This window comes from Spermophilus citellus (assembly GCF_964194105.1).
Source record: "Spermophilus citellus genome assembly, chromosome: 13".
NCBI lineage: Eukaryota > Metazoa > Chordata > Mammalia > Rodentia > Sciuridae > Spermophilus > Spermophilus citellus.
The window spans coordinates 45715738-45859916 of NC_138193.1; the positions used below are offsets into that span (position 1 = coordinate 45715738).

The 144179-nt window shown below is 35.0% G+C and overlaps 1 pseudogene across 1 annotated transcript; it reads left to right on the forward strand.

The window, feature by feature from the left end:
- Window positions 1-22302: 22302 nt before the first annotated feature.
- LOC308632756 (enolase-phosphatase E1-like) lies at window positions 22303-121213 on the forward strand (annotated as a pseudogene). Its single transcript has 3 exons — window positions 22303-22463; window positions 117290-117710; window positions 120778-121213. The product of its transcript is annotated as an enolase-phosphatase E1-like (transcript).
- Window positions 121214-144179: the final 22966 nt, after the last annotated feature.

The following is a 144179-nucleotide window of genomic DNA, read 5'->3' on the forward strand; positions in this document are numbered from 1 at the left end:
CCCTCACTTCCTCTTGTATGTAATTTTGTATAACCCTAAGGGTCTCCTTCCATTTCCAAGCAATTTCCCTTCTCTCTCCCTGTCCCTCCCACCTCTCATCCCTGTTTAATGTTATTCATCTTCTCATGCTCTTCTTCCCTACTCTGTTCTTAGTTACTCTCCTTATATCAAAGAAGACATTTGGCATTTGTTTTTTAGGGATTGGCTAGCTTCACTTAGCATAATCTGCTCTAATGCCATCCATTTCCCTGAAAATTCCATGTTTTTGTTGTTTTTTAGTGCTGCGTAATACTCCATTGTGTATAAATGCCACATTTTTTTTATCCATTCGTCTATTGAAGGGCATCTAGGTTGCTTCCACAGTCTTGCTATTGTGAATTGTACTGCTATGAACATCGATGTAGCAGTGTCCCTGTAGCATGCTGTTTTTAGGTCTTTAGGGAATAGACCCAGAAGGGGAATAGCTGGATCAAATGGTGGTTCCATTCCCAGCTTTCCAAGAAATCTCCATACTGCTTTCCAAATTGGTTGCACCAATTTGCAGTCCCACCAACAATGTACAAGTGTACCCTTTTCCCCACATCCTCGCCAGCACTTGTTGTTGTTTGACTTCATAATGGCTGCCAATCTTACTGGAGTGAGATGATATCTTAGGGTGGTTTTGATTTGCATTTCTCTAACTGCTAGCGATGGTGAGCATTTTTTCATGTACTTGTTGATTGATTGTATGTCCTCCTCTGAGAAGTGTCTGTTTAGGTCCTTGGCCCATTTGTTGATTGGGTTATTTGTTATCTTATTGTCTAATTTTTTGAGTTCTTTATATACTCTGGATATTAGGGCTCTATCTGAAGTGTGAGGAGTAAAGATTTGTTCCCATGATGTAGGCTCCCTATTTACCTCTCTTATTGTTTCTTTTGCTGAGAAAAAAACTTTTTAGTTTGAGAAAGTCCCATTTGTTGATTCTAGATATTAATTCTTGTGCTATGGGTGTCCTATTGAGGAATTTGGAGCCCGACCCCACAGTGTGTAGGTCGTAGCCAACTTTTTCGTCTATCAGATGCCTTGTCTCTGGTTTGATATCAAGCTCCTTGATCCATTTTGAGTTAACTTTTGTGCATGGCGAGAGAAAGGGATTCAGTTTCATTTTGTTGCATATGGATTTCCAGTTTTCCCAGCACCATTTGTTGAAGATGCTATCCTTCCTCCATTGCATGCTTTTAGCCCCTTTATCAAATATAAGAAAGTTGTAGTTTTGTGGGTTGGTTTCTGTGTCCTCTATTCTGTACCATTGGTCCACCCGCCTGTTTTGGTACCAATACTGTGCATAATCATAAGAGATCCACACCTAGACACATTATAATGAAGATGCCCAACATACAGAATAAGGAGAGAATTTTAAAAGCTACAAGAGAAAGGAAACAGATTACATTTAGGGGTAAACCAATCAGGATAACAGCTGATCTCTCAACACAGACTTTGAAAGCTAGAAGATCCTGGGATAACATATTTCAAACACTGAAAGAAAATGGGTTCCAACCAAGAATTGTGTATCCAGCAAAATTGAGCTTCAAGATGGAAGATGAAATTAAAACCTTCCACGATAAACAAAAGTTAAAAGAATTTGCAGCTAGAAAACCATCTCTCCAAAAAATCCTCAGCAAAACATTACAGGAAGAGGAAATGGAAAATAACAATGAAAACCAACAGTGGGAGGTAGGACAGTAAAGGGGGGAAAATAATCAAAGAGGAAAACAAACCATATTCAGTAACATAAATAAACAAATATGGCTGGAAGGATAACCCATATCTCAATAATAACCCTAAATGTTAATGGCTTAAACTCACCAATTAAGAGACACAGGCTAGTAGAATGGATCACAAAACATGACCCAACAATATGCTGCCTACAGGAGACGCATTTGATAGGAAAAGACATACATAGACTGAAGGTGAAAGGTTGGGAAAAATCATTCCACTCATATGGACTGCGGAAACAAGCAGGAGTGTCCATACTCATATCAAATAAAATAGATTTCAAGCCAAAGTTAATCAAAAGGGATAAAGAGGGACACTACATACTGCTCAAGGGAACCATACACCAACAAGACATAACAATCATAAATATATATGCCCCAAACAATGGTGCAGCTATGTTCATCAAACAAACTCTTCTCAAGTTCAAGAGTCTAATAGACCACCAAACAATAATCATGGGAGACTTCAACACACCTCTCTCACCACTGGACAGATCTTCCAAACAAAAGTTGAATAAGGAAACTATAGAACTCAATAACACAATTAACAACCTAGACTTAATTGACATATATAGAATATACCCCCCAACATCAAGCAGTTACACTTTTTTCTCATCAGCACATGGATCCTTCTCAAAAATAGATCATATATTATGTCACAGGGCAACTCTTAGACAATATAAAGGAGTAGAGATAATACCATGCATCTTATCTGACCATAATGGAATGAAACTGAAAATCAATGATAAAAGAAGGAAGGAAAAATCATGCATCACTTGGAGAATGAACAACAGGTTACTGAATGATCAATGGGTTATAGAAGACATTAAGGAGGAAATTAAAAACTTCTTAGAGTTAGATGAAAACACAGACACAACATATCGGAATCTATGGGATACACTGAAAGCAGTTCTAAGAGGAAAATTCATTGCATGGAGTTCATTCCTTAAAAAAAGAAAAAACCAACAAATAAATGATCTCATACTTCATCTCAAAATCCTAGAAAAAGAAGAGCAAAATAACAGCAAAAGAAGTAGAAGGCAAGAAATAATTAAAATCAGAGCTGAAATTAATGAAATCGAAACAAAAGAAACAATTGAAAAAATTGATAAAACTAAAAGTTGGTTCTTTGAAAAAATAAATAAGATCGACAGACCCTTAGCCATGCTAACAAAGAGAAGAAGAGAGAGAACTCAAATTACTAGCATACAGGATGAAAAAGGCAATATTACAACAGACACTTCAGAAATACAGAAGATAATCAGAAATTATTTTGAATCCTTATACTCCAATAAAATAGAAGATAGTGAAGGCATCGATAAATTTCTTAAGTAATATGATCTGCCCAGATTGAGACAGGAGGATATAGACAACCTAAACAGACCAGTATCAATAGAGGAAATAGAAGAAACCATCAAAAGATTACCAACTAAGAAAAGCCCAGGACCGGATGGGTATACAGCAGAGTTTTACAAAACCTTTAAAGAGGAACTAATACCAATACTTTTCAAGCTATTTCAGGAAATAGAAAAAGAGGGAGAACTTCCAAATTCATTCTACGAGGCCAACATCACCCCGATTCCTAAACCAGACAAAGACACTTCAAAGAAAGAAAACTACAGACCTATATCTCTAATGAACCTAGACGCAAAAATCCTCAGTAAAATTCTGGCGAATCGGATACAAAATCATATCAAAAAAATTGTACACCATGATCAAGTAGGATTCATCCCTGGGATGCAAGGCTGGTTCAATATACGGAAATCAATAAATGTTATCCACCACATCAATAGACTTAAAAATAAGAACCATATGATCATCTCGATAGATGCGGAAAAAGCATTCGACAAAGTACAGCATCCCTTTTTGTTCAAAACTCTCGAAAAAATAGGGATAACAGGAACTTACCTCAACATTGTAAAAGCAATCTACGCTAAGCCCCAGGCTAGCATCATTCTGAATGGAGAAAAATTGAAGGCATTCCCTCTAAATTCTGGAACAAGACAGGGATGCCCTCTCTCACCACTTCTGTTCAACATAGTTCTCGAAACACTGGCCAGAGCAATTAGACAGACGAAAGAAATTAAAGGCATAAAAATAGGAAAAGAAGAACTTAAATTATCACTATTTGCAGATGACATGATTCTATACCTAGCAGACCCAAAAGGGTCTACAAAGAAACTATTAGAGCTAATAAATGAATTCAGCAAAGTGGCAGGATATAAAATCAACACGCATAAATCAAAGGCATTCCTGTATATCAGCGACAAACCCTCTGAAATGGAAATGAGGACAACCACTCCATTCACAATATCCTCAAAAACAATAAAATACTTGGGAATCAACCTAACAAAAGAGGTAAAAGACTTATACAATGAAAACTACAGAACCCTAAAGAGAGAAATTGAAGAAGATCTTAGAAGATGGAAAAATATACCCTGTTCATGGATAGGCAGAACTAACATCATCAAAATGGCGATATTACCAAAAGCTCTCTATAGGTTTAATGCAATGCCAATCAAAATCCCAATGGCATTTCTTGTAGAAATAGAGAAAGCAATCATGAAATTCATATGGAAAAATAAAAGACCCAGAATATCAAAAACAATGCTACGCAGGAAGTGTGAATCAGGTGGTATAGCGATACCAGACTTCAAACTATACTACAGAGCAATAGAAATAGTTCTTCATACATAAGAATAAACTGTTATATTCAATCTAATAATAACAAGCAAAGATGATTATTTCATGTCTGTTCACTTTCCTTTTTTCCCCTCACTGATATAAAAACAAATTGACTACATTATATACCCTGGTCCAATGCCATTTGTGATTTTAACAAGCTTCAAAAACTTCTCACTGTATGTGTTATAGATCCTAATTTTTAGTACTTGAAGACTTACTTTCTACAACTCATGTTTGGTCATATATGTGAAAAACTATATTTTGTCTAGAATAGTTGGGAAAAAGGACTTTGTTGGGTCTTTGAGAAAGTTCTTGATGCTCCTGTACATCAAGAGTTTAGGTAGGTATTTTCATTAAACTATTTAAAAGATGATAAAATTATAGTTCTGAGAGGATCACTGACTTTTCCTGGAGCAAACATGATTAACTATTAAAGAAATTTGAGGGGCTGGGGATGTGGCTCAAGCGGTAGCGCGCTCCCCTGGCATGCGTGCGGCCCGGGTTCGATCCTCAGCACCACATACAAACAAAGATGTTGTGTCCGCCGAGAACTAAAAATAAATATTAAAAATTCTCTCTCTCTCTCTCTCTCTCTCTCTCTCTCTCTCTCTCTCTCTCTTTAAAAAAAAAAAAAGAAATTTGAATTTATTCTTCAGACATAATATATATATAGTCATAATAGATAGTCTGCCATGAGCTTTTGTGTGTCAATATATTTATATTTTAAAGTGTTATATGGCCCAGGCATGGTGGTGCATACCTGTAATCCCAGCAACTCAGAAAGCTGAGGCAGGACGATCACGAGTTCAAAGTTAGCCTCCACCTCAACAACTTATAAGGCCTTAAGCAACTCAGTAAAACTCTGTCTCAAAATAAAATGTAAAAAGGTGCTGGGAATGTAGCTCAACAGGTAAGAGCCTCTGTGCTCAATCCTATACCAAAAAAAAAAAAAAAAAAAAAAAAAAAAGAAAAAAAAGAAAAGAAAAGAAAAAGAGAGAGGGGGGGAGGAGAGAAGAGAGAGAAAAGAAAAGAAAACCAAGAACAGATTGAAAGAACATCAATGAACTGAGGACAAAGTGGCCATACATGTATTTAGGAAAAAATTTTAAGGAGCCCAAAGGGCGGGGGGAACATGTTTTCTAGAAAGAGGCAAAGATAAGAATAGCAATAGATTTCTCTGAGGAAATCTCACCAGAACATATTGGAGTAACAGCTATAAAATACAGGAAGGAAAAAAAATAAAAGAAACTGTTAATATATAAGTAGTGCCTATAATAATATCATTCATAAAACTTAAATATAATGTCCCTTTAGATATGCAAAAGTTGTGATAATTAATTACCAAGTGCTCTGTGGAACAATGTTTGTAAAAAGATCTTAAAACAGAAGAAAATGATCATAATGATATCTGGATCTGCATAAAGGAGTGACAGGCATAGAAGTTTTAATAACATAGAAAAATACACTTTTATTTATTATTTAACACTTTTTAAAAGCAAGAGTTTAATGCAATTTTAATAATGCAGTTTGGATTTTTAACATTTAATGAAAAACTGACAATAGCACAAAGTCTAGAACTAGAAGTATATTAACTTAAGTTTATGTTACTATATGTGAAACAGTATAAGAGCACTTATACTGAAAGTAGACTCTAAAGAATTAAAGATGTAAATTACATACAATAATGTGTCTATTAACATAAAAGAATTGCAACTGGCCAAGATAGCAAAAAAATGAAATAAAATACTCAACATAAAAGAACTCCTTAAAACAGAAAAATAATAAGACGAGATGAACAAATAAAAACAAATAGTGTGAAGGAATAAATCAAAACTTAACATCGTTAGATTCAAACAGTCTAAAAACTGAAGCTTAATTGTAGAGTTCATCAAATTGGATAAAAAAAAATTAAACAAGACCTATATATGCTGACCCCCCCAAAAAAATTCTCTTTAAGAATCAAAATATAAATACATGTGTGTTAGCTTGATTTTCATTGCTATAACAAAACACCTAAAGCTGAGTAATTTGTAAAGAAAACAGCTTTAGCTAGCTCACAATTCAGGAGGTCCAAAAGAATGGCTGGAGCTTTGTTTGGCTCTAGTTAAGGACCCCTGAAAGATGGTATATCAGTGACAGAAGACTATGGCAAGACAGGAAGTCAGGGAGCAGGCAGGGGCCCACCTTGCTCTTTTTTTGTTTGTTTTAATATTTTTAGTTGTAGATGAACACGATACTTTATTTATTTTTATGTGTTGCTGAGGATCGAACCCAGTGCCTTACATGTGCTAGGCTAGCACTCTACCACTGACCTACTACCCCAGCCCTCTACCTTGCTCTTTTAAGCAACCATTTCCTCAAAAAAATTATGATCCTAGGAAATCTATATTAATTCCTTCCTAGGACCACCATCCCATGACCTAATTACTTTGCCTTAAGCACCATTTCTTGAAGATTTCATCCTCCATTTACACCACCACATTGAGAACCGAGTTTCCAAAATATGAATTCTTGAAGAAGAAACTGAAAATATATACAAACTATAGCAACAGATTTAAAAATTAGAAAAAAAGTACATATTGCTAACAGTAATCAAAATAAGGCTGGAAAATCTACGTCAATGTCAGAGAAGTAGATTCAGAGCACAATTTCTTACTAAGAAAACTTGCCAGACAAAAGGGGTAAGTTCATCAAGATAGTTTAACAATCCCAGCCAGTCACAGCGGCACAAATCTGTAATCCCAGTGGCTAGGGAGGCTGAGGCAGGAGGATCATGAGTCCAAAGCCAGCCTCAGCAAAAGCTATGCACTAAGTAGATCAATCAGATCCTGTCTCTAAACAAAATACAAAATAGGGCTAGGAATGTGACTCAGTGGTCAAGTGCCCCTGAGTTCAATCCCCAGTACCCACACCCCCAGAAAAAAAAAAAAAAGATTCGTCAGAAAATTTTAAGTGAGCAATTGTTTGAAATAATTTCAGTTCCTTCAGATAGATTTGATTCTAGAATGAAAGACCTAGTAAGCAAGATCTCTAAATGGCTATTGATGGCTATGGTATAGATATTGATAATGGAAGAAAATACTAATAAAACTGATAATTATAGCATCGATTTTCACAATACAGGCTAAAACCAAAGTAAAGAAGCTATGGACACAATCATTTAATATTAATCCTGGAAAAGATTCTAAAGTCAAATGTTACTAGGCATAAGCTTGGTTGAATCTAACATGTAACGTCACATTAACTTAACTCTGTTCATTTACTTGGAAAATATAATGGATTGATTGCTAAAACCAAGTAAACATAGGTATTTCAATAAGGTACTTGATAATATTTCTTCTAAGATAATGAAGTTACAGAGAAAGTAAAATGAGATGTAATAGCAATTTGTGAGATCAGAAATTGACTGGTTTTACATAAATGAGAATGGGAATATAGTCTACTGTCCAAGTAATTTTTGGTGGTCATTTTGGAATTCCACATAGGGATGGTTTTCCTAATCTATTTTTATTGCGTGTTCCCAATAATACAGATGTCATTTATCAAAGTTACAGGTGACAAACTGCAAATTTTGTATCTAAACTGATGTATGACTTTACTAGTGTATTTAAAATGGTGACAGATTTAAAACCATATAACAATACTCTTCAAACAAATAAATGAGATTCCATAACAAGTGCTAAAAATAGAGGAAAACAGGTACAACTTAGTAGTAATTCTTTTTCTAACAGTAATAAATAGATGGAAAAGTATTTCCATCATAAAAGAATAGAGGGTTGATATATTTGAGTAAAAATATATGATATTAATCTTCTCCTTTGTAAAGGATACAAGTGCTTTGTATGTGATACACATATTCCAAAACAATCGTGAGGGACTACACATAGCTGAAGAGGATTGTGATAAACAATTAAATAATCTGAACATTCCAGGAAGGGACAAAATGAAACATAGGATTTATAGAACTTTAAGAGAGGAATGGTGTGTGACTAGGAAAACATGCATGCAAATGAATCAGAGGTGGAACAAAAATATCCATCTTCCATTCAGATATCACAATGAAATAAAATATGCTCAAATGCCCAAAATACCAATCTTTGAGTGAAATTACCATATTAATTCTATGACAATGAAATGAAAAAAATCACACTTAAAATGAGGCAATCTGAAAAAAATACAGTAATATTATGTGACTTTAAATATATAAAAATGTGGTTATTTTGTAGGAAAGTATTTGACTCTTGTAGATTAGTAGCAAGAAAGAAGGAAGAAGGAGGTATTAAATAGTTGGTAAGTAGCTACTAGGCTTCAGATACTGTGAAGTGTTTTGTTGTACATCTTTGTTTTGTTATTTATTCTTCATTAGGTCCATTTTTCTAAGAAAGCCAAAGGAAATCAAAATGGTTACATTACTTTCTCAAGGACAAATGACGTACAATTAACAGACTAAACCTTTGAATTCAGGTCTCTATCAGGTCCTTCTGTGGACCACTAGTTAAAACCTGATTCATATCACTCTTTGGAAAACAAAAGATCCAACCAACAACCCTCCACACCTGAAGACGTAATAAGTTGGTTGGGAATAAGCATTCCTTTCTCCCTCACAGCTTGGTACCTGAATTAATCTATTTGTTGTCAATATAACAAAATATCTGAGGCAGGCAACTTTTGAAGAAAAGAGGTTTATTTAGGTCACAGTTTGGGAGGTTAAAAGTCCAAGCAACATGCAAGTCTCACAAGGGGCCTCCCTTGATTTTGTCACTTTGTGGCAGATAACAAGTGTAGGAGAGGGAGGAATCACATCACAAAAGCAGGTAGCAAGAGAGAGTGAAGGCAGACCCATGCTTCGGTAGAATTCACTCTAGGAGATCCAGGATTTTCTTCTGAGGGAAGAACCTCCAGTCACCTCAGGACCTCCCACTAGGACCCACTTTCTAAAGGTTCCATCAGCTTCCACATCACCCCAGGGATCAAGCTCCCAGCACATGAACCTCTGGGGGACAGACAACATCCAAGCGATAGTGGTACCTAAAGGCCCTAAGGAAGCTGCTCAGCCATGTGATTAACATTGACGTCAGGAACAAAGAAACATCACACTGATTCTCCATAAGAGTTGGATTCAATTCAATAATTTACATAGCATTTCTTCATATTTGGTTTGATGTCTCTGCAATCATGTGAGACAGGTTGTCACTTTCCATAGAAAGAATTGCAATTCTGTCATTTCCCAAAATTCAACCAATTAGACACAGAATTGGAATGACTTATTCAAAGTAACAGTCACGTGCCTTTTCACTTCTATCCATGATAGTGATATATTTTTTATATATATTTAGCATATTAATGGTTTCAATTCTATTATATATAAGAAACAAAAAATCATGATTGAAGCATAGTTTTAATGCAGTAATTTTTATATCAGTTTTCAATATATCTTGCCTCCCAACTTTGATGATTCAATTTAAGAGTTTAGGACTTTATAATATTGTGAAAGTACGACTCAGTCTTCTCTGGGAACTGTGAGAGGCTGTGCTGCACTCTCCATTCGATGCACAGCAGTTTCAGTGAGCCTGAGCTCCGGTCTGCCACATGATCAGGAGTGGGAACAACAGACCACACTATATACAGTGTTGCCAAGTTACCCTGTTCGTTGGGTTATGTGTACTAAGTGCACTTTCACTGAGGATATTTTCAAATTGCTAGCATGACATTACCTGTAAATAAAAAAGAATCTATAATTGCCACCTAATATATTTCAAACTATTTTTGAGTTTATTTGAAGGACAATATTCTGATCCTGAAACCATTTTAATCCTCCAAATTCTGGTGTTTTGGTGTTTTGTTTTGTTGTGTTTTCCTAATGAGTACCAAGTGGATTCCAAATACTTACTTCTTTCAGGTAAATAAAATGTTATGAAAGCTGACATCTACTTGATTCAATATTAAAACAATTTATTAAGTGATGTGATTTCATCATCACAAATATTAATTGAAGAACAAAGAACAGATCCGCAATGATGTCAGTGATGAATTGAGTAGAAGACTGCTTTGTAATCAATGTGATAACTTCTTTGGATTACAACATTAATTGTTGCATGAGTGCCATGTTAATAAGGATAAAAATACCTATCAAATAAAATACATTAAATGTCAATACATTTTGGTAATAATTGATCATATGAACATTTAAATTTGCTAGATTTAAAAATCAAAGGTAATTGTTTAAGATTAAATGTGAATAATGTTGCTTGCTTAAAGCAAAGTTCATTTCTGCCACAGTGGCATTTATTTAGGCTGACCCAGAAGTTAATATATAGAATTCCATATTTGAGTCATGTATAAATAATATACAGAAACATACATAAAAAGTGGTTCAATTTGCAATCATCACACTCAAGTACCTAGAATTGCAATCTAGTAATAGAAACTAGAAATACAGACCTGTTTTGTAATATTCATTGAATATTCATTCTTGCCCTGTCTTGTGCCTATTTTTGTATCTCTCTATTGCCTCCAAGAAAGGTCTTATAAATCACAGTATTTATGAAAAATATATAAGGTAGATAATAATATTACTCCTCTTTTAGATACAGTATGTAAAAAATAGAAGGATTAAGTAGTGACACACTGTCAAATTTTGAGTAAATTTTGGTGCCAGGTATTGAAATCTGGTAATACAATTATAATGGCTAACTTTTGGCTTGTAAAGAAAAGAAAAAGCAACAAGGAAAACTGATCATGAATTCTAGAACCCTGGCACAACAACAATTTAAAAATGACCTTGGGCCTGGGGCCTGGAATACTGAAAACTAGGTTGAGTCAAGTAGAGCCAGATGTAAATAAAGGGGGGATAAAAGTTCCCTAGAGTAGAACATAATAAACTTTTAATAGAGCACATATACTCACACACAAATAATAGGTTTTGACATCAAAAATAAAATCAACAGAAGGGGGAAATGGATAGAAAGGGACAAAGGTATTCTTTTGACAAATCATGCTATATACATAAGTAAAGCAAAGAAGCAAAGTTGATTTAAGAGGTAAGCTTGAGGTTAAAAACACCTACTTATTCTGTGAAAAAGTTTAGGATAGTTAGAGAAAAACTAAAATGAATCCTGAGATGAAGCACTGCCAGGCTTGAAGGCTTCAGGAGAAGAGATACCAAAATAGGTGATGCCATTGAAGTCTAGGTTGCCAATGTGTGCCATATAATTTTCTGATGATCTTGATGAACTGAAGATGATTCGCGGTCATGAACAGAAGAGGGAATATTCTATTCCTAGGTGTAATACAAAGAAATTTATGTTCAAGTTCTGATTCTGTACGTCCATCTTAAAGTTCTCTGGAAACAAGTCAAGAAAATATCTGTAATGTGTTGAGTGGCACTCTTTCACTCCTGAAAATACTGAAAGGAGTGGATGGGGTTGGAAAAGTGAATTTCTAAAGTTATGAGTGAGACTTTTGAAACTTGAATAGCTTATTTCCCCCAAGTTACAAAAAGACCTATGATTGACAAAAGAAGTGACAGTTTATTGCATTTACTTAATAGAGAAAACAAAAACAAATGGAAAGCCATTAGTGTCAGAATTTTATCAACTTGGATAGAGCCTATGGATGCATTTCGTCTGGCACCTTGAGGAGTGAAAAGGGAGAAGCTAGTTGGAAGTTGGCTCCTGGATTCATAGCAAGACATAAGATTTAGTTGTGAACCTAATTTAAGAAATAACAGGTTTGAATAAGTTTAAGAAACACAAGAAAAATAACATAAACAACTTGATTATTCATCTGATATGGAAGAAGCGAAGTAGAGAAAATAGATAAAGTTAAATCCAAAGGTAATTTGGGTATGTCAATGTCATTCTCTGATGTAGAGAATATAGGAGCAGCTATACTTGGAAATATAATGCAGTTCTATTTGAAAAGAAATCTGTGCACCATCTAAGTGGAAATGTTCCTTTTTAAGGGTTGGGTTGAGACTTGGATGTCAATAATTTAAGCCTTTAAAATCCTTTAATGACTTTACATTAATTCAATTCTGACGTCAATTCACTTAACATGCATCATGCTTTATAATTATGAGGAGTTTAGGATTTCATAAATCTGTAAATAAGGAATATTTGAGTAACTAAACTGTATAATTCCAGTTCAGTAATAACAAATGCCATTACTAAAGTATTACAATATGATGTATTGATACAGCCAGGAATGTCAACAAGTTACTGAGCACTAAATTCTCAGAAACCTATAGGAGAAAGCTTCTGTCTCTAAATAATATGGTTTCCAAAGACCTAACATGTAACATTATGTATAATAGGAATCTCACAATAACAACATAATATGTATAGCTGACAACAATACACAAGAATAACAGAAAATCCCATGTTTTATTTAAGCAGGAACAGGTTTTATCAAAGATAAACAACACATTTAAAATAGAGAGCCTTATGCCATCTCTAGCATTACCATAGTGTAATGGAAAATTAATGAGCAAGATTCAGTGAATGAAAAATATAAGGAAATAAATTGAGAAAATATCCTATGCCTTGGGACTTACAGTAGAATTCAGGGATCACAGTCTATTAGGTTTTCAGCCACACCCTTTTCCATTAAGTTAATTTGTCTTCTGCTGAGAGTTGTTTAGAGGTGACTATAAATCATCTTTGAAATATTTTCTCTCATTTTTACCCCATATACAGATTGCAGAATGGGAGTTCATAACCCACTTGAATCAAAGTGTGAAATATGATATATCAAGAACTATGTAATGTTTTGAACAACCAACAATAAAAAATAATAAAAAAAAGAAAAATAAAAAAAAGAAATATTTTCTCTCTAAAGAAACTTTTTATTTTCTAGGGGGATGATTTAACCTTACAGTTCATCCTTCCAAGTGTACATCTATTCTGTGGGAGATCACATGGAATGATATGAAGTGTATCTTTTAAACTTAGAGTTAGATAGGTAATGCATTGAAATTATGGGACCATCTCTAACTTGACTTACAATTAAGAAGGCTTAACATATTTAAGATGGAGGTGTTCTGATTTGTGAAATGATGATAATAGAACATAATTTATATGTGTGATAAATATTAAAGGACAGAATAACCCAACAGCCTAACAAAAGGGCCCTCAAGTATAACTATGTCTCCTTATTTTTCTACCACTGGTAACACTTGTGCTTTTTGAAGAAAAAAAAAAGATTCTTTTCAAATCTCAGCAGTACATATTCCTCTTCTTAATTCAGACAGAGCACTTCTGTTTTCACTTTTCCTCAGGGAAGAATTTGTCAGTCATGCATATCTTAGAAGGATTGATTTTCAGTGTCTTTGTGCTTTCTGTCAGGGGATGCAGGCAGAATGCACTTGACTACAAACATTAGCACTTTACTCTGAAGTGAAATTTAATTTAACTTTCCTATGTTTTTGTGCTAGAGTATGCCAGGTAAGGCTGGATTGGAACAGACTCAGGCTGATGGTAAAGCCATTTCTCAGTGTTGCAGGCTGTCGTGGCAGAAGGTAAAAAGGAAATAAGGAAAAGTTTTCACAAGGAATTAACCATTCTGTCTCAAAAGGGACCCATGTCACTTCCATTTGTGATTCTTGTTCTCACTCAGCCAATGAAACCAAGAAGTACCATCTTTTCCAGTGTCCAGAAGATGGAGAGACAGAAACGTTTAGCAAATAGCACAAATAAGTACCACAGTTATGACTTAATATATGCATATATTATGTGTGTTGAGAACTCATGCCAAAAATCTTGGACATGGAAAAACATAGTTTTCTTTTTCTGTCACTTTTTCTGTCTGCTCATATTCCCTATTTGGCTAGTACCAAACAAATAAGAGTAAAATAATAAATTACAGGTAAGTCCAATCACTTTCATATTTTCTTAGTCATTCTTAGTCATTAGAGATTTAAACAGAGCATATTAACCGGCATATTTGCCCTCTGTGGAGACACGCGAGTAGAAATATGTGCTATGAGATCAAGGAAGCACACATAGTTTGCCACTCACTGCTTGAACTCAAAGTCCATTGTCTAGCCATCATCTACAAGGTTGTTCTCATGCTTGAACTGTAACATGGCACAGTGGAAATGAGAGGAGATCCCTGTCCTATGCTATAATTAATAGATAAAAATAAAACTGAATCAGATATGGTCCAATGAGCAAAACTTAATTGAAGAGTTAAAACAGTAACAATGCCTGAAAAGAAAATGCAGATCTCAGTGAGTTTCAAAAGAATGACTATCAATATAGAATGTTGGAAAATATCTGAGTAAGAGAGTTTGTCTTCCCATCCAGGGGGAGTTCAGTAGAGATAAGGAAGAATCCAAATCTTAGTCTACCCAAAACTAATAACAAGTTATAACGACTTGTCCATATACATGAATTTAAATTTTAATAAAAGTTATAATCTATTGTTTACCAGTGCTGACCACTTATGCAAAATACTTAGTCTGCATTGTTTCCTTTAATTCTCATAATAATTTTATGATGTTGGGACAAATTTTATGCTCATTTTAAACACAGATGTTATTTCAAGAGGCTTAGTATCTGGGCTGGTATCAAAGTAAGGAATCATGCTCAGATATTTTGTATACCCACTGAATGTTGCTACCAGTACACTATTCTTTATTTGCTGTGTTCAACTTTAGTGTTGATTTGCCAATATGACCTGCTCACATATATTTGAATTTTAGCAATTCACTTACAAGTGAATTATGAATTGGGACAATTCATTTTGAACTCCTGACTCTATCTTACAACAGCTGTGTAAACATGAATGGTCATTAATTTTGTGTGTGTGTATGTTCACTTATAAAATAATTGCCCTGCCAAATTTACAATGTTTATTAAATTGGCTACTATATGTAGGACATCATAAAATAAAGCACTCTCTTTCTCTCTCTCAATATATATATATATATATATATATATATATATATATATATATATGCATTGTATACATAATAAGTGTTATTATTAGAATTGGTTTGTTATTCTCATAAGGAAAGAATGAAATATAAGAAGATACAGATTAGCCTAGAAATGCAAAGTTTTTAAAATGTATGAAGCCTTTTATAAATAAGTATTCTTCCAAATATGCCTCTGTTTCCTAAACTAAAACAATCTTGGCAGCTTTCCAACTGATATATGGGCAAATATTTGAGTACCCAAAGTCAATGATGGGCAGGATTCTTCAGTTTTAAAGAAATTTCTAGAAGACATTAGTGATGAAAAAGAAAAAAACAAATTCAAATATAAACCACAATCGATGTTAAGAGTTATATTAGAAAGATGTTCACAATGTATACTGTAAGAAAAACAGACCTATCCTTCCAAATGCACATGCTTTTCTTCTTCTACTAATGTGTAAGTTATGCAATAAAACATAAATATAATTTAGAAAACTTCAGAGGTTTCAATGTAGGGGATCTATAACACACAGAAATGAGAAACCACAAAGTGCAAATGTTTGTCATTTCAATCAGTGTGATTTTCCACTCAATAAAAAATAAAAATTTAAACAAATGTCAAAAAATAAATGCAGGATGTGAGAGTAATCAATGTTCACAGTCCATTTATAAGTTAAAAAGATCAAACCTTATGGTTTCTGACAGGAACAGAAGAGTCTGACTAAATCTGTGTGCTTTTCATCACAAATAATGCTACCTGAGCTAATAATAACAGATCAGTAAATCAGAAGCTACATTTAAAATACCTATTGTCAATAGAACTTGTAAGTTATCAAGAAAATGGCAAAATATATTTCTAAACTATTTTATTACTGCATCAAGATGTAATTTCAAGTATCTAAAATCTGTCTAAAATTGTGCTGCTGGTAACTCCTGAATTATTTCCTTTTCACTAGTTTCTCATATCTATGCCTTCACTTTTATCCTCATGTCTCCTTACATTCCAAATATATTCTAGTTTGATGTCAAAGCCAAAGAGCAATGTGACTATCAGTAACCAAAAGTATGTTCATCATTAGAATTAGACCCAACAACTGTGTATTTGTTCATCTGTATACAATGAGTGATCCTAAGGTATCTATAGTGGCCTATGGAAAGCTTTCATAGAATCTGCCCTTGACTATTACACAAATATTCTGATATGGATACATTGGCTTCTACTGTAGTTACCTCACATTTCCCAACCAAATTGGGACTCTCACCACTCAGTCCATGGGATGTCCCCTGACATCCTTCTGAGCTCTGGCTAATATTACAAGTTAGACCCTACTTCCCATTAACTATACATTATTCTCTTAGGTATTGCTCAATATCTTGCTTAGATTATGCCAATGATCTTAACCCAGGAAAAGGAGATATCACCTATCTACTGCTTTGGCTAGATAGAAGAAAAATTATCCTAAATAATATGCTCATGGGAACCCAGAAAGTAATCTATCCTTATTCTCACATTGAAGATAATAACTTGCCACTCATAGTCACTGAGCTCTTGGCTGAAGCTGAAGTCTGCCAAGATTCATTATCAGGATGGTCATACTACAAAGCTCATGTTAATGTGTCTCTTCCATGAGAGCCCGACAGCAGGGGAGTAATAGATAGGTGAAGATCATTGAGATTATGGAGAGCCCTGGAAACCATATAGAAAAGTTTTTGCTTTATCTGAAGTTCCATAAGTAGCTGTTATTTCCCCTGAGTTGGAGATACTCAGGCCAAAGAAGTGTTTTGAGTCATCACATCCTGGTTTGTTCACAAAAGATCCTTTTACTCTGAAATAATCGCCTATTTGAGCAAAATAAAAGTTAATTTATATTATACAAAGCTGATGAAATAGGCTAGTTTAGCATAGTGGTATGTATATCTATTATCTATAATAGCCTTTGGAAAAAAAACAAAAGTAATGGTTTGTTCAATCCACTTTACCTATCATGCCTTGGTCAATAAATGTGCTTGTATTTCACATCTCCTCAAGAATACCACCACTTTCTAAGAGAGAGGAGAGAACTTATTGCTTATAGATAGATAGAAATGAAATTTCACTTAGTTTTGATTTTCTTTCTTTAATTATTGACTATTTATTCTCAAAGTAGTACTAATTTTTTCCCATAATAACATTTATCTTTTTGCTGCTGAGACTTGGTGTTTAGTTATGATACATTTATTTTGCTTTATGGATGTTTTTTCCTTTCCTCCTTTAGCTTGTCAAATCCAAAAAGAAAAGAGCATGGATCCGTGCCTACATCCCCCTGAAGTTTCAGATATAATTAGTCATTTAAATCTTTAAACACTTGCTAGAAAAGGCAGTGATGTAAATCCAACTTTCACGTTAGATTCAGATTTAAATCCCAATAATTTAGAAATATCTTTTTTTAGCTTTGAAGACTCTGAAAAGTGAAGTGCATATGTCAAACCTTTTCTAGATATGATGTTAGAGGAAAGGCATCCTCTCATACATCATACAATACATTTTCATGAGTAACCGCAGTATCCCCCTACAGTAAGTGACATCATAAAGAAACTCATGGAGATATGGGAAGCATCACAACTGAAACTTATTTGGCAGCTCTACCTCAGCAGCTGCTAAACCTGTCAACACAGTGCAGGCACACCTTTGAAGGAGGACGATGGTTATTACTAGATTTAGACTAGACGTATTAGTAGGTTACCCTTGGTCCCAATAGATACTTATATTTTCCTTGTGAAGGGTCCTCAGCTAAGATAGAAGAAAGATGGTAGAAAAACACTTGAATGGAATGGTTTGTATTACTGATTCTATTATTATATTTCCAAGGTTATGATTCTAAATACAATTGGTTATGTCACGATAAAGTAAAAAGGAAATAAACTGGCCATGTATATCTGCAGACACCAATTTTATTAGGCCTTATTTTTAAGGGTATGTATATCAAGGATAAATGGGCTTATGAAATACTTAAAAATACAAAAGCAAGATCATCACTTTCAAGATACTAAGAAAATGCATAATATTAACATGATTTACTCCACAAATCAAAGGATTGTTTTAGGAGTCAGACTTTGTGGTTTTCATAAAGCTAAAATAGATTTTCTAAATCCAAATATATTTTATAATAATGAGAAAAAAGAGAAAGAGAAAAATATATATAATATTTTATATTATAAAATATAAATAAATATATTAAATATTGACATTCAAAACATTGAACATTAGCAATGAAAGATAGTGAGATAAAAAGAAATAATTTGAGCTCTACATTAACCTCAGCTTATCACCTAGAGAAAGTTTCCAGGAGCAGTACTGGATGGAAAAACCCACAGCCAACCACAGGATCTGTTATCACTACCCAGATTCAAACTATCTTCTTTCAAGAGACAATGCATAGAGTAAAAAGGTCTTAACACACCAGAAGAAAAGAAAACTAAACCAGGAAGCAATCCTTGTTGTACCTAGCAAACTTTAAAGCAAATCCTAAAATGATCAAATGGTTTCCTTATACAAACCTATACTATCAAAAAATGAAGAAAAACCCTCTAAATTATTTATAGGAATATAAAAATATCCAGCATCAAGCACAGTAAGATTCATATCTGACATAAAATCAGAAATTACCAAATATGTAAAGAATAAAAAATACAACAATCCACAACAATAAGAATAAAATTAACAAACTGACATATGAATAAAAATAGTGATAGAATTAATGAACTAGAACATTAAGCAGGTGTTATGACTGCATTTTCTCGATGTTCAAGATGTTAAGGAGCTATTGACCTTGATCAGAAGAGACACAGAAGTTATAATAAAGATCTAGATCAAAGCCTAGAGTTGTATATTACAGTTACTGAGATGAAAAAGACACAGAATATAATTAACACCTGGTTATATGTTGTAGAAAAAATAATTAGTGAACTTGAAAATATAGCAATAGGGCTGGGGCTGGGGCTCAGTGGTAGAGCACTCACCTGGTATGTATGAAGCACTGGGTTCAATCCTTAGCACCACATAAAAATAAAATAAAGGTATTGTGTCCACCTACAACTAAAAAAAATTCTAAATATATATAGCAATGATAAATATTCAAAATAAAAAGCAGGAAAAAAAAGAAGAAGAAAGCCTAGGAGCTGGGCATGCTGACTCATTCCTGTAATCTCAGCAACTCAGGAAGCTGAAGTAGGAGGATCATGAGATCAAAGTCAGTCTCAGCAATTTAGCAAGGCCTTAAGCAACTTAGTAAAACCCTGTCTCAAAATAAAATATGAAAAATACTGCGGATGTGGCTTCACGGTTAAGAGCCTCTGTGCTCAAAAAAAAAAAAAAAAAAAAAAAAAAAGAGTAGACAGAACAGAACATCAATGAAGTGAGGACAAAGTGGCCACACATATATTAATAGAAAAATTTAAGGAGCTCAAAGGGGCAAAAACATGTTTTATACAGAGTCAAAGATAAGAATAGCATTAGATTTCTCTGAGGAAAGCTCACCAGATCATAATGCAGTAACATCTATAAAATATAGGGAGAAGGAAAAAAAAGGAAACTGTTAATATATAAGTAGTGCCTATAATAATATCATTCAAATACTTAGATAAAAATTAAACCTTCTTAGACATGCAAAAGTTGAAATAATCACTAAGTGCTCTGTGGAACAAACAATGTCTTTAAAAAGATCTTAAAACAAAAGAAAATTGTATCATAATGAAATCTGGATCTGCATAAAGGAATGATGAGCACAGGAATTTTAATAACAGACAAATACATTTTCATTTATTATTTAATACTTTTTAAAGCAAGAGTTTAGTGAGTTTAGTGCAACTATAATAATATAGTTTGGATATTTAACATTTAATGAAAAACTGACAATAGCTAAAAATCTACAAATAGAAGTATACTATCTTAAAGTTATGTTGCTATATGTAAAACAGTATAAAAGTTCTTGAAAGTAAACTCTAAAGAATTAAAGATGTAGGGCCGGGAGTGGTGATACACACCTCTAATCCTGTCGGCTTGGGAGGCTGAGGCAGGAGGATGATGAGTTCAAAGCCAATCTCAGCAAAGGTGAGGCACTAAATAATTCAGTGAGACCTTGTCTCTAAATAAAATACAAAATAGGGCTTAGGATGTGTCTCAGTGGTCGCATGCCCCTGAGTTCAATCCTTGATACAAAAAAAAAAAAAAAAAAAAAAAAAAAGATCTAAACTACAAACAAAAAATAATACTTCCATTAACATAACAGAATTGCAAATGGTCAAGATAGGAAAAGAAATGAAATACTCAATGTAAAAGAAGTTGATAAAATAAGGAAAAATAATAAAGAACAGATGAACAAATAAACAATAATGTGAAGGAAGGAGTAAATCAAAACTTAACATCATGAAATTAGAATGGTCTAAAAATTTAAGTTTAATTGTAGAGTTTTTCAAATTGGATTAAAAAAAGGAAACAACATATGCTGACCCCCAAAAAAATTCTCTTCAAGAATCAAAATATAAATACTGGTGTATTAGCTTGTTTTTTATTGCTGTAACAAAAACCTAAAGCTGAGTAATTTTTAAAGAAAATAGCTTTAGTTAGCTCACAGTTCTGGAGGTCCAAAAACATGGCTGGAGCCTCTGCTTGACTCTAGTTGGAATCCCTGGAAGATGGCATTTCAGTGACAGAAAACTACAGTAAGACAGCAAGTCAGAGAGCTGGCAAGGGCCCACCTTGCTCTTTTAAGCAACCATCTCCACAAAACTAACTAGGATCCCAGGAAAGCTATCAGAAATTCCTTCCTAGGACCACAATCTCATGACCTAATTACTTTGCCTTAACCCCTATCACTTGAAGATTTCATTCTGCATTTATACCATCCCATTGAGAACCAAGTTTCCATGAATTGAACATGAATTCTTTTTTTAAACACACACACACACACACACACACACACACACACACAGAGAGAGAGAGAGAGAGAATTTTTTAATATTTATTTTTTAGTTTTCAGTGGACACAACATCTTTATTTCTTATTTTTATGTGGTGCTAAGGATCGAACCCAGCGGCCCCACACTTGCCAGGTGAGCGCGCTACTGCTTGAGCCACATCCCCAGCCAGAACATGAATTCTTGAGGAAGAAACTGAAAATATATCCAAACCACAGCAACATATAAAAATTGGAAAAAGGTATATATTGCTAACACTGATCAAAAGAAAGCTGGAATGTCTATGTCAATGTCAGAGAAGTAGATTCAGAGCACAATTTCTTACCAGGAAAACTTGCCTGACAAAAGGGGCAAGTTCATCAAGATAGTTTTAACAATCCCAGCCAGTCACAGCGGCACACGCCTATAATCCCAATGGTTAAGGAGGCTGAGGCAGGAGGATCATGAGTTCAAAGCCAGTCTCAGCAAAAGCAAGGCACTAAGCAACTCATGGAGACCCTGTCTGTAAATAAAATATAACAATTAGGGAGGCAGGAAGATGTCAGAATAGAGGAAGTCCTGTTTCTGGCTGCTTTGTGACATGAATCCAAAAAAGCAGAAAGGCAGCTTCTCCACAAGGTCTCCCCTAGATGAAACACAACATCTCAGAGGGTGTGAGAAGACCCCCCTAGACAGTGGATTTTCACAGAAATCACCAGCACTGTGACCACCCGGGCAGAAATCAGAGCCTCTGGGCTCAAGTAAGTCTCCAGACTCTGGACCCAAAGCCCATAGTTCTAGCTCACACAGAGCTCACAAGCAACTTAGCAGAAACACCTATCAGCATCTCTGCAGAACTCCAGATTGTGTTCCACTCCCACACAGGTCACTAGGCTGCTACCTATCCACAGCACAAGGCCATAGCCCAGCTTCCTCCACCTCACCAGACACCCTGGTGCTGGAAGCTGACAGACTCCATCTTGGAAAAGTCCCTAACCATTTTGTGGCAGACATGGCTATCAAATCAGATCGCCATTTGAGCAGGTATCTGATTTCCAATTCCTCTCCTCTCCCCAATGGTGTTAACTCTACACAGTGGCCACCCAACACAAGAAGGGCTGTCAGTTGGACAGGAGTTCAGTGCGAACAGGGAACAGGGCGCTGCTACCTGATGTGAGCCTGGGGGTGAGAGGTCCCGCAGTTGGGATCTGATGAGTAAGAGGGATGAGAGGACCAATGTCTGGAGCATAACAGAGAGACAGGATCTGGGAAATCTCAAGGCAAGATAGGGAGACGATACCAGGGGCTCAAGTAAGACAAGTGGTCACAAAAAGACCCGTGAGACATTATTTCCCTGCTGGAACTGATGGGCGGCACTCCCTGCTTCCAGATGCTCCACATCAGGTCCAGTCTTCACACTGTGGTTACCTACACCATCCTGAGGGCAGAGACACCTACTGGATGAGACAACCCCACCTACTGGATGAGAAGAGAAAGAAATAGATCTCTAAGAGGCTTTTTTTTCCTCTTCTTCTTTCTCTTCTACCCTTCTATCCTCTGGCCCTCACATCCCCAACATATGTAAAACCAAGAACTTTGCATGAAATAGAACATTAAGGACTGAGTCACCTAAAAAATATAATATAGAGGAATTGCATGAGCCCTTTTTCTTCTTCTTCTTTTTCTTTTTTTCCTCTCTTTTCTTTCTTCTTTCCCCTTTTTTCTCTTTCTCCTTTCTATAAACATATGTGTGTTGTTTTATGAACTCTACTGTCTTCCCATGTAATTGTCTACTCCAAATTACCTCCTATCTATTCTCCTACAACTAACCCTCATCACTAGATTTCTCCTTCACATTTCCTAACATACATTTACTCTATTTACTCACATCTTCTCCCCTCAACATATCATCCTATGCCTGACCCTCTGGTCATTGTGCACCACCAGAAACTGCAAACCTTTTCATGAAACTACTGATTATATTTTAAATAATAATTGAATCCAACATTTCTGGACATTGAGACTAAACAGTAAATGTCTTAATAACAACAATTTGTTCGTAGGTAATGTATTATTGATATTGGGATCTGTTAACATTGTCCTTGCCCACAAAAAAGAGATGTTGAAACCCCTACAAGAGCACTACAAATCTATAGGGTAAAAACAATAACACATCAGATCCACAGAGCTAGAAAGGAAGACACATGAGAATCATGAGAAGACAAGGGAAGAAAGTACCACAAACAAATCAAAACAACACATTATTAGACGCATTAGCAGCTACAGCAGAAAAAATTACAGAGAAAGATCTCAGGATATACATGGGTAAAATATTTTGGGATCTCAAAAAAGAAATGAGAGAACAAATACATGCAGTGAAAGATCACTTTGACAATGAGCTACATAAACAAATTCAAGAAGCATAAGATTACTGCAACAGGGAGATAGAGGTAATAAACCAAGTTAAAAACTCAAATGAAAGCATCAGCAACAGAGTAGACCACTTAGAAGATAGGATATTAGACAATGAAGATCAAATATCATCTTGAGAAGAACATAGACCACACAGCAAAAATGATAAGACACCATGAGCAGAACATTCAAGAAATATGGGATAGCATAAAAAGACCAAATATGTTATTGAGATAGAGGAAAGCATAGAGGTCAAAACCAAAGAAATGAACAATTTATCTAATGAAATAATATTATGAAGAATGAATTGAAAATCCAAATTCAAGAAGCCTAAAGGACAACAAATGTACACATTCACAATAGACCCACACCAAGGCACATTATAATGAAAATGCCCAACTTACAGAATAAGGAGAGAATTTTAAAAGCCACAAGAGAAAGGAATCAGATTACATATAAGGGAAAATCAATTAGGAAAGACAACAATCATAACAAGACATAACAATCATAAATATATATGCCCCAAACAATGGTGCAGCTATGTTCATCAAACAAACTCTTCTCAAGTTCAAGAGTCAAATTGACCACAACAAAATAAACTTGGGTGACTTTAATACACCTCTCTCACTACTGGTTAGATATTTCAAACAAAAGTTGAATAAAGAAACTATAGAACTCAATAACACAATCAATAATTTAGACTTAACTGATATATAGAGAACATTTAAACCTGTATCAAGCGGATACACTTTCTTCTCAGCAGCACATGGATTCTTCACTAAAATAGACCATATATTATGTCACAAAGCAACTCTTAGCAAATACAAAAAAGTAGAGATACTATCATGCATTTTTTTCAGATCATAATGGAATGACATTGGAAATCAATGGCAAAATGAAAAATAAAAATTTCTGCATCACCTGGAGACTAAACAATATGCTACTGAATGAACAATGTGTTACAGAAGAAATCAAGGGGGAGATTTTAAAAGTCTTAGAGATAAGTGAGAATATGGACAAAATATATCAAAATCTTTGGGACACTATCAAAGTAGTCCTAAGAGGAAAATTCATTGCATGGAGTTCATCCCCTAAATAAGAAAAAGTCAACAATAAATGACCTCACAGTACATCTGAAAGCCCTAGAAAAAGAAGAACAAACCAGCAGCTAAAGCATTAGAAGGCAAGAAATAATTAAAATTAGAGCTGAAATCAATAAAATTGAAACAAAAGAAACAAAAAAGAAACAATTGAAAAAATTGACAAAACAAAAAGTTGGCTCTTTGAAAAAATAAATAAAATTGACAGACCCTTAGCTACCCTAATGAAGAGGAGAGAACTCAAATTATCAGCATACATGATAAAAAAGGTAATATCACAACAGACACTATAGAAATATAGATGATAATTAGAAATTATTTTTAAATCTTATACTCCAATAAAATAGAAGACATCAAAGGGATTGACAGATTTCTTGTCAGACGATTTGCACAGAATTAGTGAGGAAGATATATACAATTTAAACAGACCAATATCAAGTTAGAAGAAGCCATCAAATGCTTACCAACCAAGAAAAGCCCAGGACCAGATGGATACACAGCCAAATTCTATAAAGAAGTTCTTTAAAGAAGAACTAAAACCAATACTCTTCCATTTATTTAGGAAATAGAAAAAGAGGCAGTAATTCCAAATTTATTCTATGGAGGTCAATATCATCCTGATCCCAAAACCAGGCAAAGACACATCAAATAAAGAAAACTTCAGACAAATATTTCTAATGAATATAGATGCAAAAATTCTCAATAAAATTCTGGCATATTGAATACAAATCATATCAAAAAGTTTGTGCACCATGATCAAGTGGGATTCATCCCAGGGATTCAAGGTCAGTTCAACATATGGAAATCAATAAATGCAATTATTAATATCAATTGATTCAAAGATAAGAATCATATGATCATATCAATAGACACGGAAAAAGCATTTGACAAAATACAGCACCTCTTTATGTTCAAAACACTATAAAAACTAGGGATAAGAAGAACATATCTCAACATCATAAAGGATATCTATGCTAAGCCTCAGGCCAACATCATTCTAAACAGAGAAAAATTGAAGGCATTCCCTCTAAAAACTGGAAAAAAACTGGGATGCCCTCTCTCACCACTTCTATTCAACATAGTTCTTGAAACACTGGCCAGAGCAATTAGACAGACAAAATAAATCAAAGGGTTATGTATAGAAAAAGAAGAACTTAAATTAGCGCTATTTGCTGATGATATGATTCTATACCTAGAAGAACCAAAATACTCCACCAGAAAACTTCTAGAACTAGTAAATGAATTCAGCAAAGTAGCAGGATATAACACCAACAACCATAAATCAAAGGTATTTCTGTATATCAGTGACCAAGCCTCTGAGAAGGAAATGAGAAAATCTACCCCATTCACAATAACATCAAAAAAAAAAAAAAGATACTTGGGAGTCAACTTAATCAAAGAGCTGAAAGATCTATACAATGAAAACTATAGAACCCTAAAGAAAGAAATCAAAGAAGACCTTAGAAGATGGAAAGATCTACCTTGCTCTTGGATAGGCAGAATTAATATTATCAAAATGACCATACTACCAAAACTACTATACAGATTAATGCAATTCCTATCAAAATCCCAATGGCATCCTTCATCGAAATAGAAAAAGCAATCACCTGGAAAAATAAGAAACCCAGAATAGCTAAAGCAATCCTTAGCAGGAAGAGCGAAGCAGGTGGCATCACTATACCAGACTTTAAACTATACTACAGAGCAATAGTAACAAAAACAGCATGGTATTGGCACCAAAACAGACTGGTAGACCACTGGTACCCAATAGAGGACAAAGGATCTAACCCACAAAATTACAATTATCTTATATCAGACAAAGGTACCAAAATCATGCACTGGAGAAAAGATAGCCTCTTCGAAAAATGGTACTGGGAAAACTAGAAGTCCATATGCAACAAAATGAAATTAAATCCCGATCTCTCACCATGCACAACACTTAACTCAAAATGGATTAAAGACCTAGGAATTAAACCAGAAACTCTGTATCTAATAAAAGAAAAAGTGGGCCCTAATCTTCATCACGTGGGGCTAGGCCACAACTTCCTTAATAAGACTCTGATAGCACAAGAATTAAAACCAAGAATCAATAAATGGAATGGACACAAGCTAAAAAGTTTCTTCTCAGCAAAAGAAACAATCTGTGAGGTGAACAGAGAGCCTACATCCTGGGAGCAAATTTTTACCCCTCACACATCAGATAGAGCACTAATCTCTAGGGTATATAAAGACTTCAAAAAGCTAAACACTGAATAAACAAATAAACCAATCAACAAATGGGCCAAGGATCTGAGCAGACACTTCTCAGAAGAGGACATACAATCAATCAACAAATATATGAAGAAATATTCATCATTTCTAGCAATTAGAGAAATGCAAATAAAAACTACTCTGGTAGTCATCAAGTCATCTCATTCCAGTCAGAATGGCAGCTATTATGAAGACAGACAACAATAAGTGTTGGGGAGGAGGTGGGGAAAAAGGCACACTCATACACTGCTGGTGAGACTACAAATTGGTGCAGCCAATATAGAAAGCAGCATGGAGAGTCCTTGGAAATCTGGGAATGGAACCACCATTTGACCCAGCTATCCCTCTTCTCAGTCTATACCCAAAGGACTTAAAAACAGCATACTACAGGGACACAGCCACATCAATGTTTATAGCAGCATAATTCACAATAGCTAAACTGTGGAGCTATCCTAGATGCCCTTCAGTGGATGAATGGATAAAAAAATGTGTCATATGTACACAATGGAATTTTACTCAGTAATAGAAGAGAATAAAATCATGGCATTTGCAGGGAAATGGATGGCATTGGAGAAGATAATGCTAAGTGAAGTTAGCCAATCCACAAAAAACAAATGCTGAATGTTTTCTCTGATATAAGGAGGCTGACTCATAGTGGGGTAGGGAGGGGAAACATGAGAGGATTAGATGAATTCTAGATAGGGAAGAGGGGAGGGAGGGAAAGGGAGGAGGCAGGGGATTAGCAAGGGTGGTGGAATGTGATGGACATCATTATCCAAAGTACATGTATGAAGACACAAACTGGTGTCAACCTACTTTATATACAAACAGAAATATAAAAAATAGTGGTATATATGTGTAATAAGAATTGTAATGCAAAAAAAAGTACATGTATAAAGACATAAATTGCCATGAACATACTTTATATATAAAGATATGAAAAATTGTGTAATATGTGTAATAAGAATTGTAATGCATTCCTATGTTGTAGTATTTAAAAAAATAAAATCAATTAAAAATAAATAAATAAATAAAATACAAAAAACGACTAGGAATGTGGCTCAGTGATTAAGTGCCCTTTGGTTAAATCCCTGGTGTCAAAAAGAAAGAAGATAAAAGAAATAGAAAAATAATAAAAATTAGATAGGAAATCAATGAAACAGAACACCAAGTAATAAAGCAGACAAGAGATAGAGAAAATAATAGCAACAAAATACCATTGCACACCTATTAGAATATAAAATATAAAATACTATCTATAACAACTATTGCCAAGGATACAGAACTACTGAAAGTCTCATACTCTACCAGTACAAATATAAAATTATGCCAACTGAAGAATAGTTAGCATTTCATATAAAAGTTAAACACACTCCATATGACCCAGCTAGTTTAATCCTGCATATTTATCCAAGAGAAATACTGCATATACCCACATGAAGTCTTCCATGTGAATGTTTATGACAACTTTATTCGCAGTGGTCAAATATAAGAAGTAACTCAAATGTCCTTCAAGTGAGGAATGAAAAAATTGTGGTATACCTACACAATAAGAGGCTACTCACCAATGAAAACACTTGAATTATTGATTCATGCAACAAACTAAGTATGCTGAGTGGAAAAAAAAAGCCAGCAAAAAAAAAAAAGTACATGTTTTAAAAACCAATTATATAAAATCTGGAAAATGCAAGTCAATCTACAATGAGGAAAAAACAAAACACCAACTGCTTAGTAATAACAAAAGGGAAAAAGTTTGGGAAAAGCAGAGTAGGAAAGGGCAGGAGGAAACTTTAGAGGGTGTGCACACAGGTCTTGATTGTGTTGTTTAATGTGCACATACAGATGCCAAAAGATATCAAGTGATGTGCTTTAAACATTTGCAATGTATTGTATGTCAACTTGACTTCAATAAAGATGTGTGTGTTCATTTAACAACCTGGTTGAGCAAAAAAATAAGAAAGTAAGTAGGATAAGATAGGAAGGCCATCAAGAAAACTCATATTTAAAAAAAAAACATTAAAATTAACATTAGACACAATAAAATACACATAAAATCCTTAGTCATTTATTTCTGAGGCATCAAAAAATGCCAAAAGAAAATCTAATTTATTAATAAAAGCAAAGTTACAACATTGGAAAAGTTGATCTCAAAAAAATTAAAAGAATAAAATAAATTGAAATAATAATGCCTAAATATAAATTAGAATAAATCACTTATTGGCCAAAGGAAGATGTGAATTCATAGGTCACAAATTTAGTAATATAGTAGGATAATGGGAAATAAGAATAAAGTTAGAAGGCAAAAGAAAGATTAACTTTTGTCTTAGTCAGCTTTTTCACTTCTGTTACCAAAAGGCCTGATATGTTTATGACATCACGGACGTCTTAGTCCATAGATGGCAGTCTCCATTCCTTAGGGCCTAAGATGAGGCAGAACATTATGGCAGAAAAGCATCATAGAGGGGAGTGGCTCAGGACATCGCCAGGGAGCAGCAAGAGTACTCACTCAGCAAGGACAAAATATATATCCCATCTCCTCCAGCCACACTTTACCTGCCTTCAGTTACCACCCAGTTTATCCCTATCAGGGCATTAATGTACTCACTGATCCGGTTAAGGCACTCATAAACCAATCATTTCACCTCTAAACCCCAAGTTTCTTCAGCACACTTAAATACAAGAAGATAATGAAACAATCTTGAGCAAGAGGTAATTGTGTGGCCCACAGAAAGGTAAGTTTAACCCATAAAAACAAAGAGAATGAGGCCCAGTGTGCCATTTGTACAGAATAGAGAACATTTAGGCTGGCTTGATACTATAAGATAGAAGTCTTTTCAAAGACTTTATCTATCACCATCAGTCTGAAAAAAATTTTTTACCAAAATTTAAATCTAATCACATTGTAATTCCCATCCCAAGGCATGCAGAGGTTATTCATTGCCTTCAGAAAAAAAAAACTTTTTTAAGTATTTAAAAATGACACAGAAGGACACACAGACCTGATCCCCAAGTGCATTTTCAGCCACACTACTCCGCTGCAGGTCTGTAATTTGTAGCTCTGATGGTCTGCTCACATTTCTCCAGGCAAACCATTTTCTCTACTTGTTTGTGTTTTGTTTCTACTTTCCTTTCCCAATTGAGTATCTTCTGCGTTTGCCCATTTTAAAACTCATTTTAATGTGTTCTTTGTCTTGAAAATGTTTACCAACAGTGCCAGGCCTAGATAAATATTAGAAAATATTTTCTGTCACCATTTTCTATTTTCCCATGAAAAAGTAATCTTTGATATGTCATTATTCATAATGTTTGGGATCATTGATTATCATTGGCCTTAATTTTTGGTCTTAATATCTTCTATAAGAAATGAGACAATTTAAGGGATGGATCGTGAGCATTACTCTTTTTTTCAGAACATGCAATAGACATGCAATAGTTTTGTATAAGTCATTTTTAATAAGTATTCATGGAATAAATGAATACATGGATAACACTAAAATTTGCACCTACTTCCAAATGTTATTTCATTACTTTAGTATTTCACAGAAAGTATTTTCTTTAATATCATCCTATTTCCTATTGTTCTGCCTTGAGATAAATTATTCATCCTAATCTTCACAAAACTCTTCTCTCTTAAAAGATCATCATTATTGTTCATTCAAAGGATAAATCTCTATGAGAATAAGCAGAGAATAATTAGAAGCTGGAAGGTGAACATTACTGTATCATACAAAAACATGAGGACATACAGGTCTTAACCAGCAGAGTGAAGAATCCTAGTTGAACTAGAATATTTAGTAGGTATCCTAGAAGATTCATATCAGAGTAGTAGGGCTAAACCGGTTCTAAATGTAAACAAAGGGCAATTTTTCCCACCTGTGGACGTTGTAATGATTAGAGTCATTTTCTGTCATCTCAATATGTAGGGAGGAATAGTGTATATGAGGTGAGTGGAGGTCTCAGATGCTGCTAAATATCCCACCACTCTCAGGACAACTTCTCAACACAGAGAATTATCTTGCACCAAATGCCATTAATGTTGAGGTTGAGAAATTATGACCTAGATCAGAAGCTACTACTCTATATCTTCCCTATCAAAGGCTGACATTTTGAAAGGATCAAATCAATTGGCAAGGAACAGCCTTCCAGATTGAAGGTGAATAGTCTTAAATGAAAAGGGCCAAATGCAGAATTCAAACAACAGACGATTCTCAATATCCAGTACTCAACAAAAAATACAGAAAGCAAGAAATATGACCTACAAGTAGAAGGAAAATCAGATGAAAAACAGCAATGGGAAATGGCAGAGATTATGGAATGAGTACAGCAAAATCTTTACACAGAACTTTAATAGGAACCTCACACAACTTTTATAAATATGACTGAAGAATTAAAGAAAGAGATAAGCATAATTAGGAGAGTCATTATGGAATTAAAAAACACCAAATAGAACTTTGAATTTTAAATTTTACTAGAAAATATTAATAGTAATCTGTTATTGCAAAAAAAATTCTCATTGACCCTGAAGACATAGCTAAAACATAGAAAAAATTTAAAAAATAAGGTTAAGATTAAAGATCCAAAAAAGAGAACCTCAGTAATTGCAGACAAATAGCAAATGCTATAATATATATGCATTCAGTTGGGGTACAGGAAGAAAAGAGAGACAAGAAAATGTATTTGAATAACTACTAGCCAACAACCACAAAAACCACCAAATTTGATGGAAATCATAAACTTACAAATCTAAGAACATTCTAATCAATAATAATAGAACAACCATATCTTTCAGATGAATCTGGGTCATTCACCAAAACAAACCATTTTCTGAGTTTTTAAAAAAATCAATAAATTGGAAAATTTACATTATATTGAGTATTTAGTCTTAAGCTAGGTGCTAAAATAAATATTTTTAAATCCTTATACATGTAGAAATTTATAAATAATGTATTTCAAAGTAGCCACAAGTCAATGAGAAAAATTGCAAAGAAAATTAGAAAACATACTGAAATATTTTAAATGGAATGAAAACTAAAATAAAACAAATTCAATTCACTGCTTTTGGTTCCTACTCTAGAATATTGAAACCTGGAAAGAATTTAGCTTCTAACTGAAAATTAAAAGGAAATAAAGAAAAAGAAAATAAACCCCAATAAACCATATATGTCTTAGTTTTTCTGACCTGTAAAGAGATCTTAGGTCAGAAGATAAATATTTCACACTCTAAGAAAAGACAGGAAGATATAAAGGCATGAATAATGAGCTTTGACTTAACTAAAGTTCACACAAGAAAGAAGAGTAAGCTGGAAGAGTTCAGCTAGTTGTCATTGGCTAATTGGTGGAGATCAAGTGTGCACTGAAGGACAGAATGTTATGCTCCCTGAAAGCCAAAGAAATGGGGTGAGTCTGCCCACTGGGACATCTAGTAGTTTCCTGGGGCTATTATAACAAAATGCCATAAACAGCATGCTGAAAACAAAAAAATTATTCTTTCACACTTTTGAAAGCTTTATGTTCTAAATAAGTGTGCCAATAGGACATGGTTCTCTGTGTTTAGGGGATAAATCCTTCCTTGCCAATCTCAGCTTCTGGAAACCCCAAACATTTCTTGGTTTGCAGCAGAAAAACTCCCAGTCCTTCCATCTTCCCAAGGCCTTCTTCTGTCTTGCTCTCATTTTAAAGTTTGGTGTATTTTAATTGAAAAATAACAATTTTATGAATTTATAGGGTATAAGGTAATATTTCAATACATGCATGCAATGATAAATGATTGAATCAGGCTAATAAACCTCTACCACCTTAAATACTTATTTCATTGTGGTGTGAATATGTAAATCCACATTAAGGTATTTTTTGAAGTATGTAATGTACATATGCATACATAGTTCTAAAATATATGTGTATATTTTTATAGGTAAACATATACAATATGGTGCTGATAGTCACCCTGCATATGGGGAAACTAAACAAGTTGAATTCATAGTAGATACTTAACTAGTGGTTACCAGAGGCTAGAGTAAAAGTCAAAGGGGAAAGGGGAGATGTTGATTTCCCTTCTTTTAAAGATATCAGTCATATCAATTTGAGTATGACCTCATCTGAACTCTTTATCCACAGTGATCCTATTTCCAAATAAGGTCACATTCTAAGGAAATGGAACTTAGGATTTTGGCATCTCTTTGGGGACAAAAGAATCCAACTCCTAACAAAGCTCAAAGAAATGTTTGAGAAGATCCCTAAGACCTAAGAGAGGTAGAATGTCAATCCTTCTGCCCCGGGAGATAAAAGAAACGCCACCCAAATCTTTCTCTTTTGTCTCCCCAATAATTTTTTTTTAAAAGACATAATCTGTTTAGAAGGAAAACTGTCCCCCCAGGTATTAAAGTAAGAAAACAGAAAAAAATTCTTCCTAGCTATAGTAGGTACTGTTGGAAATATTCTTTTTAGACAGTCCCATTCTTAAACAAGTATAAGAAAGTGTGTGTGTGTGTGTGTGTGTGTGTGTGTGTGTGTGTGTGTTGATCATAGGAAACACAATTGATTAGCTTTAGTCATTTGGAATTCAGTACAAATCTGGTTTCTTGCATCAGCCAGGATTGGGTAGAAAGAGACAGAATTTTCTTAAGTTGAACCTCCAGCATCACATTTTAGCAGACAGCATAACTCCATTTTTCACACTAGAGTGTTTTGATCATCAGTCAATTTTTATTTTAAGTAAAAGTATATTGACAGCAGAGTTCTGGAGTGTCATCTTTAGGCGAATGTCTGGCTCTGGGATGGGCTTGTTCTCTCATTGAAAGAGCCATTGCTGTGATCCATCAAACAGCATTTCATTCTATACATATTTAAAACCCATCCTTCATGAGAAATGGTGGTGTTGCAGAATCATTCTCACCGTGGCAAGGCAAGATATTAATGGCCCCTGCTGCCTTTCCCTGAATCATCTCCAGAATATGCCATGAATCAAACAAAAAATTAGCATTGAACCAAAAAAAAAATTCATAATGGAGGGGTCAGTGGCAGTAGGTAGAGAGAATTTTCTTTTCCACTTTCTGATAGTCCCTTAATTAGTACACTGATATTGTAAATTCTAAAACATGAAACCAATAGTGTTACTTACTAGCTTAAATGTTATTCTTAAAATGAATAGCAATAATATTTGTAAAGCATTTATACTTATAATAATTTTGAAAATATAAGTCTTTGTTCAGACAAGTTTCAAATATGTGAATTAGATTTTGGTCCTGTTGAAAGTGCATCTGTCAGTCATTAGTGTCAATGAGACAGAATGACCCACATATTCTCCTATGCCCTCTGTCTCTCTGGTAACATCTGAGGCTATGAGAGAGGTACAATCATTCATTCGAATAGCATCAGGATTAAAAGTCTAATGGCTCATCTTTTTTTTTTTTTAATAAAATGTGCTATTTAGCACACTTAAGGATTCAGAGCTATCATGGCAAAGATGGGATGACAGGTACATTTTAGCCCTGGACCATTTTGAAAATGTGAAATGTTATTGACCTCATTTCTTCCCACCTGATTTTTACCTTAGATAAAGTCTACTAAGCTCTTTTTATGTGTCAGGAATTCTCTATTAATCTTAATCTTTCTCTCTCTCTCTCTCTCTCTCTCTCTCTCTCTCTCTCTCTCTCTCTCTCTCTCTCCTTTTCTTCTTTCTTTCTTGTACTGGGCATTGAACCCAGGGGTCCTTAACCACTGAGTCACATCCCCAGCCCTTTTTCATGTTTTATTCAAAGACAGGGTCTCACTGAGTTGCTTACGGCCTCAATAAGTTCCTGAGTCTGGCTTTGAATTTGCGATCCTCCTGCTTCAGCCTCCTGAGTCTCTGAGATTATAGGTGTGTGCCACCATGCCTGGCCTGATTGGTCCTAAAAATAAATAATTTCATTTAATCGTCCTGGCTGCTTTGGAGTAAATACTGTTATTATCTTCATTTTTCATTTTACATACCTCAGGTTATAGATGTATTTTAGTATGTCCCCACAGCTTTCTAACTTCTCTTAGATCTTGATATCTTGATAATATTCCCAAATCATCATAAATGTTCATATCATCCACAAAAATCATCATACATACTTAAATATCCCAAAAGATATTGTATAGTGTTTGGGCTAATTTCTGCTAATTGATGAAAGAACTATCTAAAACAACTGTTTTGAGTTTCCCAAGAAATGAATAATTGATTTTAAGAATGAACTATTAAAATAAATTAGTGTATGTAACAATGATAAAAATTCTCAGTATCTTACAAAATCAAAGAGTTTTTTTTTTTTTTGTAGCTCATATTTTTCCCCATAGAAGTTCATCTGGGACTCTAGATCTTCCTCACTCTATATGCATCCTGGGGTACACCTTTGTCATGGCAGAAGGACTGGAGAGGAGGGAAATCCACAAAATATTTCTTACAGCTTCAGGTAAAAAGTGCATTATATCATATTTGACAGCCAAATCTGACATTAAGAGGATAGGGATATATAATCTCTGAGTAAGTTGATATCATGAGTGGGAGAAATAGTTAATATTTAAAATGTTTACTGAAATACAGTTTACTAAAATAACTAAAAATGAATAAAATCAGATCAAGAATTGAAAAACATATCAGAAGATTTTTAAAGAATGCTGCATTTCTTAAAACCGTGATTAAAAATTATCTCAGAATTATAGATGACTCTGTTTCTAGAAAATTTTTATCAGTTCTAAAAAAATTGGAGAATAAAAAAGCTTACTCAAAAATATTTTTATTTGACAGTCCATCAGACATTGTCCAGTGATTGGGCTTGTTTTAAAAGGAGGTTTGTGATTAGTTACTATGTAGCTGATCATTAAGATCCAGTAAGTGAGAGTGAACAGTGAAGTGTCTATGAATGGCACACAAAAGAATTTCATCATTTAAGGGAAAATCAGAAATAAAGAATCCTTCAAGGTAGACTTTATAGGAAAGTAAGACTTAAAAGGGACAAGAAAACATAGGATGAAAACTCAACAAACAAATGTCTGGGGGTTTTTTTTCCTAAGAATTGAAGTTTCATTGTAGCATACATCTTAATAATATTATTACATATCTTGACTATGCTGAAGAGGTAGTCCAACACTGTCGCCTCCTTCTTTCTCCCTCCATACAACTCCATCTAACTACTTTTCTTCCTGTACGCTCTGACATCTACTCCAGGCATGCCATGGGTTTGGGACTGGTACACACTATGCTACCAACAGCAACAAAGAAAGGAATGGGGAATAGAACCTTCATGAAGTGAGAGGCTAAACAGGTGGGAATGCACATGCTGTTGAGTTCAAGTTAAATCAATAAGAAAAATTATGCAAACATCAAAAGTCCTGTACGGATGATATTAACTTAGGTCTTCATTGCCTCATAGAATTAAAGGCTTCCAAAGACAAAACACTTTGAACTCTTCTCAGTTGATCCTATTTGCAAAAGTGCACCTAGCACTTCTAAAAAATAACAAAACAACTTTACTAACCAAATACAATTTTAATCCAGTTCTTTTCTGAATATATTTGGACAGAATATTGATAACACCATTATCCTTTCACTGCTCAAGCAAAACATATAGATCGTATCCTTGATTTCTCCCTTTCCCTGCATCCCCACACATAATCTATCACCAAATTAGTTCCACCTTCCCGATACTTCTTGAATCTAACAGTTTATCTTCATTTTTATGTCACCACCCTTGCAAATTACTATCATCTGTTGCACGGATGATTGCTGATTTCTTTTGTTCCATTTTTGTAACTTCCTAGTATTCACTGCGCACAGCAATGAATGATTTCTTTATAAAATGTAAATAAATGTAACTCCCCTGGACAAAGGTCCTCAATGGCTTGTACTCCTCTTAAATTTAAATCCAACACTTTTACTATGGCCCTAATGTCCATAATCATTCTATTTCCCCTGTACCTGATTTGTCCTATGTCTCACCACAATCTAGCATCATTTACTTCTTTTCAATTTCATTTTCTGCTTCTGGAATAATGAACTTGCTGTTCCTTCTACTGGGCATGCACTTTTTTTTTTTTACTTTGCACAGAGGAAAAAAAAAGATTTTCATCCTTTAGGTGTTGGTTCAAGTCATACCTCCTCAGAGAAGTATCTTGCAGCAATGTTTCTCTCCAAACTGGTTTCTTATTACTCTTTTCTTTCTCTATATCCTGGTCACTTTTTACATAGTACTTTCAGAATCATTAACAACCTACTGTATTTAAATCATATATCCACGTATTTTCTCCAGCCAGATGGGGTGCAGACCTTATCTGACCAACTTATGAATCCTTAATACCTATTGCAAGTAAGTACTTATGTTTGTGGAATAAATTAACTTCTTGAGAATAAAAAAAATTTAAAAATGAAGATAGAGCACTAAGAAGATAGTTTCTGTCAAATTCATAATTTTGCTGAGGTTTGGCATGTTTGTACAAGTACCTCTGCGTGTTGAGCTGGTGTGTGGGGATGTGAAAGAGTAATAGAGAGCCCCCAAATGCCCCTGAAAATACCAGATGGCTGTTTAATTTCCACTTGCTCCCAGGAGAATCTTGAGACCTCACCTCATTCCTAGCTCTAAGTCAATGAGGAAACACCAGAGGGAATATAACATTTTAAAAAGTGTTTTAGAACATTTAGAACCATCAACGGCCTGACTCCCAGCATTGCTGTCATGTGCAGTAGAAGCCCTTGCTATTTTGCAGGAATATTACAAACTGCTAAAGCACATACACAAAGAAATATACATTGGATTAGATCTGTACATGCCAATACATTTATTATTCCCCTTCCTCCTCCTTCCCTATTGAAAATTCATTTTGAACTCTTCCCAACAAAGCTTGAGGAGCCTAGCCACTTTTTGTTCTATATTAATTCAGCTACTTTTACATGCTCACTGTTTTAGTCCGTTTTTTTTCACTGCTATGACTTAAAGACCCAACCAGAACAACTGTAGATGAGAAAAAGTTTATTTGTGGGCTCACAGTATCAGAAGTCTTAGTCCCCAAAAGGCTGGCTCCATTCCTTGAGGCTGAAAGTGAGGCAGAACATCATGGCGGGAGAGTATGGCCAGAGGGAAACAGCCCACGTGACAATCAGGAAGCAGAGAGGCTCCACTCTCCAGTTACAAAATATATACCCCATAGCCACGCCCCCCAATGAAATACTTCTTTCAGTCACATCCCACCTGCCTCCATTTACCACTCAGTTAATCGCATCTGTGATCCATTCACTGATAAGGTTAAGGCTATAATTTCTCCTCCAAACCTTCTTGCATTTCTCACATGTGAGTTTTGGGGGGCACCACATCTAAACCATAACATTCACATGCACAATGTTCTGATGAATGTTCCATATGTTAGCTTATACAATCTTCACAACAAACCTGAGCCCCATACATATTATTCCATTTCCATGTACAACTACAGACATTAATACTTAGAGGTTACAGAACCTTCCTAAGGTTACACACCTATTAAGGGATAGGACTAGAATTTAAACACTGGTGGTTCTAAACTGTTTAATAGATTTACTCTTGCTGCAGCGTGACAAAATGCACCAATTCAGCCATTAGCAGAGCAGAACAACTAAAAGCCCACCTAGAATTTCCGTGTAATTGTTTTTCTTAACCAAGTTTCATTCCTCTCATTTCTTGCCAAAGGTCTTCCAGAATAGGTTTCATTTTAAGGGCAAAAGAAAAAATCTGCTTCCTTAGATCCTTACCACAGACTATTAGAATGGAAACCAACCGCTCTCCCAATGTCACCTCCAGATGTTAGCATGCTGTTTGGGATAAGCTGGTCAGGTGGCACAAGCAGATGTTGCTGATGGGCTGAAAACATGCCTGTCTGCTATACTTTAATGCAGGTTTTGGTCAAGATCTTAGCTGTTGAGTGCTATGATTATGTGAGACTCTGAAAGGTTCTAGGAAGGTAAATGAGGCAATAATTACATAACTTGCAGGCCCTAAGGTAAAATGAAAATGAGAGACCCCTTCTCAAAAATTACTAGGAATGACATCACAACAACAGCAAATCATTAGACATATGGCCTTCCTAAGTGTCATGGTTTGGATATGAGGTGTCCCCCCAAGAGCTCCTGTGTAAACACAGAAACATTTAGTGGATAAATGATTGGGTTATGAGAGCTGTAACCTGATCAGAGCGTTAATCCATTTAGTGGATTAACAATTTGAATGGACTAACTGGGCGGTAACTCCAAGCAGGTGGAGTTAGGCTGGAGAATATGCATCACTGGATGATTACTTTTGGGGTTTACATTTTGTCCCTGGATGCTTGTTTTCCGCGTCCTGGCTGACATGAGGTGGGCAGTTTTCTTCCACTGCAACCCTTTCACCATGATGTTCCTAGGCCAAGAGCAATGGGGTTAGTCAGTCATCCATGGAATGAACATTTGAGACCCAGATCCCAAAATAAACTTTTCCTCCTCTAAGTTGTTCTTGTCAGGCTTTTGGTCACAGAGGCACAAAGCTAACACGCCAGACATGTGGCCTTGAGCAAAAATAAATTGTTCCTACTTGTAGACAAGTCCTGAGGAAAATTAAGTTGGCAAACTTTCCTTTGTTACATGAACTTTGTTTTTCCTCAAGTCTTCAGTGTCTACCTTACCAATTCAGTACCCTTCCTGTGGTATTCCTCTGGATGATGACCTCCGTCAGCAACATCTCCCCCTTGACTTTTCCTGGCTTCATCGTCAAAGATCACTCTCTTGGCTTTCTCTCAACATTTATCAATCACATATCATATCAATAAAAACCAGAATCAAGTGAAAATGACATAACCTCTGTACTAGAGGAGAAACACAAACCAAAGAAGAAAATCCAATAAATAAAATTTGCTATCTAGTGACACAGTACTATTGTAATGTAGAGGATCAAAGACCCCCAAAGAAAGAGAGACAGACAGGGAATCTGTCTATAGAGTGTAGATGAAAAGAAGGCATAGGCACTAGCCCGGAATTCAGAGTTATCCATGTCAGGAAGAATATTCTAGACAAAAAAAAAAAAAAAAAAGACATACATTTTTAGCATCCAGTTGCTGGCAGCATTGAAAATTTTTGATGAATTCATTTGAAATAAATATAGTGATTTTTCAAAGGATTCAGAATGACAGTAGGGAATTATTAGAAATCCACAGGGGACTTTTGGCCTCTTTCAAAAGTATTCATGCTTCACTCCACCACTGCTGCTCAACAGCCCTCCCTGCTGGACAAAGTCAAGATTTACTGTCACAGTAAATTGCCATTTTGCTAACAGAAGAGTTTGCTTTAGGTATGTAGTATCACCCCCCCCCCAAAAAAAAAATGAAAAGAAAAGAAAGAAAGAAAAAAATGTATAGTTAATGATAATGGCAATGTACTTAATAATGATGAAGCCAAGTTTTAACTAGAGTTATTTCAATCTCTGTAACAGAATAGATTAGTGGTTGGGGAGGTAGAAGAAAGGGAAACAGATGCACCATGCAAAACCTAATTTCTCATGTTATTTAAAAGAAAATACAGTCATACCTTACTTATCAATGGGGATACATTCTAAGAAATGTGTCATTAGACATGAGGTCATTGTGCAATAATTATGTACACTTGTACAAACTAAAACACCTATGACATCACTCAGCAATAAAATCTTAAGGGACCATGATCATATACGCAGTGTGTAGTTTATCAAAACATTGTAAGGAGATCATTAAATGTATAAGGTCTATATTTACTATACTCCCTACTCTTCCAAAGACCTAATAGATACTACAAGGGCATTCCTATGGAATTCACACTGATATGTTTCATAGTTGTCTCCTAAAAATGTACTTCCAGAAGATGGGACTTATAAAAAGTAGGCATGATTAAGAGAGACTGTTCTGACAGCAGGGGGCCTTTTAAACACCCCTACTAACCACACATGTGGTACTGCATAGGAGTAGCCCATGCTGTATGTAATTCTCCTGTACATGGAACCCAATTGTAATACAATTGACATGTGTTTACTTCCATTTTGAAAGATGTATAACCCCACATATATGATATGATGTGGAAGCATCAACAGAATAATAATTTTAAAGATACTTTTAAAGACTTCTAACATCCCAGATGACATATAAATAGATGAAATTAAGACAATCAATTGTTCAAAAAACAGTTTAACTGCTTTTCTTGGTGTATTTCTACATGAAAAGCCAATGCAATAACAGTGGTAGGCAGATTTGGGGGTTAGCTAGATAGGCAAATGTGAAGGTGGATAGCTACAAATACTTATCAATGGAACCATGGTACATTAGAAATTACACTCAACTGGCCTAATGGCCTCCTTATCAAACCTGGTTCCAAAACCTGGTTCCATCACTGTGGCTAATCGGAGACATGTTTAAGATTCACGTGTTTCTACTACAATTGGAAGTAGAGGAGAAATTGTTTCAAGATTGCACAATATCCTAAATGCTATGGATCCCAGTCTTTAAATTTTAAAGTAATTTAAGATAACTTCATCATTATTAAGTACATTGCCATTATCATTAACTATCCAAGAGATATAAAGAAACAATTATTACATAAGAAATATTCTAAAATATATAGAGCTTTATGTCTAAGAAAACATTTCTTTACAGAAGATTCAAGGCCTTTTTTAAGGTAAATGCCGGGTGTGTTACTGCATTTTTTGATTCTGATGTATAATAATAGTACATGGGTCCCAAACAGCCTACATAGGGCTAGCAAATAGACTAGCATTCCAAAGAAACAGACTTTCTCTCCATAAAAAGGAAAAAAAATGTGAGTTTTGCCAAATAATACATAAACAAGGGGAAGAAAACGCATTCATTCCTTAACAATAGCAGAGTTCACTTCATTTTCTTATGCAGTATCAAGAAAAGAGATCCTATGAATATTAAAAAAATGGAACGCTCCTGGCTTACTGACATTTTTATGAAATTAAAAGTCACTTTTTGGAAAAATGGAAAGATTTCTTTTTACTAATTAACATATTACCCAGAAACCTCTGCCTTCCTGGAATCCTCAATAAAAATTCCAAAGCTCCTGGCAATAACTTTCAAGCACCACAATTTCTGCCAATAAAGAAAGAGTGATCATGCACTTGTGGTCAAGCACACTCTCGCTTTGTTTGTTTGAGAGTCTGAGTATGGGAGGCCAAATTGCTGTTGTTCCACAAGTACTGCTTGACACAAAGAGTGTATTTAGAGTGAAAATCACACAGGACTACTTGATGCAACAAACTGGGTGATTATCTTGCTTGTAAAAAGTGTTTACCATATTTCAAAGATCTTGTTTAGAATAAGAAAAAAAATCAGGTTAAAAATCCTTATGATTTCTGATCCTTGGATAAATAAATGTGAACAAACATCATATACAGATTTTTTGGAGGCAAACAGATATTCACATGGGGAATCTGAAGGTAAAGAGATACTTCAAGGGGTCCAAGCAACTGAGAACATGCAGCCTGTGGAAATGGGGGGTAAGTCCTACAAGTGCACCCTAAAAATCATTAGGGGCAAGGTAGCATAAAAGGAAGGTGAGCAAAAGACCCTGTGAGAGACAGGTGACTTTTCTTATGTGAAGAATGCCACCTCAACCTAGATCTACATCAAACTCTTGGCAAGAGGTTTAATATCAAATATAAAACATTTGTGATTCTATGCTCTGTAGTTAAAGAAATTACCTAAGAGTAACCTATTATCTTGCATTCTATTGCCATTTTTGGTATCAATGAAGGGGCAGTAAACTAACCGTTAAAATTATCATACGATTTTCAAGACAATATTTACTGCTTCAGATTTAAACAGAACAAGATTTAATTCTGCCTGCATGATTTGGATGATGTTACATAACTTCACTGATTTTTAGTTTTCTCAAGTTTGCTTGTTTTTCAATCAGGAATAATATTTACTACCTTCATAGTTATTATAGTTAAATGAATTATTGCATATAAAGACTTATGTGCATTAACTTGAATGTGCTATGTTATTTGAAATATTGAGCATTCAGAAAACAGTATTCCTTGGTAGTACCAGAAGTGAAAGAACATACACACGAAGGCCCAGAGAGGTGATGATTTGCAAGGTGAATGAGAAATGGCAAGTGAGCTTCTCACCAGATCACCCATCTCCTACTACTGTATTACATCTCAGGATCAAGCTCATCTTTGAGCCTCAAATATTTAATGCTCTAATACTATCAGGACATTTCAGCTCTCTTCTATTATGAACTTTTTTCATATATTAAGATGAAAAATTACACAAATAAATAGAGACAAGCAATCAGGACTTCAGTAAGGAAAAATATCAAAGCCCAGTTAGCTAACATTGTTCTCAATGTCATACCATCCTCATCACCAATTGCTTATTTTAGGTTTGCAATTTTACTTTCAATTTCAGTTTCACTTGCATTTCAGCAAAAATAAAAACATACAAAAATGGCTTCTTAGAAATAATGCAGAAACATAAATGAGAAACTACCTAAGCCTCTTAATTAAGCTTTTTTTTTTCCTAAGTGGGTGGTGTTTACTGGGATTGTACCCATGATCATTTCATCACTAAGCTACAATCTCCATAATTTTTTATTTTTAATTTTGGGATGTCTCACTAAGTTAACGAGGCTGGTCTTGATCTTCTGGCTTCAGCCTTCTAAATAGCTGAGAATTTTTTACAGGTATGTGCCACTGTGCCCAGGTCATTTAAGCATTTTAAAAACACAAGCATTTTTTTGACTTAGCAAATAGCTAAACAAGCTAATGGTTTACAATCTGAATTTCTTCATTGGTCAGTGTTCCTGCCTCACCTGCGCAGAGATGTTCTTCCTTTGATGTTTATTAGAGAGTTGCAGAAAGCCAAACACATGGGTTGCTGGTTAGAAAAAGTGCATTGTTCGTGGAATGGCAGACTGAGATTTTATGCTAGCCACAGACAAGGATGTTACAGATACTAACTTTAAGATTAATGATATTAACTTTATCTAAGTATAATAAGCAGAATAATTACCTCCCCAAAGATGCCTATACCCTAATCCTTGAAATTTACAAAAATCATGTTAACATTACATGACAAAAGGCATTTTGCAGATAAGCTTGAAGCTATACATGTTGAGATGAGTAGGCAATCCTGGATTATTAGGGTAGGTCTAGTATGAAAATATATCATTAAAAGCAGAGAACTTTCTCTAGCTAGAATTAGAGAAGGGAAGATACAGAAGCGAAAATCAAATAAATTTGAAGCATGTGAAAGATTTGTGTCATTTGGGGTTTTAAAATAGAGGAAGGGATCCATTTTCCAAAAAAAAAAAAGACTCTCAGATCATCAGTCAGCTAAAAATAAGGGCCTCAGTCCTACAACAATACAGAAATGAATTCTTGCAAGAACCTGTGTATGGGGCAGGCCCAAGATGGATATAGTTAGGGTCCCTTGCCAAGATTTCCAGAAGGATGTTTTTAGTATGTAGCCAAGGTCATAAACACCCTGATTCAGCATGTGTACTAAAAGTCATAAACATAAACTTCTGGTAATGTGCCTTCTGTGTCTGGCATGTATATATATATATAAATTTACATATTTATGTTATATTTATATATATAGCCACAGACATATTAATATCTTTAACATCCATGTCTATGGAGATATATATATATATATATATATATATATATATATATATATATATATATATATATACACATGCACATATATCTATAGAAGGAGTCTGGAGGTAAAATAGGACTGGGCCTGGAGGCCAGGGGGTGAAGTTTGCTGCTGCCTCTGAATAAAGAATATCTACTATCCCAACTGCGACTTTCATCTTCTTCCACCTATCGGGATCCCTCCCCCGCCCCCCCCCCCCGTCCCCCCCTCTCCCAAGCCTCCACCCAACACTGTAAACTTGGAAGCAAGTTTTTCCCACAGCTCCCAATAAGGGGTGCCAGTTGCCCAGCGTCTTTATTTCTAATTAGAAGAATCAGTTGAGACCATTGAACTTCTGACCTATAAAATGGTAAGATGTAAATTTGTCTTGTATGAAGCTGACAAACTTGTTGTAATTGGTTAAATTAATATGTAATACCCTTTTAAATGCTGTCTTGAACCAATTCTGAGGTCCTGCATAAAGGCAGGTTAATGCCCTTTTTGAGTGTGATTCAGGCTACGTCACCAACCACTTCACTCAACCAGTTCTATGAGGCCATTATGCATCTATTTTAATCACCCCAGAGTTAGATGCCCTACAAATAAAGACTGCTCTGTGTCCCAAAGCCTGATGTAATTATTCAAATTGGCCAGTCCTAAATGGGTGTGCCCTGGTTTGCCTCTTCTTTTCTATGTAAAACACACTGGAGGAACTTCCCCAGAATTCCTCTCTCCCTTTGCCTCATGATTGACCCCTGTACTTCCTTTGAGTGAATATCTGTGATTGTATTCTCCCTAAGGCAATGTGAGTATAGTTAAAGTTTAAAACCTTTTCCAATCTCTATCTCTCTTGATCTTCTTTGGTCTCACCAAAACTTAACTCAAAATTGAAACATAGCAGTAGAAAATTATAATACTCACTATATTACATCATTTCAAGTTATGCTATTACTCTCAGTGTCAGATCTCACCATATGCTTATCTGCCCTGAGCAAGGAGGTCACAAAATTACTCGTGTAACTGACGACCATTTATCGCCCACACTCTTCTTGGCATTTCTGCACCTTTATCCTAGCATTACACACTTCTTTCTAGGATGTTGAGAGCCACAGCCAAAGGGGCCCCAGCAAACTTCCAGCTGCCAGCAAACTTCAGACTGCCAGCTGATGATTGGCTCACAGCGGACCCAGCAACATCTAGCTGATTGGCTTCTCTGCGGTGATGTTCATTGGGCTGTTTCCCTCCCCTTCAGACTGCCAGCTGATGATTGGCTCACAGCGGACCCAGCAACATCTAGCTGATTGGCTCCTCCACGGAGCTGCTCATTGGGGGACTTCTTTGGCTCCGCCCACACGACCCAGCCAATCAGCCTCAAGAGCAGGAGGATTGTGGGAGGTGGTGAGGTTTGTGTGGGGGTGAGAGGCTTGTGGGAAGCCGGTGGTGGCAGTTGGGCTCTGAGGGTTTTTTCCTGAGGAGCTATTTTGTTTGGCGTTTGTAGTTCTAAAAATAAAGTTAGTTTCTTTTGACAAGTGGCTCCTGAATTGTGCCCAGCCAGACTGCGGCATTCATTAGCCCAATGTAATGGAGTACCCTCTATGGTGGTTTGAGAACGGCATTCATTAGCCCAATGTCTCCCTCTACGGCATCGTGGGCAAATACCCGGTATTCTACTCCTTTGATACCTAGTTTTGTTAAACCCTCCTCCTATGGGGCAATTCCTTTTAAAATGTCCTGTTTGTTGACAATTGTAGCATGTTCTTGGCCTGGTATATAAAGCCTGTTTTACTGCAGCTGCCACAATTTGCCCTTGTTCATTAATGTCTCTGGCACCTAAAGCCTGTTTTACTGCAGCTGCCATGACTTGCTCTTGTTCATTAATGTCTCTACATAATTTAGTATATGTGTTTAAATCTTCCTGTTTCCATGGTCTAATGATATCTCTGCACCAACGATTCGCTTGGTCATAAGCCAGTTGTTTTATTAATGGCATTGCTTGTTCTGTATTCCCAAAAACTCTGGTAGCTGTTTGAATAAGCCTATCTACAAATTCAGCGTAAGGTTCATTAGCTCCTTGTATTATCTTAGATAATTGACCTTGTAAACCTCCATGTCCTTGTAAAGTCTTCCATGCCTTAACTGCATCTACAGCAATTTGTAAATATACACCAGGATCATATGCAATTTGTTGCTGCCGATCCTCATAAGGTCCCTTTCCTAACAACATATCTAGATTTCTCTGAGAATAACCAGCTGCTGCATTTCGCCTAGCTGTCTTCTTGCAAAATTCCTCATTGGCAACCTTCCATAACAGGTATTGTCCTCCATGTAGCACAGCTTTACAAATATTAGCCCAATCTGCTGGCGTCATGTTTAAGTTGGTAATGGATTCGACCAAGCTTACAGTGAAGGGTGCTTGAGGACCATAGGTTGTTACAGCCTCTTTTAGCTCCTTCACTGTTTTGAAATTTAAACCCTGGTAAATTCGCTGCCCTCCTACCTCAAATACAGGGCATACTTGAGATCCTGTCTCAGGATCCCAACTATCAACTGCGGGGGTTGGGAGTCTCCTAGCATATGGAGGTGGTGCTGTTGATTGGACACTTATGCCCTCTGGTGATAGAATGCTGTTAGTAGCAGTCTCCTGTAGAGGTGGTGCTGTTGGTTGGACACTTACGCTCTCTGATAGAAAGGTGTTATTAGCAGTCTCCTGTTGTAACTTTTCCCCTGATGGCTTTTTCTGCTCTAAACTTCCTTCTTCTGTCTCACTAGCTTGAAAGACCTTCTCTTTTACTTGAATCTTTTCCTCTTTCTGACTAACTTGAGAGACCTTCTCTTTTACTTGAATCAATATGTCTTCTCCTTCCTCTACCTTTGTCTGAACTGAAGGCTTTGGACTAAGCAAACCAGATACCAACACCCACAATGGCAATGTGCCAACTGGCAGAGTCCCTGGGTTGTTCTTTTCTATTCTTTTAAAATCTTCACCATGATGGTTCCATTGTGATATATTTAACAACTCCTCCTTAAAAAGCCATGGGCTAAATTTTTGTATTATATCAACGTATGCCCTGACTGCTCTTGATTTTACTGGGATGCCTCCTTCCTCTAACAATTTACTTAACAGTCTTTCGGTTTGTTTTTTACTAATTGCTGATCCCGTATTTCTACTATAATACAACCCAACAAGATGACGCCAAACAAAACCGAGACAGAATGCAATAAAAATGGAACAACACAAAATCATTATATCAGCCTTTCTATCCTCCTGAAATGTGCATCCGTCCTTTCTCCCTATCTGTTCCTCAGACGCAAATAGTTTTTCCTCAGATGTGAGTGGTTTTTCTTCTGTCTCACTCATCTCCAGGGACAGGCAAGTTAAAACAAAAATGAAGCAAAACAAAAGAGGAAACTTAGAATGGCTACCCATCCTCTCGCCCTGCCCTCAGGGGCGAGCAGTTTACTTACCCTCAGTCACTCCCAGTGCGAGCCACCAAATGCTGCAGTCTGGCTGGGCACAATTCAGGAGCCACTTGTCAAAAGAAACTAACTTTATTTTTAGAACTACAAACGCCAAACAAAACAGCTCCTCAGGAAAAAACCCTCAGAGCCCAACTGCCACCACCGGCTTCCCCAAGCCTCTCACCCCACACAAACCTCTCCACCTCCCACAATCCTCCTGCTCTTGAGGCTGATTGGCTGGGTTGCATGGGCGGAGCCAAAGAAGTCCCCCAATGAGCAGCTCCGTGGAGGAGCCAATCAGCTAGATGTTGCTGGGTCCGCTGTGAGCCAATCATCAGCTGGCAGTCTGAAGGGCAGGGAAACAGCCCAATGAACATCACCGCAGAGGAGCCAATCAGCTAGATGTTGCTGGGGCTGCTGTGAGCCAATCATCAGCTGGCAGTCTGAAGGGCAGGGAAACAGCCCAATGAACATCACCGCAGAGGAGCCAATCAGCTAGATGTTGCTGGGGCCGCTGTGAGCCAATCATCAGCTGGCAGTCTGAAGTTTGCTGGCAGCTGGAAGTTTGCTGGGGCCCCTTTGGCTGTGGCTCTCAACACTAGGATAGACAGAATATAAAACAACAGATGGGAAAGAGAAGGTTTCAATCAATTTCTATGGGAATTTGGGCAGTTTATTGTCTCTAAACACAAGTTTCCTTCCCTCTAGAACTAAGTTTTTATGTCCATTTCTCATTGTCTTCTTCTTTTGGTATTCACATTATCTCCAAGGCTTTGGTCATTTTTCTTCATTCATTGATCTTTCTATTCCTCAGATTATATATCATAATCATATATAATGCTCTATCTTTATGTTGTTGGCATATTTATGTTATATTTATATATATATAAATATGTAGCCACAGACATATTAATATTTTTAACATCCATATCTATGGATATATATATGGTTATATATGTATATCAGTGTGTGTATATACATATATATATACACACGCATATATATATAGAAGGAGTCTGGAGGTAAAATGGGGCTTTTGTTTTCTTCTCTCAGCTCAATTTAGTGTTGAATATCTCTAGCAAATTTTCTACTTGTTATTATATTTTTCAACTTCAGAAATTCTGTTTGATTCTTCCTTATAATTTTTAAGTTTTTACTGAAAAGCTATATTTGGGCATTCATAATTGCAGCTTCTTTTTAACTTTTAATGTTATTTCCTTTAACATGTTTTAAAAGTGGATTTAAAGCCACTAAATCTATGATCCCTTCAGTCAGATATTCAGCTAAATTCTTATTTTTCCATGTATATTTCTATTTTTTTGAAGTCTAGTATTTTTTTTAAAACTGGATGCTTGAGATAGGATAAGTCCACAGGATAATAAAGTTCTCCACTTTTATTGTTGTGTTGCTGTCATTTCTTGTTGGTGTTATTTGTTTAAAAGTTTTTCCAGATTAATATTTAGATTTTGTGTCTTATGCAGTGTGTGGCAAGAAGTTACCTGTTAGTGGATTTTTTTAAAAAATATTTTTTTAAGGTTTGCTTCCTAATGGTCATATCGGAATCAGTATAATTTATTCATCAATAACTAACTCTGATTAATTAAATTAAGTAATCAATTTGAATTAATTAAAATTTCCTTCAGTGACTTGCCTGTACATCTTTCCCTCTTTGCCTTTCCCTCTTTGCTAAGGAAGACCCTTGTGAGAAGGTACACCTTTAAGCTTTATGTAGGCAGCTTGCATGACAGACAGCCTTGATATCAGCTCTTGTTCCTATGGGCCTGGAAGTCAGCCTAAAGTGAATAGCTGGTGCCTTTTCTCCCGTATATTTCCTTTGCATGCACATAGCCTTACACTTGCAAGTAGACTTTCATATCCCCTAGAATATGCCAGAGCTTTTCAAAGTTCCCTGATATTATCTAGTCTTCCAAGATTTCCTTTTCAATTCTTAGACAGGCTCCATTTTGCCCAACTGAAATCACAGCCATAGGCAACTGAGATGTTGCCAAGGGTTTGTTTTTGTATTGGAAATGCCATAAAAGTAGACTATTTCTCTCTTGCTGAGTTCAACTCTGAGTCCCATCAGAAGTAGCCTCCATATTCTTGAGAATAGAAATTTCCCAGGGTACTGTAAGTTCAAAAAAGAATATTGACTATACCCTGGAATGGATACTCTGAACGTATCTCCAAAAGTGCTCCATATCTCTGTGGTCCACAATGGTACCAGTTTTTGTCAACAGTGACACTGAAATAGGGAGATAGATGGGAATAGTCCTAAGTATTTTTTAAATAGCACACAATTACTGTCCTTGTTTCAGTAGTTCCCCAGTGTAGACAACATGGCAGGTTGTTCCATGGCTTTTTCTACTTGCCAGACTTATGATGGGTACATTAAGTCCACTTGCTTTGATTTTCACTATTTTACCCAGAGCAAAACTGATTAAGCATTATTTTAAGTGTACCTTTAAGCTCTCCTATATATTTGTTCACATTTTACGTAGTTTAGCTATCAATTAATAACAGAGGCATGTTAAAGTCTTCATTATGGTAATAGATGGGTCTTTTCTAGTTCTGTCAGTTTTTGCTTTACTTGTTTATAGCTGTAATACAGGTATGGAATCGGTAATCTTCCTGGGAGTCTGTATCAGTCTAGAGAGATTATCTTTTCCCAAAAGGTAATGATACCTTCTGTCTGAAAAATCTTCATCATCTTTTATTGTTATTGTTATCTATGTTAGCTTTGATTATCTATTTTATGGAAATATTTTCTTTCAACTTTCTGCATAGTTTTATATCTTTTTTCTTATAGCCTTGCATTTAAAAATTCTTTTTGAAACCTTTTCTAAGTAGAACATTTAATTCATTTGCACTTCTTGTAGTGCTACTACTACATTCAGATTTATCACTATCACTTTCATTTTGTGCTACTTGTACTAATATTTGGTCTCTTTACTTTCATACATTAATTTTGTTCTTTTCTTATCTTTCACCACTAGTTTGGAAGTTATAGAAGTCATTTCTATTATATTTTACATTAAGTTTTTGACATTTAACTCACAACAAGTTCATTTTTTTTTGCTTTCAAATATTGCAAAGGTTGCAGAGTTCTTCATCTCTAGCATAAGTACATGTTATTATTCATGTAAAAGTACATGCTGTTGCTTTTATTTGTTGTTTTGAATATGCATTGACTTTTTAAATAAAATCATTTAATAATGTTTAAAATATAAAAATAAATTCATTATTATTTTGTTCAACACAGTCAAAATTAGTTCAGTCTTATAACATATTCACCAATTGGTTTGTCATTAATTTCTGCTTCTTCTATCTGGAATTACTTTCCTTCTTTCTGAAGTATATCTTTAGTAGTTCCACTAGTAATTGTTGATTGGTAGAAAACTCGTTTATCCAGAAAAGCCTGCATTTGCCCTTGTTGCCCCCCCAAAAAAAAAACCTCTTTTGTCATATATAGAATATTAGATCGACAAGAATATTTTCAAAACATAGTAACATTATTCTTAGTTACCTGATTTCTACAATTTTTGTTACAAAGGAAGGTTTCAATCTGATTTTTACCTTCTTTAAGTCTACCATTTTCTTTAGCTATTTTAAAGATCTTTTTCCTTTGTTGAGTTTATTAACTATGGTATACCTTAAAGGACAATTATTTTCATTTAATTTTTTTTAATTTGGAACTTTTGACTTCCTAAATCTGTGAGGCCAGTGTCTTTTATATATTCTTTAAAATTCTTGCTATGAACTCAGCTGTGTACTCCACCCCTGCAAAAATCCAATTCCCATTGTGATGGTGTGTGAAGCTCCAATTCCCACTGTGATGGTGTGTGAAGATGGGGACTTGGGAAGAGACTGGTTTAGATGAAGTCTTGAGGACAAGTTCACGATGGGTTTAGTGCCCTTATAAGAAGAGACACCAATAAAACCCATGTGTTGTTCTCTGTGTGTGTGTGTGTGTGTGTGTGTGTGTGTGTGTCCTTCTATCTCTACCTCCTCTCTATGTGAGGACAAAGAGAGAAGGTGATTCTCTGAAAGCTAGGGAGAAAACCCTCCCTATATGCCAAATTTACCAAAAACTTAATCTTGGATATCCAGCAGCCAGAAATGTAAGAAATGAATTTTTATGGCTGAAATCACCCAGTCTATATTATGTTGTCTTGGAAGCCTTAGCAGACTAAGATAATTCTCATTCAATATTTCTCCAACTGTATACTTTGCTCAGTTTTCTTAATTTTTTCTTTAAAGATTTTATCTGTGCTTTGCTCTGCTGCTTTCGAAAAATTTTCCCCATATTTCTTACAAGTCATTAATTATTTAGGTACTAATCTAGTTCATTGCATTTTTATTTTTCATTCCTGTTATTCTTCTTGTTAGCTTTTTGATCTTTACCTATTCATTGTCTCTCGGTATTGCAAGAGATTGGTTCCAGGATGCCTGTGAGTGCCAAAATGTGAAGTTGTCTAAGTTGCTTGTGTAAAAGGCATAGTATTTCCACATAAACTGTATATATTCTTTCCTATAATTTAAATCAACTATAGATTATAATAACTAAAAATAATGTAAATGCTCTGTCTATAGTTTTGTATTATTTGGAGAATAATGACAAGAAAAAGATCTATACATGTTCAATACAGACATAATTTAAAAAAATGTTTTCAATATATTAAGTTCACAAATGTGGAACCTGTGGACATGGATGGCAGACTATATTCATGATCAATAGTTTTAAATTTATGTATATTTAAAAATCATGTGATTTTAAACTTGATAATTATAATATCTGTAGATTTGAGCATTAGATTTGCTCTCTGCTGGTTCTTGGGATTGTATCCTTTTTTATTTTTATTTTTTGGATTGTGACATTCTGTCTGAAAAAGCCATAGCTCTTAGAATCAGTCTGTGAGAAAGAACTACTGCCCAGCCAAAGATGGATTCCTCCAGAGAATATTTTTCGTTCCTCAGGAATGTGAAGGAACTAATCATTAACAGACCACTGGATGACCACCCGCCTGCCCATGGGCCCTTTAGAGTACTATGCCTATGCAAAGAGAGATTTAATATGTGGGTTAAATTTGTCATCATGAATTATTTCTGAGAAAATATTTTTTACTTACTCTAAAGGCATTGTTTTTGATTTAAACAATCCTTTGCAGTAAACGTCATGCCTTGTTAATTCCCAATTCACCTATATCTATATTTCAAGTAAAAATTATGTCAAGAGCAAATTTGTTTCTATTGGAACTCTTCAACTGGAAAAGTTCTAGGCTTGCCTCCTGCACTCTGCAAGCTCTTAGGCCACGAAATATCAAAGCTCTGTGATCCTCAGTTTCAGCACACCTCCTCAAGGGGGGAAATTCCTTCAGTGTCCTGCTTACTTGTGTGGATTCTTCTTCCCTTTGCCATCTCTGACCTCATAGGATTTACTGCTAAATGTTCAGGTCACTGATACACTTTAAGAAATTCTTACCCAGATTATTTTTATGTTTGCAGTATGGATTTCAGAGAGTTTTCTATTATTTATCCTCTCTGAAATAGAAGTAAAAATAATTAAATTTCTTCCTATACCCTCTTATACAAAACTACAATACATGGTAAAATTATATACTTGTGCGTAGAATACACATACATGGTAAATTCAAACGTATTTCACTTTGCCTTGAAATTTAACACTACTCACAGCTGACCTTATAATTAATATCAAATAAAAATTGTTGTTTTATTAACTGACCACAATGCTAGTAGTTTTAGTAGTTTTCTCAAATCTAAATTTGGGGTTTCTAAACAAAAGCAATTTCAACAAAAGAGGGATATGCTCCTAAGATATTTACAAATGTGATTTCCTGAGTTCACATTCAATCCTATGCAGAAGTTAGGAGTCCAATGTAGCTGAATGGTGTTCTCAGTTTTTTCTGTGTTTCATAATTTCAATTTGTTTATAGTTTATATATAAAGCATCTCTAGATACACATTATTTGTCCTGTTTGGCATTAAATAAATGTTGAAAATTTGGAGTAACAGTTATTTTTCTTTAATTGCAGGAAATCCTCAGGTACAGTTTATACAAATGTTTTCTCCTTACTGTTTTAAGTACCAGTGATCTTGGCATTCTTGTTGTGCTAATGCCCATATCTTAAGGTATGTCTCTCATTCAATTTCTTTATTCCTTTCTGCTGACTTTGGGCTAAGTTCTTTAAGTTGATCTCACAGTTTACTACCTGTTTTCTGGATATGCCCTTTTGATGGCCAGCCTATCCATTGGCTGCATTATTTTAGCCTCCAGCTTCTGTCACCTATGATTAGCTTTTCTTTCCTTAGTCTCCACTAAGTGGCTAGAGTTCATGGGCAGTGTAAGTGCTCGGGCTGCTCTAATGGAATACCACCAACTCCAAATCACACAGCCCCATTCTAACAGCATCCTTCAATGCACTTAGTCTTAAAATCATTACTGTTGAAATGACGTCCATATAAATGGGAGATCTTAGCGAGGGTTGGTTGCTGTTGTTGCTTATTCATTTTTATTTTGCTTTGTTTAGCTTAAAGTAGGACTTTTCATGAACAATTCTAACAATCCCAAACTCAACTCTGTGACATTTTATCCCTTGTGTCTAAAATAAGTTTCATTCTATAAAATTTAACAGTTTGGCTAATGTTACATAAAATATGATTTATTCTTCCTTTAAAAGTATTTGAAACACTTTCTCAAAATCCACTCAGTCAAATCAAAGACAATATCTACACAGCCTACAGACAAAAAATAAATGATACTGAATCCATACTTTTCCAATGTATTTTTTCTGGTATTTGTAACTATTTTTAATAATTTTAGCAGAACTCTATCTTGTATTGTTTTTAATGTATCAAAATGGTTTCACTTTCAAATTATTTGTTTTTGCATTGTGACCCAGAATATTGTCTGTATAGGTGTGTCTCATAAGCACCTAAAAATAATGTGTACTTTCCTATTGTTGGGAGGAATGATCTATAACCTGTCAAGGAGATAAGATTGACAGCATTTTTTTTCAGGTCTTCTATTTCCTTTTTAATTTTCTGTGTTTAATAGTTATAGGATTACTTAAGTGATCCATTTCATTTTGACTGAGTTGTACTAGTTATTTTTCTTTTAGAAGAATTGCTCTAGTTTATCTTTTGTTAAATTTATGTTTATAGAATCATTTGTAGAACTTCCTTATTATCCTTCCGGTGTCTGCAGGATGGATTGTGATACATCTTACATCATTTTGACATGGATTTTGAAGTCTTCTCTCTCTCTCTCTCTCTTTTTTTTTTTTTTTGCCTTTGTCATCACACTAAATATTAGTCAATTTAAAAATCATTTTAAGAGAACCAGTTCTTTATTTCATTGACATTTTCTATCTTGTCTGTTTTTATTTCATTTATATCTATTTTGACTTTTATAATTTCCTTTCTTCTGCCTGTCCTTCATTTTCTGTTCACTTTATTCCTAACTTTGGAGGACTAGATTACAGATTTGAACTTTTACTGTTTTTGAATGTATATATTCAACATTATGAAATCTATTCCTAGTTCTGTTTTAGCTGTGTGCCAGGTTGAGGTATAAATATTGAATTTTCATTTTCATTCAGTTCTAGGTACTTTTGAACATCTTTTTAAACTTTCTTTTGCATTCATCAAAAATTAGAATGGTTTTTGTTTTTGTTTTCAGTGTTCAATTATTTTCACTTGAGTTTGTTATTTTTGTTAATTTCTTTCTAGTTTTGATTCCATTGTGGCTAGCAAAATATACCATATTATTTGATTTTTTTAAAATTGTTCAAGTTTGTTTCCTTATCTTTCCTGGTATAATCGCCATCAACTCATGAAAGGAATTATTCTATAGAGTGATTATTTATGTTAAATTTCTGTTTATTCTCTGTTTTTGTTTCATCATTTTTCTTTTATGGCTTACTGTCTGTTCATTGACCATTTTTTTAAAAAAATCTGTTTAAATGTAATTACATTGTGATGATTATTGATATCTTTTTAAAGCTCTTATAATGGTTGATCTGAGTATCAAACATAACTTATCACAGTCTGCTGTGATGATCTTACCAGTTTTAGTGAAGTATTAGAAGCCTACTCTATGTCTCTTTACTCTCCTCCACTTATACTTTAGTGTTTTAAATATTTTTTCTTACATATATTTAGAGCCATATTGGACAGTGTTGGAATTTTTGCTTCAAACCTCACACACCAGCACCATCTAGAAAACTCAAGAGAAAGAAATACACTTTTTCTTTTCTCTTTTCCTTGTTTTTCAAGTTCTCTCTTCCTCCTCCTTGATATTCCATAGTTACTTTATGTTTGTAGTTCTTCCTTTAGCCATTCTTTCTGAGTAATCTTAACTATTGTTCCTGAGAACTTGTTTATTTCCCTTTTACTCTTGAAGAATAATTTCTCTGGTTCTCTGAGGACCTAAAAAATATTCTATAATTTTCTTCTGGCTTCCATAATTTCTGACATGAACTCTGCTTTCATATAAATGTTTTTGTTCTATTGGAAAGTATAATGTGTGTCTTCTCCTTTCAAGAATTTTTAGTTTATCATTAGTCTTCAAAAGTTTGACTATTATGTGTCTCCATGTAGATTATTTTGTTTGTTTGTCCTGTTTGGGGTTCATGCACAATCTGTTGATTTTATCTCTCTTTCAAAATTTAGGAAGTTATTTTTAAATAATTTTTTCAGTTTAAAACTTTTTCTCCTTGTCTCCTATTTCAATGATGTGCCTTATTTGAATTTTTAATAGTCCCACAGGTTTCTGAAGCTCTATTTATTTTATTTCATGTTTCTCTCTCTCTCTCTCTCTCTCTCTCTCTCTCTCTCTCTCATTTCAGATTCACTAATTTCTATTTTCTATATTCCTCCATTTTCTTTGGTATTCTGCTATTGGAACAATCTACTAAGCTTTTTATTTAGATTACTAGAATTTTATTTTTAGTTCTAAAATTTTCATTTGGGTTTTTTATAGCTTGAATCTTTCAGTGATTTTTTTTTTTACTTCTTAGCCATTATTTCCTATTTTTTAAAAAATGTTGTTTCAACTGTATTTGTAATTGCTTATTGAAGTATCTTTAATAGCTGCTTTAATAGTTTCCTGACATAATTTTAACATTTCTGCCATCTCAATTTTTTATCTATTGGTTTCCTTTTTCACTCACTTTTAGATCTTGCTGATTCTTAAGTATAAGATATTTTTTAATTGAATATTGGCCCTATTGTATTTTTAAACTATTATATTTTCTCTGTGAGCTCACTTTTTTTGATACCACTGTGGCAATAGAATGGGGTTGCCATATCATTGCTCATAGGATAATATAAAAGCCTGAGAACTCCACCTGGACACTGGATACCTGAGAATGGGAAGTTTCCTAATTACCTCTAACTACAAGTAAAAATCTGGCTCCCCATAGTTTCTGCTGTAGTTATAATGGATTCATTACTGCTGGGAAGTAAAAAAAAAAAAAAATCCAGATACTTCTCTAGGCCTCCTCTGATAAAATTCCATTTTGATGGAGTGTGGTCATTGTTACTGCCAGATATGGACAAATTCCCTGCATCATGTTGGTCTCTACTGATACTCAAATGTGCTAGCTTCTTACTGATCCTTTTCTGATATCATCCAGTGCAGATCTGGAAAACCATAATCCAGACTCATAAAGATGGAAGCCTGGGTTTCCCACTGAAACTTCTTTGCCATGGGTACTGTTGGGGTCATAGTTTTCTGTAGTTTCACTGAAGTAGAGAAGTTATTGTCTAAAGATTTTCTGTCTCCACACTACCATTTTTCTGGGCCTTTCACTAAAGAATTCAGGAATTGTGGGATTTTTGTTTGTTTTTTTTTTTTTTTTGTCTGTGCCAATTTTTGTTTTCACTTGACTCCTTCAGCTTCAAGTCTAGAATATCTGAGTTAAAAAGAAGAATCAGCAAATTCAGCACCATGTTATTTCATGGGTTCCAAGGTCCTTATAAGTTCTTCCTCTTTGTCTCAATTGTTTTAGTCTTATATGTATTACTTGTATATATCGTCAAAGTGTTTACTTTTACTTGGCATTAGAAATGGGGATACATCTATCTACTTAATTTTCCTAAAAACAGAACTTCTTTTTTTAAGAGAGAGAGAGAGAGAGAGGAGTTTTTTAAATTTTTTTTTTAAATTTTTTGGCAAACACAACATCTTTATTTGTATGTGGTGCTGAGGATCAAACCCAGGCCGCATGTATGCCAGGCGAGCACACTACCACTTGAGCCACATCCCCAGCCTCCCAAAAACAGAACTACTTGATTTAATAATTCAATTTTATTTCCAATGTTGTCTAATATTTATATTTGCTTTTAAAGTACTTTCATAGGTTACCATAGTGTTTACATCATAAATCTTCAGATGTTCATAATAATACCTTCAAATAATACTATGTAATTTAAGTGTAGAATAAAGGTATTATAAACTGTTGACTCTCACTTCCTCCACCTGTTTATTCCTATTTTTGTCAAAATATATTTTATTTTAATCATAACATATTTTATTTTTACATGGGCTATTTTTTATACAGGTTATACAAAATGATACTTTTTTACTTTAGGCACTCATATTTTAGTAAAATTTTATACAAAATGATACTTTTTTACTTTAGGCACTCATATTTTAGTAAAATACATATTTTTGTATATGGAAGATATATTTCTCTGGTTACCTTTAATGCTTTTTCTTTGCCTTTAATTTTCAAGAGTTTTTTTAAGGATATATTTAGTGTGTGTGTGGTACTATACATATGTTAAAAAAATAAAACTGTCCCACATAATTTAGAATCCCTATTTTATTTTTATTCCTCATTTTTCTTCTCGTGATTAATTTATGTGATAGCTGTTGACCTAGAATGAGTTTCACGCTTTCATTTTTTCACCCTTCAAGTCTATTAATGAGTTTATTGAAGTGTTCTTAGCCTGTTACTATTTTTACTCCTTGCCCATTTTACTCAATTCTTTATAAAAATTCTTATATATCCACTGAAATTTTTCATCTCTTCATTCATACTATGTACCTTTTGTGCTAGAGTTTCTGCCAAATTAATCATTACTTCTGTATCCTGTCTGATTATCCCATCCCAGTGTTATAATCTATTCTGATTCTATTGATAAATTTCTTTTGACAGAATTGTTATTCTATCTATTTATTTGTATATTTCATAATTTTTGTGAGAAAGTCAAATTCCTCTTATAGGACAGTAGATGCTAGGTTTTACCTTATTTATTCCTATAAATTAGCTTACCTCTTTTTCTTTGAGTCCTTTATATGCAGGAATAAATACATCTTAAAAAGTTAAAATAAATTTTATTTTTTTGTAATTACAATTTTACTCAGTTCATCACCAGTAGATTCCTATATTATCTTCTGTTTAGGGTAGGTGTTAGAAAAGTTTTAATTCAAATGTTTAAATTCAATTCCTGACTTAAATCTGGGTTCAAAGAGTAGATGGCAGATTAGAGGAAGAGAGCACTCCCCAACAGTTCCACAGTTTAAGATTTAAAATATGGGAAGACTGCTCTTTGGCAAAGTGGGTGACACTGAAATTCAACACTGGACAAAAATAAAAATTCATAGAGACAGAAATTTGGAAATATTAAATATAATATAAAAATAATACAGTCATGATATACCAGTCCACTGCTGAGAGGCAAGGGGGGCAAAGACACAGAGAAAAAGGTATAGGAAATAAAATTGGTTTCTGGGAACCTGTAGAATAGTAAGTAAGGCTTATCTCAACTGACCCTGGGAAGTTGGGAAGTTGTTGATTAAAATGTGATTAAAATTGCTCAACTGATTGGCAGAGAGTATGGTGAGAAACAGAGTTGTGGCTGTAAAAATCATTTTTAGATGGCTGTGGGGCAGTAAACAGAGGGTGAGAGTGGGAACTAGTAAAAGTTGCCAGCCTGACCCTACCATCAGCTATTGTGGGTCAGAGCCTATGGCTGGTCCAGCGTGATTGAAATAGTCACAGAGAAAATCGTGCTTAGGATTATTTAGGTGTGGGAAACCAAGGAGAGAGAGAGTACCCCTTATTGTCATCCCATACAAACAAGAGGAAAGACACCAAAAACTAGTTAGACAGGCACATCTGCACTCCAGGTCTCATCTCTCATCATGCACAAAAAAATGGAGCCAAAATGAATCAAAGGCCTGGTAGTTAGAACAGAAACTTTGCAACTCCTAGAAAAAAAAATAATGTCAACACCCCAATATATTGGTACAGGCACCAAATTCCTTAAAATAACACTTAAAGATCAATAAATAGAATGAAGAATCAACAAGTGGGATGACGTGAAATTAAAAACTTCTTTACAGCAAAGGAAACAATCAAGAATGTGAGGATAGAGCCCACAAAATTGTAGCAAATAGCCAATAAATATGTGAAGAAATGTTCTATATCTCTTGCAATCAGCAAAATGCAAATCAAAACTACATTGAGATTTCATCTCACTCTAGTCAGAATGGCAATTATCAAGAATAAAAATAATAAAAAAATTATGGTGAGGATGTGGGAGTAAAGGTATACTCATAAATTTTTGGTGGGACTGCAAATTAGTACCACAAATCTGTAAAGCAATATGGCGACTCCTCAAAATATCAGAAATGGATCCACCAAGTGTCCCAGCAATCCCACTCCTGAGTATTTATCCAAAAGATCTAAAGTGAGCTACTATCATGACACAGTCACATCAATGTTTATAGCAGCACAATTTATGATAACCAAGTTATTCAAACTGTCCAGGTGCCTGTCAATAGACAAATGACTAAGAAAATGTAGTACATATATACAATGGCATTTTACTCAGGCATAAACAAGAATAACATTATGCCATTTTTCAGCAAAGGGATGGAACTGGAGAACATCATGCAAAGTGAAATAGGTCAGACTCAGAAAATCAACTGTTTTCTCTCATATGCAGCATGAACAAAGTAAGGTGAGTAAAGGAGTTGGAGGCAAGTCTCAAAAAGATAGTGGGAAGATCTGTGGAATAAAAGAAGATTGAGCAGGAGGGAGAAGAGAGAAGAAAGAGGAGAAAATGAATTTGACAGAATGACACTACATGCATATATAAATACACCACAGTGACTTCCATATTTATGCATATCTAGAAAATAAATAAATGAGTGGAAGGCAGACTAGTAGAGTAGAGCAAGGGGAACAGAGGAAAGGAGGAAAAGGAGGATAACTGGGGAGTGAAATGGAAAAATTAAATTCCATGCATGTATGATTTTGTCAAAATGAACCCAAATGTTGGGCATAACCATAATGTACTAATAAAAGCATAAAAATCTCCCTTTGCCTGTATCACAGATAGTATTTTTTAAAGCTCATGCTCTTGCTCCTACCTAAGCAATATATTGTATTGGTTTTGCTTCTCAGCCTCAGTCTTAGGCAGATGATGTGTTCATGAGTCTCAGGGTTGGTCTTTCTCAGTGATCATGGCCTTGCCTTCAACGGAATGGGATATTTATTGATCTGGCTCAAGTATGTTTTTCTGATCCTTCTCCGAGAAAAGAGGTATTTTCTGTTTCCTTTCCTCATTTTTGGTATGTATTTATCTGTACACAAGTCTGACCGTATTTACTGCCTTCCCACCAACTGTAAAAGACTTTTCTTCCAGGTAGATGTAGAGAGGAAGAATCCAACAAGGTCTTATGTTTCTCCACTGCACCTCCTGTTCCTTTTACCCAGCTTTCACCATGAAAGACAATCCTGGCTACTCACTATTCCCAATATTTCTCATGAGTTCCTAGTAATGTCATGAAAAAGAGGGTGCAAGGTGAAGTGAATGTCTCAGTTTTCCGTTTCTAAGGTTCTATACTTTTGTACTAAGATACGGTAATAGTCTTTCCTACTTTTTCCAGCCTCAATAATACAAAGCTAAAAGTTATAGTGATATTTTATAATAAATTCTGCAATGGTATTTGTAGCTCTAAAATGTAAAGATACACTCTGCCAAAATTTAGAGTTATTAAATATGAGGATAAAATAATTCAGCTTAATTAATATGAAGTCGTACGCATTAGTTGACTCCAGAGTGGCCACATTAGTCAGTCTTTATTAAATGAATGTTCTGTATCTGAAAGCCTGAAAGACAGTCTCATAAAAGGAAACTTATATTCTACATGACATCAAAGCTCCTCCATGTCTTTCTGAAGAATAAGGAGTGGCATCAAGGAGATGTTGGTAGTTATTGGAAGAATATGCTGTCTTTACCTGCAAGCTGAAAACTTGAAATTAAATGAAAAATGTTTGAGATATGTACAGAGATGAAAAGATAGAATTTGCTAGAAGTTCTTCTTACTGGAGACATACATCTGCTACTCTCCTTTATAAATTGCACCCCTAATCTTCAGGGACTATTTTATCCATAGACACAATTAAAAAAATGTCTTTAGTTTCCTCTTATATCCATAATAGCCTAGGACTTATAGTAAAAGCATGGTTTGTCTTCTTTCAAGACAGACATAATATGGTTACATTCTCTAAAACTTTCTATAATTTTTTTCAAAAAAGAGAACAAAAGGAGTTACATTTCCATCAAAATACTGACTAACCTTAGGTTTTAAATAACAGTCTCATAGAATTTTTTTTTCTTTTACAATTTCTGTCTGCACTTATGCTTGAATAATTTGGGTCCTCACAGTCGGCTAAATCTTAATATAAGAAGGAAAGGAGTGGAGAAAGATCACTGTAGCCTTGACTTTTATTTTGCTCTCACTTTGGAAGAAGCATCTATTTTTGTCTTGCTGATTTATGTATGAGACGTAAGAAAGAAGTCTGTAGTGGAGCATTCCTCTGAACTGGAAAGGAGCACCATGGAAAACCAAAGGCAGAGCTTTGGTTAAAATAAGAACCGACCTGACTAGTATTCCTGGTCATGAATCCTGGCTTTTCTGACTCATGTTGTTGTTTGAAAGGATTTCTTTTCTTGATTAGCCTTCATTCTCACCTGTTCTATACTGCTAGGTCCCTGCTGAGCTGACCCTGAGAATAAAGGTGGTTTTGTGAAATTTTCAATTCTGTTCCCTGCCACTTGGAGTTCAAAGTTTGTCTGAACCTCATGGAGCTTTCATAATTCACATGCAGCTCCTGGGCCTTTGAAATTTGCCGAGTAAGAAAGGAATAAGGGTTGTGGCCAGTATTAGATGGAAATCCTAAGACAATTGGGAGATCTTGTAAAACCCGTTGTATACAGTGTATGTACGTCACAGGTGTAACAGGAAGAACCCTATCTGACATCCACGACCCTGTACCTTGCTCTGCCCACAGTATAGAATGTATTAAATAAAACTATATATCTTATTTTTATGCCCTTGCTGACAGGTTCCTTAGATGGATTTGTATTCTGAACTAAAACAGATTATTATCTTAGTAAAAGAGCTCAGTGAATTTTAAACGTGCAAATAATGAGATTGTTGGCTGGATCTGGAAATAGATAACTCTATACCTAATGTGTTAATGAGGACATGAAAGGTTTTGACTGATATGTGAGGGAAGAAGGTAAGATGAAATCTAGTAACATGGTGGGAAATAGCCTGGAGAGAAAGGATGTGAGGATAACTAAGGTGCTTTTAAGAGAGAGATTTAATTTTATATTTTAGGTTTTCTTTATTATGTACTATTCTATAGTTGCCCCAATTCATGACCCATAAACTTTCAAAAAGTTTACTTTAACTGCTATATAATATCACATAATATTTTAATATATACTAACATATAATAATAAAGTAGTTGCTGCTAAAGATGGGCAGTGAAGAAAGAAAATCCTGTTTTAACAGGACTTAAAGCACAAAGGTGTGAGACATTAAATGCAAATTTAAACAGTTCTTTAATCTTTGTTTCCTCTTCTTTGACATGCAAAAAGGCCACTATAAAATGATAACAAATACTCATGCTTAGAATCACAGAGCATTTCAGTTTTCTTATAATAGTCTAAGCCAGTGAGAATGCAAAGAGCCTTTAATATCTGAACACAAAGAGTTCTGGAAAAATCAAATGTCTAAAATATCCTATTCATCACTTCCCCAGTAGAAAAATGATAAAAGAGACAGCACCTACAGGATTAAGTGGGTCAAATAATTTTACCAGGCATATAAGGCAGCAGGAGACATGAGCTGCTGGAGTTTATGCTTTTACTGACTCGCACATGTTGTAGATATTGCATCTCATGTTAGTCAATTTTTACTCTCTATGACCCAAATATTTTACAAGAACAAGAGGAGGAAAGATTTATGTTGGCTTATGGTTTCAATGCACGTTTGGCCAGCTCCATTGCTTTGGGCCTGGGCTGAAGCAGGACGTGGTAGAAGGGTATGGCAGAGGAAAACTGCTCACCTCCTTGCATTCAGGAAGCAAGGGGAGGAGAAGGCCTGGCAAGAAAATAAATCCTTCCAGGGCATTTAGGTCACTTTGTGACTTAGTTCTTCCATGCAACTCTTTGGCCTTTGAAATGTGCCTAGAAGTAAAGGTATAAGGTTTTTATAGCCATGTTTCATAATGACTTTCTTTCCAATAAGTATTGTACTTTATCCTTGTAGTTTCAGGTAGGAGGTAGGTAATAAGTAGCTTAATTGTTCTTTTTTTTTTCTACCTATGGCCACATAAATTTGAAATAAAATTTTCAAAGGCAAAGCAGTAAAAGAGAAACAATGAGGGCATTAGCATGCACAGAAATGCAGGAGGACTTACTCTCCAGCTTCCCAGCTTGGCCACCTGTGCTGTTAATTAAGCTGCTTCTGAATCATTTTCTTCATTTGAAAAATGAGGAGAATAATACCTATATTGAATGTTTGAAGTAAAGATAAAATGATGATTCATAGAGATCATCTAGCAGGGTGCAATGGATGCAGTAGATAAGTACTAAATCCTTCTCTTCATGTTTATTGAGTTATCAACCATTAATATATCAAACCATTTACTCAAAGGCAGAGCAGCCTAACATTCAAGAGAACTGGGTAAAGGGTCAGTCTTCTTTGGTTCAAATGTGATTTAAATATTTATTTGCAATTAAACCTTGGAAAAATTACTTAACTCTCCTTCCCTTATCTTTTTGTTACATATAAAACAGAGATAATAAAATGTCTACTTCATATATTTGTTATGGCCATTAATGCATACATTTAGAAATTTTCCAAACATACTGACACATGTTCACTAGTCAATAAATTTTCTGTTACTTTGTGGCTTCTTTTTTTGTAGTTTCTATATATTCACAGTGTGTAAGACATATTACAGAGATTTGTAGCAAATATAGGCAGACCTACTTAGACAATAAACACCAAAATCCTTTTAAAGAAAATATGTAAATATTTTTACAAAGATAAACTTTAAAGCACATTTGATACCTTGAAAATACCTCATTGATAAGATGCTATATTTTGTGAATTTATCGATTGCAGTTGATGGATTCAGGACATGCTATCCCATAATATGGCACCTTGGCATTTGAAAAAAATGTAGAAGCAGAAAGGTAAATCTCACCTTTCCTGAATCCTTTTCCCTTGATTCAGGTCATAACACCTAGCAAGGTCATTATTTGATCTTCCTCTCCTGTTCTTCCTTGAATAAGTTCAGAAGATCCTCACATGAGTGTGCCTAGTCTTTGTCTTAGTCCATCGGAAACCTTATCAACATCGCCCTTACTGCCCATCTTTCCATCACTATTCTCACGATGACCACTTTGCCAATGTCAGGGAAATTCCAAACTATCCCTAGTCTTTTTATCATCTGAGGCTTCTCCATACTCCCCAAACCCTTATTAATTCTCTATTCATGGTAAGGTAGAACTGTTTTAGCCAGCTCCTTTAAACTTTTGTAATCTTTCCCACAACCACTTTGACATTTTCAGGTATAATTTCTCCTGAGTAGAAAATTCTCCTTATTCTGTTTTGTCCTGCTATCACAAAAGACTTCAGATTGCATACATCGTAAGTTAAAAAAAAAAAAGTCTATTTTGGCTCATATTTTCAGATCCAGGGAAGTTCGAGAGCATGACATCAATATCTGCTCAGCTTCCAGCCTTATACTATATCACAACATGGAAGGTGAATAAAGCATAAAGGGAAACTGGCATGTGCAAAGAGGAGGCATGCACACGAGAAAGAATTGACAAGGGAGGCTGGTCCATTTCATGTTAAGCAGTTCTCATAGTGATTAATCAGACCCCACAAGCTAATCCATTACAATGACAAGGGTCTTAATCTCTTCTAAATTGGTGTTCCCCTGACCGTGTCACCTCCCTTTAGTCTCCATCTCTTAAAGTTCTCATCACCGCTCCAATATATATGAACATTTGGGAGACAAACTACATCCAAAGCATAGTTCCACCCTATACCTGGGAGGAAGAAAGGTACATTTTTATCTCTGCAAACACAGGTACATAGAGAAAAATCTGAAAAAAAAAAATAGGCCTTGCCACGTTCTCCCAAGTTTATAGAAATTAGATCAAACTTCTTTTCATCCAATCATATTTCTCCACTAATATCTACTTCTTCATCAAAGAAACCATTAAATATACACATTTATCCATCCTTTTGCATCAAAATGTCTTTATAAAAATATGTGGGTTACATAAAACTTAAATAAATCCCTATACTTTTCACTGGTCAATCTGCTTTTTGTTATAAGAGCCTCAATTATGAATGTGGAATGGGTAAGAAGAATATATTTCTTTTCTCATTCATAGTAAATATATTCTCACCGTCATTCTAAGTTACAGCTAATATATATTGCAGTAAAAGATTCTTTAAAATATTTTGTTATTCCAGGTTTTTATTAATTCAAATTTTGCATTATTCCAAATTTGCTTAAATTAAACTTATTGACACTTTTCTATAATATTTCACTGAAGAAAAAAGCTCAGTTATTGAAATTATATTGTGACCAAATATACAAACACACCCATGAGATGAGGATTAACCAGTGTGTTATCCATTCAGGTTAAATTATTTTGGGTTTTGGTCCAGTAAAATTCTCCTTGAAGCACAATTGTGTTGGCAGTGTTCTCTCATGTGATAAAAAGTAAGTATACCAGCCAACTCTGGTCTAAAAACTAAATTAGAAATCAACTTTGAAATAAAAATCCCTCACTTATACTTTCAGAGAAAAATAAGATTTTAAAAAATGAATTAAAATCTGGAAGCCAACCATTATTAGGTCCTGTATCCATCAAAACAAGAACTACTAGAAGTATTTATCTATATACATTTAAAATGTAATATTAGCACTTCTAACCCAATGACCAACTTTTTCATTAACTTCTTGAAAGTTATCTTTGGGAGCAGGGGACAGCATACAATTATGATGCTTTTCTTTTCTTTTTTTTTTTTTGCATTCCAATATTTTTTTTATTGGTTGTTCACAACATTACAAAGCTCTTGACATATCATATTTCATACATTAGATTGAAGTGGGTTATGAACCCCCAATTTTACCCCAAATGCAGATTGCAGAATCACATCGGTTACACATCCACAATTTTACATAATGCCCTATTAGTAATTGTTGTATTCTGCTACCTTTCCTATCCCCTACTATCCCCCCTCCCCTCCCCTCCCATCTTCTCTCTCTACCCCATCTACTGTAATTCATTTCTCTCCTTGTTTATTTTCCCATTCCCCTCACAACCTCTTATATGTAATTTTGTATAGCAATGAGGGTCTCCCTTCATTTCCATGCAATTTCCCTTTTCTCTCCCTTTCCCTCCCATCTCATGTCTCTGTTTAATGTTACTCTTTTCTTCCTACTCTTCCTCCCTGCTCTGTTCATAGTTGCTCTCATTATATCAAAGAAGACATTTGGTATTTGTTTTTTAGGGATTGGCTAGCTTCACTAAGCATAATCTCCTCTAGTGCCATCCGTTTCCCTGAAAATTCTATGATTTTGTCATTTTTTATTGCTGCATAGTACTCCATTGTGTATAGATGCCACATTTTTTTTTATCCATTCATCTATTGAAGGGCATCTGGGTTGGTTCCACAGTCTAGCTATTGTGAATTGTGCTGCTATGAACATCGATGTGGCAGTATCCGTGTAGCATGCTCTTTTAAGGTCTTCAGGGAATAGTCCGAGAAGGGCAATTGCAGGGTCAAATGGTGGTTCCATTCCCATCTTTCCCAGGAATCTCCAAACTGCTTTCCAAATTGGCCGCACCAATTTGCAGTCCCACCAGCAATGCTTTTCTAAAAGAGTAATAATAATCAAAACCCAACTACCACCAGCCCCAGCACACATACCTCATTACACCAAAGTCATGTAAAATTTTTATCATAAATCTTATCTGTTTGCTTTAGAATTTTACTAATGGATAATGGTAAGATTTACCCTGATTTAGAGTTTTATCTTTTTCCAAATGCTGATTTTGGTGAAATTATAAAGGAGGGGAGAAAAGAAAGGAAGAAGGGGTTAAAAACTTCTTTAAATCAAAAAAGAAAGTATAGAAAAGAGTTCAGAGCCAAAATGAGTTGTCAAGGAGGAGAAGGTGTTAATAAGGGTTAGTGAAAGGCAAGGACAAATTGATTTGACCTGTCTTACCTGGGCATATGCTTCATTAAAATGTCACAAGCAGGAATTGATCCAACTTCTGATTATCTCTGATGCTAGACAAAGTGAAGACATCTTGCATAAGGAAACCCTGTATTTTGGAATAGAGTGGGATTCTTCCTCAAATGATGAGAAGCAACCTTAATGAACTAGAGAAATGCAATTTGATAGAAAGTTTATGTATAACTTCCTAGGTATCATGTAGTTAATACTAGGTCAGAGAACAAAGAGTAAATTGCTAAGTATCCAATATACTGAGCCATAGACCTGGACTCTGAGACCATGGAGAAATCAACAGAAGCAGAATTTTTTTTTTTAAGAGAGAGTGAGAGAGGGGGAGAGAGAGAGAGAGAGAGAGAATTTTTTTTAATATTTATTTTTTAGTTCTCGGCGGACACAACATCTTTGTTGGTATGTGGTGCTGAGGATCGAACCCGGGCCGCACGCATGCCAGGCGAGCGCGCTACCGCTTGAGCCACATCCCCAGCCCAACAGAAGCAGAATTTTAAGAGAAGTATTAATGGCTAATAAATCTTGAGTAACACTATGACCACACACAACTTAGGACCCGAACTGTAACAAAGAAGAAAATATATGCTTTAACAGAAAACAATGCTTTTGTCTAAAACACATTTAATTCTGATATTATGGGAGGTATTTACAACTTTCTACATTGATATATACCTGAGCACAATGAAAGGCAGTCCTGTATACAGACAAGCAATTTTTTTGTCATGATTTTCAAATAAATGTCTTTTCTCTGATCTTCCTATGTCTGCTTAAAGAATCTCATGCCCTCCCTCATTCATATAATGAGGTAAATGATATCTTTAACATAAGTAAATTTTTTTTATGTGCAAGAGAGTAATTTTAAATTTTATTTTAACTTACCTGAGATGAAGGAAAACAGACATGTTCTTTTCTAGCCTCATCACTTCCTACATTAGTAAAGTGAGTCCCAAAGTCATGAAAGGACATTTCTGAAATCATCACAGGTCATTGTTGGCAGAATTAAGACTCAGCCATACTATTTGCTCATTCAAGTTCCCAGCCTCACTCAACACCACCTGAAAAACTTTATACAGAATGGGCAGTTAATAGACCACTGAATGGCTGGACAATAATAGAATTTCAGGACACTGTACAGTGGTGTGTTTGGAGCATGTTATATTGAGAGAAAAGAGTCTTCCATTTTTTCCTCTGCCAAATAAATATTTCAGGGTAGTACCTAATTCATTTTTATATAAATTTAGCTCTGTGTGTAGAGTACAGAAAACAGCAAGACCTGAGAATTAACTGACAGTCTGGGAATCACTGGAAGCTAATAATTATGCTGGCTTCTCCTCCTGATTCCAAAGTGCAAACGTGCTTTAAACAGATTGCCAGTTCCCCCAGGGAAGAGAGAAGGAAATGGCTGGATTAAAGTCAGAAAGCAGAGAGCCAAAAAAATCTAGTATTCATTACCATCCCCATCAATGAATATTTATCGAGCTCCCACAGAGAACCTAGTATCAAGGCTCAGGAATTCTGAGAAGTAAATACAATTTAGGGCAGTAAAAGTTCTATCCAAGGCTGGCACATAGCAGGGGGGAAGAACCCTAGATGCCAAAGAAAGAAGAAGGAAGAGTCAGGAAAAACGTACACTCCTCCTCAAATTTCAGAAATAAACAAAGTCCTGTCCCAGTGTAGGAATAAGTTCTCAGTTTTGTTTAATTATTTAAAACTAAAGCTTTAATCTGTTTTTAACCTCAACATTCAAATTCACTACAACTACTTTGGTATCTTCTAGAAACTTTCAAGAGCCTTCAAACTCTTGAAAGTTACAGGCCCATTGAGAATTTTGGCCTGAATTCTGAGGAATAGTAAAATCATTGCATTGATAGTTATTCTTAGGAAAGACTCCTTTATGTGAATTCTTCACTTGCCAAGAAAATGGCACTTCATAATAAGACAAGTCAAACCTAAGCAAGATATTTTGACTTTGTAAAATGATGGTTTGTTGACACTTAGGTGCATATTCCATAGTGTGTTGACTTTTAGTACTGTGATTTATAGGAACCCTCAATGATAGCTATGCCAATAGCTTACCAATTCTTGATAAGACTGTTGAATTATATCATAAAACAGAAAACCGGATGGTCGTTCCTCCTGGGGTACCTAATATAACAGGTAAATTTAGGTCACGCTCGATTCCGGACAGACAACTAGTGTCATTCTGTAATCCAGGTGAAGTGAATCTGTTGCTCTCTGGGGCATTTGTACTTCTAAAATGATACCTCCTCTTTTCTCAAGCCATGTCTGTCACTTGTCATGGGACTCAGCTAAATCCTGTTGGAATGGCACAGTTGCTATTCTTCCACTCCCCTGGGCTTGTCTGTGGACCTAAGAAGGCCATAGGTGGTAACCCTGAAGTTCACCTGCTATCCATACCTGGAAAGCCTGGTTCTCAGTGGATGAATACCTTCAGTTTGAGGTGAAATAACTTACTCTTCTTGTCTGGTTTGGAATTAGGGAACAAGAATTTGAACATTTTGCACAAGGTCAGTTTCCATGGAAATGGTGGCCCACGGTAAGTTACGCATTTATTTCACATATTTCATTTTCACCATCAGAAATGAATGAGGAACAGACTGTCATTGTGTGGCCCAGAACTTCTTTCTATTCTCTCTTTACTCCTGCTTGCTCTGATTCTACTATATCCATCCCATTTTTCTACATTCTCACTTTAGATTAGGGTTTCTCTTCATCTTGGACTATTGGCAGGTAGGCCTAGATTGTTCAGCTTGGGAAACCAATCAGTGCATTATTAGGTTGTTAAGTGGCATCTCCAGTTTCTGATCACTGGAAGCCACCTGCATGCTCCAAGTTGTGATAATGGAAAATGTCTCCATATATCGTCAAATTTCCCCTACTGGAGGCAGATACAATCTCCCCTAGTTGAGTCCTAATCTAAACCTAGCTATATGTCTTCCAAACTCTGCCATAACCGGCTATGTGATTTATGGCTAGGTCGCTTATTTAGAAAACAGTTTTTGTATTTTAATAATTACCAAATGTTTCACATGTCATCTTCTTTATTCTTCAAACTTTTTTTCTTTCCGAGGTCTTAAGCTTCCTAAAGGACCCAGAGAAGGTTTCTTTCAACCTGTCTACAGTGTATATATCCTATAAATTCCGTTCACATTATAGCCAAGGTTAAATTTTCTTTCCCATAAACAGGATTCTGTCTTCTTCTCTCAAAATGTCAGTAATAAGCATTCCATAGATAAGAACTGAATGTTGGATAATAAATGAATGAAATTATGAAATCCTGAATTAATAATGGATTATTGAATTAAGAACAAATTAATAATTCTAATGGCCTGCGGTACCTCCACTTGACCAGAGTGTTGCCTGCGCTCTAAGAGCAATTTTTCCTCAAGCTGTTTCTGTTATTTAAATCCAGAGATTGACTTGGTGAATAGACTTTAAATTATTACTTCACTTTTTTTCCTACAATATTTTCTCCAAATATCAAGGCAATTTTATTGCTGACTGCAGCAGATGTCATCTTGCTTTCAATCTCACTTATACATATGGCCTATGCTTTTCCGAGCCACTGCAACCTGAATATATAATAAAGAATTTGGATCAAATAATAACAGAAGTTAAAACAAAAGCAACTTCTTATGATCTTACTAGTACAAACACTGCAAGGATTACTTTAGAGTACCATCCTCTCTGATTCAACAATTTATTACCCCCTTTCAGCATTATGTATCCTGATTATACCCTCCCCAAGCTTAAGTCTTCCCCTACCAAATAACATTTCTGAAGAGTGTAGAGGAGGGCAGTTGGTTCCATTGGGGTTTTTTAGCTCAGGAAGGAAGCACCATTTCAGGCCATCTAAAATTGTCTGTCTTACACAACTCACTGGACTCTTTTGGAAAATGTATACTGAGTTGATATATCATTTAGGCCAGAAGAGACATCACGCATTTTCAGTTAGTACAGATTCATAGACAAGCTTTTTCTTCACAAGCATCAAATATAGGTTTGAAGTATGTGATTTGAAGTCAGCTTTCTATTCTCAGACCCAAGTTCTAATAAGTTTCAAATTTGAATGATCAGATCCCACTGTGGGGAGTCTCAGAATACAGATGTGGTGACCCACAAATAAATGATCAGTGTTTCTCAATTATGTCCAAAGCCACAGATAATAAGAAGAATGGGCTACCTTCCGTGTGGCTGAAAGTTTAGCTCTTCTTGACTGAAACCAGTGCTGAAGAATATAAGTCTAATGCTCAGTTCATATGTGAACAACATTCACAGACACAGGCGGTACTTGCCCAGCCAGTTCTTTTGCCTCATGTGCTGTGGGGCAAAGTCAGTGGGGGAAGATTACCATTGAGAACATTGATAAACCACTGCCACTCTGCTGTTGAAGACCTTGTACTATGTCTTTTACAGGTGAAGACCTAAAAGGGAATGTCTGAACTGGGTATTTCTCCTTAGAGAATATGGTCACCTTATTATTATCTTATTACTACAGCTATATTGATGGTTAGAAGGATGAAAATATGGAATTCCTGAATTATAAGTGAGGGATACTATAATATAGTCTTTCCTAAATAGGAGAATTCAATAGAGGAAAGTGACCCATGAACCATCTGCCCAGGAATATATTGTATTTTCTTCTTTTTAATTAGAGTAAACTTTGCATCAACTTGGTAAAAAAAGATTAATGAGGATCACAGTGTGGAATTTTGACACCCTTTGTCAATGTTCATTAATCATCTAAAATCTTTACTAATTTCCTTTGTGAATCAAGACAGTTTTTGAACACATTCATTGCTAATGTTCTATATCAATGTGTAATATGAAAAGAAACAATTGGTCTCTGCTGTGCCTTGAATAAGAATCCAGACTTTGTCTAGATTGGTGGGTTCCCTTTGCTCAGAATTCTCTTCCTCCAGAATTTGCATTGCTGACTCCCTTAGGTCCTTCAAGTCTCAGTTCAGATTTCATTTTACAGTGATGCCTTCTCTGTTCATCACCTTGTTCATGCTATTTCTAGCATTCCATACCTCCTTACTCTGTTGTATTCTTCTCTAAGGAAAAAAATACACTACATTGATTATTTATATTTTTTTTTCTGTATTCCTATTATAGAATGTAATGCATATATACTTGGAATTTTGTTCTGTTATATTAGTGACATCTTGAAGAGGGATAGGCATGAAATAGGTATATAATCATTATTTTGAAGTCAACTACAAGATCCGGGTGCAGTGGCACACACTTGTAAACCCAGTGGCCCGGGAGGCTGAGGCAGGAGGATCACAAGTTCAAAGCCAGCCTCAGCAACTTAGCAAGGCACTTAGCAACTCAGTGAGACCGTCTCTAAATAAAATATTTAAAAAGGGCTGGAGATGTTTCCTAATGGTTAAACTTGAGTTCAAACCCTGGTACACCCCCCCAAAAAAAGGAATTAAACTAAGTCATTGTTTATCAAGTCTCAAATAAAGTTCTAGTATTTTTTTTTTTTTTAGGAATCAATCAGGGCTGTTAAATAAACCTTAGCAATTTAAAGCTTTTATGTTCTATTCTATGACTCTCTTCCATTTCCCCCTAGGGGACAAGTAGCAAAAGACAAAATCCTACTGATACGTTTTGTTTGATTTACAGAATATCTTTCTTTAATTTGATTAAACATCTAAGAAAATCAAGAAATTTCAAGTAAAAAAAATAGGACTTGACAGTTGAGAACCCCACCTCTCATTCCTACATGGAAGAATTGTCCATTTATATAAGGTACCTATATTCTCAGAGCCTACCTAACAAGCTGCTGATTTCCTAGTGTTTCTTATATCTGGCAATTTCTAATTATGTTATCTTCCCAGCTGCTGTAAAGCATTTAAAGTTGCAATTTCCGTTTGAACTATTTCTGAGTACTTTTCCTAAACAGTTAAGGAAATTAGCGATTACCCTAATGGTCACAAACACTCCTTTAATACACAACTCTCACAAAATAAATAGCACTAAAGCATTGAATAGATTAAAATACCAGGGCCAGGTAATAGATAGGGCTTGTTTTGGTAGTGCTAATATAAGTGCAATGGAATCACACATGGGTTAACGGTTGTATATCATCTGTGCCATCTCCACCTGCCCATTTGGTCTCTCTTTAAAGTTCAGACACCTGAACCCCAAACTCTTTATAGAGTTAGTACACTGTGCCAGGAATGATAATCCATGTTATTCAGCTGTCATCATGTCATGACTTCTGTACACATGACAGGTGTATATGACACAGGTTAAAATAACACAGTGAGGTATGGGAGAGGAGGAATCACAGACTTATCTGGTCAGGTGAAACTCTGAGCTGTGGATTCCAGTGTAAGATAATTACTGTTACTAGGAGCTCAATGCATTCTATTCTAGATATTTAAAATATGACAACTCTTTTAATCTTTATAGCAACCCAATAAGTGGTTAATTAACTAGCTCAAGATCCACAACTTGGAAATGATAATCAGGATTTAAACACAGATGATTTGATGCTAGAGATTGTTTTTTGAAACACAACACACCGGAAATCTCCCCCATGAAACGGGACTAACAATATTTAACTCAAAAATTTAACTCAAGTGTCACAGTAGAATGGGTAGAGAATAGTGATGGGAGGGGAGGGGAAGGGAGGGGAGTGGGGATAGGGAGGGCAGCAGAATACAACTGACACTAGGATTGCTGTATGTATACACATGGATGTATAACCAATGTGATACTACAATCTGTACACATGGAAAAATGAGAATTCATACCCTAGTTGAATCAAATGTATGATATGTCAAGATCATTGTATTGTCTTGAGCAACTAATAAAAAAATGAAAATTAAAAAAATAAGTTTTCATGAACAAATGTTACTGGCTGAAAGACATGAGCCAATTGGAGTGATTATTAAATAATTTGGTTAAAGCTGGGAATGGATCCACCATTTGACCCAGCTATCGCCCTTCTCGGACTATTCCCTTAGGACCTTAAAAGAGCGCACTATAGGGATACGGCCACATCAATGATTATAGCGGCACAATTCACAATAGCTAGACTGTGGAACCAACCTAGATGCCCTTCAATAGATGAATGAATAAAAAAAATGTGGCATCTATACACAATGGAGTATTATGCAGCACTAAGAAATGACAAAATCATAGAATTTGCAGGGAAATGGATGGCATTAGAGCAGATTATGCTAAGTGAAGCTAGCCAAGCCCTAAAAAACAAATGCCAAATGTCTTCTTTGATATAAAGAGAGCAACTAAGAACAGAACAGGAAGGAAGAGCATGAGGAAAAGACTAACAGTAAACAAAGACGAATGGGGGGAGAGAAAGGGAGAGAGAAGGGAAAGCATATGGAAATGGTAGGAGACCTTCAATGATACACAAAATTATAAGAGGTTATGAGGGGCAAGGGGGAGGGGGAAAAAGGGGAGAGAATTGAACAACAGCAGAGGAGGTAGAGAGGGAAGATGGGAGGGGAGGGGAGGGGAGGGGGGATAGTAGGGGATAGGAAAGGTAGAAGAATACAACAGTCACTAATATGCCATTATGTAATAATGTGAATATGTAACAGATGTGATTCTGCAATCTGTATTTGGGGTAAAAATGGGAGTTCAAAACCCAATTGAGTCTAATGTATGAAAGATGATATATCATGAGCTCTGTCATGTTTTGAACAATCAATAAAAAAAAAGATTAAAAAATTTTTTTTTCAAAAAAAAAGATTTGAAATGAAACTAAGGCATAAATGAATGTGAAGTCCTTAGTACAGTTCATAACATGGGTGTGCTTGAAAATTAAGTAATTATTGTTCTATAGCCCAGAAATTACAGTGGGTTCCTCTCCTCTTTATTTTCTTTCTTCTTTTGTTCAACACAGTTTCTTCCATTGGAGGCACAAATTTCCAAAAAATTACTCCTGTCAACATCCAAGGCTGTATTGTTGGCATTTCCTGGCCAATTGTTGAACCTGAATGCCTCTCCATCTGCTTCTAGTTCACATAACTGGGTTTCTATTTTATTTTGGTCTGCTTTCTAAATTCCTCATCCAACAGCCTGTCTAGTGCCCCAGCAACACCTGCATCCTTGAATTGATCCTGCCAGAACCTGCCCAGTTTCTGAAATCTTGCTGCTGGTACTTTATGTTCCATTTGGTAAATGGAATCCTGTAAGCAGTCCAAGCAATGTTCTGTGATTAAAATCTGCAAACCCAGGAAGCTATTAATGAAGCTATGCAAAAACCCAGGGGTCCTACCTCCAAGCTGCTATATGATTCAGTGGTTAAAAGAATCCAAAATGTCAAGTCTAATTTTTCCATCCAAACATTTTATTTACTACAAATAAGTATAATAGAATGCTATGAATTTTAGATATTCTTCTTCATCCGAATCTGGGAATAGGAATAGACACATAGAATGCATAAAAGAAGATTCTTTGAGTTATTCTACCCCTCATCCAACTATGTCACTACATTTTTTTGTACTTGATTTTTCTTACAAAAAAAAATGTAAAGAAACTGCAAGCTTTTAACTCTTTAAGAAATCTCCAAGAGAAACCAACAAAACGCTTTCTCCATCACTCACCTAACCCTGAAAGCATCAGGTGGTTTCTCAGTCCTGTTGGCTGTAAGTGTGTTTGAGGAATGGACTTGTCACAGGTAGCTCCTCTGGACACACTGTTTTCTCAAACCAAAGCCAGTTTCCAAATGCTTATCCATGCATTTTAGAAGGACTTCATAAAGATGAGATAAATCTTCCTATGGTGGGGGGAAATAAGTTGTTAAATTGTAAAATTCCAAGAAGTTTAAAAAAAAACACACACACACATTTTGTCCACTAGCAATGCAGCCAGAAATAGGAAGGGTATTTTTGAATCAGACACAAAAAGGAATGAGGAAAGACAGACACTGAAAGAGGGTCAGCACAGTAGTGGATAGTGAAGAAGGGAAACCAGTGGCTAAGGCCTTTATTCAAACATTGCTATGTGAGAATGACTTCTTCTAGATGAGGATTTGGAGGAGTAAGAAGTTTAACGACTTTATGGGATAAATTGAGGAAGGTCAATCAAGGTTCAGTTTTTTTTTTCTTCCTCCCTAGTATTGTTCACTAATGTGGGGCAACTGGGAAGGATACCGTGGCAGGAAGACTGAGTCACAGGTGAACAGTATTTCAGTAGATAATTGGGATTAAATAAGAGGGGTGGTAAGGAATAGATGGAGGCCAAGAATTTGCAAGTTCACCGTGGAGAACTTAGGGTCTTTAAGGATCATTCAAAAATCATACACTATTTCTCAAATTTTTTATAGCTTAGACTTTTTAATATCTTAATGATACCTTTGAATTTAGGGATGGGTCTTTTTTAGTTGTTTTTCCATTTTTCTAAGAGAATATGTGGATGGGAAAAGTTAAGGATATCTGAATTTTTATTTCCTTGGAATTTTAACCAAGAATGAGAACTGAAGAAATCATTAGGTGGAAAATTACATGTGGGAACTTGGGCTGTCAACCATGAAGATATTCCTCAAGAGAGACTCTACTGTGCAGAAAATAGCTACCTGATACCCCATATTTACCTAAATTTTGGGATCCAACAGGTATTTTTGATAATTCTATCTATCCCAAACTTCTCCCAGCCAATGACTGAACCAAAGCATGGAGGGTAAATCTCTGAACAAAACACATCTGCGCAGATGGGAGACACTGTTCACGGGAATACCCATTCTCTCGGCCAAGACTTCATCTCTATACATGACCTCCTTCCTTCAGACTGTATGCCTGTAGAAAATCTTTCCTTGACTGTGCCTATTCCTTCTTCCTTTCATCCTCAGAAGGGCTTCCCATTATAAGTCTTGCATATTTAATTTTGTCCTGACATCTGCTTCTTTGAGGATCAAATGAATACATTAATTCATTCACAAGAAGACTTAAAACAGGTATTAGGAAGTGTATGTAACTAATGGACACATCTCTACTCCATGCCCCAAATCTTTAAGTGATCATTATACCAATGACTGAGGCAGGCAAAGCAATCCACAGAAACTATTTTGATCCATCGATGCCTTCAAAATATTTTCTCCATCTTTTCTTAAAAGAAAGAAGAGACTGTGCAGCTCATCTTCATATAAGTAGGTTTAGTTACTGCCATCCTAAAACATGGAACAAGTCGATTTGGAACAAGCCTAGGATGATTGATGATATTTTTTAAAAATCTCTTTTTTCGTTCTATCCACTAGTTAAACACAGATACTAGAATATTATCGTTGCTTTATTTGTGTACAGGTCAAATATTGGTTGTTATAGACACCTTCACCAATATCTCTTCATAGAGTTCTCTTTTGGAAGACCAATTTCTTGTGTTTTTCTCAGTGATTAAAATTTATGCTCTAAATTTTATTTAAATATATTGCTGGAAATCTGGGGATGAAAGATACTATATTTGCTACATGTAATTAAATGTCCAATCTCAAAATCTGAAATGACATATAATAAAACCTAGTATCGAACATTAAAATAGTTCTGCATCCTGTAAACAACATCAGACACTTTCAAAGAGAGCTCACAGAGTAAATGAGCAAACATATTAACAGCATTAATTGTGATGATTAATAGATATAGTAAATTGAGTAAGATAGATGCTTATCTAACCATTTGGAGAAGATAAAAGCCTTTGTACCAGACACTCCTCAGATTTGAGATAGAATTTTAGAATCAAGGGAAAAGATGAGGCAACATGCTGGAAATATACCTTAATACTGAACCAGAAGAGATAACCTATTTCACATTTCAGTAGATTCCAATTACCCTTTGACCCTTTGTTACTGCTGTTCTTCATGGCATGTTTTGTCAGGAATCCATTTCTTCCCTTCAAGTTTATTCACAATCTTGTTGCTGTAGTCTTCAATCTTGTGCACTTTATGTGCACCAGCCACGTCTGAAGCCTTACAAGTATCAACAAAAAGAATGCAGTGAACAAGATATAGTGTCTGACCTTTAAGATCTAACATGACTTTAAACATATCATGGAGTATACTTCCCCTGTGGAAAAGCAAGTGATTCTTCAATTAAGGACAAAAATCAATGTGTGACTATGTGATTGTCTGCATCTAAAAAGTGGCAGTATATGGACTAGGGCACTTTTAGGAGTGAAAATGTGACCTATTAATATTTGTCTAGAATAAAGAGTACAAACTGGGACTAATTGGACAACCTAGAGTATTTGATTACTCACACATAACCAAATTCTCTGAAATTTTTTTTCTATTAAGTATCCCATTTGCTCTGCTCAGTACCTACAGATTTTTAAGCCTGGCAAGCTCCAAGTTAGGAGAAGAGTAAGCTTAGGTGTGAGTAATCAGCTCATAGGGCTCTTATATAGAGAGAGGTTTAACTTCACTATTTTATTAATATCACTGTCATAGAGCCCATATGTAACTGCTGCTGTGAGAGAAAACGAAGAAAAACACAAGTGAATCAATATTTTACATACATATTCAGTTGTTAGACACCAAAAAAGAAATTGCCTGTCCATAGTTTTAGTATGACTAAAATCTATTGATTGATTGTTTTTGTTCTCAAAGAATAGATTATGTGGGGCTGGGGTTGTGGCTCAGTGGTGGAGTGCTTGCCTAGCCCATGAGAGGCACTGGGTTTACCACATTAAAAAAAAAAAAAGAAAACATGTAAAAAAAATGAAATAAAAATATTGTGTGTCCACCCACAACTAAAAAACAAATATTAAAAAAATAGATTACATGATAATAAACTTTCTAGCAAATCTAAACTTGGCCCCATTTACAGCACCCAGTATGATACATTTCCCCTCAGAGAGCAAAATAACCAGCATATACAAACAAATATCTTTTATGACAATTTCAGCTCTTACCAAAATGCCTCTCATGAATTGTCAGGAATATACCCATGTTTGGTACATTATTTTGTGATTCTACCATTTTCTATTCCTCATTTGTTTCTCCCTAGTTTTAATATAAGCTCACATAGATCTGTCATACAACTCAGGGCTCACACAAAATCTTTCCTCTGTAAATAGACTATTTAATTCAATGTGTGGGCATTTAATCCTCTCCATTACTATAAATAAGCAGCCAAACTTTATAATTGACTATCTTGTACTGTCATAAAGGAAAGAATCTAAAGAAGACTGCCATGATCCTCAATTGAAGCTTTGGTCTGGATTGTTTTATTCAGATTATTCCTCAGAACCAAGTCCTCTTGAAATCAGTTTCTGCATTCAAATGAGCAATAAGAGTTTTGTGTTGAAAATTTTTCCTAGTGCCTCTATGACTTCATTATTATTGATTGCATAAGATAAATACTATCCTAAATTTCTTAACAGTAAACATGATTAATACATATACACACTATATTTTGTATGTTACCCCTGGAGTTATCCTTTATCCTCATCCCATGAAGAAATCATTGCCTGATGTAACTATGTATTTAGTATCCCATTTGTTGGTCAAAATTTTTCAGCAGATCCCTATTGTGTATACAGAAACAAAACTCTTCTGTCAGTAATAAGTTTAACTTATACAAATTGGCCAGCCAATATTTTCTGCCTGTCATAGCCTCTATACTGTCCACTAGCCTTGTCAGATTTCAGACCAGTTTTTTTTTCCTATTATGCATTTCCTGATTTCTCAATTTTTGCTTATGTGGATGTCTGTTTGTAGAATACAGTTCACACTACTTCTCTCCCACCTCCATCTGTCAAACTCCCATTACTGTTTCAAGATCCCATGCAATCATCCTTCCTCTTATAGTTTTCCCAGAATGTACACATCAATCTGCTATTCTCCCAATTTATTCTGTCTTTGTATATTGAAATATAAAAAGTGGAATGCATCCTACCCCAGTATTCATCTCCATGAATGAGTTACATTGGATTTGTTTTTCCAATGTTTATTAGTTTCCCACTCCCCAGAAGCAAGAGTTCAAGAACACAGCATAGGAGTATATTAGCTGCTTAGTATCACAAACAAATAAATAATATGCCTTCTACTTCTTCTATTAGTTCTTTTCTGCAAGTATTTTCCCAGTAGTTTTGTCTTTGAAATGATCTTTCTTAACAGAAAACCAAGAAGTAGGAAACAATTGCACAAGAGACACCTTGTAGAAAAATCATTCTACTATACAGAGAGACATTACCATACATAAAGGCACATATGTTGCTACATTTTGCTTCATTGTGCTTTTTATTTTACCTGCAAGGAACTCATGTTACTTAAGAAAATATCCCAGATAATCACTAAGTTTTCCTAAGACAACAAAAGAAGTTCTAGAAGGAAGTTCAGGTGCACTCATATTCCCTAGCCCTATAAGAAATTAATGTAGGAGATAGAGTAAAAGAACTCTAACATTGAATATTCTATGTCAAGAGGCAACTGTGTAATCAATATTTGGAACTCAGTGAGAATGAGTTTTTTTTTGTATCTTCTGCTAAGTAAAGATTTAGCAAGTGATTAAAGGAAGACAAATTAGAGGAGGAAGAAGCAAGCTGAGAGAGGAGAGAGTGGAGGAGTGGAGAATGTAAAAAGTGAACTAAAATAAAGGAATAAAGAGGAATTTCTGTTTCTGAAGAAAGTTGAAAGAAAATTAATGTAAATATTGATTATTTCAATTTTTTTCTAATGTTAATCAGGATATACTTTATTTTCTAAAGTCAGAAGAATGAGAAATCCATCAAGTATATTCTACTTCTGGCAACAATGAAGTACCAGGAATATTCCTCATGCCAATAACAATCAGAAAATTAAAAAAAAAAAAAAGCTTGAAGTTGCTGGAGAATTATCAAAGTAGTAGAAATCTACTTGACCAAGATCTGGAAGAATAAAGAAATCAAAGGAAGTGGTCCTGGATCTTGGTATTCTTTTGTATTATGTATTATTTTTATTATTTTGTATTTTGTTCTGAAGAAGCAAAACCAGTAACTTAAAAACTGAGATGCTGAAGTAACCTTCAGTAATCTCAGAGCTAGAGAAACTAAACTTCAGCTAATGAAAGACTCTGCTGAACAGCTAAGTTTTCAGTTCAACCCAGAAGTACTCCTAAGAAAAGAGTGTAACAAAATAAATAACTCTTTTAAAAGTACACCTTTGAATACTATTAATTCTTGAGATACAGACATCTCTGCCCTATATTGGTTGCCTGCTAAAATAATTCTCAATGAAGGATAAACTCCTATAATATTTACTTCATTTTTTTTCAGAAAATGTTAAACGGTTGATGAAGTAGTTTATGTTCTTTTTCAAAATGATTTCCTCTTTTCTAGCTCCTTTTCCCATTCACCTAGATTTTGGATTAAGCTTGTCTACATTCACAAAAATTCTTGCTTGGCTCAATATTTTGAACTGTTGTTTTACTTTCTTGTCATCATCATTGTTTCTGATGAAAAATCTACTCTAATCCTTATTATTTCTTTATATATTATTGATTTTTTTCTTTTAAGGTCTTTATAATTTTTTCATTTCAATTGATTGCAAGCCATTGAAGACTATGATGTGCCTTGTTGTGGTTTTCTTATTTCTCTGCTTCAGTTTCCTGGAGGTTCATGAATCTTTGTTGCTAACCTTGTTGTTATAAATTTAACTTGGAATGATTTTAGCTTATACTTCTTCCAATAATTTTTGCCACATACCATTCCTCTAGGGACTTTAATTACACATAGGTTAATCTGTTTGATTTTTAAAACATTTCTTTTTTTTAATTTCAAAAAATAATTTGCTCACTGCTTTTGCGTAGTTTGCATCGCCATGTATTCAAATCCTCTAATCTTTCATTCTGCAATGTCCCATCAGACATCTGTTCCAACCAATGCATTTATCATCTTAGCCATTGTATTTCTGATCTCTAGAAATTCAAAATTACTTTCCATGTCTGTACTTAATTTTTTAACATCTAAGGATCCAATTATAACAATTGCTTTAATTTCTGTGTCTGCTAATTCTACTATCTAATGCCAGCCTGGTATGGTTCCAACTGATTCATTTTCTACCAATCAGGATCATATTTCCTGATTCCTATTGGACTCTCTAAACTTTTTATTGGATGCTATGTGAATTTTATCTTACTGAATATTAGATACTTTTTATTTATACACATATACTTAGATTTATTCTGTTCTGGGATATAGTAAAGTTATTTAAAATTGATTTTATCTTTTTGGTTTTTCTCTTTTAAGTTTTGTAAGAGGTGAGCATGGCAGAATTTAACCTATCATCCTTAACAGAACTATTTCTCTCTGGGGTCTCAACTTAATTCCCATCTCAGGAAATCCACTGAGTTTTATTTGAGTTTCCTTTCCCTGTTTCCCAGACTGCAAATTCCTAGAAGAGTAATCCATGATAATTGAAGTGTTCACCTTGATTTTTTTTCTATTTTTTCAAGATCATTCTTAGATCATTCCTGATGTCCACAGGTTTGAAATTAATTATTTTGTTATTATTTATAAAGTAGTATAAATGTTGGTCCTTCTGTTATATATTGGAAGGAAATAAGCATTGTGTGTGTGTGTGTGTGTGTGTGTGTGTGTGTGTGTGTGTGTGTTGTGCTGGGGAATTGAACTCAGCTCTTTGTGCATTCAAGGCAAGCACTCTACCAACTGAGCTATATCCCCATCCTGAAATAAGCAGCTTTTCAGCAATATCAATATGGCAACATAAAGGATTGTGACAAGGACAAACTTTTCCTAAAATAGTTTTACATTAATTAGTATTTACTTAAACCTTATACAACATTAGGAAATCAAATGTAGATTGGTTGTAAATCTAAATATCCAAAGGGAAATAATAAAGTTTCTTATTATAAAATGAGCAAAAAATATTCATAACCTTAGAATTTATAAAACTGTCTTTAATGTTTTACATAAAACACTAACCATAATATAAAATGTCAGTACTCTGGAATACTTTAAAATTAGAATATTTGTATATTAAAAGCATGATTAAGGGGAAAATGAAAGTGGAAGAAGATATTTGTAAAATTCAGGAGAATTCAAACATAACTAAAATTCCTGTCAATCGATTAGGAATTGATGAATAGCCAAACAAAAATTTAAAAATTACAATATCATTTTTATGACAAAAATGCAAATTAAAACTAAAATGATGTACTACTACCATAACAACAGAAATAAAAATGACTTGCAATACTGAATCTCAGTAAGACTATGGAGCAACAGAAACCCTCATACATTTCTACTGGAAGCCTAAGTTGCAAAACTATATTAGAGACCCCAAAATTTACAAATTTGATAATGCACATAACCCCAAATCCAGTAGTTCCAATTTGAAGGTACAGATTTATTAGAAATATGTACATATGTGCACAAAACAATTAAACAAATGCATTTATAAATGAGTTTTCACAATTGCCAAATATACAGCAAAGTAAATGATCACTAACAGATAAATTGTATACAAATTGAGGTAGATTGATAAAAAATATGTTAGATAAGGATGAAAATAAATCCCCAACTTTTACATACAGACATGCAGATGAGTCTCATAAACATGATCTTGTGTAAAGTAAGCTGGAACCTAAAACATGTAATGAGTAAGATTTCATACATATGAAGATTAAAAATAGGCAAATTCATATATGGTAATATCTAAGGGGGGCTATCTTTGAGAATAATGAAAGGGCTTCGGTTATGATTTTTTATTGGGAAGAATATAAAAAGTTCTCTAAAATTTCTAAGGCATTGGTAACTTTATATTTCTTGTCTTGACAACAAACCAGTGGGATTGTGGCTCAGTCGTACAGCACTTGCCTAGCATGTGTGAGGCACTGTGTTGAATTCTCAGCACTGCCTATAAATAAATAAAATAAAAGTACATTGACAACTAAAAAATATTTTTTAATAAAACAGTGCTACTCAATTTGAGATAACTCATCAGCTATGTATTAAAGATTTTTGGGATTTAAAAAAATTCTGCATATGTTTTACAACTTATTATATGTGTGTTTTTAAAGATGCAGACACAGCGTAGGCACATAAAGAAGCTATGGAGTCTGCAGCTTTATAGAATTTCTAATACAACTTAGAACATGAAAAACAGCACAAATGGTATGACCCTTCTAGTTGTTTGATTATATGAACCCGAACATATACCCTTGAATGAAGTGCTTTTGAAGAACACCAATGAGAATAAATAAGACCATCGTTCTCTAGGAACTTCGTTTAAGCAAAAAATAATAGCTATGTAAAAAACTATGAGGCAGAGGGAAGACAGATATTCACTTTCAGAAAAAAAAAAGGAAGAAATGTCATTAGAGTTGAAATGGTCAAGGAAACATGTAAATAGTGAGGATGGGGGTGAAATGAGGCCCCAAGCTGAGAGTGTCAGAAAGAATTTAGCTGATTTCACATCGAAGATGGGTATAAATGTTATGCTGAGGATTTAGAACTGGAAATCCTGGAAATAAAATCACAAATTAATTGATCACAGGCACTATGAAAAAATTAAAGTCTTTTATCTTGAATACAGTGGCTGGAATTCTATAGGCTTAATACAACCAGACTTTACCCTGGGAACTGACTTGGTACAGAATTTGATAAGGAAAAATTTTGACACAACATAGGACTGGACATTTGGGAAATAAAAATGAGAATTCACCAATAATAATCAGGATTTGTGAAACCAATATTACTTGAAAACTTTGGAAATAGCATATATAGAGATGGAAAGCTAGATATTTAACACTTCTTGAGGTCTGCTCTGTGATATAAATATATCCTCATCAATTCTGTTCAAGAATTATTGATGCTCATCATGTAAAAAGATAGAGGGAACTACTTCAAAGAGCTTAAATCAAGACCAGAAATGAGAGGCATAAATAATGCAGAGACAGGAGCATTTTTAAGGCAGTACCAGCTAGGCCCAATTCAAAAGTTGGAATAAATGGTGCTGGGGGAATTTAGAAAAATATTAATGTAATGAATTCGAGTAGTCAGTAGAGACCTCTGCTGAGAAGGTATTACTTCATCTAAAACAAGTGGCATTTGTATAGGAGAAAGCATTCAGGTGGAGGAATGAGAAAGAACAACGTATAAGCAAAGATAATGCAGATAGATAAATGGATATTGCGAGTCAGATAAATGGAAATTGCAAGTCCGGTGACTATGAGAAAGATAAACACTGTCTCCTTGAACCTTAAGCTCCCATAGCACTGAATCTCAGAGTCACTCCTGTGGGTCCTTCAGGGTTTTTGTTTGTTTGTTTGTTTGTTTGTTTTGTTTTTGGTAGGGGAAATACCCGGAATTGAACTCAGGGGCACTCAACCACTGAGCCACATCCTCAGCCCTATTTTGTATTTTATTTAGAGACAGGGTGTCACCAAGTTGTTTAGCGCCTCACCATTGCTGAAGCTGGGGCTTTGAACGCTCAATCCTCCTGCCTCAGCCTCCTGAGCCACTGGGATTCCAGGCATGTGCCACCACTCGAGGCCCTTCAGATTTTGCTATCTAGAATGCTCCCTAAGGGCTCAGTGGGCCTCTGTGGTTCACTTCCTGATGAAGCTGACAATTTCAGAATAGTCATATATAGTTCCTTATATTCTAAGGCAATACATTTTGGTTATAAGGAGCTCAAGTCCTAGAGTTGGGCAAATCTGAATTAATTTTTTCCATTTTTATTCTTTTTTTAGTTATACATACTATTAATATTAATTTTTACAATTATAAAAGCACGAAATATAATTTGTTCAAACTCAGTTGCCAATACTTCTCCTTTTCCTCTCCTTCTCCCTTCCCCCTGTTCCCTTTCCTCTACTCTTCTGATGCCTCTTGTAATGTATGTATGTATGTATGTATGTATGTATGTATGTATGTATGTATTTCTATCTATCTATCTATCTATCTATCTATCTATCTATCTATCTATCTATCTATCTATCTATCTTTGGTGCCAGGGATTAAACCTGGAGGCACTTAACTACTGAGTCACATCCCCAGCCCTTTTTACTTTTTTTCATTTTGAGTTAGGGTCTTGCTAAGTCACTTAGGCCCTTCCTAAATTGCTGAGTAATCTCACTTTTAAAAAAAATTAGTGTCTTTTGAATATACATGGTGGCGAGATTCACTGTAGTATATTCAAACCTGTACCTAAAAAATTAGGTCAGGTTCATTCCGCTGTTCTTTCCTTACCCCATCCTTCCTCCTTCTTCAATCCCCTTTGCCTAGTCCACTGGTCTTCAATTTTATTTTTTACACCCTTCCCCAATTATTTTGGATTAGCTTTAGCATATCAAAGAAAATATTAGACATTTTACTGTTTGGGGGGTTTGGCTTATTTCATTTATCATAATAGTCTCCAGTTCTCTCTATTTATCAGAAAATGCCACAATGTTGTGTATATGTACATTTTTTAATCCATCCATGTGTTGAAAGGCAGCTAGATTTGTTCCACAGCTTGGCTATTGTGAACTGTGCCATTATAAACATTGATGTGATTGCATCACTGTAGTATGCTGATTTAAAAAGGTTTGAATATATACCAACGAGTGGGATAGCTGGATCATATATTAATGACATTCCTAGTTTTTTGAGGAATATCCCTCCATACCACTTTCCAGAGTGGTTGAACCAATTTGCAGTCCCACCAGCAATGTATAAGTATATGTTTCCTTCCATATCCTCAGCAGCACTTATTATATTTATTCTTGATAATTGTCATTGTGACTGGAGTGAGATGAAATCTCAATGTAGTTTTAATTTGCATTTCCCTAATTGCAAGAGATATTTAACATTTTTCATATATTTGTTGACCATTCATATTTCATCTTTTGAGAAGTATTTGTTTAGTTTCTTTGTCCATTTGCTGATTATGGTATTTTGGGTTTTGGTTTTGTTTATTTTTTGTGTTAACCATTTTGAGATCTGAATATTAATGCCCTATCTAAGAAGCAGTGACAAATATTTTCTGTAGGCTCTCTTTTTACATTATTTTTGCCTTTGCTGTGTAAAAGCTTTTTAATCTGATCCCATCCCACTTGTTGATTTTTTAATTTTATTTCTTGTACTTTAGGAGTCTTGTTAAGGAAATTGTGTCCTGTGCCAACATATTGGAGTGTTGGTCTGACAATTTTTTTTTCCTAGCAGTTGTGGGATTTCTGATATAATTTCTAAGCATTTTACCCACTTTGAGTTGACTTTTGTGCAGGGGAAGAGATAGCGTTTAATTTCATTTTACTGCATAGAGATTGTGAGTTATCCTAGCATGACTTTTTGGAAAAGCTAATTTTTCTCCATTGTATATTTTTGGCACTTTTGCCTATTTTGAGAAACTGTATTTATGAGCATTTCTCTGTGTGTCATTTATTCTATTCCATTAGTCTTCACACCTGTTTTGATGTCATACCATGCTGTTTCTTTTACTACAGATCTGGAGTATAATTTGAGGTTTGCTATTGTGATGCCTCGTACTTGGCTTTTCTTGCTTTGGCTATCCTGTGTCCCTTATTTTTCCAAATGAATTTTATAACTGCTTTTCTAGTTCTGGGAAGATTGTCATTGGAAATTTAATGGGAATTATGTTGAATCTGTATAAGCTTTTGTGTTTTATGGCCATTTTGCCCATATTAATTCTGTCTATACAAGAACATGGGAGGTCTTTCCATCTTCTAATGTTTTCTTCAATTTCTTTCTTCTTTTTTTGTTTTTTTTTTAAAGTCTGTTTTTTATTTTTTATTTTATTTTTATTTTTTTATTGGTTGTTCACAACATTACAAAGCTCTTGACATATCATATTTCATACATTAGATTGAAGTGGGTTATGAACCCCCAATTTTACCCCAAATGCAGATTGCAGAATCACGTCAGTTACACATCCACAATTTTACATAATGCCCTATTAGTAACTGTTGTATTCTGCTACCTTTCCTATCCCCTACTATCCCCCCTCCCCTCCCCTCCCATCTTCTCTCTCTACCCCATCTACTGTAATTCATTTCTCTCCTTGTTTATTTTCCCATTCCCCCTCACAACCTCTTATATGTAATTTTGTATAGCAATGAGGTTCTCCCTTCATTTCCATGCAATTTCCCTTTTCTCTCCCTTTCCCTCCCATCTCATGTCTCCGTTTAATGTTAATCTTTTCTTCTTGCTCTTCCTCCCTGCTCTGTTCATAGTTGCTCTCATTATATCAAAGAAGACATTTGGTATTTGTTTTTTAGGGATTGGCTAGCTTCATTAAGCATAATCTGCTCTAGTGCCATCCATTTCCCTGCAAATTCTATGATTTTGTCATTTTTTATTGCTGCATAGTACTCCATTGTGTATAGATGCCACATTTTTTTTTATCCATTCATCTATTGAAGGGCATCTGGGTTGGTTCCACAGTCTAGCTATTGTGAATTGTGCTGCTATGAGCATTGATGTGGCAGTATCCCTGTAGCATGCTCTTTTAAGGTCTTCAGGGAATAGTCCAAGAAGGGCAATAGCAGGGTCAAATGGTGGTTCAATTCCCAGCTTTCCCAGGAATCTCCAAACTGCTTTCCAAATTGGCCACACCAATTTTCAGTCCCACCAGCAATGTACAAGTGTACCCTTTTCTCCACATCCTCGCCAACACTTATTGTTGTTTGACTTCATAATGGCTGCCAATCTTACTGGAGTGAGATGGTATCTTAGGGTGGTTTTGATTTGCATTTCTCTGACTGCTAGAGATGGTGAGCATTTTTTCATGTACTTGTTGATTGATTGTATGTCCTCCTCTGAGAAGTGTCTGTTCAGGTCTTTGGCACATTTGTTGATTGGGTTATTTGTTATCTTATTGTCTAATTTTTTGAGTTCTTTGTATACTCTGGATATTAGGGCTCTATCTGAAGTGTGAGGAGTAAAAATTTGTTTCCAGGATGTAGGCTCCCTATTTACCTCTCTTATTGTGGTCTATAGCTTTCATTGTAGAGGTCCTTCGCCTCTTTTGTTAGATCAATTTTCAAGTTTTTTGTTTTTGTTTTTGTTTTTTAGGCTATTGTGAATGGGCTAGTTTTCCTAATTTCTTCTTCAGCAAATTAATCATGCAGACTTATCATTGGAATAAAGGAACATGATTGATTTGTGGATGTCGATTTTTCATCCTATTGCTTTGTTAAAATCATTTATGAGCTCTAGAAGTTATGGAATTTGGGTGGTCTTCTAAATATAGGATCATGATATCAGCAAACAGAGGTAATTTGAACACCACGTTTTCTATATGTACTTCTTTAATTTTCTTCTCTTGCCTGATTTCTCTGTGTAGAGTTTCATGGAGTATATTTAATAATAGTGGCAATAGTGGGCGCCCTTGTCCTCCTCCTGTTTTTAGAAGAAATGCTTTCAATTTTTCTCCATTCAGAATAATAACGTTGGCCTTAGGATCCTCATCTATAGCCTATACAATGTTGAGATATTTTCCTTCTGTCCCTCATTTTTTCTAGTGTTTTAAACATGAATGGGTGCTGTGTTTTGTCAAATGCTTTTCTGCATCTATAGAGATAATCATGTATTCTTGTCCTTAACTGTATTTATGTGATGAATTAGACTTTTTGATTTTCATATGTTGAACCAAACTTGTATCTTGTTTTTCTAATAAGGATAAAGAAGATTTATAAACCCTTAGCCAAACTAACAAAGACATAGTATACTTGTTCACAGTTCACTTTTGTCTATTATAAACACTTTTTAATATGGTTTTTGTTGTGTGTGTGTGTGTGTGTGTGTGTGTGTGTGTGGTTTGCCAAATTCTTTTTTTTTATTAGTTGTTCAAAACATTACAAAGCTCATGACACATCATCTTACATACATTTGATTCAAGTGAGTTATGAACTCCCATTTTTACCCCAAATACAAATTGCATAATCACATCAGTTACACATTCACAATTTTTACATAATGCCATATTAGTGACTGTTGTATTCTGCTGCCTTTCCTATCCCCTACTATCCCCCCTCCCCTCCCCTCCCATCTTCCCTCTCTACCTCATCTGCTGTTGTTCAATTCTCTCCCTTGTCCCCCCCCTTTCCCCTCACAACCTCTTATATGTAATTTTGTGTAACATTGAGGGTCTCCTACCATTTCCATATGCTTTCCCTTCTCTCTCCCTTTCTCTCCCCCCCCACTCGTCTCTGTTTAATGTTAATCTTTTCCTCATGCTCTTCCTTCCTGTTCTGTTCTTAGTTGCTCTCTTTATATCAAAGAAGACATTTGGTATTTGTTTTGTAGGGATTGGCTAGCTTCACTAAGCATAATCTGTTCTAATGCCATCCATTTCCCTGCAAATTCTATGATTTTGTCATTTTTTAGTGCTATGTAATACTCCATTGTGTATAGATGCCACATTTTTTTTATCCATTTATCTATTGAAGGGCATCTAGGTTGGTTCCACAGTCTAGCTATTGTGAATTATATGATCATTGATGTGGCAGTATCCCTATAGTATGCTCTTTTAAGATCCTCAGGGAATAGTCCAAGAAGGGCGATAGCTGGGTCAAATGGTGGATCCATTCCCAGCTTTCCCAGGAATCTCCATACTGCTTTCCAAATTGGCCTCACCAATTTGCAGTCCCACCAGCAGTGTACAAGTGTACCCTTTTCCCCACATCCTCGCCAACACTTATTGTTGTTTGACTTCATAATGGCTGCCAATCTTACTGGAGTGAGATGGTGTCTTAGGGTGGTTTTGATTTGCATTTCTCTGACTGCTAGAGATGGTGAGCATTTTTTCATATACTTGTTGATTGATTGTATGTCCTCCTCTGTGAAGTGTCCTTGGCCCATTTGTTGATTGGGTTATTTGTTATCTTATTGTTTAATTTTTTGAGTTCTTTGTATGCCAAATTCTATTAAGAAATTATGCCTCTGTATTCATCAAGGATATTTCTTTCCTTGATATGACTTTTCCTGATTTTGTTATCTGAGTGATACTGTCTTCACACAATGTGTTTGAAAGATTTCCCTCCTTTTCTAGTTCATGGAATAATTTGAGGAATATTGGTATTAGTTCTTCTTTAAAGGTCTGGTAGAACTTGCCTGAGCATCCATACAGTCCTGGACTTTTCTTTGTTTGAAAAACCTTTTGATAGCTGCTTCAATTTCATCACTTGACATTGATCTGTTTAAGTTTTCTATGTCCTCCTGATTCAATTTGAGCAGATCATCTGTTTCTAGGTATTTGTCAATATTTTCAAGATTCGCTACCTTAGTAGAGTATAAATTTTCAAAATAGTTTCTGATTATACTCTTTCTGTATTTTCAGTGTCTAATGTGATATCACCTTTTTATCTTGAATTTTGTTAATTTGAGTTTTCTGCCCTCCTCTGTTTTTGTTAGTTTGGCTAAGGGTTTATAAAATCCTCTTTATCCTTATTAGAAAAACAAAAGTCTTTGTTTTGCTGATCTTTTCTATATTTTTTTTAATTTCTCAGTTTCATTACTTTGGGCTCTGATTTTAATTATTTCTTGTTGTCTACTGATTTGAGTGTTGGATTGTTCTTCTTTGTACAGGATCTTGAGATGTAAAGTTAAATTATTTATTTGGTATCTTTCTATTTTTTTTTTAAGTATGAGCTCAATGCTATGAACCTTCCTCTTAGAATTGACTTCATAGTGTCCCAGAGATTTTGATAGGTTTTAGCACTATTCTCATTTACTTCTAAGATGTTTTTAATTTCAACTCTGATTTCTTCTGCTATTCATTCATCACTTGAAAGTATACCATTTAATATCCAGGTATTAGAGTGGTTTTTTTTTAATCTTATCAATGATCTGTAATTTCATTCCATTATGATCTTATAGAATGCAGGCATTCTATATTTTTTTCCAGGATTTGGCTTCTGACCTAAAATGTGACCTATTTTAGAAAATATTACATGTACTTCTGAGAAGAAAGGGAATCCAGTCATTGACGGATGAAATATTCTATGGGTGTCTGTTGGTGCCATAGTATTAATCATATTTTTTAGTTCTGTTAAAACTTTACTTACTTTATATTTGGATGATGTATCTAGTGGTGAGAGAGGTGTGCTAAAGTAACACAATATTACTGTATTGTGGTCTATTTGATTATTAATATTGAGAAGAGTTTGTTTTATATATATATAGATGCTTCATCACCTGGGGCATAAATAATTTTGAACATTATATTTTGTTGATGTATGATTACCTTAAGCAGTATGAAGTGACCTTCTTTAACTTTTTGGATTCATTTTGGCTTGAAGTCCACTTTATCTGATATCAGACTATCTGCCCCTGCTTTTTTACAAGTCCAATTTGGATGGTATGTCTTTACCCTTCCTTTCAGTCTGGGGATTTGTTTGCTTATGAGGTGAGTCTCTTGGAGTCAGCATAATGTTGGGTCTTGTTTTTTAATCAAATCTGCCAAACTATGTCTTTTTTACATTCAATGTTATTTTTGAGAGATTATTTTTATTTCATTTCATTTTGATTTATTTCTAATGTTTAATCATTCTTGATTCTTCTTTAATGGATTATTCTTCTAATGTAATTCATCACTTTGCTGGTTTTCATTTTGATTTTTTATTTCTTCTTCATGAAATATTTCACTGAATATGCTTTGTAAGGCAGGGGTTCTGGTTATGAATTCTTTTAGCCTCTGTTTATCTTAAGCAATTCTTATTTTATCTTTGATTCTGAAGCTTAATTTTGCTGGGTATGGTATTCTTAGTTGACGTCCATTTCCTTCCTTGCTGTTTGGGTCTGGGTTGAGAAATCATTTGAAATCCATGTTGCTTTACCTCTTAAATGTGATAAGCTAATTTTCTCTTGAAGCTTTTAAAATTCTGTCCTTATTCTGTATGTTAGTTATCTTCATTATAATGTGTCTTGGAATGGATGTATTGTGATTTTGTATATATAGAATCTTATATATTTGAATTTCCGTTTAATTCCTAAGGTTTGAAAAATATTCTGATATTATTTTATTGAAAAAAATGTTGCATCCGTTTATCTTGTATTCCAGAGTCTTCATCTATTTAAATGATTCTTAAATTTGGCCTCTTATTATTATACTAGATTATTTGAATATTGTGTCCATGATCTCTTAAGATGTTTTTTAAATTTGTATTTATTAGTTATACAAGACTGTAAAATGTATTTTGACATATTTTACAGATATGGATATGACTTCTCATTTTCCTGATTGTACATGATGTAGAATTACCTTATGTATTCATATATGCACATAGGAAAGTAAGGTCCAATGTACACTGCTGTCTCTCCTCTTCCCATTTCTCCTCCTTTCCCTTCTTTCCCCTTTGTCTAAAGTATTTATATTCTTTTCTATCCACCCCTCTTATTGTGAGTTAGCATCTGTGTATCAGAGAGAATATTTGTACTTTGTTCTTTTGGGGTTGGTTTATTTATGATATTCTCCAGTTCCATCAATTTACCAGCAAATGACCTAATTTTATTCTTCTTTATGCCTGAGTAATATTACATTATATTTATATACAATATTTTATTTATCCATTCATCTATTTAAGGGGACCTAGGCTTGTTCCATAGTTTAACTATTGTGAATTGAGCTACTATAAACATTGATGTAGCTGTATCACTACAGTATTCTGATTTTAAGCCCTTTGGGAATAAACCAAGGAATGGGATGGTCAAATTCATTTTCAAGATTACATACTTTGTCTTTGAGGCCTGAAAATCTATCATCATAGTGGCCTAATTGATAATACTTTCTTTCTTTTTTTTTTTTTGGGGGGGGGAGTGGGGGGTATAATCCGGGACTGAACTCAGGGGCACTAGACCACTGAGCCACATCCCCAGCCCTATTTTGTATTTTATGTAGAGATATGTTCTCACTGAGTTGCTTAGTACCTTAGTACCTCCCTTTTGCTGAGGCTGGCTTTGAACTTGCAAGCCTCCTGCCTCAGCGCCCGGAGCTGCTGGGATTACAGGAATACACCACCATGCCCAGCAATGATGCTTTCTTTTGAATTTTTAATTTGGTTTATCAAATCTTTCTTTAGTTGACAGAATTTCCATTTGGTTCTTTTTCAGAATATCCATCTCTTTATTTATGTGATCTTTTACTTCCTGTGTTTTCTCTCTAATTTTAATTTTTACATCTTCTTTTTACTTCATAGAACATTTTAAGTGTGAATACTCTAAATTCTTCTCTGCCATTTCCTCTACTGTAGTGTTGATGGAGTCAGTTGTTGAAGCATTCATTATGGGCTGTTTGGGATGGTTTTTCCCTTCGCTTTTTCATATTGTTTGTATGCCTACCCATTTATTGGGATACTTCTCACTTCTTTTAAGTGAGGGACTAGTTTGTGAGCATCTTTCTCTTAAGATCCCTGGGTTGGGTGAATATTCAGATATTTCTATTTTAGTCAATGTGTATCCTCTTCTGATACCAATAATAGCACCACTCCAAAAGATTCCATTAAATCTTATTTGCCATAATTGCTTTAAGCCAAGCCTTGTACTATTCAACTTTATGATAATCAAAGACTTGTTGCTATTTTTCACCACAGTTACTCAAATACAGGTATAAACTTTTAATGAAGTTGTGGAATAGGTCAATAATTGGTTATTAAATTTAATAAACTTGCTATAACCTTTAAATGAGGGCTAGCAGGGAGAGGAAGAAAGATTGGGCAAAAAAAGAGAGGGAAAGACATAACAAAAGTAAGAAAAAAAGAAAGAAAATTCATGCCAAGGTAGAAAGGACAAATATATGGACGGTGGATATTTGAGGTAATAGCAGATAATGCAAGGGGAGGATCAGGGAGTGAGAGCAGAAGTATAAGCTGGAGCTAGGACTACAAAGATAGGAAGATTAATTCTGATTAATGTTTTAAACCATTAGGTAAAATACAATAAAATGTGTTGAAGGTACAAAGTTGGTTATTGGGGTAGCAATTTGCCATTTAAGTTAAAGAGTTATTTATATGATCAAATTTGATGTTAGAGTTTATAGTAAACCATGTCAAGGTGAAGGAAATTCTGGTGGAATCTTGGTTTAAATTTCACTGGGATTTGGACATTTAGCAGATATCCATTATTCTTTGTTGATCTCTCCAGAGTTGATGGGGCACAGAAGCCAATTCCTTAGTTTCTATAAACTTCCCACTAGCTGGTTCTTGTTTGTCAGCTCAGAGACCTGCATCTGTCTGCTTAGAGGTTTCAGTGTTGTGATTTAGTTGTTTTATTTGTGCAGGAGTTCAGGATGCAGGCTCTAGAGTGTCCCCATGATTGAGGTGGGTCAACATATACCTCCTCCCCCATACACTATCCTTTTTTTGATAGTGCAGTTCCTGATAGCTGTCTGTGAGCAGAGAAACTCTGACTGTGAGTTTTCTGTGGATATTCTGTGATGCCTTATTCTCTGGGGTACTGTATAAAGAGATTCAGGTGATTGACCTGGGTTCTAGTTTCTGCTGCCCGTAGGTTGTGAATGAGGAACATGGATTCCCTCTGTTGACTATGTCTGATGTAAGATCCTGCCAGTATCCAAACAATGCCCTTCCACTCACCAGTTGTGATCATGAATGAGGCTGGATGCCAGTGAAGGTTGGGAACAGCCACTTTCTGTTGCCTTGGCTCTAAAAATTTTCTAGCTTAACTAATCTCCCTGGGGAGTTGTTTGCAGCTGCCTTCCACTTAAGTTTTCTGGGGATCTTATGCTTTCAGCCATCTGTTCCTGGGTGCCACCATCTGGGAACGGGACCTCTATATTCCTGGATATTCAGGCAGCTTCCCTCTAGGATAGGCCAGAGATCCTGGGGACGGTCCCTACGCTTGCCATGGTACCTCTCCCCAATGCCAGTGGTCAGTACTGGTGTGGAACTGGTGAATCCAATTTTCTCTACTTGGGACTAAAAGCTTCTTTGTTGCTCTGTCCCTCAGTTGAGTGAAAGTTGTTCAGAGCTTTCTGCCCTTGCTTCTGTACCAGTCCTCTCCCCTTGTTCTGGTGAGATGGAAGCACAGGGGATTCCAGCAAATTTCTTAGTAGTGGCCCCTCTAGAATTCTTTCTGGCTGGATTCCTAAAAGGTCCCATAGCAGGGAACTTCCCTCTGGTTTAATTTGCAACTATCTGGGCATGGGAAGACGTGTTGATATAATGGATTGAGTAATCAGCAGAGGACCTAATAAAATGGTTTCAAACCCCTGGCTCAGCTTGCTTTTCACAGTTTGGTTGTAAGCTGTTTGCTCTGGCTGAAGAACCCTGTTGTTCCCATCATGCTTTAAATTTTTGTCTGCCTTTCCACATGATTTTAAGTGGGTGAGCTTAAGAGTTTTGCCATTCCCTCTATCTCTGCTGCCCCTCCCCAGGGAGGTCTGCACCTATTCTCTACTCTGGTAACCTATCTTCAAGTCCCTCCAGGTCTCAGACTTTGTAATATTGAGTCTTAGAGCGTTTATGTTGTCACCGAACTTTCAATTTTGCTTTTCCTTCACCGAATTCTTTCTGTGTTGTGAGGAAATCAGAACTCATTGTCTAACTCCTTTCTGCCATCTTTCAGTTCTGCATTAAAATCTGGAGTCTGCTTGCTAGATAAATTATCTTGGACAAGTTTCTTAATCTTTCCAAGTCTCAGTATTTCTGTTTATCAACTGTAAAAATGAATAGAGATGGTTTCATCTTTTTCCTAAATGTTGATAGTCATTACAACAACATTATTTATGTCACGTATTGTTTGAGGATTAAATAAAGTGACTGGTATAAATTGTCTATAAGTACAGAACATTGAATAAATATCACTGCATATTTTCCAAATAGTTTTATTATATATGCCCAAGTTGGATCTCATATTTTAGTTTATATTTTTCTAAACATAACAAAAGCCAATCTAAAAAATACACCTGCTCAGCCACAGAGGAAATTTTCTACTAATTATGATTTAATCATTTTATGTAGTAATATAATTATTATATTATAATGGTAATTAAATTATATTAGTATTATTTTATAATTATGCAGTCATTAAAAATCACATATCCATAGGCTATTTAACAACACAGACAAGAAGTTAAATTTTAAAAGAGGAGTACAAAGCTCTTTAATCTGTGATATTGATGATTTTATAATCTAGAAAGAAAAACACATTTACAGTGATTCCATCCAAGTGATAATCTTGTGTTTTTTTATTTTTAATGTAATTTTTATTTTCAAGTTATCTACTTAATTAGTTAAATCTGCATTACTTCCAAAATAAAAAATACCTTACTATTTTAGAAGAAAACAAGTTGCTGATAACAGAGATTGAAAATGAATTAGAAACCAAACCTCTGTTACTTTTTCCAGACTGCTTTGATATACTTACACATAACTTTTACTCTTCAATCACAGACAATTAATGCTCACATAAACTCCTCCTTACAATAAAACCCAGAATAATTTTATTTAATAAAATAATGCAAACACGTGACAAAAAAAAACTATCCTGAGTGACATGATTAGCAGCTGTGTAAACTTACTCTTTCTGATCTACTCTTTCGGTAATCCATTACAAGTCCTGCTCACACCTGTTCACATTAGAACCACAGGTTCACTGCTAACCCTCCCCTAAGAGCTGGTGGCCAGGAGCTCTTCATTTATTTTTCTCTACCATAGGCAACAAAAGGAGAAAGTTGCATTCTATAGAAATTCCAGGTGTGTATGAAGGAGAGGTAAACTCATCCACTCAACTATAAGATTAAGAGGGAATTTTAAAAAGTAGTAATTTTTAAGAGAAATGAATTGACGATACATTGATTAAAGATGAATTTTGTTGTTTTTGTTGAAACATACCTGCATCATTATGTGAATATCATATCTGACTTTGTTATGATAGATAAAATGGAGAAATTATTTGAGATTCTTTCTTCTATATATCCATCAACCAGCATTTAATCAGGAATTAGCCATACAGCAAACACAGTGTAAGTATTGTTAATTCTAATCAGACACTTGAATTTGCAGCATCTCTCTAATTCTTTAGTTTCTCTTATTTCATAATAAAGCCTTATATGTGTCAATATTTACTTGTTTTGTATATGTTTCATAAAGAATCTGTAGCATATTACTCTAATACTTATAGCATATTTTTCTAAAATCATGGAATTGTAGTGACAAAGTCTTTCCCAGGGAGGTCTCCCTCATTTCCTTTACTAATAGTGATGATTATCATTGACAAATTGAAAATAAGTTTCCCTAATTAAATGAGTTTGGGAAATAATGGGCTTAAAATTTGTTGAACTGTTTTTGTCTATTTGTTTTTGTGCAAAATTTTAATTATTAACATCCATCCTGAATGTCTAAAAGGAAATATAGTAGGGAAATTTTCTCATATATATTTAACCCCTTAAGTATAAATCTTTCATTTAAAAAAAAATTTGATGATATAATAAGATGAGTCCATTTGAGTTCTGATGAATATAAAGAACTGTGTAAAAAGTTCCTAAATCAAATTTAAAAATGTATCTTTCTGGGCTGGGGATGTGACTCAAGCAGTAGCGTGCTCCCCTGGCATGCATGCGGCGCTGGGTTTGATACTCAGCACCACATACAAATAAAGATGTTGTGTCCGCCGAAAACAAAAAATAAATATTAAAAAATTCTCTCTCTCTCATAAAAAAAAATGTATCTTTCCTTCCCTTCAAAATCTTTCTTACTCCCCTTTGAGTACAAATACTACAGTTGTAATTTTTGTTACAGGGATTACTTTTACTTTCATAGAATTAAATATAATTTAATAATATGTTGAGTACTCTGGTATCTGTCTTTAGTCATGCAGCACAGTTTTGATATTCATCCATATTTAGCTTTCTTAGCAGTTCCTTCCTTTTTATTACTGAGTCCTTACATAGACTGCAATTTTCTTCTCTATTTGTTGAGGACCACAGACAAGTCAAGATGGCACCTGGCACTTTGCCAAGAGGAGTGGTTTGAGAAGTAATGCCAGGGAGCCATTAAGATGATGGAGATTCCTTAATGACTGACTGCTGTATCCAATGATGTTAATAAAGTTAAGCTGTGTATAATTATTAAGATGATGAGGATTCCTTAATGACTGATTGCTGTAACTGGATGATGCTAAATTGAGTCAAGCTGTGTATTCAGTAATGTATATACACCTCTACTGTCCTACAATAAAGCAGCTCCTGCTCCTGCTGTATCAATCTTCACAAGTTGCTTGTCACCCCCTGGTTACTTTGCCAGCCAGACTGCAGCATCTATTCACCTGCTGATTGATATTTAGGTTGTTTCCATGTATTGGTTTTTATGAATAAAATTGCCATGAATATTTGGGTACAATTTATGTAAAACATATTTTATTTTCTCTTGAGAGAAACCTGTGTCATCCTGGATCCTATGGTAAGTTTATGCTTAATTTGGTAAGAAAAAAACTGCCAAATTTTTTTCCAAAGTGGTTGTGAATTATTACATGCCCACCAGCAATGTTTGAAGTTCCACTGAATCAAGTGTTATTTCTAGTCATTGACGTGTTTTATGGCATATTAATTTGCAACTATCTAATAAATAATTATTCGAAACATCTTTTCACGTATTTACTGGCCATTTGTATATCTTTATCACTATTAAACTGAGATCAGGTGAGATATTTTAGTATTGTGTTTACTTATATGTTAATGTTTATTACATAGTCTGAGTTTTTTTCTTTTATTTGTATATAAATAATACAGTTTTCTTTTCCATTTTGTGGCTTGCCTTTATCCTTTTAATTGTTTCTTTAAAGAGCAAAGCTTTTAAGTTTGGACGAATTCCATATTTTACTTTGAGGATTTATTATTTGTCATTTCTTAGGTCACAAAACCTTTTTATTGTGTTTTCTTTTAAGATATTTATGGTTTTTGCCTTTGAATTTAGGTCTATGATTAATTAATTTCAAGTTAATTTTTCATGCTGTGAGGTTAATAGTGTATTTTTTCAGAAGAATATTCAGTTGTTTCAACATTACTTATGAAAAACTCTGTGTCTTTGCCATTCAATGGCCTCCCAACTTTGTCAATAACCTATTGATCATACAAACAAGAGTCTATTTCTGGAGTCTATTCTATTCCATTGATCTGTCTTCTTACATCAATAGCATACTGTTTGGATTACTCTACTACTGCAGTAAGTTTTGAAATCAGGTGCGTGCAACTCCTCCAGCATTGCTTCCTTAGGATTTTCAAAGTACGTAATCAGAACAGATGTGCACAGATGCTTGCTTTCCAATCAGCCTATCGTGATTCCTGGCTTTGCTTATTTCTCTTTTCTCAGATATGCAATACAATACTCAACAGAAGCATGGAAGCAGGGACTGGAAACATCCTTGCTTTGATTCTGACCTTAGGTAAAAAACATTCAGTCACTTGCCATGAAGTATAATGTTAGCTGCTATTTTTTTTCCATGTTCAGTATTAAGATGAGGAGCTTCCCTTTCAATATCTAAATTGCTGAGAGAATTTATTTTTAATTCACGATGGGGTTAAATTTATTAAATACTCTTTTGCAATTTAATGAGATAATTATATTTATACTTTATTACCTTAACATGTTGAATAATATTATTTCTCCTTTTAATGTTAAGTAAACCATAAATTCAAGGATAATCTTTACTTGGTTAAGTTGGATTGTTTTTTTAAATATTTTGCTAGATTCAATTTGCTAGTATTCTTAATGGATTCTTGCATCTGTGTTTAGGAAGGATATTGCTCTTGGTAATCTTCTTTTCAAGTATGTTTATTTAGTTCTAGCAACAAGTTATTACTGGAATCATAAATCAAATAGGAAGTGATTATTTTTCATGTTTTGATAGTTTGTATGTCTGTGATACAATTCCTTCATTAAATAGTTGAGAAAATTGACCAGTAATATCAACCAGTCCAAGGATTTATAGGATGACATCTATTATTTTGTTTGTGATTGTTTTTTTAACTTTTTTTCTTATAAACCATGTAGCACAATGGTAAAGATCTTCAATTCAAGCTGCACAACTGGATGAATTTTGAAAATATTATATATAATATTAAAACTGCAGCCACAATCAAAATTATAAAGATTTCCATTGCCCCCACAGATTTCTCCCACTCCTTCCCAAGTCACACTTTCCTTTACCCTGGTCTCCAGAAATTACTAACCTGATTTCTGTCCCCATTAGTTAACTTACATGTATTTTAATTTACATGGTTACTATATTATTTGTAATTTCCACCTTTAATTCATCATGGTCTATATTTAAATAACACACCATTTACATGTAATATCATACTTTATAACATTATATTCCATTTTAATAACCAGTTATTTACTTATTTGCTATAGAAGAACAGATCCTATAGAAATTAAACCTTCATGGGAGGTAGTGTATGTACTCAAACTTTTTATTACCACTTGCTTGCAAATATCAATTAATTTTATATTACTAATTATCATTTATGTTAGTTTTATAGTTTGTTCTGTTATTTCAGAAACTGGTATTTTACAGTCTTCAACTCAAGTTTGAGTTTATAAGCTCTAGTTTCAAAAACAATTGTATTAATAGATTTCTAGCCTTCTATAAGCTTTCTAACTAAAGATCCATTATAGGTTACATTTAAAATGATAGAGAGTTGATTTCCCAAGTATTGAAAAACTTAGTATTCTGTAACCATTGTATTTATTCTGTTATAGGAAATCATATATTCTAATAGCATTGGGAATTTGGGGTTATAACTTTGACAGGGGGTATCCCTTACATATGTTCTGTTAAGGTTAATGATTCCTAAACTGACTAAAGAAAAAGAAGATTATTTTAATTCTGTTAACCTGCTACTGGATTCAACTTATTAAAGAACAAACAGCAGTTTCTTAAATTTAGGAAATACATCTTGTCTATTCAATATCATGTGCTTCAAACTGAAAACAGAGTTTTGGTTTAAAACCATGTAAAATTAAACAGTGAATGATGATAACATCAAGAGTTCTCAATAGGCCTAATAGTGACTGCTAACTTCCCTTAACAGTTACTGTGTTGGATACATAGGCCTATTAAGAACTCCTGATGTTATCATCAGTCTCAAAACACATTTTGCTGCACTCTATTCAGTGGGTTCTCAGCTAAATATTTAAAGCTACAGTGCAAAAAAGAAATATGGAAGAAGAATCTTTGAATCTAAAAGAACCACAATCAGAACCTTTAATTTCTCTATCTACAGTCTAGCCAATCCTAGAAAGAGTGTTAGTACCCTAGTTGATAGTAACACTTTCACTTCTATGCCTTAACTAAATGAATTAACTCAATTTTATAAAACATTTGGAAAACAAACTGGGCATGTGGCTTAGTGGTTAAAGCACCTGCATAGTGTGTATGAGGCCCTGAGTTCAATCCTCATCACAGCATACAAAACATAACAATAAAATAAAATATTTGAAAGATACATAAAATAGGAACAGTATAAAAAATATATAAGGGATTTTTATTTTAAAAAGTCAAAGACAGAAATTGAACAAAAGATAAAAACAAAAATTTCATGAATGAAAATTATAAGTAGCATAAATTGAACATGGTAGTTACTAAAATAAATGCAAGTTAAAATAGGAAGTAATATCACTTTTCCCTCAATAGATCAACAAATTTTTGAGATGATATCATACATAATCAAAAATATTGGAAAATGTTTAGCTCAGTCATTGTGGCTGAGAAAAGCACTTGTTATGGCCTCTTTCAAAAGCAATTTGACATTATAAAGCTAAGTAAAAAATTGTATTTTGTGTACACTGGATGCTTTATCAGAAGAGAAATGTCAAGTGCATGAAAAACTAAGTAAGCTTCTAAATGAGACTGACCAACATCTTGTTTAGTTAGAAGAGGAAAGTTTTGCCAAAAATAAACAAATATAAATAAGGTAGGCTTTCATTTACTTAATGATTTCTAGAGACAAACTGTACCAAACAATTGCACTTCTGGCCCAACATGGAGGACTGTGCTCTTGTGTTGTGTCCCCCAACTCCATCTCTTTCTTCCAGTTTAACCTTTTTGTAGGGCTTAACACCTCTGAACTGCAATCTCTTCATTTGGTTAAAACCGGAATAATCATATTAACTCACAACTATTGTAAAGATTAAGCAGGATACAAAATGCATAACAGAGATTGACACATAATAAGTAACAAATACATGTTAATTAGAATTTTGTTATTACTATCACACAGAGATTCTTCATTCTGTGCATATATATGTATAAAAATGCCTCTTGAATTATTACTTATTATTTTCAAAATATTAAAAAAATCAAGACACCATCAATTGGTCAATAGTTAACTAAATCATCACACATCTTATAAAATATTTTGTAAAATACAACACTAGGTTTTTGAAAAATGAGTTGATCTTTAGGAATTGACTTGTGAAAACATCTCAAAAAACAGACCTTAATTGAAAACAGAAAAATCACAAAACAAATGTGAAGAGGAAGAAATGAAAAAAAAAAATATATGTAATGCATCAGGAAACTTCAGGAAGGATATACATCACATTGTAAAGACTGGTTAGCTGTGGAAAAAGAAGGAGTAGTTTAATGTCATGCTCTGCAGACTTCTGTCCAGTGATAATCTATTATCACATGTGTATTATGTCATGTGTATAATTAAGAAACAAAATTATCCGCATAAAATCCTAGGCACTCCTGCCGCTCTCTGCTCTTGGCTTTCTGGTACCCAGAATGCTTTGTTTGGGTCATGAAACTCATCTCCTATTATGTTGTTCATTTTTGTTTGATAGTTTTTCTTAGACCTAATTTCCCATCTCTAACATCTTTCCCCAAGCAATCTCCAAATATAGTCAAGAAGTTCATGAAATAAGCAAGAAGTTCATGAAATAACTTATCCTCAGATGACCAACTAATTCTTGTTTGCCCTGGTCTTATCTGGAGTTAGTGCTGAAAGTTTGGTCATCCTATGACAGATTCTCCCCTCACTACCTATGTCTCCAATTGTTTCATGTCAAGGACAACAATAATGATATATTTGTAGAAAGATATCCGTATGTATTAAATCTCTTTCGAGATAATCTCTATTTCTTCTCTATTTTAAAATATATATCCTGACATACTCTGTATCAACTTGTATTGTAGGAAAACTTGCATGTCTTATTTTCCTCTAGATTTCTTAAGTGAATCAATTGGGCACCTTCAAAACATGTTTATAAAATGCCTGTTGTGTTGTGTGCCTATGTGCAGGGGTTAGGCTAGAATAACCTCACGGACCTATGATAATAATAGAAAAAGAAAAATGATCTACCAAGTAAAAAAAAATATATTTTGTGAATGACTTGTAGCAAATATCTTCTTCTACACAATTTCCTCACTTATAAAATGTTTGACATGAATTTGGCCCCAGAAAGACAAAATCCTACAATTGTGTTCCCTGGCTGATTCTTCAAATGGTAAAATGTAGGTGGAAATGTGATAACACGAGTATAAGTTTTCAATGAATAATGTTTGGCAACCTGTTAAGTTAGAAGGAAAATTTTGTTGCTATTTTTTTAGAAGCACTTTTGATTTATGTATAGAAATGTCACAATAAATCCCATTAATTTGTACAATCACTATGTACTAAATAAAATCAAAATTAAATTAAAATTAGAAATTCAATTACATTTACTCTTTTAGCAAATTCTCAATATGAATTTACTATTTTTCAGAAACGTGCCAGATACCAAAAATGGATCAATCAATATGATTGAAATGGTTCCTGACCTGAAGACTACCTGAGGTTTGGTGAGCAAGATAGCAATTGGCAAGCAATTATAATACAGTGTGGAAAGTGTGCTGATAAAACAAAGTACAGAACATAGCTTTGGAATCATAGGAGGAATACTTATTCAGACCCACCAGACCAATCTTCTAAGGCATAACAGAATATTTGGGATAAAAAGGATTTTGGTAATGGTATAGCATAAATCTATATATCTATAGCATAGATATTCAGAAAAACAGAATACATAGGGACAAATATACATACATAGACATACAGATATACAAAGTTACCATGAGAAATTGGCTCATACAATTACACAGATTGAGAAGTCCATAATTTGCAAGCTGGAGATCCGGTACAGCTCATCAACTCTAGTCCTACCACAAGTTCAAAGGCAGAAGACTAACATCCTCTCTTGAAAATAGTCAGGCATAAAGAAAGAATTCTTTATTATTATTCAGCTTTTTATTGTACACTGGTCTTCAATGAGTTGATTGGGGCACACCTACACTGGAGAAGACAACATGTTTTATTCATGTTACTGATTTAAAGGTAAATTTAATCCAGAAATGTCCTAATAAACAAAGTGAGAAATCATGTTTAACAAAATGTCTAGGCAGCTCATGGCCACATCAAGTTGGTATATGAAGTCAATCTGCACAGTGATCACATGGCTCAGAGACCTTACTTTACTCATTAGGCCCACCTGGCCAAGGATACAGAAATTGAGTAACAGAATTTCTGCTCCCAGTCTAATACCATATGGTTTTTGAAACCACAGGACATTTTTGTCTTTTGTATTATGGACCCTGTGGGCACAGAGGTCCTGAACTGTGACACAGCCAACACTTCTTAAGTGGTCACCAGAACTTGCCTCTCCTGGAGCAAAGGTGATGTGTTTCAATCTTTATGAAATCATGAGTTCTAATCCCTCAAGGAACTATTTTCCAAATTAATCTTAGCATCTAATGAAATTGCTATAAATCAAAGAGAAAGCATATCACATGTCCCTGGGAGTTTACTAAAAAGAGAAATGCCTGAGGCCTACACCTAGTAGTTTTGCATAAGTATGATAGACCTCTCAATTATCTTTCAGAACATGCTATATGGAGGGTCACTGCCTTCCACTGCATACAGATTTGACTACAATAGTAAACATGTGAGATGCATAGTCTACAAAGAGAATCATTGGATCCATAAAACTTCAACAATTTAACATTTCTACTCAAATTCTTACTAAGTTTTCTCCTCCGTTAGCATGAATTATATTCTTTCTTTATGTATCCATCACAGGTAATTATAGAAACTTTCCTAAAAGCCAGCTTCACAGTCATGACCTTTTCTCTATGTCATGAGCAGAGCTGTTTCTCTACTGAGATTCTAGACATTTCAGAAAACCTGATATGATTAGCCTAACAGAAATCGGTTTATGTGGAAACTGAGAAGAGAAGTAATTAGCAGAGCTTTGGTAGCAAAAGTGTTCAGGACCACATGAAAATGACTTCTAGAGACTTAGAGAAGAAATAAAGAAGAGATTTTTGCAAGAACTGGGGCAGCAAAGTCATGGAGGTGCTGTGTTTAAATCAACATATAATTTAAGTAGGTTCAGGAAGGTTGAATGATGTCCCCCAAAACCTATGCACTAAGTAAAATATGGTACCTTCAATGTTAAAATGGATTTTTCGGTTATGATCCAGGATTATCCAGATGGCCCAATCTAATCATGAGTTGTTAAAATCAGAGTATGTGGGCTGGGGTTGTAGCTCAGTGATAGAGCACCTGCCTAGTGTGTGTGAGGCACTGGATTCTATTCTCAGCACCACATATAAAAATAAATAAATAAAAGATAAAGGTCCATCATCAACTAAAAAAAAGAAAAATCAGAAGATGTTTTAGATGTTTTGCTACTACAATCAGTCAGAGAAAGATGCTATGGCAGGAGAAGAATCAGAAAAAAAAAATGTTACTGAATTTAAAAATACAGGAAGAACCCTTGAAACAAGGAAAGTGCAAAAAAGCCAGGAAATAGGTTCTAGCCTAGAGCCTTCAGACAGACAGGATTACAACTACCAACACCCTGATGTTAGTCCATCCAGCATAATTCATTTCAGACTTCTATCTTCCAGAAGTATAACATAATAAATTATATTACTCGATGCAGTTAAATTGTGGGAGTGTCTTATGGCAGCAGGAGAAAATTAATAGAATGACTTTAACCAAGAAGAAAAGATATAATACTTCACGTTAAAAATTAGCTCCATCCAGAATTAAAATAGAACAAGGATCAGAAGATTTCTCTTCTTCATGAAGAAAAACTCTCTGTGTTGAGTTTCTAAAGTGTTTTTCAAGGCTGCCTTGATTGCTTAGAACTTTACCAGATTCTGACACCTCTGACCATAAAACAACAGGATGTGGCCAAATACCCCCACTCTACAGACAGAACACCAGGAAGAACTCAGTCCAGATGACATCAACTGTCATCATGGAGTTGATGTGATGCCATAGAACTGGACACATGAGGGTAGGAAGTTATATGGGTGGGGAGACACACTGGGGACTCTACTAGTTTCTACTGCCTGATTTTGGCATATATCCTGTTTGACATGCACTCTTTCTGAAGATATGATGAATGCTCTCTTGGATTATATCTCTTAAATTTACCCTAAATGTCATGACACTGTGTCTCAACTTTAATTGTCTCAAGTCAGCTTCAACTTACTTACTGCCAGAGGTGGCATGTACCTGATGCCTTAGAACACGTACAAGGAAACTAGAGAAAGACACATAGATTTTTAAGATAGGCCTTCGAAGTTCATGTGATTTGATTTAAATGGCTAAATCTAGGCACCAAATGGAATAACTGAGAATAATATGACAGGGTAGTTTCACAATTCTGCATTTGTACTACTGATAAGAATTGTACTATAAAGACACCTTGCTAAGGGCCAAGAGCCAAGGAGATGGACTACAGAAATTATTTAATATAATACACATGAAGTGGCTATCTTCATAAGTTTTTTTTTGTTTTGTTTTGTTTTGTTTTGTTTTTACAAAACTGTCATTGCTGTCACATGGAAAGTTGGTGTTTAAACCATCTCCTAACTGATAATGTGAGTTGTCTCTCAGTATATCTAGGTTATTTGCACAAATAAGGTGGTTGATGTAAATACCTCTTCTCCTGTGAGTCTGACATTTTGTTATGTGTTATAAGTGCCTATGTGAACATCATCCAATAAATCTTGGCTGATGGTTTCAATACACTTCCTTTGGCAGAAACATTGCACACATATTACTGTATATTTTTAACTAATGGAGAAAGGAGCATATTTATCACTGGAGGGAGAGGAAAATCAGAACTCTGTGTATTTCTTTCCTGGGTCCACCTTTATCTTTTTTCTTTGTTGATCCTGTTGTGTTTCCTTTTTATTGTGATGAACCTCAGCCATAAGTATAGTTATAGGCTTAGTCACACATGTACTTTAAGCAAATTACTGAACAAATGAGTGATCTTCAGAACTCCACCAAAACCAGAATATATATGGGTGTGCATGCATAACCCAACTGCACTAAACAGTATATAGAAAACTACACATTTGTAAATATACATGTAATCATATGTAGTTCACCAATCATACCATATAATGATTATATATGGTATATACATAATAACATATATGTATACATACGCACACAAAAAAACTAACCTACTATTAAACTACTACCTTAACTAAACTACTACCTTAACTATAACTTCTGTATTAACTATAACTATATATAACCATCTATATGTTAAATGTATGTATGTTATATATAAAGTAATATATAATAATAAATTTATATATAGCCATATGTGTAATATATATAGTTATGTGTATATAATTATATAAACCATTTTGGCTTTGACTGCATATTCTTAGTCCCTTATCCAGAGCTATTCAGCCCCTACTATTCACTATGTCTTAAGTTGCTAGATGACCACTGACTAGCACAATCTAGACACATACAATTTTTTCAATGTTTTATTTTTGATGAAATGAATAATTCAAAAAGTTATTTAAATGTCTAATAAATATCATTTGTTTCTGTGTGGTTTCTGTAAACAATGCTACATAGTTTGGGAAGATGAAAAAACTTAATACAATAATCAAAGAGATCTGATAAAGAACTATATGCACATGTGTAAATATAGTGGATCTACACCACACATCGTTTAAATTCTATACAACAATCTCAGAGAGAAAAGAGAGGTTTGAACAGTATAGGTAAATTCACCCTTCTTTGTAAGCATTTGCCTTGTAGTGCATGGCAGATGAAGACGTGAATCAACTCTCCCCAGCTACTCTGCCTCCAAGAATATGTTACAATGTGATCATGTTACCTACTATCATTTGTGATCTTCACATACAGCTTGATCCCTACGCGTATGGCATCTTCTTCAATTGGTACTCAATAAGCCTTTCTTCCAGGGTTAATTTTATCTTTATGTTATTGTCTCCTTAAACACACACTCAAGTGAGAGTGTAAGGAATTAAGAGTATAAAGAATACACATTGAGGAATGTGTATATGTAAAAATTAATCTCTCACAAGGTCCCTGAATTCTCAAAACTTTCTGTTGAGTTGCAAGATAGTGGTATATAAAATATTTTAAATACAACAAAACAATCATGTGTTCTCTAATGGGAAAGTAGTCAGGGTGCTATATTGAAGTTCAATAGGAAGAGTTGATTTTTCTGTACTGATCAGCAAAAGCCCTTATACAGGAAACCAGCATATAAACTTGGGTGTTTTTTGTTTTGGTTTGGTTTGGGTTTTGTCTCATGTATAATATACAACTGTCTTAGTTTTTCATTGCTGTAAGAAAATACCTGACACTGACAATACGGAGGAGGAAAGATTCATTAATCTCATGGTTTCAAAGGTTCCAGTCCATGGTCTGCTCACTTTAAGGCAGAAAGTCATGGTGGAGGAAAGCTTCTTAGTTCATGGCAGACAGAAAACAGAGAGGAAGGGGCCCAGGACAGATGCAATCCTAAGGCAATGCTCTCAGTGACTACTTCCTCCAACCATGTCCCAGCTACCTATGGTCTCACCACCACCTGGTGAATCCATTCAAATGAAGCAATTCACTGGTAAAATCAGATTCCTCATGATCTGATCATTGCTTAAAAGTCCCACCTCTGAACCTTGTTGCACTGGGGACCATACTTCTAACACATGAATTTTTAGGGACATTTTAGTCCAAAACTAAACAACCACTGCTTACATATAATGAATTTATTTGTTGACCTATAATTTACTTAAAATATTTATGACACTATCTTGTGTTTTCTTGAAGATAACAAATTTAAAAATGTGGCTGTATGACCAATGTGATCCTGCAATCTGTACACGTGGAAAAATAAGAATTCATACCCCATTTGAATCAAATGTATGATATGTCAAGATCATTGTATTATCTTGAGCAACCAATAAAAAAAACCCACCTTTAGGTAGATATTATTATGATTGCTTTTGTTTTGTTTATCCTCTATGGTACCTTATTGCCATAGAATGTGAAGGGTGACTAGGCTCTATAAGGCTGACCTCTGATCTATCAATTAAAAAGTGAGATTATGCTCAGGTGGAGGCAGAGTAGCTTTTGCTATCTCCCTGGTTGTGCCCAGAAATTTATAAATTCTGGAATAATACTTACTTTCCCAAAGAACTACAAATACCTCTAAAACTGTATTCTTAGTTCATTCTAAAAAAAACTTATATTATTAGCAATTTTCCCCTTTAGTGTAAAATTTTGATCCCTTTACTTATCTGATGCAAATAACTCTTGAATGCCATAATCTTTTTTGCGTTTCAAAGTGAGGCAAGAATCTGAAAGGGATGAGTATGTGTGTTTTGAAATTGATGACACAAACAAAGATTGAAAATTTTGAGTACTTGAATGCAGATATGATAGGACTTTAATAAAGAGGGAAGAAGGAGGAAAGAGTGAATTTCGGTTCTCTAAAAAAAATTTCTCTTGCTGTACATTTACCAAGGCTTTCCTAGCTTGAAAACAAGTATAGTTGACTAGATCTCTTAATGGATGTGAGTTTAAAAAAAAAAAGATAGACTGCAATAAAATAGTAAGTGTCAAGAATATGATAGATTCATGAAAAACCCTGAATCCAAATGATCCCAAATTCTATTTATCTGAAATGATTCACTGTCAGGATTACCAGACTGTAACAGGTGGCTACTTTTAAGTACAGATGCTAAATGTCATACCTGCAGATGGTTCATCAGTAGAACATGTAAAAAACATCTTAATTATATATTATGAAGCCTTTTCATAAAAAATTAAAAGATAGGCATTCATTATGCTTGTTTGAGTTATATCACTGAGTACAGATGCTGTTATGAGTTAGCTGGTGCTTTAATCAAAACAAGTATCAGTGGATCAATTTAATGATATGAAAGTTCTGACTTCAGGTTGGAAAGTTTCTGGCAATGCAAATTTCTTGCAGTTTCCTGATTTATGCATCAAAGCAGAGGGCTCTCCTCCACCAGAATCACACATCAATATATGCCAGCATAAAGCAAGAGACTCTGCTAGTTATCCTTAAACAGAAGCATCCCTGCTTAACTTGCAATGCTCCTGGAGACATATAACACCTGATACTTAAAGCTGGAACATTTAATTCCTTACATGGACTTTGGAGTCATCAAGACTGACTTACAAAAGAGCAGAACTAATTCATGCACACATACACTTTGTTGTCAAACTATTTGTGTTTTACCATGATTGGTCAATTTATACATAGACATGGCTGCAAGGACTTTGCCGTTGCTGAATAGCAAATCCACTCTCAAAGATGGAGATTTAATTCAGCTTAGCTTACTTAAAAAGTGTCTCAGACTCTGAATGTGATTCCCTTAAAGGCAGGTCTCCAAATGTTTTCAGTCCCAGAAAATCCTTCAGGATTATGTATGGCCTCAGGTGATATCAGTGGCATATTTGTTCATTTACATTCTCATTGCTTGATATATTCACATCCCACTTTGTCTTTATGACAAATGCATACTCAAAGTCTACCTAGTAGAGTGTTAAATTCTATAGATTTGTTAAAATGAAAGAGAAACAATTGTTGGTGGGGGCAGGGATGAGTATGTGTGTTATATGCTTGGACTTATTTTTCAAAAATAAAAAGTGCAATTTAAATGCAAAGCATATTATGATGGGTTTTGACATGATATCAAATCTAAGGGAACTTCTTTGTAACTCTGAACAAGTTGATTTCCAAGCAGATTCAACCCTGCCAGTAATTGCATACAAATATCCAGGAATTTCTATGAGACAGGGTTCCCCCCCATCCTCCTCTTTTTAATTACAATAAGAAAAAAAAAAGCAGGCTGGAGTCAAAGCTCAGTGGTGGAGCACTTTTCTAGCACGTGTGAGACACTGGGCTCAATCCGTGGCAACAGATAAAAATAAATAAATAAAAATAAAGATATTGTGTGCTTCTACAACTAAAAAATTATTTTAAGAAAGCCCTTGTTTTTCAATTATGATTATAAAATTATATAATTAAATTACATTAAAAATAAAACAGTGCAGGAGCTAAAAATGGAAAGTAAAAGTTCTCCAAACTTTTCATTCCCACCTCTCAGCAGTACCACTATAAACTGCTTCTTATACATCCCAGATGTAATGTTCTTTGCAAAAGCAAGTACATGTATTTACATATGTACACACATATATTTATACATCTTTCTTTTACACATGCAGCAGTGTGTCTTACCAGGAGAAATGCCTGCCAGACTGATTTTTTTATTCTTGTTTGACAAGAGACATGCTAGCTATTTCACCATATTGGCATAAACATATAATCACCTATTATCCCAAGCACTAGGTGGATGTAGATTGTACAATCTGATTGTTCAAAAAACTAGGGCATAACAAGGTTTTTACGCTTTGCAAAGCTATCCCATCACCTTAGTAATCATGGAACAAGACTGAATTTCTGTCTAAGAGGTGGCGAACTCTGGAACTGTACCAGTACATCTTTCTAGGGTTTAGTTTATACTAGGGAACTTGTGAATTGAAAAGAAACAAGTTAGACTAGAAAATAAGAACTGCCATTTGGGAAGTCTAGCTTACTGCTGAGGAAGAGAGATTGATTGGTTTCCATGGAACACTCTGAGGCTGCCTGGGGTCCCCTCACAAGCATGTGTGCACAATTATAAACACCACCTGTTGACCTGTGCATGTACAGCCTTGAAGTGTAATCTTAGTGAATGACCTCATACTTGTACTTTATCTGAAGAGTAGATACTCCCCTTTAGAACAAACTAACCCAAGTATACACAGGACTTCAAGTTGAGAGGAAAACAAAGAGTCAAAGCACCACAGAGGGAAAACTTGATCTATATGCTAATTGGATATGGAATGAGAGGGTGCCTGTATTACTAATTAATATAAATAAAATAGCACTTATACTTCTATGCTATCTTTTTTGTGAAGGGAGCTGGAAGCATGTTCACAAATTTGGAAAATGTGATTCATTGCAGTATTTTACGTATGGATTATCTGACTTAAAATATGGACTCCATGAAGAATGTGAAATTCAGCTTGGGGACAACGACCAGCAACTCAAATGAATAGGCAGATATCCTTGGTAGTAGCTGAAGTTTATATAAAATTCTCAGGGACCAGTGAGAACGCCTAAGTGGAATGTCATGTAAATTAGTATGCTGTGGGCAAAAGAAATTAATAGCATTTTAAATATGAGTCTCCGACCAGAATTCATAAGGGTGGATCCTCTGAAGAAAACTGTAACTTTTTACAGGGGCAATTCTATCAAGAGTAAGTGACAGCAGGTGTTTTTCATTTTGACCTGTCATTAATTATCTTTACAAATTACATGCACTTAGGTTGATTTAAAAATTAAAAAGCTCTGCCTGTGTTTGAGTAACAAATTTAATATCATATATACTTTGAGGATTACAACTTTCCTTTCTCACTTCAAATATTTCTGGTGTCTTTTCATATTGACTACACATAAATGTGCAGTCTGTTCTCAATGTCTACATAATATACTCATTTTACAAAAGTATCGTGAATTACTGAATATTCCTCATTAGTTGTCATTAAGGCTTTTCTCAATTCTTTGTGAATAAAAATAATGCTTCAATGACCACATTGATAAATACATAGACGTGTGAGTAAAATTCACATATTAAATTCCCAGCAGACAAATTCTTCCACAGAGATGAGTTGTCTAAAATATGATAGCCATGTCAAATGTTACTCCCAATGGTTTTTATCCACTTATACTCACACCAGTGATGCAGGAGAGGCAGGATTTCTTTGGAAGGATAGCAACATTTGCAAATGTGGTCCAAGTTCTTATAATGTTACTTAAGCTCAAGGCTACTCATCTTAACACATCTCCACTTCACCCTCTAAAGCACTGATCCAAGTTTATTCTTTCCAGATTGGAAAGAGATTAAATGGAAGTTATTATCCTGAGGTCCTACCTCTGAGAGATAAAGTTAACCAGCAGTATTTTTTTCCCCTTTATAAAATCAGCTGATGGTTTTCTTTTGAGTACCCCACTTTCACGGTTCTGCAGGCACAAGTGTCAAGGAGGTGTGTGGTACACCTGCTGATTCACAGCTCTGTTTGACAAAAACCACTTCAAAGCAGCTGAAGGTGCTGGCTCAATTTCACTTGCACCTCACCCCCTTCTCCCTCCCACACACTCAGAGGTTGCTCACACCTCATCTATGACACCTTCAGATAATCCTGACAATTCATTTGCTTATCACACAAGCAAGAGATACTGATATTATCAAAATCATAGAATTTGGAGGGAAATGGATGGCATTAGAGCAGATTATGCTAAGTGAAGCTAGCCAATCCTTAAAAAACAAATGCCAAATGACTGCTTTGATATAAGGGGAGTTTATTTTTTTATTGGTTGTTCACAACATTACAAAGCTCTTGACATATCATATTTCATACATTAGAATCAAGTGGGTTATGAACTCCCATTTTTACCCCAAATACAGACTGCAGAATCACATCGGATACACATCACATTTTTACATACTACCATATTAGTGACTGTTGTATTCTGCTACCTTTCCTAACCTCTACTATCCTCCCTCCCCTCCCCTCCCATCTTCTCTCTCTACCCCATCTACTGTAATTCATTTCCCTCCATGTTTGTTAACCAAGGACAGGGTAGGGACGAAGAGCTTGAGAAGAAGATTAACATTAAACAGGGATGAGAGGTGGGAGGGAAAGGGAGTGAGAAGGGAAATCACATGGAAATGGAAGGTGATCCTCAGGGTTATACAAAATTACATATAAGAGGAAAGGAGGGGTAAGAGAAAAATAATACAAGTGGAAGAAATGATTTACAGTAGAGGGGGTAGAGAGAGAAAAGGGGAGGGGATAGTAGAGAATAGGATAGACAGCAGAATACATCAGTCACTAGAATGGCAATATGTAAATCAGTGGAAGTGTAACTGATGTGATACAGCAATCTGTATACGGGGTAAAAATGGGAGTTCATAACCCACTTGAATCAAAGTGTGAAATATGATATATTAAGAACTATGTAATGTTTTGAACAACCAATAAAAAAAAAAAGAAAAGAAGTACCTTTGGGGGCTGGTATGTAGCTCAGTGGTACAGCGCTTGACTAGCACACATGAGGCACTCAGTTGGATGCTCAGCATCACCTAAAAATAAATAGATAGGCCTGCTCCTTTGCAGCATTGAGTTCTGACCCCTGGACAGAGGTCCTCTCCACTTGCTGGTCCATGGAGGTATCCTCTCCTGCACTCTTCAGGTCCCCCGTGGTCGCCAGATTGTTGCAGGGCTCTCAGAAACCCAACACTCTCTTGGGGTGCAGCCGGTGCCGCCCTCCATCCTCCCTACCAGCAAACTGATTTCCATGGTAGCATCTGGACATTTATTTTCTTACATCAAAGAAAATGTTAAAGAGTATCTGCAAACACATTGGGAAGAGGAGGAGTGCCAACAGGATGCCAATCTTTTGAGAAAACAGCTTGAAAAAGATGCCCACTGGATGGGGCTGTTTCGATTCCTGCAGCATCTGGGAATAGGGTAGATGACCTAAAATGGATAATCCAGGCTGTGATAGATACTGTGTGATGGACCAAAAGACCACAGCATTCAAACAATTGCAGGGACACATGTAGAAGGCAGCATTCACAGCTGAACTTATGAAAGCAGAGCTAGCTAGCTTGCTTGCTTGCTTGCTTGCTTTCTTCCTTTCTTCCTTCCTTTCTTTCTTCCTTTCTTTCTTTCTTTTTTGATTGATTAAAAAAATGACAACAGAATGCATTACAATTTGTATACATGTATACGGCACAATTTTTCATATCTCTGGTTCTATAAAAGTAGGTTGACACCCAATTCGTCATGTCTTCATGAATATGTACTTTGGATGATGATGTTTATCACATTCCACCACCCTTGCTAATCCTCTGCCCCCTTCCTTTCCCTCCCACCCCTCTGCCCTATCTAGAATTCATCAATTCCTCCCATGCTCCAGCTCCCTACCCCACTATGAGTCAGCCTCCTTATATCAGAGAAAATATTCAGCATTTGTTTTGGGGGGATTAGCTAATTTCACTTAGCATTTTCTTCTCCAATGCCATTCGTTTACCTGCAAATGCTATGATTTTATTCTCTTTTATTGCTGAGTAAAATTCCATTGTGTATATATGACACATTTTTTTTTATCCATTCATCCATTGAAGAGCATCTAGGTTGGCTCCACAGTTTAACTATTGTGAATTTTGCTGCTATAAACATTGATGTGGCTGTGTCTCTGTAGTATGCTGTTTGTAATTCTTTGGGGTATAAACTGAGGAGAGGGATAGATGGGTCAAATGGTGGTTCCATTCCCAGTTTTCCAAGGAATCTCCATACTGCTTTCCATATTGGCTGCACCAATTTGCAGTCCCACCAGCAATGTATGAATGTACCTTTTTCCCCACATCCTCCCAAACACTTATTGTTGTCTGTCTTCATAATAGCTGCCATTCTGACTGGAGTGAGATGATATCTTAGAGTAGTTTTGATTTGCATTTCTCTAATTGCTAGAGATGATGAACATTTTTTAATATATTTGTTGATTGATTGCATATCCTCTTCTGAGAAGTGTCTGTTCAGGTCCTTGGCCCATTTGTTGATTGGGTTATTTGTTTTTTCGGTGCTTGGATTTTTGAGTTCTTTATATACCCTAGAGATTAGTGCTCTATCGGATGTGTGAGGGATAAAAATTTGCTCCCAGGATGTAGACTCTCTGTACACATCACAGATTGTTTCTTTTGCTGAGAAGAAACTTTAGTTTGTCTCCATCTCATTTATTTATTCTTGGTTTTAATTCTTGTGCTATAGGAGTCTTATTTAAGGAAGTGGCACCTAATCCTACATGATGAAGATTAGGGCCTACTTTTTCCTCTATTAGATGTAGAGTCTCTGGTTTAATTACTAGATCCTTGATCCACTTTGAGTTGAGTTTTGTGCATGGTGAGAGATAGGGGTTTAATTTCATTTTGTTGCATATGGATTTCCAGTTTTCCAAGCACCATTTGTTGAAGATGCTATCTTTTCTCCAATGCATGTTTTTGGCACCTTTGTCTAATATAAGATAATTGTAGTTTTGTGAATTAGTCTCTGTGTCCTCTATTCTGTACCATTGGTCTACCAGTCTGGTTTGGTGCCAATACCATGCTGTTGTTGTTATTATTTCTCTGTAATATAGTTTAAGGTCTGGTATAGTGATGGCACCTGCTTCACTCTTCCTGCTAAGGATTGCTTTATTTATTTTTCCAGATGAATTTCATGATTGCTTTTTCTATTTCTATAAGGAATGCCATTGGGATTTTGATTGGAATTGCATTAAATCTGTATAGTGCTTTTGGTAGTATGGTCATTTTGATAATAGTAAGTCTGCCTATCCAAGAGCAAGGTAGATTTTTCCATATTCTAAGGTATTCTTTGATTTTTTTATTTATGGTTCTATAGTTTTCATTGTATAGATCTTTCACCTCTTTTGTTAAGTTCATTCCCAAGTATCTTAATTTTTTTAGGTTATTGTAAATGAGGTAGTTTTCCTCATTTTCTTCTCAGAGGATTTGTCATTGATATACAGAAATACATTTGATTTATGGGTGTTGATTTTATATTCTGCTACTTTGCTGAATTCATTTACTAGTTCTAGAAGTTTTCTGGTGGAGCTTTTTGGGTCTTCTAGGTATAGAATCATATCATCAGCAAATAGTGCTAATTTAAGTTCTTCTTTTCCTATACATATCTCTTTAATTTCTTTCATCTGTCTAATTGCTCTGGCCATCATTTCAAGAACTATGTTGAATAGAAGTGGTGAAAGAGGGCATCCCTGTCTTGTTTCAGTTTTTAGAGGGAATGCCTTTATTTTTTCTCCATTTAGAATGATTTTGGCCTGAGGCTTAGCATAGATAGACTTTATGATGTTTAGATATGTTCGTGTAACCCCTAGTTTTTCTAGTGTTTTGAACATGAATGGATGCTGTATTTTGTCAAATGCTTTTTCTGCATCTATCAGGATGATCATATGATTCTTATTTTTGAGTCTATTGATGTGATGAATTACACTGACAAAACAAAAAGTTGGTTCTTTGAAAAAATAAATAAAATTGACAGACCCTTAGGTACGCTAACAAAGAGAAGGAAAGAGAAAACTCAAATTACCAGCATACATGATGAAAAAGGTAATATCACACAGAAACTACAGAAACACAGATGATAATTAAAAATTATTTTAAAAACTTATATTCCAAAAAAATAGAAGACATTGAAGGCATCGACAAATTTCTTAAGTCATATCATTTGTCCAGATTGAATCAGGAAGACATAGACAATTTAAACAGACCAATATCAAGTGATGAAATAGAAGATGCCATTAGAAGCTTACCAACCAAGAAAAGCCCAGGACCGGATGGATACACCACTGAGTTCTACAAGACCTTTAAAGAAGAACTAATACCAATTCTCTCCAATTTATTTCAGGAAGTAGAGAAAGAGGCAGCACTTCTATGAGGCCAATATCACCCTGATCCCCAAACCAGGCAAAGACACATCAAAGAAAGAAAACTTCAGACCAATATCTCTAATGAACATAGATGCAAAAATTCTCAGTAAAATTCTGGCAAATCGAATACAAAAACATATCAAAAAGGTTGTGCACCATGATCAAGTGGGATTCATCCCAGGAAAGCAGAGTTCTTTGAAGATGTCATCCCAACAGTCAGGAAGTGAAAAGAAGCTGGAATGAAGGTGTTTATCTATCCTTCTGGAAGTGCAGAGGCTCAGAAGCTATTATTTGGGCATTCTACAGAGGGCAATATTCTTGAGCTTTTTGATTGTCACTTTGATACCAAGATTGGACACAAAGTGGAGAGCGAGAGTTATAGAAAGTTTGCAAACAGCATTGGATGCTCAACCAACATCTTGTTTTCAACAGATGTGACTTTAAAGACCAGTGCTGCTGGGGAAGCAGATGAGCATGTAGCTTGGGTAGTGACAGCTGGAAATGCAGGATTAACAGATTATGAGAAAACTTCCTACAGCCTCATCACATCCTTCAGCAGCACAGAGAGAGATTTCTACAGAAGACCCAACTGTTCCTCAGAGTTGTTGTCCCCCTAGTGTCTAGTTTTATTCTAATGATAAAGTAACTTATATATACATACATATATATGCAAGTATACGTATGTGTATGCTCACTAATTTTCCTGGGTACATAAGTGAGGGAAAAAAAGTCTTATAAGTTCAGTGAAAACAGAACTTATTTAAAGATGCTCTATATGTAGAAATAGTTTAAGACCCTAACACTCACCCGTATTGAGGGCAAAGTGTAGTTGATAGAAAAAAATACAGATCAAATGTGTTTATAATTATCAAATCCTATACCAAAATGAGAACTTAGTTTTGAAAATTATTCAAGGCCTAGTATTTTAAACCCTGAAAATACTTCAGATGCATTCTTAATAATGCATTGCCCTTGCTTAATGGGGAGTTAGAAGATTTACAACAGCTGTATTTCATATTTGCCTAGCTTGGTACAAAAGATAAAGGTATTTGTTTCTTCTCCAAAAGAGCAAAATTAGGAAAGAAAATGCTCTTGAGTCTTGATCAGTCAAGTATTTGTTACTTAAGAAGAAACATACTAATCATGTGGCACCCAGAGCCAGCACTTACGTTATCAGTGAAAAAGGTATGAAGAACAAGAAGAGCCCTAATATGTAACATTTTATCCTTGAATGTGAGAAATGTAAATTTTACAACAGCATTATTTACCATGGTTCAATTCTAACAATAGTCCATGTCAGTTTTATGTTGTGATTAAAAAAATCATTCTGTTCTTTCAAAAATAGATAAAGATATTGTGTTCATCTACAACATCTACATTTAAAAAAAAAAAGAAGTATGTTTTGGGCTGACACCTCAGTGATGAGGTATATAAAGTAATTACTCAAGGGAAAGAAGACAAGGCAATTAAACAACTCTACATTGGAAAGTAATTTGCTATATTAAAATATTTTTATATTTATTTTTTTAGTTGTAGTTGGACACAGTACCTTTATTCCATTCATTTATTTTTATGTGGTTCTGAGGATCAAACCCAGGGCCCCCGCACATGCTAGGCAAGTGCTCTATCACTGAGCCACAATCCCAGCCCTGCTATATTTAAATTTGAAAAAAAAAATCAAAACTTTTTAAATGGCTAGTTGAACTGGAACATGATTAATAATGTAAAAGGGAGGAGATGGCATGATGCAAGGTCAGAGAGCTAGGCCAACTCACAGAGACCACAGTAAGATCTATGGTTAGTACAAACTATCATGAGAATAGATTGGAGCATTCAGGTCAAAACCTATACTTTCTCTTGCTTGGAATATTTTCAACCTACATTCCCCATGATTAATATAGAAATTTTCTGCCTTTTTTGGTTTATCTGCCCTATTTATGGCAAAAATAAGAACTTTGATGTAAGAAATTCTGTCCATCCCAAATGTCTTTATGTTCATGGACTGACAGTAAACATCATGATATGCCAAGAATCTACAAAAAGTCAAAAAGTTTTGTTGATACCTTTGAAAACATTTTTCTCTGAAGCTTAGGTAAAGGGCAAATTAATTGACAAACCCATCTTTCTGTATTGTCATTTTACCATGATGTATGTATGTTAGAGAAAAAGCTGAACTGGAAAGTTATTGCCAAATGCTATACAATGTGAAAAGTCTTCCCATCATGCTGCTTGACATTATAATTCCAGTAACTTATTAAGATCTTTTGAGGAAGACCTATTTGGGTCCTCTATCCATTATTTCAGAACATGTGAGGTAATGTGTGGCCATTTATCTACCACCTTCAACCCATATATGTCACATCCACCTTCTCACTGCTTATATTCTAATCACCACTAATGACAGTACTGAGTATAGAAACAACCCAAACCTTCCTCATAATGTTGAGTAAGACCCCAAAGGTATGGAAACCCAAAATAATCATTGAATATTTTCCAGAAGATCTTTGGGAAATATACACACCCTAGGAGGTATTAATGTTCTTTTCCATATACATGTAGCCAAATAGATTTCACCAACAGTTGTAGTAGGGTTTTTATAAAGCTAACATCATCCTACCTTGTATCTTTATATCTTCTTTTTTATCTGCCTAAGGGCTATTTCAGTCATCCAAGGAACTTTCTCTGAACCAGTTTGCCACAACTTAGAAATATAAATGAGTTAATACTTCAGAAGTCAACAGTTAACCAATCAAGGATGGACTTTTGTGGTCAAACACATTGTCCTCCATGTGGGAAGACTGTGGGGAAAGTTCTGTTTGATTACTCAAGGAGTCCTAAAGAGATTGAATCCAAGTTTTCCTCTATAAACCACTCATGGACACTAACTTTGCTGACTTTTCTTTTTTCCCCACCTCATTTCCCCTATTTCTTTAGGTATAATTCCTGGGATTTCTACTTAAATAAGTAATTTGCACTCAAGATACTGCTTCTTGGAGACACATCCTTTATAAGGTTCATAATCAAATGGTAGAGTCGTAGTAATATAACCAGAACCCCATTTTATTAATGAATAGAAATACACCACCACAATGGCCACCCATCTCTTCTGGTAATGCAGGTGTAATCAGTACGCTAGAAACTGTGTAGGAAATGACACTGTAATATTCTAGAAGACTAATTACATCAAGGAATAAAATACAATTATAAATCTGGATATTTTCTTGTGTCTTTATTCAAACTATTGCTTCTACTCAGAATTTTCTCTCCACTTTATTTATCTGGAGAAATCATTCTCCTCCTGGAAAACAAAATAGATAAGACAAAACTTTCCTTTTGCCATCCAAAAATTAATAATTTTTCTCTCCTCTTTAACCTTGAAGTTATTCAATTATGTCTAAATCACATTATAATTCACTACATGTGCATTTTTTGGTAGGATCCTACTTAGTAGGATCTTAACAGAAAGTGTAATGATATGTTTTTCTTGCAAATTTAACATGGACCATTTTGTTAAATTTACCAAAACTCATTGATACTGGTTCAGAATTGTATAAGCACATAAATTGCTATGAGCATTTTAATTAATGGAGATTTCAATATGAAAGCTTTCAGGAAGGATGATGATATAATTTTCAAGTCTTTCCCTAGAGACCTTATGGGGGTTGTCCAGTTATCTTAAAATGTTCTACTTATTTCTTGCTAAATTCACACTTGGGTACTTAATATTTGCTGTGCCCTAATAATATATCCTCTAAACAATATTAATTGGTTCTGATACCAATTTTCTGACACCAACTAGATATTTCATGATTCCATTTGATTCTGACCTTATCTATCTTGAGTTAGCATCAGATCCCAAAATTTGAAAGGCAGAGTCTCCAGTAAGACTGTCTTTACTTTAGATGCCAGCTGCAAGTGGGATCCTTGGGTTACTTGCACTTATTCCCAGCTGACTACTTATTTGGGGCTTCCCACAACCTCCTGAGATTTTATATTTCACTAGAGTGATTCAAAGAATGGGAAAACACTATTTATGACTACCATTCTATAATGAATGATGTAGAGATGATCAGTCAGGTGAAGAATTACATGGAAGAAGATATAGGAGGAGCCCTGAGAGCAGGAGATTTTTTCCCCATAGAGTCAGGCACCATCCTACCAATACATCAATAGATTCATCAATCAGAAAGCTCCCTAGAGCTTTCATATCCAGAGAATTTTACTAGGGGTGTATTATCCACTATGCGGCCAGCGCAATGGTTTCATTAATGAGGTTCTTGGCATAAAGGTTCTTGGCATTTTATTCTTCCAAATAAAAGTTAGCTAGCAGAGATCGAAATAAAACACACAGACTCAGTTACCTTATTTCTATTGCCAGGTCTGAGATGGCTCCTCTCTCTGGTTCCCACCTCTAACCGCCCGGCAGGGCAGCAAGGATTACTCAGGGCTAGCAGGAGAGAGAGAGTGAACACGCCAGGGAGTAGCCTTTTATTGGGGAACAAGAAATTCAGGGGAGAATTCCATCCAATGAAGGTTGAGGGGGGGCCGCACTCCAAGGTCAGGGTCAGTGATTGGGCCCCTGGGGTCAGTGGTCAGTCACACTCCCACATGGACAGGTTCTCTCATCAGGAGAGGGCCAGGAAAGTTCCGACACAGCCAGAACGCCTCAGACCCAGACCAGGGGTCGCCCAGTCACGTGTCAGGATGGCTCCCCACAGTATTATGCAGGCATAATTGATTAAATCAAGGGTAAAAGTGCCAACCCTAAAATTGCTGGGTTGATTTTTCTGGTGATCAGCCTCCATATTGAAGCTACATAGGGGCTCCACAACAAGTTACATCATTGCCATAATAAGAACACTCCTATCATTCAGTAATTTCCAATAGCTTTTGGAGCTGTATTAGAAACTGAGGATAAAGACCAAAAAAATTTTTTGTAGCATAGTAAATAAAAATTATTTTGGTATAATTATTTATTTACCACAAAATAATTGCATATTCTAATGATTCAAAACAATTTTCCAATTTCCTTTCGGATTTATCCAAATGTATAATCATGGTATATACAAATAATTACCTGCCTTTCCAATACAAGCAATATTTGCTTTATTTTATTTTCTATTGCCTTTATCTATCATTTTTCCTGTCAATCCTCCAAGTTAAGAATTTATTTTTTCATTTACCCACTCTACTCTGGGTCATTACTTCTAGATGCTAAAACTTAAAACTTTATTCATATTCTTTCTCATTCACTATAATGGATATTTTTCCTATCCTTTTTTTATATACAATTTTACATACAAAAAAATGACCCAAATACCTACTTTAGATCAATTTTTTAAATGGCCTAAATCATTTTTAAATGACCATTGAAGCTGAGCCACATGAAAAGAGTGCCTAAGAACAGCAATAAATTGTTAGTACCCTCAGAAATGATCCCTTCCAAATTCTCACCAAAGTTCATATTCAGCCTTCCTTTCATTTACTGGAAATGCCTTAATATCTTTTCAATTTTGTCTGTCCCTACTTTTTCCCATCTAATTTAGTAAGAGCCAATTTACTATCCTGAAAACTCTAGCTGACTTAAGAATCAGAACTAAATGAATGGTCACACTCAGCAAATCTTCAAAGACAGCATGAGATATTCTCTATAGGTTAGAATCTAAACACAGATAAAATTAAAAGAAAATCCTATTTATATAGTGAAGATAGGTAAGCAATAGCCCATGATGAGTACCTCTTACTTGTGTGAACCTAAGATAAGGTTAACATGGAATTTGAAGGTCTAGGGGATCAGATAGGTGGTGCCATTATACCAATTTAAACGAATTGAATAATTTCATATAAATACAAGATAAGATGGTGGTTTCTTAGTAATATTAGATAACAGAGCAAAATAAAATTTTTAACCTCAAAATCATTGCCTTAAGTCAGGAACTGAACCTGAGAAATCATATAACATTGCTGGAATAAGTTCTTGTTCCTCCTAACTGCAGGGCTAATACTCCTGAAAACCAAGGTCACAGAGTTTGGGTTAATGAATTACAACTCCAATTGAATACAGAAAATTTTCAGATCTTATATATAAGATAAGACCCTATGGTTTTTGTTGTTGTTGTTGTTGTTGTTGTTGTTTGTTTGTCTTTAAGTTATAACCTAAAAATTGAAATCAGTATTTCTTTGAAGACCCAAAGGACTTGTGAAATGCTCTCCAAAAAAAGCTTCCTTGCTTGAGGAAGTCATGACCTTCCCTTCATTACTGTCCACTTGGAAACAAAACTTTACCTTAAAAATTGTCTAGAGAGCAAAAACCAATATCAAAATTATAAAGGCAGCAATTCACTAATTCTTATTAAAAAATAATGGAGAATTTAATTTGTGGATGTTTAATGAAGGAAGTAAGGGCATACATTTAATCAGACTCAATTTATTAAAATATACACACTTAAAGGAAATTCTGCATAAAGTATGGTTTTTGAGGCACTTGACTTTAAGTTTGATAGATGGTCAATGGAGCCTCGATTTATGGTTAACCTGCAAAAGAGACTTGTAAAGTGTGCTCCTCAACTTCTCATTGTTGTGACCAAAATACCTGAATAAAACAATGTGGAGGAGGAATAGTTTATTTTCAACTCACAGTTTCAGAGGTTCAGTCCTTGGTCAGCCAACTGGATCACTCTGAGCCCAAGGTGAGGAAGAATATCATGATAGAAGGATATGGCAGAGAAAACCTGGTCATCTCATGGCAGCCAGAAAGTAGAGAGAATGGGAAGGGCCAGGAACAAAAGATAAAATCCCCAAGGCATGCCCACAGTGGCCCATTTGCCTATAGTTACCATCTAGTTAATCCATTCAAATTGTTAATCATCAAACGAATGAACCCACTGATTAGGTTATAGCTTTCATAACTTGGTAATTACTGCAGGTCTAAACATTCCTGCAGTAACACAGGAAATTTTGGAGAACACCTCACATCTAAACCATCACATATGGTCAGAGAAAAACTGGCAGTATGCAGGCAAGGATATTTAATTGTGTGAGAAATCAAGGATATAATGTCCCCTGCCTTCCTATATCTTTTCACCAGTGTCCAGAAGATTCTTCTTTTCCTTTCCATTGGAATAAATTGATAGGGAAAACACCAAAAAAAATTTTTAAGAAACAATATAAACTGTTTTGTGTTGGCTAGAAATAATTGGTAGAAATGTTTACAGATAAAATTAAAAACCCCTTATCATTGAAAGTAAGAAAAATTTAAGATTGTGAAAAAGAGGTAAAAGGAATTAATTCCTAGAAGCAAAATGGATCTTATCAGAATTATAGGCATGGCTGATGATGGATTTAACTATGATGCTTAAGTACAGATATGATGATATAAACGTGTGATATGAAGTAGATCTTTAAAGAGTTGTGGCTACAGTTAGCATATCATAGAGTACCATGGAAAAGTACAAAGAGCCTGTGAAAGCCTTGTTTAAGTTGTTTGTGTAAAATTGTTTGGGCTATAACACAAACCTAATTCCAGGATCTAAGTTAAGAAACTAAGTTACAGAAGTTACAGAAGTTAAGAAACTAAGTTACAGAAACTAAGCCTCAAATGAAGTCATTGTTTGTTGCTTATAAACAACAAAATGTAACCAATGCAATACCCTTGTGCCCTACTGTTGGCTAAAAAGCTATTTTTTCGCTTCTATTTCGTACTGGTCAGTTGGTGATTTGAGGACTCAGCCATCTGTGGCCTCTTCTTCCAAAATATCTGAATAAGAAGTGACAAAATATCTATTCCTCTAAGAATTATCAGGTGGGAAGGTTATCATTAGACATATAGTGCAAGAGGTAGGGATGAAACTGCACGTGCCATAAAGGAAAACTACCAGTATTCATTGCTGCTTCTAGGTACAAGAAACTGAATAAAGAGAAATGCTGATAATCGGCTTCACTATAAGGAAAGAATATAAGGAAAAAAGTGTTGTCTTCTATACCTAACAATTATTTATAAGAACTATTTGCTATTAGTATCATAACCATATCTACAGCAACTTATGTGTATTATGAGAATTATTCCAGATTAATTTTGAAAATTTTTATTTGATCATAATTTACAATTGTTCCCTGCATTTGATTTTCTGTTATAAAACTGGCACGATCATCTGATCACCCTGTAAAAAAAATTACTGTAATATTTAATAAATGTTTGCTGAGAAAAAAAAGTCTTTTTTTCCCTTAGTACAGAAATCAGAGTTTTCATTTGTTATATCCTACATATAGTTCTAAGCTGCAATCTCTAGAGGAAATGAGACAGAGGAAGACAAAAGGGAGGTCCCTTTTGTCTGTCCAGTGCAGCCTAAGTGCAGGTGAATTTGTGATAGGCCCCTGAAGGACTTGCCTGACTAGTGGGAGTTGGTTGAGGTCAAGAAAGGTTAGGGATGAACTCATACCTAAAAGAAAGCAGAAGGCATCAAAGCTAGGAAGACAAATCTATTGTCAAATCCAAGGGGAAAAACATTACTGATATTTGACAACTAGATCAAAAGTTTAAAGGAAACCAAGATTCACCTATCAAATATTTTAAACATCTGCAATGTTCTTGGTTTCTGAGGATAACTAAATTGGAAAGTTTATAGTCTAGTTGGGGATACATACATTTATAGAGATCATTACAACACAGGTTCATCACAGAAATGTCATTTCGGGAGTTGGAGTGGAGGACATACAAAGTTTTCTGTAAAAAAAAAAAAAAAAAAAAAAACTCAAGCTGAGACGGAGACTTCAAGAATACAAAGAAATAGAAGATAGACAGATACTTATATATGTGTGATAAATTTAAGGAATGCTCCAGGAAGAAGAGTTAGGATATTAAGAAGAATAAAGTCAAGACAAGGCACAGAAAATGCTAGAAGTTACAAGCAGTGCTGCTGGATTTTGAAGTTCAAGTAAGAAAATATAGCAAGATGGTGGAGGCCAGAGAACATAGTAAAGGAAGAAAAAAGTGTTGTCTTCTATACCTCATTAAAGAGCTTGGAGAGTGTCTTATAGGAAAAGAGTAAGTATTGAAAGGCTTTGGGGGTTTTGTTAAAGAAAAAGCCATGCTCTTTGTTTTAGACAGTCCCTATAAACATGCATGCCTGTTTTCCCTACCCATCACTTATTACTTCCCCCTGAGTGTTGGGGTTTTTAGCCCCGTTCCTTCCTTCCCTGCGGAGAGATTGGGGAGAGCATGCCCTGACCAGGACAAGCCAAGAAAGGCAAAGGTCGACTGACCGCCAGCACCCAGCCCTCCCCTGCTGGAGGACAATCAGATGCATCAGGGAGACCAGTCAAAGCAGGATCTCTTTAATGAGAAAACACACACAGCTAATATAATGTACAGGAGCCAATCAGGGTAAAGGTCAGCAGGGTGGGGAGAATTTACATCTACACCCATCCTACAGGCCATAATGGGAGACAGGAGCTGTGGGGGGGGGGGGCAGAAGGGTTCTGAGCCAATCCTAGAGGTTGTCTGATTTTTTTCCGTCACAACCCACAGCACCGCCTCCTGGCTGATTGTCAGGTGCCATCTAGCCATGTGAGGCCCCAGGACCAGGAAGCAGGTAGCAATTTAGGTTTCCTCTTTTCTGATGCAACATGCCTCACACTGAGTGTGAATGAAAACACCTAAGTGAAGAGTCTGGGGGAAATGAGCTACCTCTTTGAAGTTATCTTGTAGGTATGCCTGCCTTCTGGGAGGTGTCCTCCCTTTCACCCCTCTCTATTCAGCAGTAGCTTAGAGGAATAACCTTTGATACCACAGGGAGAGCTGATCACTCCACTGTTTGGATGATGCAGCTGCCTGCCTAATTTAGAGGCGGGTGTAGATCTGTCCTTTTATGAAGCCATACTCTGCTGTCTGCTTTTCCATAGTAGAGTCTACATTTATTCTCTAATTAGATTTCTAATTCAGAAAATGTAGGGCAGAAAAATGATAGTGTTTACTGATATCATAAAACTCCAGTAAGTTTTCTGGTGGTGAAGGTGAGTTTTAGAGTTATGAAATCTGTCAAGAAAAAATAATGACTTCTACATAAAATGAAAATAAACACAAAGGTTGATAATGTGCATGAAAAGAAAAAGGTAGAGTTGAAAAATACCTACAAAAGAAAATACGATGCTGTTATTAAGATGTAGTAGCATATAAAATGAGTTATTAAGAATGACATTTGCGTCTTTAGGTGGCATATCAGAATAGCAAAACCACCATATCATTCAGTACAAAAGAATTCTCTAAAACAGAGAGAATTTAAGATTGTATTTGAGTTCACTATGTGAAACCCAAGTGCAAATGTCTAGCTCCAGCTAGATAAGAGACCAAGAGCACCCAGGAAATGGCTTAGCTGGAAGGTGACAAGTGAAACCATGAGAGTAAGAGAGGTTACTCAGAAATACTGAAGGGGGAGAATAAGTACAGGCTAAGTACAGAATGTGGACAAAGAATAACTTTATTAACATGTAAGAGAATACAATCTCACTTAGAAGACAAAGACCAGTGGAAGGGGAAACAAGAAGTTGTCACAAAAGCAAAGAGAAGAGCATTTGAAAAGAAACAATAACTAAAGATGTCAAATTTGCAGTGAGGTTCATTAACAAGATGGAAAACTGTAATTAAATGCAGCAGTTAGTACCTCCCTGGTGGTGTCATAATCTACAGTTAAAGATTGAATTGGCTTGATACCCAAAAGTGTCCAAACTACAATGGGGAAAAAATCAATTATGTTAAAGTTAAGTACATTAATTATTATTCAAAACAACCATAAGGGATGCGAAAGCCAGGATACACCAAGCCATGCTATGGGAAAAGATATTCACAGCATATATAGCTAATAAGAGCTTAGTGTCTGATGTATTTGGAACTTCACAGCAGTAGAATGCTTGCCTAGAAGTGAGAGGCCGTGAGTTTAATCCTCAGCACCACATAAAAATAAAGAAAGAAAATAAAGATATTGTGTTCAACTACAACTAAAAAAAATTTTAAAAAAAAATGTCTAATGAACCATGATGGGGAAAAAGAGTATTTGTCTCAGTTCATTTTGTGTTACCATAATAAGAGTATCACAGACTGGCTAATTGGTAAAAATAAGAAAATTTATTGCACATAGTTACAGATGCTGGAAAGTCCAGTTGTGGGTGCTGGAGTCTGGCAAAGGCCTTACATTGTTATCCCATGGTGAAAGGGCAAAGATCAAAGTTACAGCCTCAAGTCCTTTTATGATTGGCATTAATCCATCCCAAAGATGTTGAGTTGGAAATTAACTTTCCAGTACAGGCTTTCAGTGGGACATATTTAAATCATAGCAGCATTAAATCATAAAAGAAAAAGTATGAAATATATGAAAAGATTCTGAACATTGTTGGTAATCAGGAAATGCAAATTAAATCCCAAATAATATAGTATTACACACCTGCCAAGTTGAAAAAAAGTAAAATGGTGGATAAAATTATGTGTTGAGTGGGATAATTAGCAAATTAGGAAGTTTTGTTTACTGCTGATGGGAATGAAATTTTTTGAAACCCTTCTGAAAACATTTTGGTGCTTTTTAGCAAGGCTGGATATGTACAAGCCTATGGACCAGCTATACCACTCAACGGTATCCCAATGCCTAGAACAAATGTCAAACAAGAAACTAGAAATTTCATATTATTTTTATAATTGCACATATGTATTGATATATGTAAACAATAAACATAAACATGTAAATATATAATCAGTCCTAATGTCCTTTAATTAAAAATGATATAACACATCATATATAAATCATGCCTGTAATATATCTACATAAGAATTAATATCTTAATAGTTTAAGCAAGAATTCAAGAAAAAAAGTATAGCTAGACAACACTTGCATAAAGTTAAATTCCAGCAAAAATCTGAACATTACATGGTTGGAACCCACACACAGGTGGTAAAACTATAAAGGAAAAGCAGGGGATTATTATCTTCAGAGTCAGAAAATTTGCCGTCTGATGGAGGGAGGTTTTTCATGAGGCTGTGAGTGTTGAGAGGACAGAGGCATTTCTGAGGCACAAGTGGTATATTTTTTATTAATCTAGGTGATGGGTAGACAGATGTTCACTTGTTATCTTTAAAATGTACTTATACACTTCATATATTCTTTATATTTTTCACAATAAATAGCAATTTTCAAATAGAAATAAGTAGAATGATAGCAGGAAATCTTTGCTTTACAACACTCCCAAAATTATTAAAAGAACTGTTTTAAGAAAAGTCACAGTAAATGGGACTTCTGCATTTTGCAATCTGACACAGGATCTCTTGCTAGAAAACAGAAATGCAAATGCAACAAGATTATTTCGCTTGCACAGCTGAGCTTGCTAGACAAGTCAGCAAGAATCCTTGGAGGCCTAAAACAGAGTTGAAACTGAAAATCCAGAGTGTTAAGCATAACCAAAGCCAGAACTATTACACTACTAATAGCAGTGCAGGCTCAGAAGCCACAGGCGCATGATGCACATCCCCCAGCCAATACAACAAGGGGCAGTGGCAGAATTGAGAACCTGCTAGAGGGACCACTCCAAAGGTACGAAGTCAGGGAAGTCTGAATGAGGAAGACAAAACCAAATTAAAGCACTCAGACAAATGTACTTCTTTGTCTCCGCCTTGGGGTCATGGTTGGACAATTAAATTAAGAAATTTTATTCAAAAGAGAACAGAAATGAACTCAAGACAGATCAACAAAGAGTGAAAAAATTGTTATGCATTATTTTCCCTTCCCTAATTTGTGGGTGGATATTAGCAAATGTTCAAGCAATACATGTATTCTTAGTCCTATACAAGTTGTTTTATAAATAAGTTAATAAATAAATAAATGTTATGATAGTCAATTTAAAAATATGTAAAACTTATTTTCTGAATTTCTTTTAAAACTACAAAAAGCAAAAAATCCCTTAACTTGATAAATGCCACATAACAGAAACTGGACCTTCTTTAAAGAAGAATGGTGTATTTGCTATATATAACAAGCAAGGCTTTGCTCTCACAATAAGATTTCCAATTTCCTGTGCTTTGTAATAATTTTTGGGGGAAAAAAACTTTAAATATTAGGAGGGAAAAAATAAAATTGTCATAATCCAGGCAATTATAATCATCTACATAGAAAATTCAGTAGACTCTATATTGAAATAGGAATGTGTGGTATTCTGGAATCCAAGCCAACTTTTTCAAAACAAGAGCAACAGATTCAAATGCTAGTAGGTAAAATAATATATAATATAAAATATGAACAATGAACATTTGATTTGGCATTGTGCATATGATTGACGTCCTGGATAAGATCAATCTCTATGGAGTAACAGATACAAAATAGATCAAGAAGGGCATGACAATAAGTGCATTTAGTGAGTTTTCTCAACTCTTTCAAGGTATATTGTTGTAAAAGGGTTTATTAGGTATTTATGAAATACCGGATTCAGGTTACTTATGAAGAAAAGAGGTCAATTTAGCTCACAGTTATGGAGGTCCAGAGATCAAATGACATAGCATACGCTCTATGAGATAGGTCGCTTGGCTACACCACCTCCGGGTGCTGATAGCAATGGCAGAAGAATGTGCAGGAGCAAGAAAGTGATTACATCTCCAACCAGGAGCTGAAAGGGATGGGTATGGGGAACACACTATCTCCATTTATAGCAATTTCTTGCAAGAACTCAAGATGTTGGTCGAATGAGAACTCTACCTTATATCACCAGTGACCTAAGGACCTCCCACTAGACCTCATCTTTTAAAGATTCCATCGTCTCCCAGTAGGGACACCCTGGGGACCAACCTTTACCACATGGACCTTTGGACCATTTTTAAATCATAGCAAAGGGAATAGAGAACTGTGGATGTATCTGCATGGAATATGAACTTTTTGAAGATGGGAGTTCTACGCTGGTGGAAGTAAACCTGGGATGGGAAGTAGGAGGGAGTGAAAAAGACATAAAGAAAAGAGGACAACAATATGTAAGTAATGTAAGTGAGATCCTTGGATAGCAAAGAAAGGAACGCATTTCTCTCTCTCTCTCTCTCTCTCTCTCTCTCTCTCTCTCTCTCTCTCTCTCTCTCTCTCTCGTGTGTGTGGTACTGGGAATTGAATACAGCAGCACTTCACCACTGAATTACATCCCCAACCCTTTTTTATTTTTTGATTTTCTTGCCTCAGTCTCCCACTGGGATTAGAGGCATGTGCCACCACACCCAGCATGACATTCATTTTAACAGGAGTGAATGAGGATTTTATGGTTTCACATATGTAGTCAAGTTTGGGAAGGAGAAGCGGGAATAGTAATGAGAAGTAAAAAATGTGAGTTCAGACCTGGACTTTAATTTCTAATCTTAAAAACCTTAGAAGTAAATAAAATGGGGTTGTGGATACATGTGTCAAGACATTTTTACTGAATTGAAAGAAAAAGGAAAAGTGACAGAAGAAATAGACGGAAATACTGAAAACTGGGTTAAATCATTACTGACAACGCCTCTTCTATTGCCCATCCGGCAGGAAAAAAAAAAAAAAAAAGGTCATCTTCTGAGACTAGAGGTGGAAATGCTGGAGAGGAGACTTTGGAATAAAATTTTAGTTATTATGAATTTCTAGTAACACAGATCAGCTTGCTTTCATGCATTTCCCCAGAAGTACTTGTATGAATGGAGCAGGGAAGTGGCTGGGGTGTTGGTGCAGAGTTGCAATTTTGCTAATGAATCCCACAGTAAATCAAGATATTGAGAGTGATGGGGAGAGACTAGTTCCTACAGTAACCAGGGCACTTCTTTGTGCTGAGCAACTCAGCAGGGATGATTAGGTAAATTTCTCTGAAAACATTCAGTAGTGAAAATACCAGCAGAGGTGCAATAATACAAAAATATAGGGAAATTTAAGTACTACTTTATGTTTATATTTATAAGGTAGTTTTAATTCTCCCAATTTTTAATTATTAAGGTAATATATGCTCAGTGGGGAATGTGTGTAAGTATTCCCCCTCATACATCTGAGAATTATGAAGTCTTTACATTTCCAGGTCCCTCTTGCTTTAGTTTCTTCTTCCAGTGAATTGCAGTTGTTTCTTGGGCATGTGGCAGGTTGTAAATAACTAGCACTCCTCAGAAGTGGGTAGGATAGAAGCCTTAATGATCATTGTTCTTTTTCAATGTGTTTTGTCCATTACAAAGTTTATCCTGAATACTTTATTCTAAGTACTGATGACACAAGCTGGGTTGCAGAGTAAGACTTTCTCTGAGGTTTAGTTTCAATGGAAGAGGATTACAGTGGAAAGAACCACTTAAAATTGATGAATATATAAAATTATGCTAAAAATCCACCTGCCATTTCCTTCACTGCCTCTTCTCATGGCTGCTTTTACACGGTGAGAGAATAAAGAATATCCTTCATTACATGTTTTGTCAAACATAGGACCACCTAAAACAGACCTTCACGTTAGGAACTTCAATTATTCACAGCTAATTTTATGCAAATATTTTCTAAAGCATAATCAAAATCTCATGTAAAAACCCTCCTTCTACTTTTGTCTGAAAGTAGGACAGCTGGTATTCAAATTTGTTTTATCAATGTCCAAAATAAGCCACATGTATCATAGTTTTATTTTTATATAGTTGACTGTATATGAATTTCATATATGTGCCTATGTGTAAAAATGTTTAATGTGATCAGTCTAGCCATACCATTTGTGAATGCTTTGAGGCTTGATTTGTTTTTTGTGCTTTAATGATATATTATGTATATTTTTCTGTGTCAGATATCAACCTGTAGTGATTATTATATAATGGCCAACAATGTGGTATGAAACACTTGTAAAACAATTTAGTAATTAATGGGTTTTTGCCTAAACTGTTGCTACTACAAACTACTACAAACATGGCCACAAATAAGCTCATTGAAAAAAAAAATATATATATGCGCCTGAGAAGACTTATGCAACATTTCTATAGAATAAATCTGCAAAAACTTAATATCTCAAATGATGTATGAGCATGAAACTTGCACAGTTACTGTCAAATGTTTACTTCCATTGTCTATCCCAATCATCCATTAAAATTTACATTCTTACCAACAGTATATGAAAGCATCTGTTTCCCAGTACCTTGAACAACACTGACAATGAATTATTTCTTTTTCATGGCAGTCTTCCAGCATTATTGTTTTTATGTGACTCTCTTGGATTTTGAAGATGAACCTCATTTTATATCTTTACTAAAGATTTACATGTATACTATTAATTTCCTCTTTGCAAGTTTGCTAATGTAACTATTAAGCTATTCATCATTTTTGTCTTACTGATTTATAGAAGTTTCTATGTATTATAGATCTTAATCCTTTATCTGATGTACTTACAAACAGCCATTTTTTTTCTTTCAGCCCCTTTCTTGATTAAGGTGTCATTCTCTGTATTAAAGTTCAAATGCTTATACCATCAATTCATCTTTTCTTGGTGTTTCTGGATTTCAATTCTTATTTACAAATACCTTCTCTATAATTTTCAGTAATTACCAAGAGAAGGTCTTGGTAATTTTTAAAATGTCTTAAATATAAACAAAGAATTTAATTTTTTGTTGAATGAAATCTTCAAAAGAAATGTTAGGAATTTTCTCATATTTTAATACCCCAATTAGTTCAATAAATAAAATATCTGAAGAGTACTTTTATCTCAAATTAGGTCCTATGTTTTCAGAAAGAGTGTTGTTATAAAACTTTTCATTAAGTAGGTCTAATCTATATTTCTTTCTCTTCTTTTATTGTGGTACTGGAGATTAAGCTCAAAGACTCATGCATACTAGGCAAATGCTCTACCACTGAGATACATCTACAGACTTTAAAAAAAAAAAAATATATATATATATATATATATATATATATATATATATATCTCAGAAAAATGCATTACAATTCTTATTACTTATTATAGATATATATAATTATATATATCTTATTCTATATAGAGAGAGCACAATTTTTCATACTCTGTATACAAAGTATATTCATACCAATTCATTCCTTCATACATGTACTTTGGATAATGATGTCCATCACGTCCCACTATCATTTCTAACCCCTTTCCCCTTCCCTTCCTCTCCAACCCCTCTTCCCTAACTAGAGTTTGTCTATTCCTCCTGTGCTCCCTATCACTATCCCACTATGAATCAGCTTCCTTATATCAAAGAAAAACATTCGGCATTTGGTTATTTGGGATTGGCTAACTTCACTTAGCATTATCTTCTCTAACTCCATCCATTTACCTGCAAATGCCATGATTTTATGCTCTTCTGTTGCTGAGTAATATTCCATTGGGTATATATGCCACATTTTTGATTCAGGATCTTGCCTGAGCTGGCTTTGAACTTGCTATTCTCTCGCCTCAGCAATTCAGGAGGTGTGTCACACCACATCTAGCCAGATGTGTCTAAATTTTAATCTGACCTTCAGCACTCAATCGTTAGGTGTCTTTGGGCACATTATGAAACCTATATAGGTTTTTAGTTTTCTTGTTTATCAAACATGAATAATAATCAAAATTAATACAGATATTTATTTTGAGGACTAAATAAACAATGTATTCATTTTACCTAGACATAAAAATGACCAACAAATATTAATTTTATTCTGTCCTGGAACTTTGCATTTTCTCAATAAATATCTGAAATATACAAAATAAATCTAGATAATTTTATGCCTAGATGTTTAAGACACTTTGAATTTTTGTTGTATTTATCCTTTAAATAATGTATTTAAAGTTGTAAATTTTATTTTTAAATACTTTCTCTAATATATCAATTTGAATAAATCCTACTGATTATATGCAATTCCTATATTAAAATGAGTCTGATTGTTCTATTTTACAACATTGATGTATTTGACATTTCTTACAACTAAAGTACTTTTAAAATTTTTAAATTTCAAAATTATTACTATTCTCATACCACCCATGAGAAAGATAAAATAGCTATCAGAATTTTACACAAAAACTGTAGGCTCAAAACAGAATTGATGACCTATCCAAATTCATAGGATTAATCAATTAGAGCCACCCTTATATTCCAGATTCACTGAATGTTAGGCCAAAATTCTACTTACTACACCAGTGGGAACCAAACTGTGAATCACTGCAATAGTGTTACTCAAGCTCAAACATGTGTTGGAATTATTTAAAGGGCTTGTATACCCCAGAGTTCTGTATCTAACCGCACATTTCTGATTGAGTTGATCTAGCTTTTCTAAGAAAGCTCTGGATGCTAATAATAGGGCTTCTCTAGGAATTTAATTTTGAATACCACTGCAGAAATTCCACGCTTGAAATCCTCAGGAATGGCTAAAGGAACAGGTGGGATGTGGGGGTTTTGAAGCTCCCCACCCCAGCTTTGACCCAAGGAGCCACACTTTTATCTACACAGTGGGCTTCCATAAAATCAATTGACAAAAAGTTCCTGGTGATTGAAAAAAATAAACCAATAAAGGTTCCAAAAACTGTCTTATACTATCTCTCATCTTCAAATTAAAAGGGTAAAGAACAAGATTGTATCCAAGAAATTCCAATGCTCTTCTAAGGATATCAGAGCCATAGTCTTCAATAAATCTTGTTACCTGTAGTATTAGACAGTTGGTTGCTTCTCCCTGCCCTCTCAACCCTTTTTATAACATTTTATATAAAGCCTATATTTCATTAACATTTTTTTTAAATTTGGATGAAGATCTTTTCAAAACAAAAGAGCACACCATTCCATTGATAGATGTGATCGAACTTGGAAGCATCTAAATGCTTTAATCTGTAGAAATCTTAGAATCAGCCAAATCAGTGCGGTATGTCTACAGGCAAGTATTTGACACAGATGGATACCATGCATGACCTACCATATATTTCTCTGTCTTTCTGTGTGTGTGTATGTGTGTGTGCGCGCGCGCGTGCACTAACCAATAATATAGTTTTAGACAACTATATTAACTTGGACATCACAATGTCTCTGGCTCACTTTTTGAAACAGTGGATTTGGCTTTAATTAATTTCCCAACCACTTTCAGCTGTATATATGTGTGTGAAACGGAAAAACCACAGCAGCAGCAACAACAACAAAGCACAACCACGCAGAAATAGGTTCCAAAATATCTCCCCGGAAAAACAGTAAGTAAAAGGTGTCTAACTCTGACTTGACTTTCCCCAGCTTATTCTACCCTCAGTTGTTTCAAAATATAGCCCTTGTAATGAAATACTTTCTTGGTACTATTGCCATATATAAGAAATTGCTAAGAGCCACAAAATAACTCGAATTCACTTATTTCCTTGAAACTCAGAACATATGTGATTTGCTCAGTATTTTGCACAGTCCTTAAATCCAAACCATTTTCCAGATATATCAAAAGTAGGTGGCACAAAATAGATCACAGTTCTCTTTGCCTGGCTAGCTCGGTCATTATCCCAGCTTGAAGATCTCAGGCTTAAGGAGAAAATTCTCTTGGTAAAGGGAAGAGTCTGACATAAATGATAGGGACACAAAGTTGTCTCCTGGATGTTTTTATGGTATTTAGAGATGTCCCCAGAAAAGATTACCTATTAAGCAATGCAGCAATTTTTCAAAGGTGAAATGATTACATTATGAGAGCTGTAATCTCATTGGTGAATTAATACATTTAATGGATTAATAACCTGGATTGATTACTGGGCGGTAACTGTAGGCAGGTGGGCCATGGCTGAAAGAAGCAATTTAGTGGGGACATGGCCTGGACTGTATTTATTCCTGGCTCCTTACTGTCTTTGCTTCCTGGCTGCCATGAGCTGACCACACCATGGAGTCAGCTGACCAAGAATGAAATCTTTGAAACCATGAGTCCCAAATAAACCTTTCCTCCTCTAAGTTGTTCTTGTCGGGGATTATGGTCACAGTGACAAAAGGCTGACTGAAAAAGGAATTCAAATGGCTAAGAGTTAGTGTCTTGCCAAATTGAAACTTTTTTTTTTTTCCTCTCATCTCTTGCCTCAAAGAATGATATAACCTGGGACTCAACAGCTGCTTTGTAAGCATCAAGTGTTCCACAGACGTTATCAGTGGATTTATTTATTTTCTCCCTCAGGGCACTTTCCCAATCTTATTTCCTGTTTGATAGGTTTCAGTTAATGGGGATTTATAGTTCTCATTCTCTGAAATTGCCAGCCCTATTAAGGATTAAATAATCTGAAATAGGTAAAGGAAGACTTTTATGCCTTCTAAGAACTTTCTCCCCCCAACTTTGGTCTGAGAAGAACTGTCATCAAGTAAGTTCTAATCAGACAAGGTACTGAGAGTCCCTAAGATGAAGGAATTCATGATGCAAATATAAGAAACAGCATCCCAGTTACCCAAAGGCAAGACTACAGGCTTTGTATACCCAAATGTAGCCAGTATCAAACAAACATAAAGCAGGCATCGGAATAATGGTAAGCTGTGAAATAAATACAAAGGTGACCAGGTCATGCACTCTGCCTTTGGGATGCTCATGTGTGTGAAAACCCATTATATATGGTGAATGTGATATGTTAGGATGTGATGTGGTAGGTATGACATGATATACTGATTTAGATACAGATAAAGACACACTGCACCTGGGTAAGTTAGGCAGGCGTGGACCAGCCATGGAGCTCCCTAATGGTATCCTTGAAGAGACCAACTCTACCTTCCCATGCATACCCATTCCTCTCAGTTCTCTTTCTGTTTCAAAAGGAGAAGGAAAGAAGACAATACAGTTAAGGTTTTGGTTGGCAACATTTGGATTAAGTTTACAAGGAAATTTTTCTTCTCAAATGTTAAAAGAAAATGTAAATCACTGATTCAGCTTCTTATTCTGCCCTTGAAAATATAAATGTTCTCAGCATTTAATAATGTTCAAGTTATTCCTATTACTTAAAAAACAATTCCACAGGACAGCAGTACTCCTTCCAGTGTATCAGCTCTGATCAGTGAGCCTAACTGTCCATTGATTTATTAACAGCTTGTGATTAAATTTTAAAATCTACCACATGGCCTGGAAGAAAAAATACCAGCATTACATCTTTCTCATCTTGCACAGTTAAAGTATAAATGTATACACTGATAAGCTTTGCAAGGTCATAGTCTAGCTGATTATGTAATGTACTGTGAGATTAAGCTACCCACAGAAATTCTACAGCTTTTGCCATACTGAAGAGTGGTTTTTGGTTTTGAACCAGGTAGATTTTTCTTACTCCTAACCCATTCTCATGATAGCAAGAATTTTTCCAAGATAGTAATATTATATTTTTCTGTCAGTCTGTTTTTCTTTACAGTTGTAAGAGCCAAATAATTTTCCCAGGTCTCCAAAGCTATCTTGCTAGGAAAAAAAAAAAGTTTGCAGAGGGGTCTACCAATAAATAAAGGTAATTTCTACAAATAAAAGTAATTGAAAATAATTGCTGATGACAAATCATTTTAGCTTCCCTTCCTTCCTTTTTTATTTTTCTTTCTTCCTTCTCTCATCTTCCTTCCTTCCCTCTTTTCCTCCCTCCCTCCCTCTCTCTCCCCTTACCTAACCTCTCTTTCTCGGTTCATTGGTTTTCATTCTAATATTCACTATGGGATCCCGATAATGATCCTGAAAAAATAATCTCCGGATCCTTCGCACCTCCACCTCTCCCTGTCCTGGACATACACGTGTGTTTCTAAATTCCATAACACGTGTGAGCCATTTTCAATGCCCAAATTGCCAAAGACATTATTCTCAGCTTTTCCTTCCAGACTTTAGGCATTCTAGTGTTGGCCTCAATAACAATTTTTTTCCCCCAAGTGGTTGTGGGTTGGGTGTTTAACTCACAGGGTTTTCAAGGAATGTCTTTTACTTGCCTGCCAGAAATAATTTCCATAATTTGCTAAACAAAGGCAGCATGTTGTCTTAGCCCTTCAGGCAGACCCTAGACAGGAAAGAACAGATCTACACAATTCATTGTGAGTAAGATCTGCTTTGCTCTCTCAGGAATGGGGACCTGAGTTCCTCCCTGAGAATGTGGACTGCCATTTCAAGACCACTACCGAGCCAGGGAAGGGGTGGGGTAAGAGCAAGCAGAAAACATGACAGTTTTTCCTTAAGGTTTCAATTTGCCTTTTTCTTCAATCAGTAATCACTTGGTTACTATAAACCTTTCTTGTCATCTTGAGTTCTGACAAAGTTGATTGTAACAGTTTTCCATGGTTTTTTGATGGCATTTATATTTTCCTACTCTACTATTTCAGCTAATATTTTTCTTACTACATAAACTTTCATATTTCATATTAACCTCTTCTTACTTTTTCTCTGAGTTCTGAGAGGTTCGCTCAAGCTAGTAATGTAATTTTTGTTTTGCTTTTTTATTTAGCTTTCAATCTTCTGTATAATCCCTCCACTGGGTTTTTTATTCAATAATTATACATTTCATCTTTAGTCAAACTTTTTCACTTTTAGACTTCTCCCTTTGCTAGATATAATGATGCATGGAACCCATATGAGACCACTAAATTAGAAGTTTTATTAAGTCTCCTCTTCTGCTTTTGCCATACTGAAGAGTGGTTTCTGGTTTTGAACCAGGTAGATTTTTCTTACTCCTAACCCATTCTCATGATAGCAAGAATTTTTCCAAGATAGTAATGTTATATTAATATAATGTTATATTTTTCTGTCAGTTTGTTTTTCTTTTCAGATGTAAGACCCAAATAATTTTCCCAGGTCTCCAAAGTTATCTTGCTAGAAAAACTGTTTGCAGAGGAGTCTACCACCAAATGCTGGATTATAATGAAAGTCTATATTTTCTTAGCTATTTTGCAGGGGGGTGGGCCCTCTGGGGATTGAAATCAGGGGCACTCAACCACTGAGCCAAATCCCCAGCCATATTTTTGTCTCACCTCACCATTGCTGAGGCTGGCTTTGAACTCATGATCCTCCTGCCTCAGTCTCTTGAGCCACTGGGATTACAGGCATGCCCCACCGCACCACCGTGCCTGCTTTTCTTAGCTATTTTAATGCTAAATATTATGTCTCCTTATTATTCTGATTTTAGCCCAAGAATTTGCTTTTCTTCCCACTTTCTAAACTACTACATATAGCCTATATCAACCATTAGGACTTGATTGTGTTCATTTAATCAAGTAATTTGATTATATTCATTTAATCAAGACAACAACAGAGAGGGTGAACCTATCTCTATTAGTATAATTCTACAAAATAAATAATACTGTTATAAAGCAATAACACTCCTCAGTTCTTATCTTCTTGAAATATTTCTGTCAAAAGACCTAGAGAATAAGTATGAAGAGTTTATTTGCTGTAATGGAGGGAGCTTCGCTCAGAACTGGCTGCCTCCAGGAGAGGAAAGTGGTCTAGGACTTTCCACATGGAGGTCTTTATATTTGGTCAGGGAGCCTCCCTCCTCCTGTATCATGTATTTGGGGCAGTCTTTGCATCTGAGGGGGGATGGCCTAGTGCACCTGGGCTGGTTTCACCATGTTGAAAAGTTTCCATGGATAACTAAGAGAAACCTATGGGGCTGCTAAGACCCTGACACAAATTACAGTGAATCAGTGTCACCTAG